The following is a 144,179-nucleotide window of genomic DNA, read 5'->3' on the forward strand; positions in this document are numbered from 1 at the left end:
TTCGCTTTCCTAGCCTGGTCCCTAGCTTCCCAGACAACATCACTGTATTCTTCCCAGGCTGCCTGTCCTTGCTTCCAACTTTTATAAGCCTCTTATTATGCGCAGTCTTCTTCCAATTTACAGGCCTCGGACTTAAAACAGGTGCAACACAACTGGTACTGCTCATGTATTTCCTGCCATTTCTTTTCTCAGAAAAAAATACTTCAGGAATTGAGAAAGCAAAAATAAACTACCATTTCTTTTCCTGGAGTAACTCAAAAACAACAACAACAACAAAAAAATACACAGCAGTCATGAGGCTAAAAGAAGAAAAGAGAATTGTAAATTTTTCAGGACAAATTCTGACCTTTCAGCAATGGCCACTACAGACAGATAAAAATTGTGGTCAAGGACACCAACCACTTTTCCCCCCCCCTCTGCCTATCAGAACCAATTGTAACACTGCTAGACTCCACAAGATACAGTCTCACAGGTAAGAGATAACAGTGTCAGTGACAAAGGTCAGAATTAAAGGGCATAGTTTGATAACTGAGAAAAATAAGGATACACTTGGCCAAATATACATATGGAGTTGAAGAAAAGTAGATTACAGGAAAAGAAGGAGAAAAGCTGTTTTCATTATATGAGACAGAAAGAGATAGCCAAAACATGTACTCAAGCTTACAAGCCACTGAGGTACTAATTTCTTCAGAACACGAAGAACAGTTCTCTGGGGAAAACTCTGTGTACAGCAGATAGCCACACCATCAGGGGTATCAACTTCTCTCCACACCTGATCCACTGCTTCAGAAAGAAAAAAGATATTGGTGTCCGTTAACTACTGCTAAGAGGTCTGAAGCAAGCAGCTAAAAAAAGCACTGTATCTGCCACATGCCTTTATAGGTGGCATTTCTGCAGGTACGTAAACCTCCCCTGAAAAATTTTACAGGTACCAGGAATCAGAAAGGCTGGGTATGACTGACTGCTTTAAAAACTTTCATACTGATTATAAAGCACAAAGTTTGCATAAACTTGCATCAAAATAGGGCAATCCTGAAGCTTATCCTACTTCTTAGATTCCCTTCCAATAAGAATGGCATGAATTCAAGTATTTTATAAAGGCACTATCACATCACTTGTTTTGGGTTCCTAACTGCAAACTGCCATCTCCTCTTTTTCCAGCCCCAAAACAATCTCCAAAACATCTCAAGATCACAATTGCGTAGTGGCACTAGGTATCAATAGTAAACTCAGTTTGTCTGAGCCTTACTAAGGAGAGGCACACTCCATCCTTTGGGCATATAATGACTTCAGTACCACCATTGTACCACTCTGCTCCCCCCTGAAATGCATCTTGAAGGCTTGATCCTCTTCTTTCCAACAATCCAGGCAATTACTGCTGCAACACTCAAGAAAGGTGAGCCCTCTTAATGAGCAGCAGCAGTAAGAGTCTCAGGGCACTGTCACACAAGCCTGTTTTGCCTCATACGGCCATACATAATGCCAGTGTCACTGCCACACAGTTCAACTGGTGGACTTCGCAGTGTTAGGTTTGCAGTTGGACTTGATCTTTAAGGTCTTTTCCAATCTAAATGATTCTATGATTCTATGTAGTCAGCCCCTGACCTACTCCTAAACTAGCTCAGTAATACCAGCTGTGTAGCCACAACAGCATTGAACTCACCACCAAAGTACCTGGCCTCATCAGTATAGTACTAGCATGGACAAAGCTAGAAATCTTCCAGGACAGGCACATGTGATTGCAGTCATATAACTGCAGGTTGGAAAGCATAGATTTAGCCTGTGGTAGCATATATGATGGAATACAGTAGTTTAGAGGGGAGCATGGTGCTCTGTGAGAGAACTTAATGGGTTTGTGGACAACAGCAAAGCCGCATAAAATTGAGAGGAGGAAATTGTGTCATGGTTGCTCCTTGCTAAAAATGTTCCTGCAGTTACCCATTCAGGAAATTAAATTGCCCTCTCTGTGTACTTGCTCTTTAACATACAGAAGTAACATAGTTGCCATTTTGACTGTTAATTAAAGGGTTTCATTATGTTTTATTGTATAAATAGATTGTTTTCAAATATAAATACTTCATATTAATAACTTAGGAGTTCACTATGTCATTTAAGAGTTCTACTCAGTTTTAAAGATGTTTGTTTCTTCTATAAGAAAAAAGACTTCCTATCCTAAGTGGATAGACGTGAACAACATAGAGCCAAGGCCAATTCTCCTTGTGACTAGAGAAGGAAAATAGATTTTTTTTTTTTTTTTTTACTGTATTTGTTGAAGGTTATACTGCTTGTTTTATGGAGAAGGAATAAAGTACAGAGACTTTGCCTAGCTAGGCAGCCTTCTGTTTGTAGCCTGCAATCATGCAAGATCAAGCAGAATCAGGGTAACAAAAAGGCCTAGGAAACCAATGATGTATAGCACAGGTACTGAAGGAGGCATTAATTAAGCACATTTAACTCAGGAAAATCAGGAAGACCAACACAATTTCCAAGCAGCTTAAATACTGCTCCTAAGTACAAGCATTCAATTTTTTCTGTTTCACAGGAAATACCTAAGATAATAAAGAGGGCGTACTTCATTCTTTTTCTGCCTTTTTTCTTTCAAGATTTTTCACACTTTTGCAGAATCTTCCCTTCCAAGGAAACTGCTGCTTTGTCTATACCATTCCTTCTTAGCTATTAATGCTAACCCTGCTTTTGATAGTTACTGTTTCTCCTGTTGTTTCTGACATTTATAATTTCCTTACAGTTTGCTAAATACTGACCACAAAACACATTTTATATTTTATAACATAGTCATACAAAGAAACCAGGAACAAAATCACAAAAAAAAAAAACGAAACAAACCCCCGCAGAGAAAGACATAGCGATTTAACTAGATGTCTTTGAGCATGCAAGTAAAACCTGGGAACAGTCTGAATGAATTTGTATTGCTTCACAAACAAACTGATTTTGTTCAGTTCAGTTCTGGTGCATTGAGAATTAAAAGATTATCTGTATAATCTGCTGAACCTCAATGACTTGACTTTACTGAAGCTACATGCAAATATGTGCACCAATGCGTCACCAGAGAAGTGCAATATAATAGTTTTAACATGTCAGGACAGGTGGATATAGTCACTTCTGAAACCTAAACAATCATGTTACTCAAACTTCAGAGTGAGGTAGATAATTCACGAAGTAGAATTTATGACAGACCATGTTAAAGTTTTTTGGTACAAACATGTTAATGACACACCATTTGAGACAGTTTTTTTATTTTGCATTACCTCTTTTTCTTAATTCATTAAAACAAGTTATTGCTATTAATAATGACATTCCAAAGACACAGTGCACCTAGATTTGATTATTTTTGTTTCCAAATAAACCTATGAAGTGCATCGGAGAAAAAAGAAAACAAGCTTATGATGTCACATGAATATGTTACTCATTAACTGATTTTAACAACTAACCTGAGCTGGAGTCACAGCAGCACTGCACTTCCTACAGCAGTGAAAACTTGTGCGTTTGAAGGAGCATACTGGAACTGAACTTCCAAGCTCTGCAGCTAACTCCATTAAAATGAGGAGAAAAAGGAGTTCCTTAGAGGACTCTGTTTTTCATTCTCAAACTCAGAACAGCTTCCGAAAGTCAAGTAATGACACTCCAGTCAGCCCGACAGAGAGTTTTGGATCAGTATTTCTAAGGTAAATCCTGATGAGTTTTGAGTATACTGTATGCACTTTATTCGGGGGGGGGGGGGGGGGGGGGGCAACACAGGAGGCAGCAACAGGGGATGGCCTGTGGACAAATACTCCAGTGATAATACCCCGATGAGGAAGCTTTTAATATGAAATGGCAGTGCATGCAGAGTTGGTAATTTCACTTATGTTACTGATTGCACTGGAAAGGGGAGCACTACTGTAAAGGAGGCAATTTTGTTCTCTCTTTGCTTACACTGAAGTAGGGCTTTGAGTGCGTATAGAACTGTACACAAAGTCTTAAAATGACCTCTGCAAGGTCATCCAATACTGTCTGTGATATCTGAGTGCATCACTGCACAAAAAAAATGTAAGCTTTGAACAGAGAATTTAACAAAATGTTTTGCTGTGTGTTTTGGCCCATATGAAATGCTTATTTTATAATGCTCATTAAATTGTATTTCAAGATAAAAGCTATCATAATCACAAGGAGTATTCATAGAAGTTGAGCACTCGAATGAATACTGCTGAAGGCTTTGCTGATAGAACAATCGCAAACAGTTTCTAAGGGGAAATCTGTTTTACTTTGGAAGGCTGAACTCTTGTGGATTGTGGACTTCAATTGAGATGGGATTCACTGTAATGAAGAGCTCTGGATAAATCATGCACATTTTAGACAGCACAGACACATGAGGGAATGTGGCATCAGAGGGTTACAAGCATTTACTACTTAGCCTTCCCCATCTACTGCAGGAGTGAGACAAGGGAACATCCATGGAATTTATGTCAACTCCTTATGAATAAAATATTCAAAGTAGCTTTAGTCATTTACTAGCTCTTAACCAATTTGAAAATTCTTTACCAAGCACTATCCTTAATATCTGCTCAGTGCCCAGCCACCCCGAAGAGTGATTTGGAGGGGGCACCTCTACATGTCTTTGTGCAGCTGAATTACATTTTTGTAGCTGTGCACAAATTCTTTATGTGGGGTGATAGCTTATATCACTAATTGGGTCACAAGTATAAATAAGTCTGCTGGCCTCATTTTTCCTCTTTTGAAATGTTATTAGGGCTTTTTAGTATTTTACCTGTGTAACATCCTTTCTTCCAACTCAGATGTCAGAGATAATGTCTGTTTGAACAGAGAATAAGGAATCAGAAATTTTAATTAGAGCCCTGTCATGGTTTAAGATGAACCCAGGACAAGCCCTCAAAGGCTCTTACCTAAAATTAATCCCTTACAGCCTGCTTTTTTAAAAACATCCACATGTGGGGTTTTATGCCTCTCTTGATCTCATCCTCCAATTAGGCATGTAACACATGTACATACAGCAGCGTGTGGAGGCTTCAGCACAAGTAGGTGATGTTTAACCACTTCTAATTTGGGCAATAGAAAGTTTGCCCTCTTTTCTCTGTCCAACTCAAAACACTGGGCAGACAGATTTACCTACTTTTTTATTTACCACTTGATAACCAGTACACAAAAGAAAAGCTACTATATATGCTCTGACAGCATGTGATAAGCCCTGACAAAGAACAGAGTACTTTGCCTCAGATTTCTCAATGATCAACCTGCCTGCCAAGTAGCAAGCGGCAAGGGCAGGCCTTCTAGAAATCCAGCTCACTCAATTGCTGTTTCAGTAAGAATAATATGATCATAAAACCCTGCTGTGAAACTATACCTCTATCAATAGAAAAGATGGAATAGCAGGCTGCAAATACTAGTCAATCTAATAAGCAAATGCATGATCACAGAAGCATAGAAAGGGTTAGAAGAGACTTTAAAGATTTTCTAGTTCTACCCCTCCTGCCATGGGCAGGGACACCTTCCACTACACCAGGTTCTTCAAAGCCCCATCCAAACTGGCCAGGGAAGCTTGAACTGTCATCAAACTTGCTTTTCATGTGTTTGTCACTGCCATGATACACTTTTCCAAGATGAGCTACGTGAAAAATGAAGGAAAATGCCCTGGGGAGAAAGAAATGCAGGCTCTGCATTGTTAGGTACTATTTTCAATATGGCCCTATTTACTTAGAGCATATAGATACATCTGTGATTGCTCTTATTCATCCATGCCTGAGGACAAAATCTGACTATATGCATAAGTTTTATATACCTCTGTTTTCCACGCACTGCAATTGGCACCATGTAGATAAGCACACATTTGCCAGAATTCAGGGGGGTATTAACATTTCAGACAGGGAAGCTCACAGTTTATCACCATGGCAGCATGTTATTCCTGACATGGAGCAGAACTGATTTCAGAAGCAAATTAAGACTCTGGAGCTATAGAGGACATGTCCAGCCATGCATAATAGATGAGAGATTTGTATTGACAAAAGTATTGGCCACATGTGTATGCAGCATTTTATCAGCATGAATGTACAGACTTGCTCTGACACTACAACAAAACATTTTCCAGCAGTCCAGATGAAAACACTGGCAAAACAATAGAGATCTCAACCTCCCTTTTGGAGCCTGCCTCTGTAATGCGAGTCAATACCCTGCATTCAGATCTCTTAAAGTTTAGAAGAATCTTAAGCCTCGCAGTGACCAGCCTTCAGAATGACTGTGAAAAAAGTACACTGAACACAAGAGAATGAGATTTTTAAGCAATATACATCAGCTGACCACCAGCTGTCTTGAGTGTCACACATGGTATGTATGTTAACATCAACCTTAGCAATAATCAAATGCGGGTTGTATATCAAATACTCATTAAAAAACATCTACAGAGAGAAAATCTGAATGCACGGAACCTGTCCTGTGTCCAAATAAAACCCAGCAGAGACAAAACAATCTTCATAGTTTTTGTTACAACTTGTCATACAGTTTTTCTGTTATTCTGCTGTGCACAAAAGGCAGGTAAATACTAATGTCAGATCACAGTTTAAAAACACAACTATTGTTATTTAATTGGTTAATGCAGTGCATCAAATGAGCTGCCAAGCCAGGATTACAGTCAAGGACCCTTTTGACTCCCATTTCCATGACTTTGCATTTACAGAATATGTCTCCATACTCTACTTTTTTTCCTGGTGGTGGTATAATAATTATATAATATTATAATATTAATATATAATAATATTTTTTACCTAATATGAATGTTACTGGCAAACGCTTCACTTTCATTTTTTAACCAAGTATTTGTGGAACCAAGTATTTAGTAATGACTCATTTTTACTGTGCTGCAGGTATCAATTTAGTTGAATATAGGGGGTTTTCTACACTAAATGACTTGACTAATTAAACAGAGTGCTTTGCATACCATGGGAGTGGAGCCAGATAAAACTAAACCAGAGACTGTATTCCAGGGACCAACTAGCTCCTTTCCAGTACACGTCTCTACCACTGTGGCAGTGAGAGGAACCTCTGGAGAAGAGTGAACAAAACACTCCGTGACAGCATTTATTTCCTGCAGCTAAACCTTCCAGAGACTGAGAATATAAGCACTCAAAAGACAGTTATTTGTTCAAACACTAAAAAGATTTTTGCCTACTGTAACCCAGAATTATTCTGCTGGAGTGACTGCAGAATAGTTTGACTTGGCCTCAAAACTGGCACTAAAATAGCAACCAATACCTTTCTAATGTAATGGAAAGTCTCCAAAAATGAGATGAAGGGTAGGCAGTCACTTTACCTACTGTTTCCAAACACATTGTGCATGCCTTGGTAGCATACACTGATACGAGAATAATTCCCATGGAACCCAAGGCCTCACAGAGGTTGCTGCACCCCAGCAGAGGGTCCTGGGTCCAAGCAGACACAGGATGCCAACCCTGCCTTCCCTGGCTCTTTCAGTTTCAGCTCTACTCGCAGCCCAGACAGCTGAAACAGGGCCTATCCTATTATCACTTGGATAAATAGGGTGCCTCTATATAGCAAGAGGTTGTGTCTGGCATAAGGGGAGACAGAGACTGCAATGCAGCACCAAATCTGCTCAGGTGCTGCACAGAGGCAGCAACCAAAGTTTCACAGATGCAAGACCTAACAGGTCTGAATAATCTTTCATGTAAATTACTTCTCATTTCTCATCCAGGTATGCCTTGGTTTCTACTTTGAATAATAGATAAACATTAGTTAGTTATGTATCCCATAAATACAGGCATACGTGGTATTTGGTCTTTGATATCACTGGTGGTCATTTCTTCCATCATCACTTCTTTCTTTGGTTGAACTTTTGGTTTGGAAAGTTCCATTGGCAAGCTGCCCACCACTAGTCCAGTTCTAACTGGCCATCATGAAACATTTATCCAAAATATTTCCTTCTTGCTATTATTACTTGCCATCAAGTTCAATGTTGCTTAGATACAAAGCAGAACTAAGTTTACTTCTGAACAAAAGAGTGTATTTTATTTTGCACTTCCCTCTTTCACCAGCCTAAAAGTCAGGTGAAGGCTACGCTCATTGCTTTTTGTACAACGCCAGGTCGTTTCCCTAGCAGACAAACCAGCCCGAGCTGCTCTGGAAACAAAAAGCCACCGCAGCCAGCCGCAGGTGGAAGTGCCACATAGTCACCATAAAAATTCGTGTTAGTACAGCTGCCTGGACACTGGAATCGCTGTTTGGAATACCGCCTGTTTGGTGAGCCGGGGCAAGCAGCCCCGCGCGCCGCTCACTGGCCAGCTCGGCTGCCCTTACTTCGGGGCCCCGCTCGCTCATTGAAGGCGCCTTTTGTTCGGCACCGCGAGAAGCACCGTCTCACACAAGGTGCCGGCTGAATCATTTAAGGCACGTAACGGATGGGTCACACTGAACCCGCCTCTCGGGGCCGGGTTGGCCTCTTCTCAGCTACAGTCAGCCCGAAGCCAAAGGAACAGGATTCCACAACGCCCCACACTACACCCGCTCCCTGGCTCCAGTATGGCGGAGAGAGGACCCGCCTCGGGGCGGGGCTGCGCGGCTAAGTCCGGCGGTTGAGTTCCCCGCGGTGGTGGTGTGTGTGGTAACGATGGTGCTCGTGATCGAGCAGCGGCGCGATGCGGAGGAGCCGAAGGTGGTGCGGGAAGCTGGAAAGCGGGAGAACAGGGGCACCCTGAGGCTGTGAGTACTGACCAGGCCGGGGACCCTGCGGCCGTGCGGCTCCTACCCGGGCTGACTGCCGGGGTGGGGGAGGCGGCTGTGGAGAGACCCGAGGCGGCCGCAGGGCTCGGCGGCAAGGGCTGGCTTCGCGGCTCTGGGCTGCGACTGTGGTTTGGAGTCTGTAGGGGAGAGTTGCCGAGGGGTCTCCGCGTCCAGGCTGAAGTTGAGCACCAACACATCTCCCCTCAGCCAAGTTACGCGGTCTTCGGGAGGCGGCCCCAGTCACAGCATTAAACTCTGAAGTCGTAGGAGCAAGGCTTGTACCGCTTGGAGCAATTCCATGCAGCATCCTGGAAATCCTTCTCTGCCGTGGCACAGAAACCCAGCAGTTGTGCTTTAACGTTTACGTGCATGGCTCCAGCGGGAAGCTGTGATACTGCCCTTTGGGTGCCAGGAAAACCCAGAACTTTGTCAAAAGTTCACAAACTTTTGTACAGGCAAGATGCAGTAAAATGCAAGCTCAGCCTGACTCCTATCCCAGAGACAGGACAGACTGCTCCAGAAATGCAGTGGGTGCTTGCTTGCCTTGGCACAGTTCCCCACCATGCTTCTTGCCGAGTGTGGCCATAGCCTTATCCTGCTTTTTAGCCTGAGAGATACTGTATAAACTGAGCAGGTGAAGAGATAAAAAATACTTAATATTCTTCAAGAGGAAGAGGAGGCCTTGATGGCTGGCAAAGGCTGCTTAGGCTAGCAGATGGCAGGTAAGGAAGTCAGAAGGCTTCCCCTTCCATGGGTGGAGGTATCCCCTGCACTCCCCAAGGACACTGACTTCCTTCCTGTGATACTTGCGGATGCCAGATGTTGAAGGCTGCATCTTCTGCATTGGTCTTTGCCTTTCAGTGAAGGTCTCAAATTTTTTAAGTTTTTGTATGACATGATATGACCATTACATGAAAATCTTGCTGGAATCAAGCAGCTGTCCAGTTCTGTACCAGACTCCCAGTTCACGTGGGACTTGGTAGTACCAAGGATGCTGTTTGAGAAATTAAGCATCTGTGAAATAAGGAACTAAAAAATCTGGGTGTTTCTCCTCAAAAGGAAAAACAACAACAACAAAAACAACAACAACAAAAAAAAAACAAAAAACACAGAAACAACCTAAATTTTTCTACCCTGGGATGATTCCCCTCCCCAGAAAACTTTTATTCACAAAGATTTAAGATTAAACAGCCTCCCAGAGAAAGGAGAGCAAGCACTTTCTCCAGAAAGAAACTCCAAGGAGGTCTGTGGGTGCTTTTTATTTCCCAAGTGTTGTATCCCTGATCTCTAAGCAGGTGTATTCCCTAAGTATGTATCACAGTGAAATCTGTTGCCAGAAATAACTTGTTAGAGAACACTGGGCATCTAAGTGTCTTCTCAGTGTCCTTTATCCTGTATGGAGTAATCACATCAGTCTGAGACTTAGTGTTCCAAATGAGGCGTGATTTCTCCATCTCCTTCAGAGCTTTCTGACTTCAAGCCTTGGGTTCTGATCCCTCATGCAGAATTATGCCAGTGAACCAAATGAAGTTCTTCAGGTATGCAAGATCTGTATCAGATTTTTCTCTGTAGAACAGGACTAGAGTCCAAGCCAGTGTATAGAAAGCTTGATGTCAGAGGCATTGCACATATGTTGACTAACCTTCTGTCTTGGGTTCAGCTGTAGCAGTCATTTCTGTCCTTCGTGCAGTGCTCTGTTTTTGTCTTTCAGCCTGGGAGCAACGCTGGTGACACTGATGTTTTTATTTCTTGCAAAGTAATGTTTACTCCGCCCAAGGACTTTCTGAGTCTCATGCTTTGCAAGGGAGGAGTAGAAGCAGGGAGGAAGCAGAGACAGAACACCTGACCCAAATTAACCAAAGGGGTATTCCATACCGCAGCCCATCATGCCTAGTATATAAACTGGGGGGAGTTACCCGAAAGCCCCAAATCGCTGCTCGGGTCAGGCTGGGTATCAGTCGGCAGGTAGTGAGTGGTTGTACTTTTGCTTTGACATCAGATCCAGGGACATCTTTTTGTATGCCATCCATTTTGTATATGCACATATATCCCATATTTTAAAATACGGGATCTGAGCATGACGTGAATGGCATAAAATAAGGGGTGGATACCAACAGACAATGCAGCTACTCCAACTCCAAGCACAGCAACTACACCAACCCCAGCAGCATGTACAGCAGCTTCTCAAATCTTGACCACAACAACAGCGCAGCTACACCAACTCGAGGAATAGCTCCTCTTAGTACCCCCATTGCCCATGCCGGGCTGGATGTTCAAAGGTAGGGTCTCCTCTACACATCATGCAACTGATGCTACACAGAGTAAGTGGGCTGCATTAATTACACAATGAGCTCAAACAGGAAATCCCAGTCGTCCAGGAATTCTGGAAGTCATCATGGACTGGCCAGAGGGCAAAGATTTTGCAATGTCACCAGGTGATGCATGCTGAAGAGGCCCAACCATATAGTAAACTGTCAGAAAGTGAAAAGTGGTATGCCTTGTTTACTGATGAGTCCTGCTGTATTGTGGGAAAGCATCAGAGATGAAAGGCAGCTTTGTGGAGTCCCTGATGACAAGTTGCAGAAACCGCTGAGAGGGTGAATCAAGTCAGTTTGCTAAGGTGAAAGCCATCCAGCTAGCCTTGGACATTGCTGAAAAGTGGCCAGTAGTTTATACTGACTCATAGATGGTGGCAAATGCCCTGTGGGTGTGGTTGCGGCAATGGAAGCAGAGCAACTGGCAACGCAGAGGTAAACCCATCTGGACTGCTGCTCTATGGCAAGGTATCGCTGTCTGGGTACAGAACCTGGTGGTGAAGGTATACCATGTAGATGCAGATGTACCCAAGAGTTGGGCCACTGAGGAACACCAGAACAACCAACAGGTGGATAAAGCTGCTAAGACTGAAGTGGCTCAGATGGACTTAGATTGGCAACATAAGGGTGAATTATTTTTGCCCTGGTGGGCCCATGACACTTCAGGCTATCAGGGCAGAGATGTGACATAACTATGGGCTCGTGATCAAGGGGTGAACTTAACAATGGACACTACTGCCCAGGTTATTCATGAATGTGGAACATGTGCTGCAATTAAGCAAGCCAGGCAGTTAAAACCTCTTTTGTATGGAGGACGATGGCTGAAGTACAAATATAGGGAAGCCTGGCGGATTGACTATATCACAATCCCACCAACGTGCCAAGGCAAGTGCCATATGCTTACCATGGTGAACTCCAAGAGTTCAGACAGAATCTCGCCCGTTCCATCATTTCAGCTGTGGGAGAACTGTTCCAAGAGTTGACTGTACTGAAGGGGTTTGTTGGCCAGGAATCGAAGCCTCCCTCTGTTTTGTCTCCAGGTGTTTAATTTTTGATTGCTGAATCAGATACAGATGTAAAAGTGAGGTTCAGTTTTAACCAGTGTGGTAAATGGACTTCTCACTCACTGTGACTCTCCTATTTTAGCTGTCAATTTTTGCTGTTCAGTAGGAGGTTGGTGTGATGTAGGGGAAAGCTAGGTGGTCTGTTATGCTGCAAGCTGCAGTGTTTAGCAATACTAGCCTGAAGAGTGTGAAAAGACTGGGTAGGCAAACGAAGTTGAAACACTTTGTCTTAAACTAGAAAACTATTTAAGTAGTTGCTGGCTGGAAACAAATCTGGAATTTATTTGCCAATCCCATTTAACAGGTAGCTGGATCCTTCTGAGAAACCGTCATATTCATTTAGCTGGGAGTTAACCTTTGAAATCAAGTAACTTTGGTTTGACTAACTTGAAGCTACAGGGCAAATTGTTCAAATGAAGAACAAGGACATAATATGGGGGGTTTGATTCATTCAGAAGTGAACTCGCTACAAGTTGTATTGCTGAAGATTTATTTTTAGAAAACTTTGTAAGTCTCTGTGGTTGTGGTGGAGTTTCATTCCCTTCATGTTTTCATTCCCTTCAGCTCATGCTGACCTCTATTTAAAAAAAAACACCACCACAACAAAACCCAAAAAACCAGCAGCATTGTAGAGGCTCAGGGAATCTTACAGTGTTTTTCAAAGCTCAGGGGAGATTTAGGTGAGTACTGTAATGTACACTTTCAGGAGGTATGCTTAAAATGTTCAGTTTAGAGGTGGACTTTATAGCTGGGTATGCTTCTGCTGCTATCATAAAAGTGTTGCTGGGGGATAGGTTCTTCTGAAGGACTGATGGTGCAGAAATGTTTCAGGGTGGTGGTGTTTTTTGTTTGGTTTGTTTTGGGGTGATCTTTTGGGTTTGTTTTTTGTTTGGCTTTTTTTTTGTTGTTGGGTTGTTTATTATTGCAAGATTAGATCTGGGAAGTGATTCAGGAACTTTATACAGAAGGAGTTAAGTATGTTCACAGTGATTTAGAAAATGGGCTTCTCTGGCATGTTCGAAGGTTCCTTCCAACCCTAACTGTTCTATGATTCTATGCTTAGCAACAGTTATATCTTTGAAAAGTGTGTTGTACATCTCCGTGGGTTGTACAACCCCAGAGATAGATCTGTGTGAAAGGCGGGTGCTGTTATTATCCAGACTCAAAATAGCTATGTGCAAAAAGTTTGTCATTATGTGGAATTCCTCCCAAGCAAATCAAAAGTTCCTGAACAGAAAAAAACCTTCGAAGTGATGTTCTGTGACCATTGCATCCTGATCGATCAAAAAGGATTTGACCTTGCTTTGTATTTTTCTTTTTGTTTCTTTGTTTGTTTGTGACTTCAGAGTGTGGTATGTTGTGTTTGTTGTGGAACTGGACCTGCCTCAGCCCCAGTGCAGGGACAGCTGGTGGAACAGATGCTGTATTGTTGAAAACAGAGTGTGGTGTGTTAAGGAGAAATGGCAGAGGTATAATGAGTCTGAATTCCATGCCAGCCTCCTTCTGCTTTCGCACATACTTGCTTCTGTTGAAGTCAGTATATTATTTTTGGTTTCTACAGGTAGTGTTTGGCCTAATACAGTTAAATCTGTGTGTATTAGGGCAATGTGCTGAGTTACTGTATGGTAACATACCCCACTACGTTAAGTGGCACATTTTGTTCTCTTACAGTATAAGGTAATTTCCAGTTACTGAGTGTAACTTAAAGAAATGAGGAGGCTGGACTTCAGATTCCAGAACGTTTGGAAAGTCTTAGTGGGTGTTTTTTTGAGGGTTTTTGTTTGGTGGAGGGTTTTGTTGTTGTTTTGTTACTGGGTTTTTGCATTTTGGGTTTTTTTTTGAGAAAAAATACATTGCAGATAGTGGGGAAAATATGCTACTGAAAGCAGTGGAAAATGCTTACAGGCAGGCAAACTACATAATTCTGGGAAAAGAGGGAATGTGATTTTTATGGGTTTGTTTGCCTGATGTGTTATGCTACGGTAACAGGTGTTTCCTAGTAACTATTGATAAGTTAAAAGACATTAATTGACTGACCTGTGCTTAATCACAACTCCCTAACTTTTTTCCTAAACTTTTCTCCTAAACTGACTTTCCTAAAATGTCTCTTATACACAATACAGAGAAGAAAGGGGAGGTTATTTATTACTGATTTGAAATTTATTTCATCTTTGAACCAGATTAACTCCATTTCAGCAGCCAAACTTCTGTGGGTTGTTTTTTTTTTTTTGTGAAGGGAAAAAGATATAGGTATGTACCTACTTTATTCATGATCTGTATGTTCAGTGGTTGAAGATATTAACACATGTTAAATACCATATTTTTGAATTCTTCCTTGGTAGTTTTTTCCCTGTTTTTTATAGCAAAAGTTGTAATGCGTGATCTGAAAAGGAAAGCCTTGCAAAGTGAATCATGTAAATTAGAGGTGTGACAGAAAAGAGATTTCCACTCTGGATGACCTCCATTTGTTCATGGTGATGATTTTTAATAGCTCCTATTTTTTATTATATTCCTGTTGTTCTTTGTTCACTGTATATACATCCCTAGGTTGCAAAAGAAACTTTTTAAAGATAGTTGTGCTATGTGTAAATGCACACCATGAATCTGAACAGCCTTTTCTTTGTACTGAGCTGCCTCATTGGCTAACTTGAAATACACCCAAATGCCGGTTATATGCAGTCTGTGGCAAATGTTTGTTAGGCAACATAATACTATAGATAAGCTTTGGTCAGCAGGATTTGCTGCTGCTGTTTGACAGGTGATGCATAAACATAGTATCAGAGTATTGTCTTTTTACCACCATCTCCATAAATGTTGCAGTCATATGGTTAGAAATTATGTGCTTATCTAATAATACTGCTGCTGGGATTAATGATCTGTACCTTAGCTGTTGCCAAGACCATTCCTTTTCTGTCAGCCTTTTTAGACTTATGTTACTGTTAGACCAGAGAGATTTTGTGTTTGGTTTGGCAACCTTTACAGACCTCTTTTGTGGTACTTATTTTAACCAAAATTCATAGGTAGCTGTCTGGATCCGGCTAGGCTGATCAGCAAAAGTCTCTTAAATTATTTGCTCTGTGATGACAATATTTGTTCTGCAGATAATCAGAATACAGTAGGACAGGTTGTCTTTCCCCATTTCTTCAATTTTCCTTAAAAAGAAACTTCTTGTTTTATCTAGGAAGATTTCTGAGCTATTCAAAATTACAGAGGGATTATTTTTTCTGTAAACAAATATTTGAAACTCCCATTTTTCCTTCCAGGTAATAGAAGTGGGAGATTCCAGGAGGACATGGGCATCTGCTCCCTGCCAGCCCAGTGTATAAGGCCTCTTGTCTCTTTATAAAATGGCATAATGTGCTGTTTCATGCTTGGGTGATTGTTACAGTAATGGAATTCTGTACTGGGAGGTGGGACACCTAAATAAAATGGAGAATCAGTGGATGTATGGAGAACACAGTTGCCTCTTCTTGCTTCTCTGCTGAGCTTTAGTGCTGTACTGAAATACATGTCCTTAAACTAAACTTCTACCTGACACAGACTAGCTTTGTGAAAATAACACACTAAATTGAAGGAGGTTAATAAGCTTCCAGGAAGTGGCAGGTAATGGTGTGGAGATTGCAAACAGGCAGCAGAGAAACTCAGCAGGGTAGAGAATTCAGACTGAAGCCTTCACCACTGTGAACAGATGGGGGAAGAAGCCTTCTAGTTACTTTATTATGAAACACCAGTTCTTGACGCCCTGCCAAGAAACAACCATGTCCTCTAGCATTCCTATAGGCGCCTCAGTGGTTTAGTCCTCTAGGAATCTTAGTTTAGGATGTTTACAAAGGACAGACCACCTAGGCAAAGAACTTTCTTGATGATAATTTTACAGCTACCATTTGTGCTCTACTAGTTCAAGAAGGGGCGTTTAGGTTTGTTCAGCCTTTTCTGGACAAGAAGGAATGTTATAGTACAAAACCATCCAGTAAATAACAAAATTAGATATATGCCCATTTGGTTTTGTCAGAGTTTACAATAATATGCTATAGCATAATGCTATGGCAAAGTTTACGTAAATATGCTATGGCAGAATAGGACAGAGTGGGTGTTGCTGTGCAGGACAGTGTGTGGCCAGTGGAAAGGTTCATACTGAAAAAAGGAGGCTTACAGAACATTCAGACAGTGTCCTGGTGATAGAAAATAAATTCAAGCTGGCCCTAGAAGGTATCTGGCCACTATGTGTCACATCTGATTCTTATAAAAATATCTTTTTCCAAGACTTTGGAAGGAAAATGGTTCTGTATATACATATATATATATCAGAGTCAAAAGACACTGTTGTGAATAGCGTCAGTGAGACCCATTGTTGGAAGCAAGTATTTCCTACTGTGAAATAATAGTTCGTCTACATTGTTCTGCCTTTTCTGGGAACAGAGAGGCGGGCCTTTAAGAAAAATCATAGGTTGCAGAGATAATGGTGAGAAATTCAGCATTGCTAAGCCCTTGGTAAACAGTGAACCTCTAACAGTGATTTCACTTTGATCCCCTTCCATTCTTAATGGAAGATGTGAGGAAATGGGAGATAGACACAATTATATGTTCATTTTCATCTCAATTGTTGTTTTGCACTGTTCTTGCTGGAGAACCTACAAAACGTTTGTTCTCTGGCACCCCTTCTCTTTGTGTACAACCTGTATGAACAACCAGAATTATTTTTCCCATGTACATTGATTAAAACACTTTGTGTGCAGCACATTGATTCATTGTCTCTGTGCAGCATATTGAGTCATTATTTCTAAACGTGCCATAAAACGAAAGCTTCTCATCAAGTGATTCATGGCAGCTTCATTTCTTAACTCTTCCTTTTTTTTTTTCTTCAACAGCAGAGAAAGGAATAATGATGTTGGCAAGATTGCTCCCATACCTCTATCATCATCTATAACTGTTTTGCATTCTTAATAGCATCTATTAATAGAATTGCTGGTGTCTGTTTTTATTTATTTTTGCCTTTTCAAATTAAAAAAAAACACAACTAATTCAGTTAGAATCACAGATGTGATTCTGTGGCATAAACTTTTTTCAAAATCACAGTCACATTGGAAAACTAACAGCCAAATCTTGTATCATGTCGAGGCATGTTGCTCTGGAATTCTTTCTCAAAAAAAAGAGATGTAGTTTCAGGTAATGAAGCCAAACATTTATGCTTATGCTCTGATGATCAAGCCCCATTTGTAAAGATACTTGTATTGTTCCAGGGAGAGATTTGTGTTGTTTCTGCCTGAGTTATGGAGAAGATCTAATTGACAGATGCCTAGGAGGTCATACTGAACACGTGAATTATGTTTAGATGCCGTATTTATCTTTTGTTTTCTGAATTCAGCATAGAACAATTGGTAGACCTTACATGTAAGTGCCTTTGCCCTCTTTTTTGTACCCTGGTCAGTTGTAGGTCAGGAATTCTTCTTTCTTTTACTTTTTTTCCAGTTAGCTCTGTAAGCTAAAGATAAAAATGGGATCTGATACAAGGTTGCATACTTCCTCTTCAGTAGGAATTGTGGTCCTATTTTTTGTCTTGTTCTGGGTTAAAAAATAAGGTAGGCTAGAACTAGAAGGTAGGAAATCTTTTCCTCCAAAAGGCTGCCAGTGAGTTGGAAAACGAAAAAAAACACATGCTCCAGTCCAAAGCAGATGTGAATGAGTATCTCCCCTAAGATCTCTTTCTTCACATTTGTTCTGAAATGCACCTGTTGAAGCTTCGTGTCATGTACTGGATTTAGCCCTGGCTGTTTTCATGAAAATAGCTGTTGGTAACCCTGCTTGGACTCCCATAAAAATTGCATCATGGGAATCTTGTGGAGTTGAGTGAAAATATGTATAAGAAGACATTTGCTTTTTGAAATGGGTATCTGAAATGGAAACTCTTGACAAGAGAGCTAAATGGTTTATGTTGCTGTTCCAGTGTTCACTTCATAAAATATCTCATTATAGTGTCTCATGTTTCAGAGCACAGGGAATTCTTCTGTGGTGTTTTGTTTGGTTGTGTTTTTCTGCCGAACTTGATAGCAGTCTGATTTTGATTAGACAGGGAATACAGATAGTTAATAATAGATGGTATTTAGAGAGGAGAATCTACATACTTACTAGTAACATCTGCAGTGTCAAAGTGATGTTGCTGATGACCAAGTGCGAAACTTGATCTGCTTATTATGTGAAATGTCTGTTCAGCTGAAGAAAAAAAATTCAGGATTTCCTCTATTCTTAACAGTGCTGAAGGGGGTTCTGTTCAGTATTAACTCAAAAATTCCATTCATCCTTTTAATAAAAATATAGCAACACAGACATACAAAACTACTCACAGGTCAGCAATTGTGTTCCAAGCTGTGAAATAGATCATAGTAAATACTTCTGAAATTAATTACCTTCATATATAAAGTAAGATTCACAACTTTAAAAAGTCTTTAACTATTGGTTTGGCTCCTCTTTCAGTGATAGCTGTAAAAGAGATTCTACCTGTGCCTGCAGACCTGTTTCAGCTTAGAAATGTATAGGGAAACATATGATGTATATGCATGTGTGTTCACCCATATGCATGCCGTATTCATTTAATGTGCAGCTGTATAACTTTGTCTCCATTATACCACGTTTGACTGCGGTCTCATGAGAAGAGAATGGGCCTGCTCCTTGAACAACCTGAGGCACTTAAATCTGTCTGGTTCATACCTATTCTGATTAACAAACTGACCCTTTCCCTCATGCAGGGTTTCAAATCTCTGCTTCTTGATTAATGCTTTGTGTATCTCCATATTCAATATAAATGCATCTGTTGGCTGTGTATCTGTCATACAAAATACATAAGAAATGCTGTAATTCAGAATCAGCTGCTTTACTTCCTTCACTTTTCAGCCTTAAGTACAGGCTGTGTACTAAGTGTGTGGGTTTATACAAATACCAAACACATACATTATGGCTATCCTTAACATTTATTATCGCAGCTGTTAAGTAGCTCTGCTGTTTTGTGACTAGGGTAGCTGTAGCTCATTTTCTCTCTGTTTTGACAGTTTTGGAGTCTCAGTGCTAGTCAGTGTTTGGTTTTCCATTTTCACAGTAGAAGTGATACTTGGGTTTAGAGGTCAATGAAATCATAACATTATTCTGAGGCATATATTTTTAGGAGATGTGTTTTCTCCCATGAAGAGTGCCTTGTGGCACTTAACACTGGAGCATGGCTGTAGTGCTACTGAAGGCATTTTGCTTCCAAGTGGCCAGATTTTGTAGAAACAGACATTTAAATCCTTGACCTTGACTATTGTTAGTTTTTCCAGTACCTAAACCACTCTAAACTGATATGAGTAGGACAGCAGGAGTCTAAACAGGCTTTACGATGGAAAATGTATTTTCTTCAGTCTAGGGGTGAAATAATTCGACTGTGTAAAATATGAAAGCAAGCTAAAGCACTCTGAATTCTGATTACACAACCAAAAAAGGCTTGTTCAGGCTTTTGGGGCATAGTGAAGATGTTTAGTGGAATGTTAAGCCATACCTTATGAAAGAAGGTTTAAGACTTTAGGCCTTGTAAAAGGAAGGTTGAGATGATTACCCCTTCAGGGAGTGATGGGTCAAGGAAAGTCTATGCTGAGGACGCCTTTGGTCTGCAGCATGGTTGGCAGGGTGTTCTTTCAAGAATTAACACAGTTCATCTTAAGCCCTTGCAGTCATCTCTGCTTGAAGCATGTTGCCAGTATGTCTCCAGGATGCTTCCTAGATAGGTAATTCACAGAATGGCTTGAGTTGGAAGGGACCTTAAAGGTCATCTAATTACAAACCCCTGCCACAGACAAGGACACCTTTCACAAGGCCAAGTTGCTCAAAGCCCTGTTCAACCTGGCCTTAAACAGTAAGGAATTTTTTCCTAATGTCTAATCTAAATCACCCCTTGTGATTTAGATTAGATCACCTACCACTTGTCAGTTTAAAGCCCTTCTCCCTTGTCCTGTCACTGCATGTCCTTTTAGAAAGTCCCTCTCCAGATTTCTTGTAGGCCCCCTTTAGGGACTGAAAGTCTCTCTGAGCCTTCTCTTCTACAGGATGCACAAGCCCAACTCTCTGAGCCTGTCTTCATAGGAGATGGGCTCCAGCTGTCTGATCATCTTCACGGCCTCCTCCAGACTCACTCAAGCAGGTCCCTGTCCCTCTTGTGGTGGGGGCTCCAGAGCTGCATTCAGCACTGCAGAGAGGGGGACTCTCTGCAGAACAGAGTAGAGGGGCACGATCCCCTCCCTCAACCTCCTGATCATGCTGCTTTTGGTACAGCCCTGCACATGGTTGGTTTCAGGGCTACAAGTGCACATTGCTGGGACATCTTGAGCTTCTCACCAACCAGTGCTCCCGAGTCCTTCTCCTCAGGGCTGCTCTCAATCCATCATCCGCCCAGCCTGTATATGTGCTTGGGATTGCCCTGACCCAGGTGTAGGACCTTGCACTTACCATTGTTGAACTTCATGAGGTTGGCATTGGCTCACCTCTCGAGGCTGTCAGGGTCCCTCTGGGTTCCATCCCTTCCCTTCTGCATGTCAACCACACCACATAGCTTATTGTCATCAGCAAACTTGCTGAGGGTGCATCAGTCCCACTGCCAGTGTCACTGACAAAGATGTTGAACAGGATTGGTCCCAACACCAGCACCTGAGGCTCTTTACTGGTCTCCACATGGATATTGAGCCGTTGACCACAGCTTTCCAAAACTGATCCCTGGCTGCTCTATTTCTCTGTATTCCTCCTAGGCTACTCATCCTTGTTTCCACCATCTATAGGCCTTCTTTTTGTGTTAAAAGTTTGTCTAGGAGCTCCTTGCCCATTCACTCAGGCCTCTGACATGCCTGCCCAACTTCCTGTTTGTAAGCATGCATTGCTTCTGAGCCTGAAGGGGGTGATCTTTTGAGTATTAACAGTCTTTGCCCTGCTCTATCTCCTCTGCTTTTAAGCCTGCCAAAGGCTGTCATCTTGATTTGGGATCATGTAATTTTTTGAGCCTCTTCCTTTAGCTTTTGGTTTCTGAAAGAATAACCAATTTCTTTGTCTGAATAGACTCAATTCTGGTATAAGAGTAGCTTAGATAACATTACCTCGTAGTATTTGGGCCTTTTGTGATACTTTGGTTCCTACGTCAAAGCCTTTCAGCCTAACAGCTAGTCAGCAAATCCAATAGTTACCCAAGAGAACCAGAAGATACCGTACATCACTGTATTTCTGATGGATGTTTCCTCATACATTGTACTAAGCATGATTATGGACACTAGGGGAGAAGTTACTCTGTGCTCTTTTGATTGATCATTTGCAATAGTGCAGCAGTCTAACAGCTGTTGCAAAACTAATCCTGTTTGTATAAAAGAGATGAAGCAGGATAAGAGGGTTTCTAAGGTAACATGATGACCTGATATGTATGCTCCATTTACAGAGGGGAATGCACCTGAGGGGTTGCCCCAATGCTCACTCACATTAAGCCCTAGGGAAACTCTAGTTTGGCTACAGTTTTGCAAACAATCGAAGTTGAATCTCTGGTTATTCAAGATGCAGTTTTCCTCCTACATAACTGATCTGCAGTTTGTGGTCTGGGGGACTAGTTTGTTGTAACTTCTTGTGGCTTTTGAACTTTTTAGACCTGTTACCAGACGGACCAAGTAGTGTGGGTGTCCTTTAGGGTGGATCTGAAGAAGCTTTGTAGAAAGGTTGGTGTGGTTGTGGGGATTTAAAGACAGTAACTACTGTACAGTTCCAGAGTTTTTGTTACCTCTTACATATGCCTGGGAAGTGTTCACGTGTGTAAGCTTATATTGGAGCTGTCAAAGACAACAGTTGTTCCTTGAAGCTCACTTTCTAAACTGTGCCTACTACCACATCTCTCTCACATTATTTCTGTTCATTGCTTCTTACTCAAGCTAGTTTTGAAGGGAACAAGAAAACAGTTTCTATTTAAATTGCTGTCTTTAATTATTTTCCTCTTGAAAAATCCTAATTAATATGACACAGCATAATTTTTACTAGGAGTAGGGATTTCTCAGGTCCTGGAGAAGGTTAATGCCAAACAAGAAAACTTTCTGAAATTCAGAAAGCTTTCTGCAGTGTGTGGAACTTGACACATCTGTCTGTCAGCAAGTTCTTGTTTCACAGAAACCATTCAAATCAGAAGAGATGAAGTTCCTTTGACTTCTAAAATATGTTGATGAATAATGTGCTTCTGAACACTTCACTAGCATGAAACTTAGAGCAGTGCCTTGGTTAATGTATTTCATAGCACTTCCCCTTTTCTGTTATTTAACCTTAAATTACTCAGTTCAATTATTGGTGTATATTTAAAAAGGAAAAAGAAACATCTCTTGCAAGAAGTTAGAGTGCAATGCTGAGCCACAAATCATCTGCTAAGAACTAAGTACTATCACACAAGATACTTTTCTCCAAACTCACCAATTAAATTAATTTCCATTAGTCATCACGTCTGAGTACTGAAGGTGGAATGACCTTTTCCTGAACAAGGCATTGGAAGTTCGAGCTACAAATTTTATGAGGGCTGAAATGTCCATGGCGTTTTTCAGTTTTCCTCTCTTCATTGCTGAAATTTCAGTGCTGGAGCTCAGAATACTGTTCAGGTATATACTATTGTCAAGTCAGTAGATGAAGACTTTTCAGGACTTTACTATAAAAGACATCATAATTTTATTCTTTAATATGTGCTGCATCGTCAACATGTTGCAGTGCCATTTGACATCAGTATGAATCCTGCAGTACACATTTGTATCTTCTTAATTATTTTATTTTTCCCTCTGCAGTCCAGATGGAGAAAATGGAACAGATGAAAAAAGAAAGGCAGGAAAATTACCTACAGTGTTGCAGACCCCTACCAGTGAAATGGAATATTTTGATGACCAGAAGAAAGTTGGTGTTGCTAGGTAATGTCAGAAATGCTGTCAGTTCTAGTCAGAAGGAATGCTTACAACCCTTTCAGGAAGCTACAATGAATAGCAAGATTTATCAAACATCCTACTTGCAAACAGTAATCAGAGCCACATTCCAGGGGTTGCTGTTGCCCACCAGTCAGAATTTAGACTTGGGCTGCCATAGCTTCCTTGTTGGAGTTAAAAATACATTGCACTATTTCCTACTACTAGTTACATCCCTTTCACAGAAAATTTCGCAGGCAGTCAAACTGATCTGCAGTTTGAGTACTGAGTTTTTATCAGAACACTTTAATTCTGGAGTATTGATTGATCATGGTAAAACTATGACATAAGTTTTAATTTTGGACTATGAGCTGTATATTGCATCATTACTGTAATGTCTCTGCAAAAACAGTCATTCTTCCTTTTTGAAGAGCTGGAATGCATTTGAAACTCTTCTAAAAGAAAGCAAAAGATACTAAAATCACACTAGGAGGGCCTGAATACAAATTTTGCATCCCTTTCACTTTGTCAACTGAGCAGCCAGTGCAAAAGTCAGCAGTCAGCCTGACTGTGGTTTTGGTCGCAAAGCTGATATTTAAAAAACATCAGTTTCCTGAAGCATCTTTGAGGAGGTTTGTTGGTTTTTTTTTTTTTTTTTTTGCAAACTGTCCTTCCAGTCTTACCTTTCACAATGTAACGGAGTGTGTGCTGGGCAGGGATTGGCAAAAGAGCCTTTTTAAAAAAAAAAAAAAATTCACTGTTCCTTTCAGTTTGACCAGTGCTTTACATACACACACAAGTATGTGTACAGTGTATTCTAGGGTTTTGTTCTGTGAGGGGCCACTTGAGATCTGCAGCCAATCCTCCTTCTACCTGAATCAGCCCTGCTCTACAATCACTTTTCTAAATCCAGCTGCATCTCCATTACTTGGGGGTTCTCTTCGTGTCACCCTTACAATTTCTACTGGAAATCCTGAACCTCTCATGTTTAGGAAAGTAAAGAAAACTTATTGTGCAGGATAAGGTGCAGTAATGGAAAGTTTTGTAGTGTATTCCTTTCCCCCTTGAATCTGAAGCACAATATGTTCTTCAAGTCATTCAGTACAGGAGTCCCATTGTGATTTTCATTTTGCTCTTCAGTCCTGCTGTTCAATATGCATCTGAAGGCCTCTAAAAAATGCTTAATATGCTTTTGTTCTGTGCTAAATAGCTCTCAAGAATAATGTTTGTCTCTTTCTGATTTATGAAGCTGTTATCCTACACGTTCTTGTTTTCTGAACAGTCCATGCCGTTAATTTCTCCTTTATGAAACAAACAAAACCTTTCCCAGCCATCTGCAAAGGCTTTCCTCTGTACTTGTTCTGCTCTAGAGTTTTTGGGTTTTTGGTTGGTTTTGTTTTTCCAATACATATGGCTAGAGCTGTACAGGTGCAGCCTCCTGTACAACTGGCACTCACAATTCCATTTCACCTCCTCTAGGATTGCTGGCTATTTTAATGATTTCATTGCACTGTACTACACAGTTTATAGCCATCCTCTGACTTGTGCACCTGTTTCTTCTCACTAGCACTTTCCAAATGTGCTCAGATTTTGTAATAAAAGTTCACAGCTTTCTGTATACTGCCTTGCACTTTCAGCTACCAAGTTTTACCTTACTTTATCTGACATTAGTAAGCAACATGCATAGTACTAGTATTTCACATTTTACTAAGAAACAAACAAATGTGGACCTAAGCACTGTGGTCATTGATTAAGATGTAAAAATGTCTTGAACTTTCTTTACCTTTTTACAAGTAGCAATTCAAGGTATTATTTCTGAATAAAAGAAGAGCTTCAGTGAGAGTCAGCATAGTTTAATAATAATATATACTCTTTATTGACATATAATCCCTGATGAATCAGATAATAGTTATTAAAGGGTTAATATGTTTCATGGAAAAGCACATCCTGTTAGTAACTTACCAAGACTAGTGAACTGAGGCCAAACTGACAAGGGATGCCTTTTTGTATCTTCAGGACAAAGATCAGCACAGATAGTCCATTCCTGACAATGGATATCAAGAGTCACTCCAAGATTGAAAGGAAAAAACGTGCCTCAAATCAGGTAGGCCAGAGGATAGGCTTGTTTAATTGCATGTAGCAAGAACAAATACCTCCCATGAGAGCCTCCTTGTTTAGCAATATTATAGTTCATGGTTGTATAAGGACGTAGGTTCCTTTTTTATCAGTGTGTTATGTACCATCAGAGTGTGGGTGTAAGCAAAATAAAGACTTAATAGTCACATAGCAAAAATGAGAATTTATTGTAAAACAAGTGGTCAAAAATGAGAATGTACTAAGAGGACAGGAAGTGGAGTGGGTCATTTGATTTTAATACTGTCTAATAAGGTATGTGTCTCTGAGTGTGGGCTTTCTTGTTTTTTAGCTGAAGGCAAATGCACACTTTCATAAGCTGTTTCTAGATGTTCCTATTGATGAGCCACTGAAACAAAGTAAGTATTAACTCCCTTGTCATTGCTGGCTGTGGATCTAAAATAATGTTTCCTGCCAACTGTGGTGATGTACAAGACGGACTACCTAAATTTTAAAAACCTAAAACTCCAGCTGCCTAGAGCTACAAGGGCTTCACCTGCTTGCAGTAGGTGTTTTTGTTGTGATCTTGCAAAACTTAAATCTTCAGACACTGGGCATCTTTGGAAATCGTAGCTCCCTTTGCACTTCTTAGCAGAGTAACCTAGTACGTTTTTTGGTACTGAAGCTTCCTTATTAAAGGCGTTAGCTGAGACAGCACTGGTCAAATGATTAGCTGAAGTTTTTGCCGTTGATGATGCTTTAAGATCTAAAACACTTCTAGAACTTGAAATGTTTAAAGATTCTGCTGTACTCTGTGGTAGTTATAACACAATTCTACATAGATAGGTATAAGAAATGTTTCTTGAAAGGGAAAGAGTTAATGCGTGAGAAATGCTTTGCTTAATGGCTGTGAAGTAAAAGCAGTATTATTTTACACATGTTGTACCTCTGTTGGCGCTTGTTCTAGATAACTACTATGGATCTAAAAACTTGAAGCTAAAACCTTTTCGTTAAACTCTTCACATTTATATAATATTGTTACCTGTAAGGTAGTAAAAACATTTATAGGAAGCTAGGTAGTAGTAGTCTCTTAGAAAGAATTTTTGGCTTCTGGGAGCCAGTTGCATTTCAGTCTTTGTCCTTCAGGTATTTTGAATCTAAACTTAGGCCTGTGAAATCTCCTGAGCCTGTCAGTGTTATTTAAACTTACTGAATATTTCAAGGGTTGACAATGTTTATCAAAAGCCATAAACATATACATATTACAGCTTTGGAAAAAGAGCGAAACAAAAGCCAAACTGATAATAGTTGGCTTGGGTTGTGGTTACCTTAAAGATTATAGAGTATCTATTTGTTTCAGGCTTTACCTGTGCTCTTCAGAAAGAAATTCTGTACCAAGGAAAATTATTCCTTTCTGAAAACTGGATTTGCTTCCATTCTAAGGTTTTCGGTAAAGACACCAAGGTTAGTAAAATCTTTACGTACAGAAGAGTGATGTTATTCCTTAACACTTTGTTCATCACCAGAAGTTCACATTATTATGCAAGGCTGGAACACTACTAATACTTCTATGTATTACTGAGTGCAGTCACTGTTCAGAAGTGATGCCCGAAAGTCACATTAGAACTGGAGCCTTATTATTAAAGATCAAAGTCTCTCTCTTAAAGACTTCCTGTCTGGAAAAAAAAAAACAACAAAACCAAAACACAAACAGATGAAAGGAAAGGATCTTATATGCAGCAGTGAGAGCATTGCCAGCCCCATGTAGCATAAATTATACAAAGATGTCCCCCTTGGGGTAAGTATGGAGAAGAGGAGGAAGGGAGGCTGAGAAGTATAAGAACTGTTAAGTCTGTAGATGGGGAACTGGAAGGAAAGATATGGGATATTAAGACACTTAAAGAGGCTTCTGAGTTGAGGGGCAAAGGTCTTTAAAGGATAATTCTAGCACTCCTGTTCTGCATAAACTGAGAATAGGGAAAGAAAAGCCAATTTGCTAGGTTTTTACTTGTGAGCCTAGTATAAAGAGCAGAAATGAGACATGTACAGTCAGGAAGATCCTAATGTACCAGATCATCATTTATGCTTTCTTGGGGCAGATATGACCAACCTAGGGCTTGGGCCCCTGTGCTGAATAATATGCATACAGATAAAAATAAATCCTTTCCAAAAAAGATCTATGTTCTAGTTCTGTTGATTTGGAGCATTTGGAGTAGTTCTGTTTACATGAACCCTGCTTTGATTTTGAGTTTTTATTGGGAGAGAGCTGGATTTGCTGGAATGATTTCTTTGGCCTCTTTCTCAAGTACTTCCTTGAACATAGTTCCTGGTTAGATCCAGACCCGCAGTGAACTGGGTGTCGAAACCTGTTCAGGAGTTCAGTGTATCTCATTTCTCTGCTGTCATCTGTTTTGGTGGGACACCATCTGTCTTTGAAACGGCTTTTAAAAAGTTGGAATAGGCTTACAGAATGCTTAAAATTATTAATGGTACATTGTTCATAGTGACCTTATGGGTTATTGTTTTACTGCTTGGCCTAAGAAATTCAGTTATTGTTGATTCCTGGTTAATGGATTCTGTTAATCAGAGGCAGTATGTTAATGCAGATGGTGTGTATGTTGGTGAAAGCCATTTGGCACAAAAGGAAATAAAAGTTAACAAATGGTTGGATACTGTAGCGGCTATCTTGGCAATTAGTTTCATTAAAATTGAATCTGATGTACTAGCAATCCACCATTCACCAGAAATAAATAAGACTACTTCAAACTGTGGGACAGCTTTCTAAATTCAAACTAAGCTAAATATTTACAAAAATCTAGTAGAACCCTACCAAGTAATTTCTGGGGAAAAAAGAAGCATAATAATAATGATGTTATACTAGAAAAATTATCTTTGTCTAGAGGGCTTAAAATGCAGAGGTGTGCATGTTTATGTGTACAACGAAAAGGAGAAACATATTACATGACAAGGTAGAGTAGACAGTATTTGTAGATGTGGCTGTAGTGATATTCCAAATTACTCAATTCTGGGTCATTGTTTTCAGAAAGCATTGCAGAGAAAATAAAGCATGAAGGAGATACACCTGACCATTTACTTCCTGCTTTCTCTATCCCTGAAATACACACTTGAAACTTTTTTTCAGTCACATACATCAGGCACAAGTTTTTAGGAATAGCATCAACAAAAAAGCAGGAAAATCAGGTATATAATGAAAAATAATGTAATGGAAGGAGCAAATCAAGTTTGACAGGACCATGCTTAGTAGTCAGATACGCTGACAAAGTTTCAGATAAACGTTTACATGTTCTAATAAATTTGTCAACATAAATTCTTCTACCTGCAGATTTTTTTTTCTCAAAAGATTTGGTGAAGGGAATAGCCATGCAAATCAGGAGATTTGAGTCAGCAGTGTAAACACTGCATATTCAAAAATAAAAGACTGGTTCTGCAGGATTGAATAGGCTTTAAAAGACATCACTGTCATTCCAGATGTTTCTGGTGTGTTTATATATGTTGGCCTTGAGTCTTTCCTGGAGATAAGCATTTTCTTACACATTTTAGTTGCTCTCCAAATTGCCTGCAGGTAAGCCTTGTTTCCTGAAATAATTATTATTTTGTCCAGATAAAGTACTTTGCAGTGATTTTGCCATTTTAATCTAATGCTGAGGCAACAATGCAGTAAGCAAGTACTTAATCCCAAGTAAGTACACTTTAGTCTTGATTAATGTTATCCATCAAAATAGCGTGCAGTAGAATGTCATTAACATCTCTGATTTAAAGTTTTTCAAGGTGAACTGAACCAAGTGCAAAACTTCTAAGCTGCTTTTTTATCGTTACTGTTAGCAGGATTTTTGCTTAAAAATCTGCTAGTTTGGTTTTGGTTTGGTTTGTGGTTTTGGTTTTTTAAAGGTATACAGATTCTGTTCTGGCTGCTTGAAGATTCTGAATTTTTCCTATCAAACGTATGTTGTAGCTGCTTCATTCACCCCACTCCCAGAAAGAGCTGTTTTCTAAAAGTGTTGCAAAACTTTGTGGAATTATACAATGTCCAGTTTAAGAAGAAAAGCTAAAGAGGATGACCTGTTTAATCACCTGTTTTCAGAAAACATGGCTTCTGAAGCAGGACTAAAAGAGTTAATATGTTAAAACAGCAATAGAACAAATGTTGGCCAGAGTTACAGATTTTTAGACCAGGCCTGGGCCTAAGAATAATTAAAATCATATGCTTTGGGTTGGTTTGGGTTTTTTCTGCTAGCACACTTTAATGATACTATGTACCAAGAGTGAGTTTCTAGCCCTTACATGACAAGCAGGTGCTTGACTAGCCATGCTCCAACAGTGGTAGCAATCTATTGCTCAGACTAATGTATGCAAATGTACTGCTTTGTTACATGAAACAGTTTTTCATTTCATTACGTTGTCTTGCTATTCCAAACAAAATGTAAGGTAACAAAAGGTTCTGAACAAAGTTTTACGAAACTATGGGCAGAGTAGCTTCATTCTCCTCCTGCACTGATACGTTTTTAGTTCACTGCTGTGATCATTTATTTGACAATCTTTGGACACTTTTAATCTTGCTGCCAAATTACTCAGGTAGCTGTGACAGTGTGTGCTTGAGAAAGTTTTAACAGGAGCTATATTGTATTTGCTAACTTGCTAAACTTAAGGCTTTTCAACTGGAAGTCAGACCAGGTACTTGCTCCTTTGTAAGATGGCGTTTACAAAAAGAGCTCATCCAGAATATCAGAAGTTAAGTACTTTAAAACTTAGCAGACATTACACTTATGGGGCTGGATGTAAACATAAAGCAGGAAGGAGATTTGAGAACTTTTCAATGTAAATGCAGACAGTCTGGATGGCACACGTAGAAATCCATATAAGTCGGTGTGTGGATACTGGAGCTTTCAACATTACTGAAGGACAGGCTGTTTACTCATTGCAGGCTGAAGTATCTGCAAGTCATGAGAAGACTTTTATATTCGTTCCTCAGCAAGCCTCTCTTCTCTGACGTGTTTCTAAACAAAGAAGCCTCACTTTGAATGGTTTGTTCTTCAGATCCACAGTGAACTGAGCCTGTAGTCTTATAAGAGCCAGAAGGGATAAGGAAAGGAAGACACGAACAAAAGCTTGGATTGTCACCTGATAAAAGCAGAAGCAGAAATAGTTGAGAAATAGTAATAATGTGAAACCACATATGTTCCACATGAAATGTTAGTAATCAGGGACATAGTGGAGAAATCTTTGGAGAGTGTTTAAGGACTTCCTTATCACAGTTGGTTGGTTGGCTCCTTGTGAAAGAGCATGCAGATTTGTATCTGCACACTGGGGCTCTAATGCTATGTTGATCTCATTTTAGATTAGTATACCCGTGCTCTCAGTGACACTTTTGAAGAAAACCAAAACTGCCCTTCTTGTGCCAAATGCTGTGATCATAGCAACAGTCACAGATAGGGTAAGTACTGGTAGAGAGTGAAGCTGATTACACTTTGCCTCCTTTCTTTTTCCTTTTTGTTTCTACTTTTACCCTCTCTGCCCCCCAGTTGGCAGTAATGTGGGGGATTCTTGAAAATGCCAAGTGGCCACTTAAACAGCAATAGGAGTTGGTCACATGTGGGCATTTAGACTCAGGACCTTGGAGGATCTGGTTTCTTAGGGAATTCTAGCTTCTGTCCCCTCTCTCCTGACAGGCAATGACCTTTTTTTTCCCTTTTACTCCCTGTCTTTTTTCCTTGGATCTGCAGTAAACAAAGCTATGTAGAACTTGGTGAGAAAGTAAGAAACAATAATAGAGTCAATATTTGCTACCTGCTCTCTGTAATCTCTCATTCCCTGTTCTCCAAGATTGCTGTGTAATAGCACTGGGTGAACTGAGACAGCTGGGTCAGTTTTCCTGAGCTTGTTGGCAGCTGTAACTGTGTTCTTTCACTTACGTGGGTCTCTTCCCTGACCAGCAATATCTTAGATGCACAAAATATGGTTGCCTGCGGTGGTACTCAAGTGATGCAACACAGTTGCATAAGTGAGTAAGAAATGTGATTATTCTAATTGCAGCTTTAGAACCAGCCTGTTTGCATTGCACAAACATCTTGTGGGTACAGGAGACTGTTCAAAAACTGAGTTGTGGTAGTTGATTTGTGTTGGTTTTTATTTTTTTTTTGGTTTGGGTTTTTGTGTTTGGTTTTGGGTTTTGGTTTTGTTTGGTTTGTTTTTTTATTGGGCCTTTTTTTTAATGGGGTTTTTTGTTGTTGTTGTGTTGGGGTTTTTTTTTTTTGCTTTGTTTTGTTTTTAAGAGGTAGATTTAAAAAGTATGCAAAGTCTTCTTAAAAAAAGAACAGATCTGGACTATGCTTCGATCCCTGCAGTGGTACATGGTAACTTTTATTTGCCTGTTCTGTGTTTCTTGTGATTAACGACAGGTCAGGCTTAGAAGGAGTGGAGGTTTTTCCTGCTATGTGTAAGTTCTTGACAATAGTTACTTAATCAGCAAAACTGTCTGTCAGTTTTATTTATGTAAGAGAAAGCTTTTACTGTATGACTTTTCTCAAGCAGTTTTGGAACTTTTGTTTTTCAGTACATGTTTGTCTCCTTACTCTCGAGAGATGCCACCTACAAGCTATTAAAATCTATCTGTAGACATCTTGAGGTAGGTACCAACGGCAGTGAAGATGGTATATAGCTTTGTGTTCATTATTACTGCTTTACTGTTTTTAAATGCTAGCTAGTTTCTGAGTGTTCTTGTTAACACTGCTGCTTTTTTCAGGATATGAACATGGGCAACAGTTCAAATCCCTCTTCTGCAGAAAACAGCTTCAGGGCTGATCGTGCTACAACTCTGTCCTTGGTAAATGGCTTAGATGATTGTTCTGTTGTATAGCACCTTTCATTACAAGTACTACTTAGAAAGTCTGAAGAAAGAAAACTGAAGGAAATCATGGTGTGTGTTTCCAAAACTTCCATGAGTTTGTTAACATTAGGAAGCAGTGGGAATGATTAGCATAGGTTTAATTTGATCTTATCGCATGCAATGTATATACATGCATAGGCTTTGAATATATTCCAAAGTCTGTAAGCTCTACGTATCTCTCTTTAGCAGTCATGTTTCACAGCACTCTGTACTGACTTAAAGTTGCCTCTTCCTCTGCCATGAACAGTTTCTGAAGTTGCAGTCATTTCTCTGTGAGCCAGTTCAGACATCTGAAAGAACTGTGTAGCCACATGTGACGACCAGAGTCTAATTCTAGTGACACCTTTCTTGGACTTCTCAGTTTGTCTAATTTAACAGTCTGTCTTTTGCACACAGACTTAATCTTTTCACTCAAATAAAGACAGGGAATGAGACTTGAGTTCTGGTGATCATAGGAAGCTTGTTTTGCTAAGTTGATCTAACATCTTGAGATCAGAGATTGTCAATGGTTAAACAGTTTTAAATCTGTAATTGTTGGTTCAGTTTCTGAAGAGAGGTCAGAGAAAATAAGGTTGCTTACATTTAGAACTTGGCTGATCTTTCTGGTGACTCTTTCTCCCCATCAGGATTTCAATGAAGACTATTCTGATCTGGATGGAATAGTGGAGCAGCGGAGACAAGAGATTGAAGAGTCCAGCAGCTCAGGCTCACAGACCCCAGAGTTGGAATGCTTCGAAGGTGAGTGGGATCATAGGCCCCCAAGAAACTGAGAATGGCTTAGCTCTCAGTTTTGCTTCTATAATCCCCCCCTGAAGGGAATCCTAGAGAGTTACATGGTTTCTAAGGTCTTCCTCAAAGCTGCAATACTGCATTTTCATTATTATCTTCCTTTGCAATCCAAACAGGCAATGACTTGGTCAGCAGTGGATCTGATTGTCACTACTGCATCCAGTTGCTTATAAATGTGTTATTTTGCTTCCACGTCTTCCATCAGTTATGCTAGCAGAGATATAATGTAGGAGATGTTCCTCCTTTACATAAAACAAAAACGAACAAGTAAAACTCCCTATTCTAAAGTAGTTCAGATCATGGTGTGACTTCTTCTAATCTATGCAAATAATGTTCTGTACTGTGGTAGCTTTTGGTCATCAAAAAAAGTTATTTTTGACATGTGTTTTTGTGGTTTTGTTTTTTAAAACCTCATTTTATTCTTTACAGTTCTTAAGAACTTGAAAATACTGTCCAAAGTTGCTCCTTCTTCACACTGCTGTTCGTAGTCTCATGTGCCTCAAGTTCTTCACCTAATTAGCAGGAATACTGTGTAGAAAGTCACAAGTTCATAAGTATAGCAGAATTTGGTTTATGTAGCACATGCTGAATGTTATTAGCAAAACCTAGGGTATTATTCTGCTGTACAACTAATATATTAATGTGTTGTTATGGTATTATTACTCCAGGTTCTATATTCACTATAATAGAATTAGTATCATAAGAAACTTTTACGCTTACTTTAAAATTAAATACTGCTCTTTTTAATAGCAGTTTTCTGTCCCATTAGTTTTAATTATTTTTTCTTCTTTTGCTGTGTGTCTTTTGGTCAGCAGTATGATTTGCTTTCAATGGTCTTTGGTATATACTGTGTGTTATATGTAATTGTTTGGTGTGTTTGTGAAGCAGTAACTAAATTGTGCTGTCATCACTTGCCGCATGAATGCTTCCGAATAATGGCTTAACTTGCTGTCTTACTTCTTTATGGCTAGTAACTCCTTCAAAATTTTCTGTTTTCCCTCTCCACAAATAAAAAAACAATATCCAGTTAAAGAATCACTGTAGGAAAAGGAACTGAGGGGTGAGGGAGAGCACATCTGTCACAAGTGAGTTTCTTTTTCTTGTGCATCATTAGTGCAGTCCAGGGTGTGCAAGTAGAGCCTGAACAAAACTGAGTGTGACTGGATTTTTCTGTACCATCTCTTTCAAGACATCATCTGTATATAAAAAAAAATCAAGAAATGGGAGCTGTAATCTCCTTTTTAAAGTAACAATGCAATATGTCCATTTGAAGTCGCTATTAAAAGTCGTTTGGAATCATTACTCTAGAACATTCGTCCTTTTGGAAGATAACTTTTGTGTCTGTATAATCTTCTGTTAATTCAGAATTTGCATTGGTTGCCACCTTTCAAGTAATCTGGAAATGTAAATGCAACATTCATCATCCTTGTTCAGTCCAGGTGCTTCTTTATATTTTGTGATAATGTGGAGATACTATGTAAACTCTTTTAAGACTACTAAACTGACTGCTGCTTTCTGTTGAAGTAAATAAGTGCTCCTTTTAAAATCCTACATGTCCCCACCTCCTTGACTAACTTAAGCTACAACAACTTTCTTTGACTTCATATTTCAGATTTATTAAACATCTGGCTTTTGACAGATTATCATGTGGTTGAGACACAGACTCACTTGAAAGTTTCCAAGACTGAGGCAAAGCCTGTCCATTCAGATTCACATGGTAAACGTGGAAGTGATGGAAAAAAACAGAACAGTCCTCAAAATGGTAAAGAGTCAAGGGCAGATCTTCAGCAGGAGTTGGTTGAGATAAGTTTGCATAATTATGTCGGTTTGCAAATTTGGAAAATCTCTTTTTTGTTTCTCCCTCTGCTTATATAATCTGTTGAATGCTTTGAAAGCCCATTTGTGTGCTGTGGCCAGCTTTGATCAATCTTAACAATTGGTTCTTTTCTTTGCAGGCCATTCTGAAGCCTTCAGGTTCTTCCACAAAGTGAAGTCCCAAAAGCTGTTGTCTGTGAACCATGTACTTGTATTTTATGCAGTTCTGTAAGTGAGCAGTTAATAACAAGATCGTTAAAATACTGGGGTTAATTAACATAATCTAAGCTTCACTCAAAAAAAGGAAATTATTGGGAACTGTGGCCTTTATACTTTTCAGAAGTAGAATTGCTGGGGCAGGCTTATTTAAGAGGAATTTATTTTTAAAAGCAAAGGATTTTTTTGTTTCAGGAAACATTGATCTTGCAAGTAGTTAAATGATTTTGTTTTACATATTGCTTAGCAAAGTTGTACTCAGTGCTCAGATTTTCATAACTGAATTTTCATAACTGAATGCCACTGGTATTCCTGAGATGTTTATCAGAATGATACCTTTATTATTCAGTATATCAAGTAACAATTTAAATAAATGTCAGGTACCTGTAAAGAGTCCATTAACTGGTGTACATTATTTTCCTCTCTTACAGTGTCTGTGTATTAATATTTTCTACCTTCTACATGAGATATAAAATCAGTATGCTGGAGGAACGTCTGATTTCCATCACATCCTTTGATTCACGTATTAAGGAGTAAGATATACTCTGTAAAATTTTGGGGGTTTAATATCTTCCAGTATCTGTCATGTTTGTGTTTTCTTCACAAACTGTGATACTGTCGTGCCGTCATGCTACTTCAGTGTCCAGTAGTTCTTATTCTGGCCTTATCTCACAGCTTTCTGTTTAAGAATTTCAGTACGAATGTGGTATGTCATGATGTACTATTGCCAGGAAAATGTTTCAGGTATCTGTTAGTAACTTCACTCTGAACTGCTGAAGTGAGCAGTTCCTTTCCAGAGCAGTGATTCTGTAGAAAATATATAACTTCTGTCTTCAGTCTTTGTATCATTTGATTAGCCTAAGATGACAGAAGGTACTTCATAATCTTTGGGCTAATACATCTGACTTTCTTGTATAATGTTTTCTAAAGCTTTGGGGTGCCTATTCTCTTTATAAACTGGTATTGTTAAATTTTTGATTTTTTTAATCTGTGTTGCATGGATAGGAAATACGGAAAAATCAAATGGAGAGGCAGTGCAGGGGCATATACTACAGCGGTATGACACTGTGAGTTGTATTAGCTTCCTGCTCCTCTCTTACGACTGAAGGCAGTTAACTGGATACTTCTGAGAATACTAACTGACTTATTCAGCATTAAATTTTGCATTAACACTTTGACTGTTCTTATAACAGTTCTTTTCTCTAAACTGTTCTGCAAAGCATGCCTTCAAGTCATTTGTAAATCTCAGTGCAATACCTGCCGCCACATGCAGCTTGAGTGGGAACGCTGGTTAAGCACCACCTGAAAAACAAGAGTGGGGAAATAAAATCCAAGATGGTGCTATACCCAGGCTGGGTGAAACTGTCTACAAAGTGTTTCAGACCTGTAGCAAGCTCTTGAATAAGTGGGCTTGTTAATTCAGCTTTCTGTTGTGATCTATTAATGACAAAGAGGTCACTGGCAATGCTCCTGTGGTCATATTGAACAATGACTGTGCTGCTTAGGATCCAGCCTGCTCTCAGCTGTCTTCTGTAAAATGCAATAGGACTTTTATGCATGTGTTAGAAGACAGAGCTAGGTTCTTGATAATGGAATAGGAAGGAAATGGTTCTTTATCTTAAAATACAAATGCAAACCAATAATGCAAGGAGAGGTGTAAACCTGTCTCTAATAGGCAATGTCAAAAGCCATTTTCCCACTTTTGGCATGTTTTTATTAGCAGCATGCTGTGTCCCTCTTCTGAAGCACTCTTACGTGAGAAATTCCTGATTTCTGTTGCTCTGATCCTAAGCAGTACAAGGTATCCAGTGTGCACTTCTACAGTGTTAAGGGGTTAGGCTTTTTGATTTCCCCCAACTCACAGAACAAGGAACTTTTCAACTTTTTTCTACTGGAAATAGCTGTAAAGTTTTCTATCCAGACTTCTGGAGAATGAGACCACATAAAGAATTAAAGAATGCAGTCAAAAGTGCAGAAGTGACTTAGGCCTTTGTTTCTGTGCAAGTACAGTTACCAATGTTGCCACTGTATTCCCACCTACGTGTATCTCTCAGTTCTTTTTTTTTTTTTTTTTTTTTCTGTAAGACTTACATCTTCATTCTGTTCGATAGACATCCAGTGCACCAAGGTTTGGGATCTCATCTGCAAATTAATGCTGATGACCTTTGTGATGAGTTAACTGCTAATCTTATAAAATTGGAAAAGGTAACTTCCCTTATGATGTAATGCAAATGCTGATGTACTAATCACGTTCTTGTTGAATTTATACAGTCTCATATTTTGAAAAATGACAAGTTACCCCCAGATTTGATACGAGAACCTGTCACGTTTTCCCAGACAAAAGCTTGGGTTTTGGACTATAAATTAGGCCAAGTACAAGCATTGATACGTGTTACATTGCCTTGAGCTGAGGCTTACAGACAGAAAAACTAATAAACCGGAACCTTCAAAGGAGATTACTGCATGTAATGGTCTCAGATTTTTTTGTCCATCAAGGCTAAGAATTCTGAACTATTATTTGATGAACTTTTCTGTCTAGGGATTTTGTTTGAGGGCTTTTCTGTTTGTTGGGGTTTGGTTGGGTTTTTGTGTTTTTTTTTTTGTTTGTTTTGTTTGTTTCATTAAGAAAAATGATGCTAACTTCTGTATGTAGTCAGCCTCTTCACATGAAGTGGCTGGAATCTACCTGTTTCATTTTAGTAAAACAAATTCTACTGCACCAATTGAGTAATTCCCTATACCTGACCTTTTCTTCTTACCGTCCTCTAATTGCAAAACGAAATATACTTGCTGACTTAAACTGGAAACCTGTGCAGAAGAAGAGTGGGTGTGCAGACCTTATTTCCAGTTCAGGTGGTGTGGTGGGCAAACTTTGGCCAGCAGTCAGACACCCACCTAGTTGCTCTCTCACTCTCCTGTCCTAGCAAATACGATGAGAAAGCTTGTGGACCAAGAAAAAGGCAGTGAGTTTGCTTACTAGTTCCCATCACAAGCAAAACAAACTCAAGGAAAATGAATTTAATATAGTACCAATTAGAACAGATTTGGGTAGTGAGAAAGAGCAAATGATACAACATCACCTTTTCTTCCCAGTTTTTCCAGGCTCAACTTCACTCTTTCACTCCCAACTCTAACCCACTCCTTGCCCTGCAAATGGGGCTAGTAAGGGGCTGCAGTCAGTACATAACAATTTTTTCTTTGCTGCTCCTTTCTTCCCCCATTTTCCTCCTGCTGCAGCTTGGGCTCCTCCAAGGACTCCAGGTCTTCAGGAAATAACCACCTCCTCTAGAATAGATTCTCCATGCACTGCAGCATGGACATCCTCTCTGCCATGGAGCACCTTCTCCTCCTCTACTTCTGGTGTTGCTTCAGCTGTTTCTCATCCTGTTACTCTCCTCCTGTCTCTCTGCAGTGTTTTCCCTTTTCTTAAATATGCTTTCCCAGAGGCTTCACCACCAGCTGTGCCCTGCAGTGGGTGCACTGGAGGCTGATGGCAGGGATGCCTTCAGTGTGCGGCAGCCCCTGATCTCTTCCCACGACCACTGCCCCTGCAGCCCCCTGTCCCACCCCTGCCCCCAGACCTTGACAACTGTACAGGAATATAATATATCATGTGTTGGGAGCACACACACTGGCCAAGCATAAAAGGAAAGTGTTAGTGGAGTGAAAACAAAAGTTAGTTAAATTACTATGTGCTTAAGTCACATAAGATACTGTTGTCTCCATTTCTAAAAGTGAGTGCCTGCTAAGGTCTTTCAACACCTTTTTTTCCCAAACCAAGTTTCTCAAGTAGCATAAAGCTAGGGTTACATAACATCACTTGGTTTTGTGTGCATCATAGGTTTTAGAGCCTGCCCAAAAAAGGTTTCTGCCCCCACATCTCCACCCCCTTGGCTGTGGAAGTCTAGAGTAATGCCAGCATAACTCCCCTATATGTCCTGGATAATAACAATATGAATACAAGGGGAAAATGCTTACCAGGTGATGACCAGTTAAAATCTTTAGCCAAATTAGGTCATTTAAGAGGTTATTGCTTTCCAGCTCTCTGGGGCAGGCTGGCAAGATGGTTGATGGGAGACCTTGCTTCATTTCAGTGGGAAAACAGCCAGCTGTTTGCAGTGGGTCTAGGCACTTTCCCACTCCCTTTTATGGTCTTTGCTTGGAGACACAGTAGAAGGCAGCTGGATGGTCGTATCATTCAGCTATTCCCAGAGAAGTGACCCGCTATCCTGAATTAACTTAAGTTGTGTGCTTTTTTCAGTTAGTGCCTACAGGATTGGCCTCTTAAAGTCTTACGTTGTATTTGCCAAATACTCAAGACACAGTTGACCAATGTGCACATGACCTAGAGGAGTATTGCCTGTAGCTGCATATTACTACATCCCAGTCCTCTCTAATCTAGATGAGCAGTGGTTAGAACAGGGTGTTTGACCCTACTCTTCAACTGCAAAACTAAATTATTTAGAAATTAAATCCTATTAAAAATCTAATAGCTTTATATTCCCTGAGCAAAGTTACTGGAGTTGCTTAACTGCTTCATATGCTTCAGTGAAAAGGACTAGTAATTTGCTGGAGCTGGCTTCAGCAGCAAAGGTAACACTGAAGTTCCAGTGTAACTTGTCATTCCTCTGCTCATTTTGTATGTGACTGCAGCAGTGTAAACCAGAGCGCAGAAATTAGCTAGATGTAAAAACTAAAATTTGTTCTCCAGTTAAAAATTATTCAATGCAAGAGTATGTTGCAAATGACTTTTTCAGTGGGACCTTGTGATGTTTACAAGCTCTGCTTCATCTGTGGAGCCAGGTAATTACTTGGCCAAGTTTTGCTTTGGCATTTAAGTGTATTTAACAGATTGTTAAAATGCACCATGTGTATCAGAGGATAAAGCATTAAATTGGGGATAGAAAAACATAGCCAGATATTCCTCATTCCCTTATTCTAACGTAGCTTGTTAAAAGGAAATTTCTCTGTGTGTGTTAGGTGACTCTTAGAAAATTAGGTGCTTCTTACTGTTTTCCTTTCCCCAAAATACCACTCTTAAAAAATTGCAAGAAATAATAGGGTAGGATTAAGAAGTAGTATCATTGAACGGGAGGTACGATGTTCACAGCAAGAGCTTACAACTCTTCTAGTTAAAGCCTGAAAGTAGCTGAGTAAACCTTCTGTGCCAGTGACTGCTAGTTACTAAGATAGAGAGCACACGTGCCAGGGGACAGTATATTCCCCCCTCCCTCTGCTTTGAAGGACAAGGAGATGAAAGGTGGATAAATATGCTGTGTGAAATAGGTCTGCACAAATCATCTTTGAGGGTGCAAATGGCTGCTATTGTAGTTCAGTGTAACGGAGGGAAGATAACCTCAGTGAATACACTAAATCTGGCAAATGGGCCATATCTGCTAATGGTTAGAAGACCTTATTTTGATGCACACACATCACAGCCAGCTGTGTAGCTGAAGCTTTTACGAAACTAGTATTTGAATTACCCACTGAAGAGCTGCAGCTTTGAAATTTGAGGCTTTTCTTGTTTTTTTATGAACTTCAAAATAATTGGGTTTCTTGTCCCTTTCTTTCTAGCTTTAGTTTTTCTTCTGTCTTATTTTCTCATACTAAGTGAAGGAGAGAGTCTACAGGAGGAAATTGCAGGAGATTCTCATAATATGAGAGCTAGGTGTGCTGCTGGCTGATCATATCCGTATGTTTCCTTGACTCTAGTATAGGAAGCATTTAACATGAATACCATTAGTATGAGTAGTTGGGACAGAACTAACATGCACACAGAGTGTATTAAAAAGTGTCTTGGTTGTTTGGTATCCCTTTAAATACAGTTTGTACCTCCCAATTATTTTTCTCTTTTTCTAAAAGGTACAGAACAACTTACAAAAACTACTTGAAGATGATGAATGAAGCATCGAAGTTCTTGGACTGCTTCAGACCTCATTCTTCTTTCTTGATAAACAGTTCCAAAAGAGCTCTGCTGGCCAGAGTTCGAGCTTCTTTATTTTCAGTCCAAGCCAAGCTTTAAATTACTGTAAAACCTATGTCATAATGCAGAAAGTCAGTTTATTCTTGAGCATGTACCTATATGTTTTGAAAACGTACACGTTTTGATCTACGTGTATCTATGTTTTGAAAATATGGGGATTTTTTTCTTCTCTTTTGTGTGTGAATTAGTGGATTTTATAGCTTGCTTGATTTTAGACTTGCTTACACCAGTGTAAACCTGGTTCATCTCCTTTTACCTCAGCATTTGCTTTCTGCCTACTGTTATACAAGTGTAAATGGGAAGATTTCAGTCACGGCTTATGTGCTGAAGTGTTGTGTAAATGATCTGGTACCTATCTAAGCTATGGTTATGGACCAGTGCTGTGCTTTTCATTTTTATACTTTGTGCCCTGGCATCCCAAAGATTCAGAAAACAAACACCTCTGGATTTGGCAACACAAAGTTCTGAATGTTCGAGGTGTGCTCCATTCTCAGGTGCTTTAAAGAGGCTCAATTCCATTGCATCACTGCTGAGGGTAAGGTCTGTTTCTACTGGGGATTCAGTTTCCATTGAAATCAGCTTGAAATACGTATGGACTTGCCATCTTAACAATCAAGTGGCTTACGAATAGCAGTGTAGGGGATGACATATCTGCACAACTTAGAAAAACTGTTAGGGTTTTTTTGTTCACTCATACAGTCTCTATCCTTTAAGTTGATCAGTGTGAAGACCTTCAGTCAGCTTTTCTTAGAGTTGCATGGGGTTTTGGATGACTGAACAAGTGCAATTTATGCTCCAGTTGATGGAAATCTAGTCTTAGTATGTGACTCCAGGGACCAGATATTTCCACATAAAGGAATTGGTGAATTAATGGTGCAGCAATACAAACAATCAGTAGAGTGAATAAAATAGTGGATATCTGCTATGCTATATCATAATTTTTTTTTCCATAGTGTCTAAGGTAGGATAACTGGGGAATTTTAACTTCCTGATTCACCAAGAAGGCTGGTTAGTTTTTAAAAAGCAGTATTTAGGGTAACAACCAGTATCTCTAAAATAACAGTATTGTTTGTAATATGCTATGCATTTTATAACCATTTCTGTGAAATGTACCTACTTCATTTAAATAAAGTTATTTAAAACTACACTTTGTTGTACTGTAATTTGGATGAACCTAAGTTCTGTCCATTGGGTTTAGTCAAACATGATATTCATAGTAATGAGACTCATTCCTCACAGTACAAAACCCAGTACCCAACACAAAGAGTTATGATGTGCTTCCTCTCATTCAGCTGTACTCAAGGTCTTCCCAGACTGCAAAGATATAACAGTAGAAGCAAATTTGGCGCTCAGAGTTTTGAGGAAATCTTAGAATCATAGGATAGGGTTGGAAAGGACCTTAAGATCATCTAGTTCCAGCCCTGTGACATCAACAGGGACACCTCACACTAGACCATGTCACCCAAGACTCCATTCCACCTGGCCTTGAATTCTGCAAGGGTTGACGCATTCACAACTCCTTAGGCAACCTGTTCCAGTGCCTCACCACCCTCATAGTAAAGAACTTCTTCCTTGTATCTGACTTGAACTTCCCCTGTTTAAGTTTGAGCCCATTACTCCTTGTCCTACCACCACAGTTCCTGATGAAGAGTTCCTCTACAGCATCCTTGTAGGCCCCCTTCAGATCCTGGAAGGCTGCTGTGAGGCACGTGTTTGAAGCACAGCTTCTCTTCTCCAGGTTGAACAGCCCCAACTTTCTCAGCCTGTCTTCATATGGGAGGTGCTCCAGTCCCCTGATCATCCTCGTGACCCTCCTCTGGATTTGTTCCAACAGTTCCATGTCCTTTTTATGTTGAGGACACCAGAACTGTACCTAATACTCCAAGTGAAGTCACACAAGAGCAGAGTAGAGGGGCAGGTGCTGATCACACACCTTTTGATGCAGCCCAGGATACGGTTGGCTTTTTGGGCTGCGAGCACACACTGAAGCCAGCTCATGTTAAGTTTCTCATCAACAAGCATATATATGTATGTACACATATATATACATGTGTGTGTATATATATATACACACACATGTATATACATATGTATATATGTATACATACATTTATATATGTATATATACATATGTATAAAAGTAAAAAAACACAGCACTGAACCAGCTACTAAGAAAAAAAATGACTGCTACTGCTGAACCCAGAACAGTATCCACCCCTTATTCCATGCCATTCACGTCATGCTCAGATCCGACATTTTCAATATACCATCGCTATTATATATATACATGCACATACACAGACAGAGAGAAAGAGATCATTCCTTAATGCATGGACCAATCCCTGTAATGCTGTTGAGTCCATTCGGTCCATGATGTCGGGTTCCATCTCTTATAACAGTCTTTTGGGGCAGGAGAGGCTGTGTGCAGTGTTGGATCGTTGCCTGCTGATGACACTGCGGAGCTCGTCTGGTTTTGTCAACGCCCATTCTTTGTTGGGATAATGATCGGAGGGAAGTCAAGGCCAGTCACTGGTGACCTGAAGACATATGGTTGGTGGGCTATAAAAGTGCTACATAGCAGGCAAGAGTATGCAATTGAGTTAATTGGCTGTTTTCCCCTAAAATCAAACCCCCTTGAGGTACACATCGGACTTCCCCATCTTCCCTCATTACCATATCTGAGTCCCATAGCAAAAACAATCCCATGAGTGGGTTTGCCTTTACCTGAAGCAGGAATAACCCAGACTGTCTTCCCCAGCAAATCCTTTATGTGCACCACAGGAACTTTGTCCCCTTCTACAGTATGTAAAAGTTCTGACTGGGCTGAGTCAGCCCTGTTGGCAGATCCTCTGGTGTTGACCAACCAGGTGGCTTTTAGTAAATGTGTGTCCCAATGTTTGAAAGTCCCACCACCCATTGCTCTCAATGTAGTTTTTAAAAGCCCATTGTACTGTTTGATTTTCCCAGATGCTGGTGCATGGTAGGGGATGTGATATACCCACTCAATGCCATGCTATTTGACGCAAGTGTCTATAAGTCTGTTCTGGAAATGAGTCCCACTGTCTGACTCAATTCTCTCTGGGGTGCTGTGTCACCACAGGATTTTTTTCTCAAGGCCCAGTTCTGGGCAGTGGCATGGGGCACAGCGTATTTTTCCAGGCATCCGGTGGTTGCTTCCACCATGGTAAGCACATGGCGCTTGCCTTGGCGGGTTGGTGGGGGTGATATAATCAATGTGCCAGGCCTCCCAGTATTTTACTTCAGCCATTGTCCTCCATACCAAAGAGGTTTTAACTGTTTAGCTTGTGTAATTGCATTATGTTTCACATTCATGAATAACCTGGGCAGTAGTGTCCATTGTTAAGTTCACCCCTCCATCATGAGCCCATCTGTATGTTGCATCTCTGCCCTGATGGCCTGAAGTGTCATGGGCCCACTTGTCCAAAAATAATTCACCTTTATGTTGCCAATCTAAGTCCATCTGAGCCATTTCAATCTTAGCAGCTTTATCCACTTGTTGGTTGTTCTGGTGTCAAAAAGTCCTTGGTCAGAGTAATCATTACTTAGCAGCAACTAAACCCACTGGTTTTATCAGCATTGTTCCCAGGCTGAAATTCAAAAACACAGCACTGCACCAGCTACTAAGGAGAAAAATGACTGCTGCTGCTAAACCCCGGACACCATGGAGCATAAGGGAGTGCTGGGATATTTTCTAGAAGACTCTTCTGGAAGCTCAAAAATGGCTCATTCTCTTTTAAAGGAAGCAGATGGTGCAAGAGAACTCCTTGGCTTAACTTCAAGCTTCTGCGTTTGCTCAAAACCAAACGAGAAATATACCAGAGATGGAAAAGCAGGCAAATTGAAACTGGCCAGATATCAGAAACTACAAGAAATGGTTCTTCAGGTATGTTAACAACAAGCAGAAACAGTAGCGAAATACTGGCCCACTGTTGAGCATGAGGGGTGAATTAGTCACCAACAGCCCTGAAAAGGAAGAGGTTTCCAACATTTCCTTCACCTCTGTCTTAGCAGCACTGAGTCCCAAGCCCTGGGAGCAAAAATCCAGACCCATCCTCAGCAAAGAAAGAGTTGGTATGTGAAGTATTACAGGAGCTTGACCCTGTGGGACCTGACAATATCCACCTGAGGGTATTAAAAAGAACTGTCTGGCATCATCCTGAGGACTGGAGGAAAGCAAATGTCACTCCAGTCTTCAAAAAGGGCAAGAAGGAGGACCCGGTAACTATAGACCTGTCAGCCTCACCTCCATCCCTGGGAAAGTGATGGAACACCCATAAGAGGGTTATGAGGGACAGTCAACATGGCTTCACCAAGGGGAAATCATGTTTACCAATCTCTTAGCCTTTTATGAGGAAATAACACGGTGGATGGATGATGGCAGAGCGGTGGATGTGGTCTACCTTGACTTCAGCAAAGCATTTGACACAGTCTCCCACAGCATCCTCACAGCTAAATTGAGGAAGTGTGGTCTGGATGATCAGGTAGTGAGGTGGACTGTGAACTGGCTGAAGGAGAGAAGCCAGAGAGTTGTGGTCTATGGGGCTGAGTCTAGTTGGAGGCCTGTAACTAGTGGAGTGCCTCAAGGGTCAGTACTGGGACCGGTATTATTTAATATATTCATCAACGATTTAGATGGGGGAATTGAGGGTACTATCGGCAAGTTTGCTGATGACACTAAGCTGGGAGGAGTGGCTGACACGCCAGAAGGCTGTGCTGCCATCCAGCGAGACCTGGACAGGCTGGAGAGTTGGGCAGGGAATAACTGGATGAAATACAACAAGGGAAAGTGTAGAGTCCTGCATCTGGGCAGGAACAACCCCAGGTTCCAGTATAGGTTGGGGAACGACCTGTTAGAGAGCAGTGTAGGGGAGAGGGACCTGGGGGTCCTAGTGGACGACAGGATGACCATGAGCCAACACTGTGCCCTTGTGGCTAAGAAGGCCAATGGTATCCTGGGGTGTATTAGAAGGGGGGTGGTTAGTAGGTCAAGAGAGGTCCTCCTTCCCCTCTACTCTGCCCTGGTGAGACCCCATCTGGAATATTGTGTCCAGTTCTGGGCCCCTCAGTTCAAGAAGGACAGGGAGCTGCTGGAGAGAGTCCAGCGCAGGGCAACAAAGATGATTAAGGGAGTGGAGCATCTCCCTTATGAGGAAAGACTGAGGGAGCTGGGTCTCTATAGTTTGGAGGAGACTGAGGGGTGACCTTATTAGTGTATATAAATATATAAAGGGGGAGTGTCACGAGGATGGAGCCAGGCTCTACTCAGTGGCAAACAATGACAGGACAAGGGGTAATGGGTACAAACTGGAACACAAGAGGTTCCACTTAAACTTGAGAAGAAACTTCTTCTCAGTGAGGGTGACGGAACACTGGAACAGGCTGCCCAGGGAGGTTGTGGAGTCTCCTTCCCTGGAGACATTCAAAACCCGCCTGGACACATTCCTGTGTAACATTATCTAGGTGTTCCTGCTCCGGCAGGGGGATTGGACTAGATGATCTTTCGAGGCCCCTTCCAATCTCTAGTATACTGTGACTGATTACTGTGATCATTGCAAGGCTGTTCTCCATAATCTTTGAGGAGTCGTGGAGACTGGAAGAAAGCAAATATCACTCCCATCTACCAGAAAGACTTAAAGAAGGATCCAGGAAGTTATTGGGTCATCAGTCTTCCTTCAGTCTGCAGGAAGGCTATGGAGCAAATCCTGATGGGGTTTATCACAAGTCAAGTGAAACACAAGATTGTGAAAAAGCACAGATTCACCAGGGGCAAATCATGCTTGACAAACCTGATCACCTTCTATGACAACTTCTCTGTTGATGCACAGTGAGTGGTGGACGTTGTCTACCTGGATTTCTCCAAGGCTTTTGATACTGTTTCCCTCCTCCTAGAGAAGCTCTAGACAGGTAGTCAATGTGGTGGTGGTGGGAGCTGGTGACCGGCTGCACCCAGAGGGTGGTGGTAAATGCCTCCTTTTCAAACTGGCACCAATGGAATCCCCCAGCAATCGATATTGGGCCCAATGCTGTTCAATGTCTTCACATAAGTGATCTAGATGGTGGGATCAAATGTACCATAACCAAGTTTGCCAATGTGTCATGGTTTAAGCCCAGCCAGTAACCCAGAACCACGCAGTAGCTTGCTCACTCCCCCCACCCTTATCTCCCCCCACCCCAGAGGGATGGGGAGGAGAATCGAAAGAGTGTATCTCCCGCAGGTTGAGATAAGAACAGTCGAGTAACTAAGGTATAACACAAAGCCACTACTGCTACCACCAATAATAATAATGAGAAGGGAAATAACAAGGGAAGAGAATTTAACTGCTCACCACCCGCCGACTGATACCCAACCTGACCCAAGCAGTGATCTCCCCCTTCCGGGTAACTGCCCCCAGTTTATATACTGGGCATGATGTGCTGTGGCATGGAAAACCCCTTTGGTTAGTTTGGGTCAGGTGTCCTGTCTCTGCTTCCTCCCAGCTTCTCTTCCTCCCTGGCAGAGCATGAGACTCAGAAAAGTCCTCGGTCAGAGTAAACATTACTTAGCAGCAACTAAAAACACCACCCCAGTGATCTAGACCTTCCGGGTAACTCCCCCAGTTTATATACTGGGCAGGATTAATATCATGGTCATTGGAATGTACAGTTGGTAACTGCTGTCCCACACGCTTCCAATCCTGTATTTCATGAGAATCTGTAGGAGGGAACCAAGGACAATTGCTTCCTATCTGTAGCAGCAAAAGAGTCACTTTCTGGGGGGCCACATGATACCCTTGCTCCTTTGTGATCCACATCAACATTTGGTGATGTAATTGCTGCGATTTAACTGCAGTCTGCCCCATTATGCTACCCTGGCAGCTTTCTTATACCTGTGCAAAACACCTGCAAGGAAGAAGGATGGATGCGTCATAGTTCTCTCTCCTGTTCGGCTCACTGGGGGTACTTCGCTCGGTGAGTGAAGAGTCCCTGTTTGGGCATCATTTGCAGCAAAGTACGAGATGAAGACAGCAGGCATGTACAAACTGAATCACTTTTACCGAGTTTCTTACCATATTTATACAAAATCACACAAGCTATTTTTAGACAAGCTATTTTTAGATCTTAACTATTCAACTGTTATCCTTGTTTTTTACTAGCTAAGCTTTGATCAGTTCCTACACTACAACTCACACCATCCCAACTTATCAGCTTGTGTCCTCCCATAAAGGATATGCTGCATACCAACGTTTGTTATTCACATCTGTGATGGTTTATGGCTGTTCTGGTTATGTCCTTCACATCTTCAACTGCCTGAGGTTTTTGGCAGGCCACTTGTATTCCCACAAGCTTATGTAACATTTTGGACTCTGACCTTATCTTCTCTGTTCTTCTTTACTTCCCTCCCTTTAATTCTAAGTAACAGAGATCTGCAGTTCTGTTTATGGTTTAAAAATTGATGCCACAATTTTCCTTTTTCAAAGGAACTTCAAGAAAACCTAATTGCACCCAGCAACTGAACTGAGTTAGCCTGTTACTCCTTTACAGCAACAAGGATGTGTTCACCAGGGAAACAAGGGGAGAGAGAGAATATTTGGCATGTGACTTATGTGAAGCAGGCAGGCTAAGCCATAAGTAAACAAAATAATTCCCAGGGTGAATGTAATCAAAGCTGGATGCATGCTGTGCTAGAGAAGGCAAGTCTGGACAAAGGCATGACAGTGTCTTTTCAAATGGCAGAGAAGGAAATTCCACTGCAAAGAAAGAGCTGGTGCTTAGCACTTGTGACCCTGTGATCACATCAGCTCATGGGGCAGTCAGTGTGGCCTCTTCTCTGCTTTTCATCTGGTACCTTCACTCCTCCTTTTCTGAGAGAGAGGAGGAAGGATGTCTGGAGGATGTCACACTGTTCATAGTATGGTGCACCTGGGCAGTGTGTATGTAGTACTGTGGTACTTCTAAACTGGGAGAGGGAGTGCATGCAAAACACTGTGGGGCAAATTTCAGAAGTGTGAGTGAGTGAAGAACTGAAGAGGAGGGGTTTGTGTCAGTCCTGTTTGGGAGATAAGTACCAACAGCAGTAACAAACAAGGAAAAGCTGCTTCCTGTGAGAATGGGAGTCAAGCAAAGAGTAAGGCGGCTTACCCTCCCAGTGTCTGTTAGGCAGTGAAAAAAAGGCCATGAGGAGAGGTTGTGCTGTTGGGTAAAGGCAAAGTACTAGTTTGCAGAAATAGGTGGGAAAAATGTGCAACCTCAGGGAAGTCTGAAATCTACACCAAATGTTTAGTACACAGTGTTAATAAAACTCAGTTATTAGTTGCTGTGTAGTCTGCTTGGAAATCTGATTTTTGAAAGGTAATTTTCTTTTTTCTCTTGGTTTTGTTTTTCCAGTTTTGTTTATCTGTTGTCCCTCAAAGCATGGCGGCTAGAAAAACGACTGGGTTCCACCAGCCATGAAGGACCTAGTAGTAGTATCAGGCTCTGGCAAGATGCTTTGAAACTGCAGATGTATAGAAGGCAACAGGGACACATCACTAACTAATGTTTTCTCTATTGTAGTTCATAATCTAGTTATTTTTTCTTAATATTCTTATCCCAGCCTTCTTTAGTTCATATGAGTGCTTACACTAAAGGAGGGGGAACAAAAAAAAAACCAAAAAAAATGATCTTCTGATGTTTTAGAGCTCACCTGTCTTCAGGCTGCTGTCAAGAGGAAGAGTCCTCTTTCCATTTCTCCCTTCTTCCATATTCCCAGTTGTTATTTTCTCCTACATTCTCCCAGACAGTAGAAACGAGGGGGAAAAGTAATGTGGGTTTGGAGAGGCTGGTTGGGTTAGGGGGTTGTTGAATTAGTTTTCTGCCAAACAAATTGCCTGACCTGGCTTGGGCTGAAGGTTATCAAGTTTATGATGCTGTTAGTGTGAAAGATAAAGCTAGCATTCTAAGAAGAGGAGGTATTATAAAGCCCCCTCTCAGCAGAAAATAAAATGTAGTGACCCACATTTTTTCAGCATTTGCTGAAAAAACAGACAGATCTGTGTGTGCATGTATTTCAATTTAATACTATCACTGCTTTCACCTGAACCTTCATGCAGTTGTGTAGTAATGCTCCCCACTTCCTGCTAAGCCTGTGCTTTCATTTCCATGTTCCATAGTCAGCTGACAAATGCTATATAAACTTCCAGGATGGTGTTATTGGCTCAGCTGCAGCTGCCAGTGAGGTGTGACTCCCGAGAGCACAGAAGATTTTGCATTTACAGAGCAGGTGTGACATGCAGTAATGCTCATGAAAAAACTGACTATTCAGGCAGAAAACTGAGCAAACAGCCTCTGTGCGTACACTTCTGTAAACAACTGAGGAATAGCATCACTTGGAAGGATTTTGCCAGCACCTGCTTTCAGTTTGCCTGGCGAGACTATCTGAGCCTCACATGAAAATTTGCTCAACAGGGAAAATTGAGTAATCGCATTTGGCACTCCTCAGTTTATGCTTTGAAGCCAGCGGAGCTTTCTGCTAGACATGGTTGCATATAATGAGACTTCACAGAAGGGATGAATGGGTTTTTTCCTTGAGTTATAAAATCAGTGTAATACAATTTTTTAATTGTGGAGCTTTGTGATAGCTTGTTGTTTAGTGAACAGCCACAACAAATTGCCAGCAAATTTCATTTAATTGTCTCTTAAATTACTCCGTTTTATCCTGGATTAAAAAAAAAAAAAAAAGTAAAATCAGATGCATGTTATAAAACAATCTAATCTACGTGCACTAAGTCAGCAGCTGTTGTAAGAGTTTATTCCCTGAGCTTCACACAATGTTATGATGCCTGTAACTACTACTGCCCAAAATACAGGCATTTTACTTGTGCATGCGTAGTCGGTTTTAGATGTGTTTTTCCTCCTGGTGACATCTAATGACCCCCAAGATTCCATTTAGTCAAACTGTCCTGCAATACTGTGCCTACTCAAGATTAAATCTAAAATAGTTTGGATGACTAGGCCCACATCCTTACCACACTGTGGTTAGAGCCTGTGTCTACATACCTGCCAAGTAGAACTCTCAAAGGGAATGATCCCAAGAAAGAACTGATTAATAAAGTGCTCTGAGAGGATGTCAGCAGGATTGGTACAATAAAAAGAAGCTTTTGTCTTTCTTATGTAACTGGTATCATCTCTATTCTAATTTACAAAAGAGGCCAGGCTGCAGAATCATAACAAGCAGATTTCGAGCAAGAATTCAAGGTAAATATATGTTAGCGAAGCATTCTCCAAACTTGTGTTTCTAATAAAAAAGCATAAGAATATTCCAGCTATTCCCTCCTGAAGCTGCAAATGCTTTGCATGAAGCACTTTACCATTTTTCGCCACTAAGGGTAATATTTGTCAGCACACAACAATCTTTCCTCTCCTGGAAGGTCCAAATGCCTTTCCAAGAGAGTAGCTGTTGGTGGAGGGAATACCACCCTGAGCTGGATGTCTGTTTACCTAAGCAGACCTCTGGGCCAAAAAATTAGAAATTAGTTTCTTGAAGAGAGTGTCCTAAAATTTGTTACCCTCCATATAGATTTCATACTGACTGGGCTCACTAGCTTCCTAGATGACTCTGAATTCAGTCCAGAGAGGGCTTCTCCCCCCATTCTTTTTTCCCCTTTTGCCCATTGAGTGTGGAGCCTATGCCAATGTATTTTATTGTGTATGTGACCTTCTTGCCTTGCCAGTTTTTGTTTGGATACTGTTTAAAAGTTCATTTTGTTCTTAAAGTTGAAAAGGTATTTTTTCCCAGGGTTTACATAACAAACAGCAAGCTCATGTCATGATGTTCTTAACTGAATCCTGTTCTGCAGGTGTGACGTTCTATATTAAGCTTCGTAACAAGCATTTGTTAGTCTTTGGCAATGCCGGCAGCTTGGACTGTGCAGTAAAGGCCTTCTCAACTGCTGTTCTCACTTTAATGGTATCAATAAGGCAAATTTCCACTGACTTGGAATTTTAGGAGTGCTTAGCAGGAGATTAAAGGAAAATCATTACAATGTACTGTCAAGTACAAAATTAGAAAACAGCTTTTTGCCCTAGATAGATAAGGGCTCCTTCCAAGAAGAAAAGTTAATAGGTAACTTAATTATAACCTTACATGCTGGACCTGACACACAAGGCAAAATACATCTCTGAGTCCTTTCTACACTTGCACCTTGCTATCATGGCAATATGCACAATTGACAGCATTCTGGAGCTGGGGCAATGTAGGAAGAAAGCTTGTACTAACAGCTGTTTCTGTGACATCTGTAATGAACAATGAACCTTCTCTCACAGATTAATCATGTGAAAAATAAATGCTTTATGACACTGGTTTATGACACTAGCATGAAGAGATTTTTTCTGTTTTCCCCCAAACAGTTCAAACCAATGCTACTGGGGAAAAACAAACAAACAAACAAAAAAAAAGCCCAGAGAAATCTACATTAGCTGCTTTAGAAGTGGTTGGCCTTCTAAAGACTTCAATAATAACAGCTATAAGGAAGACTGTTGTTGAGCTGAAAGTCTTAAACTTCTTGTTTGGGGGAACACAAACACTTCTCTTCCAAGTCCGTTCATATATTTGTGATGCTGAAATCACACTTAGACTATCACAGTGACTCCTGCCATGAAAAGGTTTTGTGGTTTACAGTCTAATTAAAGTAGTAGGAGCGTAACAGTTGGATTGGGGTTAGAACTAAAGAAACAAGAGTGCTCAGAGCTGAGTATCGAGAGCTCCCACAGTTACTCCTCTATCTTCTTGTAAGCCCATTGTCTGCTTGCATTTACCTTCTTGTGTTAACAGATGTAACCTGGATTCAAAAGCTGTTCTGCTAAATAACAACCCATCCAAAAACAAATTTTCCCCTTGCTATTCCCATTATTATTATAATTACTATTGTTGTTGTAGTATCATATTCTATTTTAAACTGTAAACTGTATTATTAAACTGTTCTTATCTCAACTCATGGGTTTGTACCCCCCTGGGGTGGGGAGTGAGCAAGGGGTTGTGTGGTGCTGAGTTAGCAGTTGGGTTTAAACCACAACAGAAAGACAACCTAGTATCAAAAACAAGCCTGTTCAGCATGCCTGAAATAGTAATTTAGGAGTTTTTATGATACTGTTACTTTTCCTTCTGTTGTTTTCTGTAATTTTAGTCCATGCAAAGTGAAACAACATTGGAAACTGCAAGAATGTTCTGAACCAATTCTCCCCAAGGAGCCATGGACACAGAGGCATGACATGGGCCAAATGCATCAGCAGCGGTAAATTAGGCTTCCACACAGCTCTGGTTTCACTTAACTTCAGCGAAAACTCCTCTTAACATATGGCAATGGAGGATTACCAAAGGATAATGTATTTGTCCTGTGATTATTTGTGTTCCCTCAGGAAGCTGATAGTGTTATCTGCTGCAATTAGACCTCTATTACCAACCTATAGAAATCAGATTTATTTTTTTTTTAAGTTTTGACCTTTAGCCTTTAATGTCAAAGTTGGAAGCACCTCAGCCGTAACAACTATGCCCCAGGATAAGAAGGCCTGTAAGCTAAGAACAATAATTTTGCTCCTACAAAATCAAGGCCATATGCTGGCATACTTCACTGGGTTTTTTCATCCTTGTTTTGAATGGTGAAATCAGTCTTCAGGCACTGACACCAAACAGAAATCATCTCTTCTTTTCTCTGCTTACTACTTTTATTTTCCTATTCACTTCTTTATGAATCTGCTCTGATCTGCTATAAGAACAATGGCCTTCAAATCCTGGGAGTATTTTAAGGTTTATAATAAGATCTTCAAGCTAATGTTAGAAACTCCATTTGTATTTCTGCATTTGGAGAAAAAATGTGTGGTGCTGGTGATATACAGTATCAACTATACAGTCTTCTGTATAGTGTTCTTTTCAAAAGCTTTTTTTTCTGTCTTTCTGAAAATCTTTTTCGCTCACAGACTGAGATCTTTAAACTAGTTTGATTTCCAGATTGTGGGTATTTATTCTGGTCTGAACTGGTCTGTTCTTTCTTATATAATGTGCAAGAATGTACTGCAAAACCAGATGTATTCAAATCACACTGGAAAAACAGAGCTGTTAATGTCTAAATCATAGCACATGCTTTTTCCGTTGTGTTTTTCCAACAAGGTAAAATCTGTTACAGTACACTCAAGCATGAATAACCAGGGCAATAGTGTCCATTGTTAAGTTCCCCCCTCCATCACGAGCCCATCTATATGTTGCATCTCTGCCCTGATGGCCTGAAGTGTCATGGGCCCACCAGGTCAAAAATAATTCACCCTTATGTTGCCAATCTAAGTCCATCTGCGCCACTTCAATCTTAGCAGCTTTATCCACCTGTTGGTTGTTCTGGTGTCCCTCAGCGACCTGACTCTCAGATACATGAGCATCTACATGGAGTACCTTCACCACCAGGTTCTGCACCCAGGCAGTGATATCTTGCCACAGTGCAGCAGCCCAGATGGGTTTACCTCTGTATTGCCAGTTGCTCTGCTTCCATTGCTGCAACCACCCCCACAGGGCATTTGCTGCCATCCATGAGTCAGTATAGAGATAAAGTACTGGCCACTTTTCTCGTTCAGCAATGTCCAAGGCCAGCTGGATGGCTTTCACCTTGGCAAACTGACTCGATTCACCCTCTCCTTCAGCAGTTTCTGCAACTTGTCGTCCAGGACTCCATACAGCTGCCTTCCATCTCCGATGTTTTCCCACAATACGGCAAGAGCCATCAGTAAACAAGGCATACCACTTTTCACTTTCTGACAGTTTATTATATGGTGGGGCCTCTTCAGCACGCATCACCTCCTCCTCTGGTAATGATATCATCCCATAGTGAATGTGTCTGTCTATGCTTTATCTGCCCTAATTGCACCCTTATGTGTTAGGTTAAACTACATCTGACACCTCTCCCTGTTATCATTCAGTAACTTTCTTATCCTTTGGTTCCTTTATACTATATTCAGAAACATGCTCTTCAAATATGTCCTATTTTGTGCACTCTGCCCCACCTCCCATTTGCAATGGTCCTGCCTTATCTTCTTCCCCAGCATTCCCAATGTAACATCCAGCATCTAAAAGCCTAGTATTAGGTCATCTCTCTTTTCTGCAGCACTGCCTATGTCTTTCTCCCAGGCTTCACCACCTCCTTTGCTGGTGGGTTTGAATTCCTTATTCTCACTTTCAAGGCACATCTTTTTTTCACAGCCAGTGGCTGGTTGCTGCCTTCCTACAGGTTGCACACTTACAGCACTTGTCAGACTTTGCCCAGAGTCCCTTCAGCATTACATCATTGGCATGAAAATAAAAATCAGTAACACAGCTAACCAAAAAATACAGAAAGGAAATCAGGAGACAAGACTGGGGCACAGCAACTAATGTTGGTTAAGCTTGCTTGGAACAGCAGTGCTTGACTGACCAGTTTTAGATTTTCTACCTTGTGCTCCATCCCTGTCCTTTTTCTTATTGCCCTAAGTTTCTGTCTCCTTTACTGTCATTCTATGATCCCACATACCCTTTCCTTCAGATAAGGTCTTTACCTTGTTTTTTTAACCTACAAATATTTAATACCGTAGCAAAGCTTAGGAGGATTGTTTGACTATCAATCATGAAATTTCACCATAACCTTACTCTGCTATTTGTTCTGCCTTAAACTATGACCATAAATCAAGCTGTCTGAGTCAAATTGAGGAGGAGGAATGTCTTTACTCTTTTATGGGGCAAACAGATACCCCTCATTTCTGAAACATGTAATTGTAAGCATATATAGTCACAAGGGGGTACAGTCACATATGTGCTAAAAAGAAGTTCATATCCTGGGATTATTTGAGTACGTAAACATACAGTAATTGTGTTTAAAAATGTAGTTAGAAGAAATACAACTGAAAGAACAGGTATGTGCTGCACTTTTTAGATACTTTTAAAATACAGCTGCTGCACCAGGCTGAGAGGTTTCTATCATTACAGGTCTGTCTAAATCACAGGCAAATCAGTGAGTAGCCTCTTATAATCTGCAAAAGACAGAATACTGGTACGCAGTAATAGATTGGGCATTAAATGAAAGCTTTAGGAGCAAAAGAAATGGTATTTGTCTTCTGTTCTTCTCAGTTTCTCACTTTTAAACCTGCGTGCTGTCACTTCACTACCTCTGTAACATTCCCCTGGATAAGTAAACAGGTGATGCTAACTTCATTACCACATCTAAGGAGGTTTGGGTCACCTCTAAGGATGCATGAAACAATTACAGCAACTTCCAGCATTCCAGACTTCAATGTAACAAAAGGAAGTGCCTTCCTCTGAAGTTCAGAGAACTAGATTGCACTATTTGTTCCTTTTAACCCGACCTTGAAATCAGGTTTCAGGAAAACAGAGCCGAATGTCAGAGAATAGTCATGTATAGGGTCAAGTATGTATTAAGCAATTTTCTTCCCTAGAGATGAGTATGTGGCTGAAACACTGTTAATTTTATCCTTTCTCTTTTGAAGTTAATGTTTTATGTAAGAATAACACCAGTCAGCTGAGGCTTTTGCAGAATAAAGTGTATTTAATTACCAGCTCGGAAGCAGTGTTTCCAGATGTGCCGGAATACCAAAGACATTCGGATGAAGGTTTGTTTTTATCCAAGCAGCTGGCGAACGAAAGACTCAGCAGGCTTCAGCCTGATCAACAGCGACACCGGCAGGAACAGAATGATTAAAAAAAACAGCTATGTCCCACCTTCCCGTGCAAGTCCCTGTCTCAAAATGCAGAAGAGTTTCCCTACTATCTGGAGAAAAGCAATGAGCTGTATGGAGAATCGAAGCTAATTAATTAGCAGAAGAGAGAGGCTGTGAACAAGTATGTACCTGTGGCAGTGTGGTCCCCCACTACTTAAGCCATAACCACAAGTGGGGGTTTTAACGACTGCATCCAGATCACTCTGGACTTCGGGAAACAGATGGCTACATGGCAGCCAAGAGCTATCTGGAATGCTGCCCCAGACCTCCTGCTGGTATGCAAACACGACTGTAAATCAATCATCTTGCTCTAGAAGTACTGGAGAGCCCAGGTCCAAGCCCGGGTGAACTCTCCTGCAAGGCAGTTAGATGCGCTCTCCCCTTGAGTAGGGACATCTTCCAAAGTTATTCCTCAAGGTTGAGAGATTCCTGGCTACAACACATCATTGGTAAGTGATTAACAGCATGCTAAACTTTGAAATCTTAGCTAATATAAGGTGCTGTGCATATATAATCCTTTAGACATAAACCATTGCCCAAGTCTGGGCCTAGGGGTGGGTGGAGCTGCACCTGGACCCCTCTCTGAGATTTAGGAAGCAAGGGGGTCCTTCCTGAACATCATGATTCCCATGAACATCAATGGGAAGGCTTCCCTGACAGTTCTGTCTGACCCCATCCTATACAGAGTAAACAATAAAATTTACCTTGTCACTGGATCTTGTTAAACCACTGTCATATTCACCTTTGAACTTTGCTGTATCAATGATGTTGCTTTTCTTTTATGAGGGAAGCGCAAGACTTAATCCGTGACAGGTACCGTCAGGCAACCATGTTCAAAATGCAAGGTTAGATGAAACACTTTTCACTGCTTGAAAGGAAGTACTTTAGTGGCAGGAGAAATTTGCATACTTTAGTGGCAGGAGAAATTTGCAAACAACTGAATGCAAACAATCTATTAGTTTTCAAACACTAGTCATAGCAAACGACAGCATGTTTTGCTGATCAAGCAATACACACTTCAGAATACCAAACACAAGAGATTAAAAAAGACCTTTTCAAGTCATTAATTTTACTCAATAATTTAATTCTAGGCAATTAAGTCATTTTACCTACATATAAGACAAACATTTTTGTCCTCTTCTACATTGGAAATTAAGAGTATACTGTTGTGCAATACAGGCCCAACACCAACGTGGCCATAGAATTCAGAAGACAATCCAGGCAAGGAGGGCTCCTGTAATTTACACTTTTTTTTTTTTTACATAGCTCCTGTTGAGATTAATGAAGAGACTTGAATGAATTTGTACCTAATGAGTCTTGAATGCAGCAGCTATATATGTAATATCTCACACAGAAACGTAAGTGCCACAAATAAAGCATTCTGGTAGCCCATGGTTTTGAACCATCTATCAACCACACACAGAACTGAGCAATGGAAATGCCACGAGAAAACACCATTATATAATACAAATGGGTTGGTCTGTTAGTACTGAAAGATAACTGCACTTTCCCAGTTGTTTTAATATCAGCACTGCGGGGCAGTTATTTGCAAAAACCCAAGTTTAGACCATTATTGGTGAGTAGCATTCCTGGTTCCTGAAAACAGTTCCCAAACTTGCTTTTAGAAACTGTGATAGGATGAAACAGAAAGGAGCTGTCTGTGGCTCACAGCCTGCAGGCTTGATTTTTTTGTCATTCATTAGAAAGCAATTGTTCTGTTAGTTTATCAGTAAAAATGCCATTAGAGGAATTTGCATTTTCCTTCAGTTAGTAATAAGGAAAAAAGAAAGGAAGTTACTTGCAAGACTTCCCATCAAGCTCATTTCACAGTAAGCAATACTCTGCTAACAAGTGAATTATTGATCATGTGTCATTTAACACTTGTTACTCACTGGTGTTACACACTCGGTGGTAATTAAGTTTATGCAACTGTGGAAGCCACTGATAGAATGTGCATGAAAATTGCAAATTCCGTTACACTGCACATACCAGTAGTTCCAGCACGTTTTATGAACTCTCAAATTGCTTTCCTAGGGTGAGATAACCCAATGACAGCTAATGTAGTTTACAATCTCTTGAGTGGACTTTTCAAATTAAAGCAGAAATTGAGAAACAGGGTCTTACAGTACCTCTAAGCCTCCAATATTTACTCATAATTGCTTATAGGTACCTAAATCCTTACGAAAACCTATTGCAGTGTTCAGCTGTCTTTAAAAGGCCTTCTTCCCAGAGCCGCTTCACTGAAAGCCATTGATCCAGTCAGCTCAGGTAGGATTCTTCAACAAAAGGTACAAGGGTGGAGAGAAGTAAATTGCAAATATCATCTAAGGAATTCAAAGCTGTCTGGGAAGCAGATGAACCATTGCCATTACCTGTTTTAATACCATAGCAGCAGTCCAATGGCAATGTAGATAACACAATGTTTGTAACAGCAATACATATACTCAGCAAACATCAGGATGAATTTGTAATCTACTTACAGAGAGAAACTATTACTTGCCTACATAAAGAGGATCTAATACACTTACACATAATATATAGAGGTAGTTATACAAGTATTTCAAGCTGAATCCTCTGTAAGACTACTCAACAGTTTGTGTTGAAGTAAGAATTATGTATCAAAATGCATTAACCTTTAAAAAAAAGGTTTGGTGTGTAATAGTCACCTCTTTTTGATTACATACTACATTTTTTATTCATACTCCTGTTCAGATAGTGATTTCAAGACCAGTCAAGCATCAGACTCTTGATTCGTAGAACTCGCTCAGAACTCAACAACAAAGTTGACAAGCAGGTGTTCTTTATTGCAGCACTGGGAGAGACAGGAGATAGCTCCTCCTAGCCTGTCTCTGCCAAACCTCAAGACTGTGGTTATATTGCTGCTTAACATACATATTCATTAAAAGTCATATATATTCATTAACCATCTGAGAACTGCTTTACATAATTCTACACCCATTTCCACATGTGCACAGCAACTTGGTAGTGGTCTTTGGGGGTCATTTACTTCTTCCAACAATCTTCATCACTTAGCTGCTTCTGGAACTCTTGTTCTGGCAAACTTCGAAGCATGCACAGTAGATAAATGCTTACACCAGCTTAATTGGTTTGGTAACACCACAGACATAAGTGAATGATTTCATCCTGTCCTTCTACTTACCAGTTAGCTTAGCCACAGCACATCCTGGACATCTGCTAGCTTCAAATACTCTTTATCTACACATCCTGTTTCTTCCAATTATTTTTGTACTAAGGTTATAAAGGCCTAAAACTACACCAACTACAACAATTTACCTTATGCAAGGATTCTCATTATGTTCTTTGGCTGCATTCTGACTAGTCTGTACGAAACACTTGCCTAAGTTACTTTCCATTGCTATTGTTAAAAAACCATCAAACTTAATGTTATTTAGGACTGAATTTATTTATTTACAAAAGATTACATTTCATTCTGTGTTTCCTTCTCTCACCCACCATCCCATTTCTGTTCCGTTCCATGGCCTGAGTTCACATATCTTAAGCCAATGGGAGAATTAACCCTATGACTGCAAATTAAAACACTGGGATTGTAAAATTATTTTATCCAAGAAGAGTAAAAAGGTCTTTATTTTCTCAAGCAGCAGATGTGACATAATGAGGATATCCAAAAACTAACAAGGAGCAAGAAGAGGAGCCTTCCTGAAGTTTTCATTATTGAGAATTTCATAGTAGCACTCACTGGCTACATAACAATGTTAAAGAATACAGCTTCTGTAACTTGTGCAATTTTCAGAATAATTAAACTTGGAAATTTGATTGTTTCTTTGCCCTCTGTTAATGATTTGTCTGCTTAAGAGGTTATAAGCTCTTTCTGTGTGCTAATACACAACACTCTTTCATGAAATCTGTTTTCTAGTTAAGCGACGAAAGACAAAGAACTATGGGAGAGAGTTCACATGACTTTAAGAGACTCAGTAAAAAAAGCTTTGACTGCCTACCATTTGCTCTACAGAAGGTGACACCCAAAATATCTTCTATAATATAGATGTAAAATTCAAAACACTACGTATTTTAAAACTAGATATTAAGGTGAAAGACCAGCCAGCACTGTGGTATGCTGGACTTTTAGAACAATTTGGATGACATGACCTTAGCATCAAAAATAAGTAAGAAACTGAAACAGAGTCCTAGAATCTGAGCCCCAGATGAACAGTCCTGCCATGCTCATTGTGGAAAAATGGTACATAATAGTGGAAGAAAAAGATGTTTCCTCAAAAAATGATACATTAAAAATCTCAGAAGTTACTCTGTGGAAAGCTAAAATCAGCCTCACAGCACCATTCCTTTTCTCATCCTGGATTCTGAGCAAGGCTGAATCAGCTGCTGATGGCTGTAGTCTTCCGTGGCCATGGGATATCCGCTCCTAATGTGAAAACACGTAAATAATTGGCATTTCCCAGGCAAATTCCTTCTAGGAGAGTTTTCCCTCCTGGCTGCATCTCCAGTTCTTCAGCCAGTTCGGCTGTAGAGTGCCACAAGTTTTGTGACAACCCGAACTGACTCCTTCTAGTCTCACAAGGAAACTCCAGGAGAGTACAGTAGCCTTTGTCTTACCTCTTACCTCCCAACACACAGGGTCAAAGTCTTCTTTCTGAAGGGGAGGCAGGAAAACTGAAGTGGTCCTTTTAGCCTAGTGACATTTCTCCCAGCTAGCAGCTCAAAGTTTGTGAAGATGGACAGTCATGTCCTGAATGTTTCTGCTCCAAAATAATGAACAAAAAAACCCTAGAAGTGCAAGGTATCTCACAAAATGTACCTTTATTTACTTTTTAAAAATAGCCCTGTATCACCCACCCTCCACAGCACCAGTTATCTACACAAAGCGCATAATTCAAAGCATAAATCTACTAGCTGGAAATATCAGTGAACAGTGGGGAGGCAGGAGATAGTGTTGATACTGAAATGTAGTAATAAGGCTACAGATTATCCAGGCCATCTGAATCCAAGTTTGTTAGTTTTTGTAACCCTCCCTTCTTCCCAAAGACCACATACTTTTCATACGAAGACCAAAGCAGTAATTTTATATATTGAAACTGAAGTAATTTTAGAGTAGCTGATTTTTTGACAGAATTGGTATCTTTGCTGCAGGTAAGTTCCACATAATTAATTTTCTTCCTCATGAGGCTTAGAAGGTGCTTGGTTCTGAAATGCTAGGTGACTTCATGGCATGGCCATTCACCAGGCTGTCACTGAAACTTGATTCCTTGAGCCAAAGGTAAATCCTTGCTGTAGTTGATTGTACTGGAAGAGAAACAAGTATTTAGAGAACAGACTCAGTCACTGAGACAGATTATGTAATCTGTTTCCTGCGTACAAGGATTCTTATTTCTGTCACTTGTATACAAAAGATTTCTATAAGCAGTTTGCCTCTTTAAAGTTATGAACTGACTAGTCTGGTTTTCTATATAGTAACTATGTATAGGGAAAGATCACATTCCCCATTACCTCTTCCTTGGTAGATTAAAGTAACACTATTTAATCTCTTACTAGGAGAATGTCCATACAGAAAGAATCAAGGTGGGATTTATCACATTCATAAGCCTTTGTGTGAAAACAAAGTCAGCACAGGTAAAGGTTAGGGAGGCCAGCAGAGAGCACGAATGGTCACCCACTACAGGGTGTCAGGAGATTTATCAGGATAGACACCCAACATGTAGCTAAATTGCCAACCACTGGCAATAGTGGCCCCCACACTGTTTGCTACTTCATGTATTTCCGGACAACTTTCAGCAATTTATATTTTAGCCAAGTTTAAAATCAAAAAAGTTGGGTTTTTTTGTTTTTTTTTAATTTTTGAGGAACAGTGAGTGAAGATAGGTCTTTATTTAGACTCTTCAAATAACCTTCCACTCGGAACACAGACGTGAATTCTTGCATGAAGAAAAGGCAGTTACACTCACTGTTACCTCACATTTAATGAAGATAACCTCCTATAGTAAAGGATTTATATGTTTTGAACTTTTGCAAGTTTATTTGCAATTTACATTTACTTTGAATTTTAAAAGTCAGTTTTACCAAGTAGATCGTCTCATATAAAGTTTCCATGAATCACTTCCAGATTCTCTTCCCCCACCAGTGTGCTTTTCACCACCTGTAGGAAAAAAGTTGTAAATGAAAACTTGAAATTTTTTTGAGCATAGGAATCTAGACTGACTCCAGGTGGTGAGACATTTTATAAAAATTCCTGGGAAAAACTATTCCTTTGCCCTTGTTCTGTATCTGAAATAAATTACCAGAACATCACAACACACAGCTAACTCTTTCCTTATGCTTAATCCAAAAAATATCTGCCTGGAGTAGAAAGTCTCATCACGCTGGCACCACAGGACCTTATTTAAAGATATTTCAACATGAGACAAGAGTACAAGACCATGATTCTTGTATTGTACTGTTTAAATTGTAAGGCGAATACTTCTTCACATGCCCCACCTTCCTTTAGTATAAACAAAAAAGAGAAATATGGACAAAAATGTATTCAAAAACTTTCTCACAAATATATTTCATGCTGTAATTTTATATGCAAACATACAAACTAAAAATGCTCATGACTGTTTTAATTAAAAGTCTTTTAAACAGTTTTCCACTCAGCCACATCTCCAAACACATTCAGAACATACTTCTGAGTTACATTCCCTTGATGGTTTGGAGGGGATGATATATGCAATATTTAAAATCAAAATACAGATATTTTTAAATGCTGAAATGCAACTATCTGTAGTCAATTTCTGGTTTCTACTAAAGCAATATAATTAAAAATTAACTGATTTCTTTGGATTTAGTGATTTAAATGGACTGATTAAAACACTGAAAAACAAGATGAGGAGATCTAAATTGCACTTGTTTTATAGTGTTAATGCTTTATTTTCTTCCAGAGTTGTTAGAAAACCATAAAATCACCCCAACTTTAAAAAAATACATAAATAAAAAAAAGAAAAAGCCCAAAGAATACCACCAAGTCTCTAGAACTGATGCTGAGCACTTCATCATCAAGAGGGTAAATAAAAAAGCATAAGTAACATACCAAAAGCACCTCCAATCTCAGCTCCACTGGTTGGGATGTTGACATTCACAATGCCACAGTCAGATCCTTTTGGTCTGCAAACAAAGGTAAGACACAGTTATTCCTCAGGATCAGGAAAGGCTGCTTCCCTAAATTGAGAGATATAAAATGCTCAACTAGTATTGTGCATAGGTTTACAAAAGACATGAGAGACTGTGGTCTTATGCTTCAGGAAGGGTGAAAAATAATTTAAACTATACCCAAGCCAGCGGAAAATCCTTCCCAAATCTCTGGTAAAGATACTGCTGGAAAGACCTTGTTTTACTTCATTATTCCAGGCAAAAACTTCCTCTTCCTCCTAAAAGGAGCATGTGTCAATGGTTAAACCATGATCATTGAAAGCAAAGCAGTTACAAAGAAACACTGTGAGAAAAAACTCAATGTACTACAGCCATAATGCAAATATATGGAATGCCACTTGGCAAATATACGTGCACCAAGTCAGCTATAGGATACCTCCACCACTGCACAAAACACACAACCAGCTTTTGAGCAAGTTGACATGAGCAATAAAAATCTCTTCCTGTACAGATTCTCATCTTAACTCCAGTGCTCTTCACCAAAAATGCGTAAAAGTAGCTACACATTTACCTCACACAGTGAGGTAAGCTATTACAGTGAATATCCTACAGTGCAGAACAACACTTCCTCAATGTAACACTTCTTCAAGAGCTGGGACAAAAACATGAACATGTCATACATCTGAAACCTCTCTCCTGAGTCTTCTGTTAGCATCCTTGACACCTGACTAACTGCCCACTGTAATTTTACCTTAAATTTCAGCACATACAGTATGGGGGCAAATGTCTCAGTGTGGACAATGGGTGCATTATGAGGAAGGCCAGTCACAATGGTTGGTTCAACATAATTTCCAGAGCGATTTATAACCTTCAAAACACATAAAAGAGAAAACAACTTAGTAAATTCAAACTAGCATCCTGCTTAGTACTAGTGTAGGAAGGGGATCCTTCGCAGTCTGATTACTATAGTTGTGCCTAGCAATCAGAAACAGAAGGTTAGATCATCTGAGTAGATAAATTAAATTTTACTTAAGCATTTCCTTTAAGTATTTAAAATACAGAAGCATAACTTAGTCTACTAAAGAAACAATCAAATCTCAAAGTCTAGCAGCTGACAAAAAACACTTCCTTTCTTCTGCTTGCAAGTTGATTAGTAAGCTGATTTGAACTTAGATACTAAGAATAAAGAAGGTGCCAGTAAAAGACAACAATTCCCAGAATGCTAAGTCCATGATAATGAAACATCCTATATGATAAGGACATGCAACTGGTTTTCCTGAATCTTCACCATTTCCTGAAGTTTTATGTTGTGAATCCAAGGGCAGAAGAGAATTTTTTTCCTTGTTGTATGTTTGGTACTCTCCATTTTTATTGCTGTATTTTCACTATCTCCTGCAACTAGGGAGCTAAAAGCCAAAAGCTTTTAGCCATGTCTGAGAGGAGAAAGTAGCTTCCAAGTAGACCTATCTTTACCCTAAAGACAAGACCGCAATTCAAACATTCTCAGACTGACTAACAACATTCTGCAATGGCTGACAGGACAAACTGAGAGACAATCTCAGCCAAAGCCACAACATAACTGTTTTTTTTTTCCCCTAGAGCACTAAATGCAGCAGAATAAAAGTAAGTCACCTTTCCACCATAAACCACAGAGCCACCCTGTTGTTTCGCTTGTTCTATTGCATCAAGGAACATTTTCACTGCTTCTTTGGTATGAAGAGGCCCATACAGAGTGTCAGCTAAAACACAAAAGATATAAAGACATACTTTCAGCATAACTGCAAGTGTGTATAATGACATCTGGGAGTAATTATTTCTCCTGTCCAAGATAAACAGTATTAAGCTAAATTCTCATCTCCATTTCAGAGTTAGTACTCTAAATGAAACCAGCTATCCCCCTTACCTGACAAACTGCCAAAATTAGATAGCTTTGATCTATAATCTCAGGTAATTTAATTAGAAAGAAACAAACAGAAACTTGTATCCTAAACCCATGATGCAAAAATAGCTACTTACAATCCCACGGATCACCAATGCGGACCTGGGCATAGGCCTTAGCAAGCTTTGTCACCACATCTTCATGGATGCTTTCATGGAGGAACTAAACAAAATGTGGTAAGATGGTTGTAAGACAGCTCAACCTATGTAACTATTCCTGAAGTACTACTGCACTTAGAAGATGGCTGAATGAAGTGTGGAGATAGTGTTGCTCACATGCAGCAAATCCCAAAGTTAAAAATAAACACATAAGCAAGGCCTCGAAACAGGACCAACACCATGACATGAAGATTCAAAAGCTTCAGCATGAAGATAGCAAACAAGCAAAGAAACAAAAACCTGTTCTCATTTTACAAGATATCAGATCAATGGTATTAAAGTGTTCTGTAAACTCTTCAGTTAAGAATTTCAGGACAAATACTCAAGTCATTTTTACTGCCACAATTTGAGGAATAACTGCCCTTCTTATAGACCCAAAGCTAATCTGCATCAATTTTGACAAATATTTACCCAATCAACGCAACTCTGAAAAAACTAGACATAGGCTGACACTGTAATATCTTTAAACTTGTTGAAAATGACTGGTTAAAAATTAGCAATAATGTAAACAGCACACATAGAGTTGCTTTGCTGAGATCTAAACCCTGAACCAAAATTTGCTGGAGACACATGTAAAGAAGCTCTGGCAATCAAAACAGAGAAATACAGAAGTATAGAAAGGTTTCTTTTCCTGCATTTTAGCAACAGGTACATTTGGAAACACAAAGAAAAGAGAGAGAATTATAGTGGAATGACAAACTACCATCTTATTTTCCCATCATACTGATTTTTGACAAAGTAAAAATATGCTTCAGAGATTATTTGCTGCTCTCCATAAAATCAGGAATTGTTAGGCATTTTCTGAGCTAATTTGAATTAACTTTAAACTCAGAGCTACCCAAGCCAGACAATACACATTTACTCACCAGCCTTCTAGCAGTTGTGCACCTCTGACCCGCTGTTCCCACAGCAGCAAACAGAGCAGATGGGATGACCAGGTTCAGATCTGCATCTTCAAACACTTACAAAGTTTAAAATATCAGCATGTTAGTGAAATAAACAGGCAGTTTGCAATATTTAAGACACTAGACAATATAATAAACTGACATACTGGTCAAGTAGCATTAGGAATAATCGCACTAACGTAGCACCCTAAGATATACAGAAATACCTCAAAACACATTACTTTTACACCTGGAATTAGACACACACAATTGAAAATAAATGTAGAGATGAACTACTGAAGAAAGCCTTTTGCAATAAGGCTTGCAAAGAACTGCAGCTTCAATTTAATTCAAGAAACTACAAGCAATTTCTTGCCATCTCTTCACCTTGTCCTTCCCCCACTGAGAAGTCTAGCAGTGTAAAGAAACAATGGCAAAGTGTATCCACATGGCATGCAGAAAAAGTAGCTAACACACAGGTATACAGTAATGTAAAATATAAATGAGCTTAACAATTCATCTGGCTAGAAGACACTGGGATGTTTGAAGCAGAGCTAGTATGTATAAGCCTCATTAGATCCCTGAAATATCACTCAGCTTCACCAGTCCTACATAATTCTCTAAGTGTCCAAAATAATTATTAAACTTGCAGCGAAGCCCAAACAAACTTTTTATGCCATCATTCTAAGTCAATTCCAGAAAAAGCAGGACTTTCATGTGAAAAAGGAAATAATTTCCTAACTACAAAGCATGTTTATGCTACTAGCTTCAAAGCAGCATAGGAAAAAAGAAAGACCTGCTCAAATGTGATTTTTAAAAGAGCTTAATATTCTAGATAGCCAATTACATTTGTTTAGAATATGAGAAAGGTGAAACAGAAGGCTCCAAAACAGCACAACAGCAATTTAGGTATTTGTATAGCTTATATTTTCTTTCTGTCATATTGTTCAGCATCACAGTATCTATGTTATATTTATCTGAGAACTATATCATACCCTAAGCTACTTAAACCTGTAAAATGTGCTACTAAAATAAATACCTGCATGCTTTGCTTTTCAGTACCACCTCTTAAGACTCTGTATGTATGTACTTATATTATAAAATTCTAAAAATGTATTCATAAAATTATAACTATCCTAAAATCAAGATTATTTAGCATTGTCCACATCTCATTACTGAAGCTTACTGCTTTTCTCATTCTCTTCTTCAACAGTGAACATGTAAGAGCTTAAACTTTCATTTTTAAACTTAAAACACTACCCCTCCACAACACTGAAGAGAGAAAAAAAACCAAACATTCCACTACATACTTTTTAAAACCCAGTGTGGAAAAAAGAAGAGGGAAAAAGGGACAACTTTCTACAAACATCTGCATACGAACTTCCAAGTATCATCTATGTGACTAGATTTCTTTAGTGCCTATTACCAATAATGGCATTGTTTCCTCCCAGTTCCAGCAGACTTCGACCTAATAAAAACAAGACAAGTTATGGCATACACACATGTATTTACCACACCTCACTGAGTGAGGTCACTTCTACCTAGAGCCAAGTTACCATTAAACACATTTTCCTGGATAGACAAAAAGTTTTAGGCATCTCAGTCAACTAATCACTCTAGCCAAAGCAGAAAATTACCTTAAATCTATCACATATTGTGAAGAAAGATACCTGGACAGCAGTTATGGCAGAAGGAAACTTAAAAAATAGACAAAAATAGCACTGGAAAGAAAAAGATGAAAATAGAAGAAGGTGCGGCATAAATAGTATGATGCAGACAAAGAAGAAGAGCAGGTGCTATAAGGATCAAAATGCTCACATAAAACTTAATGAGGCTTATTTGTTAACAGTTTTACCTCAAATCTGAGAGAAAGAAATGCCATTTACTTTTGGGTGAACATTTGCAATCCATTTTTTGGTTTCTTTTTTTTATTTTTACATTCCATCTATGAACTTCAAACATGTAAAATGAGAAAATCTTGCTCTCAAGGTTTTCTGTTTAATACTAAAAATTTAGAATTCAGCAGCTCTGCATGGACTCCCGCATTTAAATATCTGCAACAAAACCAGCACCTCAAAAATCATACCTTTTCTCCTGCATCTATAAGGAGTAAAAGATGAAAGGGCGTTTCTCCACAAACACATTACCAAAAGGCCATAGGCCCTGGCAAATCTCCACAGTTATTTTCATGGACACCACCTCCCCTGCCACACCCCAGATCCAGTTTAGGACCACGGATTTGTGGATACTCTGGGGAAAAAGTCAAGTTGTGACAGAACTGACTGAAAAAAAAAACAGTATCTACCTCTGAGCAGTTTCAATACCCTACTTCCACCAAGTTAAAAATTAAAGTAACACAACAGGTAAGTGAAACAAGCTGTTATTTATATAAATCTTACAGGGCTTCCCTGCCTTTCCCAATCATGGAAAGAAACAGAGATACCACACACTCACCAAATCTCTCCTGAACCATAAGCGCTACCTGCTTGCCCACTTTCGTGCTGCCAGTGAAGGACAACAGGTCCATTCTCTCATCCTTTGCCATTGCTGTCCTGCACAATGGGAGACATACTACCATGTTCAATGGAACAGCTGGAAAACCTCCTTGCATCTTCCACATAAACCAACTTCAACCACTGAGATCTTTGAAAATCATAGCAACTTCTTTGAAAACACCGTGTGAGTGAGTGAACAGACAGCAGCAAAGCTGCTTCTTCATCAGAAAAGAGGAACAAGGCTGTTTCCCTCCTCCTTTTCAGACAACAAAATCATCTCCTGTACTAACTTTGAAATTCAATCTAAAGTACATAGTCAGATCAGTTCCAATAGTTATGTTCCCTAAGAAAACATGCATACCTATTTCTTACCATGTTTTTTCTTCTCCTGAAATGCTCAAAATATACATCTGAATATCCATTTGTACTGTGAATTGTCTTATTGTAATAAGCAAACAAAACAATTTGATTTGTACAGCTTCCAAGCACAAGTAAGCTTCTATGAGAAAGTGCAGAGTCCTGTGTGAGCATGGAAAAAGAAGAAGTATCCACAAGTGCTCCAAGAGGCTAATGCGCTAAACTTGAAAACTCCTAAGAACACTATGAATGGAATTTAATATTAGCTGCATTCTTTGGGTGTAAGAACATTTGGAAGTAGAATATAAACTCAGCTGTATCTCTTCAATAAGTACCTGATAAGTTATTTATTAGCCACTGATCTCACAACAGCAAGTAGAAGTACATAATATGCTTATAGCACGGTCAGAGTTTTGAACCAGATAAAAATGATGGTAACAGGTACGTGCATGTCCTAGGAACTCCTGGAGATAAGAAAAACTTTACAAGAAGTACCTCAAAGAATATTCTTTACCCTGTATACATCTTCACAAAACACTACAAATGTTACCTACCCAATGTCTGCTCCACCACAAACCAGAGAACAGATAGCTCCAGGCACTTTGTTATCCTCCAAGACTTTGGCAATTATTCTAGAATCGAAGATATAGAAATTTCAGAGATCTCTGAGAAGTGCATATAATAGGAATGCACTATTAAAACCATTCTTCATACATATGAAGAATCTACAGATTTTTAAAAAGCAGGAGTCTTGCAGTTAACTGACATGTAGTTTGTACAATACGTAAGTCTTAGCAAGAAGTTCTGTGTTACAATCATAGCTCACAGCAAAGTAAAACTCTAAAATATATTTATTATGTGTCCACACAACCAGCACACACAAGCATTAGGTAAGCATGTAAAAACCTTGGCCATACAGTCTTTCACCATCAGAAAGAGACATTTATGTACCTTCATGAAGCTACATAAAATACTTTAAAGTAATTTCAGGCCATTGTTCCCAGGGGTTAATATTAAAGCTACAAGACTTAATAATTATTTTAAAGGGGACTATTTATATTTAGCATTTAAAAATAAATGCTATTTTAGCACATAATGGATAAGTATTTAAAATGCTAATATAACAAGCAAAGTAACAATAAGCATAGAGCAAACATCACTAGAGATTTATTCTTTGGGGTTCTTCTCCCTTTTATAAAGAATGAGTTTCGAACCCTGGAAATGCATGCTAAAATGTTACAAGGTTTGCATAATACAAATCACGTTAAGGCATCTTCAGGATATAGGTCTACACAACCACCAGAAGTATTTGCCAAGAAGCTGGTGCTGATGTTGGGCTGAGACTCACAAAAAAAGGGCTTATTCTGAAACATCAGTGCATGATCAAAGGAAGCTGAATTTTATGAGCAAGTCATCTTCTGCAAGGAAGCAAACCACATAACTACCCCTACTTCAGCAGAAGTACAGACCTTGGTCATAGAAGAAATTGGCCAGCAGTACAGGTAACATCCCATATATACCACTGTTTCTTAAGTGACAAGGGCAAAGCGGTTCTTCTGACCACTAAGCACTACCTCGAACACAAAAGATGTTTAAAAAGCAAAACAGAAAGCAAATAAACCTGAGCTCACTTTGTAACAGCAACACTAATGAGGGATGTTGTGGGAGCACCCTTCCTAAACAGGAGAAAAAAAAAGACATTATTTTCTTTTCAATTCTTCGAGAATAAGAAATAATTCAAATACGTAATTTTTATGGTATCTGAAATACAGTACTCTTTGGTTAGGCTTAATTGCAGGTGTGTGTTAAGACAGGATCTCAAATATTTCCACAGCTGAGTATTCAGAGCTTCTACTCATACCCACATGAACAAGACTTATGCCAGACATTCTAGTGAATGAAAGCAAAATGAAGATAAAATTAAGATAAAGCAAAGAAGGAGTTGGGAGGTGAAGTAAAGCTACTTACTTAATCTTTTAATTTTAGCTGTATCAATTCTGAAAATATTAACTGCTTGCTACTTGCTAACTTGCACTGCTGCAAGACCTAAACCTCAATTCTTTATAAACTGGCTAAGTCCTGGACAAGTCTGAATCTCAATACGTCATAAAAGAGGTTACCACAAAATACAACAAAGCTCTTTAACTACAAGTGAACCTAAAAATATATAGAAATTAAGCCTATATGAAATAGATTCAAATATACAGAAACACCAGACATTTGATTTCATGCTTACATAACTGCCCTCTCATTTTAAAATACTGTTAATACACTGGAGTCCTGTATCTTACCAGAGGCAAGCATTTCCACAGATCATTGCAATTGCGCTGTTCCACCCATAAACTGCTACAGGGAAGTTGAAGGCTGTGATAATTCCTACTAAGCCAACAGGGTTCCACTGCTCTATAAGGGCATGGCCAGGTCCTGAAAGCAAAGACACAACATAAGGTAATTTGCGGTTATTCAATGTTTTGGGTTTTATAAAGAAACCATGTAAGCAATGGAGCTAGCATCACTGCTCTGTTCATCAGAACAGTAGCTTGTTAAGAGCACTATTTTGTATGCTCTGCAGCTTACAGAAGCAAGGTATGCTAGATGTCCAGGAGCCATGGAGCTCAGAGCAGCCAGAGCCACCAAGGGAGCCTCAAGTCCTCGACAGGACCTGCCCATGAGCCGGCAGCTAACTGACATGAGCAGCTGACTCACAGGAGGCAGAGCCAGGAGGGACAGCACCAGTCCTGACTGGTTAAAAACCTGCCCCAAGGAGCGCGAGCGGTGAGGGTGGGACGGGACAGTTTGTGCATGAAGGCGGGTGGAATGGTGAGCATTCGCCTTATAACCAGGGCCTGGTCTGGGAGCTCTGCTCTGGCTGCCCTGGTAGTGGCCAGCGTAGGCACCCAGACAGAGCTGACGAGATGGGAGCTCAGAGTGTAGAGAGTGCCTGCACTGGACTTGTGAGGGGAGGGTGCACAATGGGCAAGGCTGCACTCAGTGCGCCCTGGTGCAGGTCCTCCTGCAGCAGGTGACTGAGCTGCAGGACACTGTCAATAGGCTACAAGATGTCAGGGAAGCTGAGAGGAAGCAGGACTGCTTGCTCCAGGCCCAAACTGTGCAGGGGCCTCGAGCGTCCCCTGTACTTCGTGGAGGAAAGGAAGCTGATAACCCAGGAAGCTGGGAAATAGTGACAAAAAAAAAAAACAAAAAACAAAAAACAAAAAAAAAAAAAAAAAAAAACAAACAAAAAAAGGAGGAAGAGGACCATTAAAAGCAAGTGGCTTCCTCCTATATCTGTTGTTCCCACTCAGAATCGCTTTGCAGGTCTACAGGGGGCTAACAAAGAAACACACTCGCACCATTAAAAACCGGCTGATGCACTGATAAAGATCACTACTGGTGCTGCCAGGGAAACGCAGTGGTCACAGTAGTAGGGGACTCTATTTTGAAGGGAACAGAAGCATTCAGCTGTCGGCCTGACTCAGCCTCAAGGGAGGCATGCTGCCTACCAGGGGTTCGGATCAGGGGTGCTGCAGAGAGGCTGCCTGCTCTAGTAAGCCTCACTGTTACCCACTTCTAGTGATTCATGTGGGTGCTAGTGATAATAGACAGCAGTAGACTGGAGAACATAAAGAAGGAGTACAGAGCCCTGGGAGAGGTGGTTAGGGGCTCTGGAGCTCAGATAGTCTTTTAGTCAATTCTCCAGGACAGAGGGGAGGACCTTAAAAAGGCTAGGCGGATTGGCCAGGTTAATAAATGGTTAGAACAGCGGTTAGAACAGTTAGTCAGGGGTTTGGGTATCTTGAACACGGGATTCAAGTTAGTAGGCCAGGTCTAGTGGAGGCTGGTGGAGCTGGTCTGACAATGAAGGGGAAGCGTGGTTTTGGTAGGAGGCTTGCCAGGCTGGTCAAGAAAGCTTTAAACTAGATGTGCTGGGGGAGGAGGGCATCATTCCATCCCAACACACCCAGTCAGTTGCCAGCACCTATAATAAATGCTCGGAGCAATGCAGAGATATTCCAGACGCTCCAGCCGATGAGCCGGCTTCATTTGCAGCTTGGCTCAGATGCCTCCATACAAACGCCTGTAGCATGGGGAACAAGCAAGAGGAATTAGAGATGTGTGCACATCTACAGGGATATGACATAATAGGTATCACAGAAACATGGCGGGATGGCTCCTATGACTGGAGTGTTGGAATGGAAGGTTACAGGCTCTTTAGAAAAGACAGGCCTGGCAGACAGGGAGTGGAGTTGCTATTTACGTTAGGAATAGGCTGGAAAGTATGGAACTCTGTCTGGGGACAGGTGAGCAGTCAACAGGGAGTTTGTGGGTCAGGGTTGAAGGGAGAACAGCTACAGGAGACATTACTGTGGGGACCTGTTAGAGACCGCCTGATCAAAAGGATTCTGTGGATGAAGTGCTCTATAGACAAATAGCAACAGCCTCATGCTCGCACGCCCTTGTCCTCCTGGGGGACTTCAACCACCCTGATATCTGTTGGAGGGACGGTATGGCCCGGCACAAGCAATCCAGGAGGTTCCTTGACTGTGTGGAAGTCAACTTCCTTCTGCAAGTAATAAAGGAGCCAACAAGGAGAGGTGCCATGCTTGACCTCCTGCTCACCAACAGGGAAGGGCTGGTTGGAAATGTGACACTCCAGGGCAGCCTTGGTTGTAGCGACCATGAGATGGTTGGGCTCGGGATCCTCAGGACAGCGAGAAGAGCGTGCAGCAAGCTCACTGCTCTGGACTTCAGAAGAGCAGACTTTGGCCTCTCCACGAACCCGCTTAGTAAGGTTCCATGGGATACAACCCTGGAGGGGCCCAAGATTCAAGGATCACCTGCTACAAGCTCAGGAGTGTTGAGTCCCAACTAGAAGGAAGTGCAGCAGGAGGGCCAGGAGACCTCCTTGGATGGATAAGGAGCTGCTGAGGAAACTTTAAGGGAAAAAAGAGGCTTATAAGAGGTGGAAGCAAGGACAGGCGGCCTGGGAAGAATACAGGGACGTCATCCGGGAAGCTAGGGACCAGGTTAGGAAAGCTAAGGACAAGTTAGAATTAAAATTGGCTAGGGATGTGAAAGATAACAGGAAGGGATCCTACAGTTACACTGCAAATAAAAGACAGACTAGGAACAATGCGGGCCCTCTCTGGAAGCTATCAGGAGAGCTGGCTACCCTAGATTTGGAGAAGGTTGAGGTTCTTAATATCTTCTTTGCCTCAGTCTTCACTGGCAAAGGCTCTGACCACACCACCCAAGTCTTGGAAGTTAGATGCAGGGACTGTGAGAATGAAGACCTTGGGCCCCGTTGTTCGAGACCATCTTAAGAACCTGAACATGCACAAGTCCATGGGACCCAATGAAATCCAGCCGCGTGTCCTAAAGGAACTGGCAAATGAAGCTGCTAAGTCAAGCCACTGTCCATCATATTTGAAAATCCATGGCAGTCAGGTGAAGTTCCCGATGACTGGAAAAAGGGAAATATAACCCCCATTTCCAAGAAGGGGAAAACGGATGAGCCAGGGAACTACAGTCAGTCTCACCTCTGCGCCTGGCAAAATCTTGGAGCAGATTCTCCTGGAAGGCATGCTAAGGCACATGAAAAACAACAAGGCGCTTGGTGACAGCCAGCATGGCTTCACTAAGGAGAAATCCTGCCTCACCAGTTTGGTGGCCTTCTATGATGGGGCTACGGAACTGACGGACAGGAGTAGAGCAGTTGATGTCATCTACCTGGACTTGGGCAAAGTATTCAACACTGTCCCACACAACATCCTTGTCTCTAAATTGGAGGGACATCAATTTGATGGATGGAGCACTCAGTGGATAAAGAACTGGCTGGATGGCTGCATGCAAAGAGTTGTGGTCAATGGCTCAATGTCCGGCTGGAGACCAGTAATGAGTGGTGTCCCACGGGGATGGGTGTTGGGACCGGTCTTGTTTAACATCTTTCTTGGTGACATGGACAGTGGGATTGAGTGCACCCTCAGCAAGTTTGCCGATGACACCAAGCAGTGCGGTTGGGTTGATACGCTGGAGGGAAGGAATGCCATCCAGAGGGACCTCAACAAGCTTGTAAGGTGGGCTGATACCAGCCTTATGAAGTTTAACCATGACAAGTGCAAGGTCCTACACCTAGGTCGGAGCAATCCCAGGCACAGCCGCAAGTTGGACAGAGAAGAGATTCAGAGCAGCCCTGCAGAGAAGCATTTGAGGGTGTTGTTCGGTAAGAAAGTGAACATGAGCCGGCTTCAGTGTGCGCTCGCAGTCCAGAAAGCCAACCATACCCTGGGCTGCATCCAGAGGGGCGTGACTAGCAGGTCGAGGGAGGTGACCTGCCCCTCTACTCTGCTCTCGTGAGACCTCACCTGGAGTATTGTGTACAGTTCTGGCGTCCTCAATATAAAAAGGACATGGATCTGTTGGAACAAGTCCAGAGGAGGGTCAAGAGGATGATCAGGGGACTGGAGCACCTCCCGTATGAAGACAGGCTGAGGAAGTTGGGGCTGTTCAGCCTGGAAAAGAGAAGGCTGCATGGAAACCTCATAGCAGCCTTCCAGGATCAGAAGGGGGCCTACAAGGATGCTGGAGAGAGACTCTTCCTTAAGGACTGTAGTGATAGGACAAGGGGTAACGGGTTAAAACTTAACCAGGGGAAGTTTAGATTGGACATAAGGAAGAAGTTCTTTACTGTAAGGGTGGTGAGGCGCTGGCAATGGGTAGCCCAGGGGGGTTGTGAATGCTCCATCCCTGGCGGTGTTCAAGGCCAGGTTGGACAGAGCCTTAGTGTGAGGTGTCCCTGCCCATGGCAGGGGGGTTGGAATTAGATGATCTTAAGGTCCTTTCCAACCCTAACTCTTCTATGATTCTATGATTCTCTAAATCTTACCTCAATGCTGATGATGAAGGCAGTTAAAGAAATAGGGATTTTGTATAGCTATCATAATAATCTTTGCAAAGGATTTCTCAAGTGTAACTTAGCATGTAAATGTTTCTATGGGTGGTGAGATACCTGTGAAAACAGCCAACAGCCTCCTCCTTTCTGTGACTTTAATTATTCACTGCTTTGCTGATCTGCATTTCTTGTCCTTTCAGTAGTACTGCTTGATGAGAAAGACTGGCTGTTTAGCTCCTACAAGCCTTAGGCAGAGTTCTTTTTAGTGATTTAGAAAATTACTACAGGGACATTAAAAATATAATTTAAAAAATTGTTGTCCAAGTCTTAGCTCAGGTAACTCTGGATTTCATTATGACAACATTGCGTATTAAGTGGGTGTAGTAATGAGTCCTGAGACCATGACATATATAGTGAAGGGGTTAATGAGGTGGCAGAGAATGAGAGCAGACAACAGGACAGGCTTGCTCTTCTCTCCTCTGCAAAGCAGGGACACCTCTTTGGCAAGATTTGCAGTTCTGACTGGGTCAGATGATGTCCAGGTGAAGCTAAGCTTAATGAGCTACCAATTATTTTTTCCATATAAGCTCAATTAATTGTTGGCTAGCTTGGGATTTTAGCGCTAATGCAGTAAGAATTTATCAATGGCAATTCCAAATCTTCAATGGTATTTCAATAAACTGCACAAGTCGTGAAGCTGTAATCATGAAAGTTCTTACTGAACATGACTGGATGCAGAGTGTCAGATGGGCTATAACCAGAAATTAAGCACAACCAGCCTCTTTCATCTCTGAGAACTGACTGGAACACAAGAGGGGGTATTTTCTGCCAAATTTCTATATTCTTCATGCAACAAGAGCTTGAGGGAAGAGAATATGTAGGAATGAAAAAAAAACCACAGTAGTTTACAATAACTGGCTCTTATAGAAGCATCGTATCATTGAGACATATGCTTGAGTTCAAGCCCAGGAATATGTCCACAGGAAAAGAAAAAGGTATTTATTTTTTTATGCTTCAATACCCAGCTGAATCAAAGCCTACAAGAACTGAAGAGACACATTCACACCAGGTCAAAAGGAAAAGGAATTCAAGGGATTAAATTCCATGTGAAGCTCCACAGGTTTTGAGGAGCAAAGACTGTCCTAAGAAACTTGGCTCAGCAGCTATTAACAAGCTCACCCTCCTTCTCTCGTTCCCTCCCTCCTTCCAATATTCCCAGGAATATTACAGGTTTGGGGCAAAATATGGCATGTCTGGAAGGGTTTTGAGTTCGTTGCTGTGGAATAGGTTGGTGTTAACTCCTAAACAAAATCTGGAAAAAACCCAAACCCTTCCCCTGCCTATTTTGTTAAAGGAGGGAGGGCTTGTGTTTGACCTAATCAGCATCCTTAGAGGAAATGAACCTGCAAAGCCTGGCCCTATGTGTAAATCCAGTGGTTATGGGTCTTTCTAGGCTGAGAAAGGCATCTCAAGAAGGACTCAACTCTTTTCTTCCAAAATAAAGTGGAATTACTTAACACTCCTTTTGAAACCCTTCAGTCGAGCAATAAGTTCTTCACTTAATATACTTATCTCCAAAATGAAAATACCCACTCCTGAACATCTGTATCAGTCAAAGTAATGGTTTGCTTCAATGCTTAACAAGACATACAGGGTTAATTAACACTTCATGTTGACCCTGAAATCCCTTTGATTCCCTGGCAGCTTAGAACTGATGGGGAAAAAAAAATCCACAAAACCCAAAGTAATTCTACTCAGTAAGTTACTGAAAAAAAAAAAAAAGATGAAATCACTATTCAGCTTCTTGCAGCGGAGCATTCATATTTAATATACGTATATCTTTCAGCCTACACAACCAAACTGATAGTACATTATTAGCTTTCAGGTTTTATTTTGGGTTTTGATTTTTTTTTTTTTTCAGAAGACAATAGACAGATCCAAATAGCTGTAGATTAGAAATTATGTGGTAAGATTTTATTATAAGATGGAGAAAGTGTGATTTGGTTTTTCAAGTTGATAAATCATTTAAACACACATCAGAGTACATTGATTAAGCCTATACCACTGTGGTTCTGACTGAGGATGTTCTTAAATGCTTTGAATTAAGGCACTAATTGATGAATAAATATCTAATAAAATGTGAGAAGTTAACAGAACCTTCACTAGTATGATTCTGAGATTTGTCTTTCCACAAATTTATGCTCTCTGACCAGTCTGAAAATGGCTTAATTGCTCTTAATTTTAGGAAATTAATTTTAGGAAAACAAACAAGCCTGATGAGCATTTTGGAGGCTGCCTGCAGCTTGATCTGAAAGCAGTGAAAGAAAATAAACTCTTCCATAGGAATTGACTGGTTCCATTTGTATCTAAATGATAATTGAAAGCTTCTGAGAATCCTTCTTTAGTACTATGTGTTAGGATATTAAGAAACTTTTATAGTAATTTTTACTGTTGTTTACATTTAAATAAATAAATAGGAATGTGATATATTTGGAGTGTGATAATCCTATAGAGTTCTTTTTGACATGCCCCTTTTTTTTTTTTAATTTTTTGCTCCATCTCGTGTAACCTGCATCAGCTCAGAATTAAGTCATCTAGACAGTAACTACTTTAGCAAATGAAATAACAGTTGTCGTGGTTTAAGCCCAACCAGTAACTCAGAACCACACAGCTGCTTGCTCACTAACTGCTGTGTTTTTGACTTTAGTTTGAGAACACAGCACTGCACCAGCTACTACTGTTACGGCTGAGCCCAGGACAGCAGTGCAGAATAACAACAATAATGGACCAATAAGAACATCAGAAAAAAAACCAGACAGGAATTATTTTACCACTTTTGTCACTAATTGCTTTAGAAGAGCTTTTTGTTTAAAGAGTTTTAAATACATCATCCAAAATATTCAGTTAGTGGCAAGAGTTACAAAACAGGTGACACAGTCTAGTTCAAAAGAAAACAGCAAATAACATGTGTTTTAAAATTTTACCTCTAATTACCTGTTTAGTAGAGAAAGGACTCTAAGCAAATGCTAAAATTCAATTGGCTTAAATCCTTAGGTGGTAATTAGTGAAAGTGACTACTTTTAAGACTTTTATATATCCTGAACACACAGGGGCTACTCAAATATGTTGAAAATACAACATCACCTTGATCGTTATCTTTCACATCACTGTTTACTGAAGTTGACTTAGTGGGAACCTTCTGCAAAATTCAGCTCTATAGACAGTGTGTTCAGTCCAAACTGCTGCAGCTCAAACACACCTCCCATTTGGAATGCTGAGGAAATCAGGAGGTGGTCCTAATGGATTGGAGCTTAAATTATATGAGAATTGAGAAACCTGAACTTCCTAGGGAGTGCTTTGGAGCAGACTGCTGTGAACTTCAGATCTGTGAGGAAGCAGGCTTGAAGGCAAGGCTTACTTCCTCAGGACCTTAGCTCTCAGCAGCTTTGTGACTGAGAGGAGCATGAGTTCCACTGGGCAGCTGCAGCATCTGTGGAACCACTACAAAGAGAAATACAAAGTCTGTATGTATATGTACATGACCTGAAACAACATTCTACTGGTGGCCTGTAGCAGGTAAGTAAGGCTTGATTTTACTCAGTGGCACAATGACAGTCCACTTGAGCATCTTCCTGCCAGTTATGTTCTTTACTAGTGGAAACACACCCCATTAATAACTTGCTTCAGCACACATAATAACGTGAGGAGCAGGGCTTGCCTGGAGGCAAATTCTGCAGGTGGTAGTGGGCACACTTGTCAGAGATCTCGCCTGAGCCAGGCACCTGTCTGACATCCATGGCCAGCAGCTATAAAACCTTAATTTCCTTGCACTTCCTGAAGCATTTACTGCCAACAGACAGTCTGGTCCAAAACTCTTTTCCACATGACAAAAGTTTAATGTTTCTGGAAGAGGTTCTTAAGGTTGAAGCTTCTACTATCCAGCAAGATGACCATAGAATCAAAGAATGGTTAGAGTTGAAAGGGACCTAAAGATCATCTAGTTCCAATCCCCATGCCCTGGGCAGGGACACCTCACACTAGTCCAGGTTGCTCCAAGCTCTGTTCAGGGTGGCTTTGAGCACTGCCAGGGATGGGGCAGCTACAGCTTCTCTGAGCAACCTGTGCCAGTGTCTCACCACCCTCACAGGGAAGAACTTCTTACAAATATCTTATCTAAATCTCCCCACTGATTGACTGTTAAAGCCAACCCTCTTTGTCCTATTCCTACAGGCCCTTGTAAAAAGTTCCTCTCCATATTTCTTGTAGGCATACTTTAGGTATTATAAGACTGTTAAAAGGTATCCCCTGAGCCTTCTTTTCTCCAGGCTGAACAAGACCAACTCTCTCAGCCTGTCTTCGTAGGAGAGGTGCTCCAGCCCTCTGATCATCTTCATGACCTCTTCTGAATGTACTCCAACAGGCAATGAAGAATGGGATTACCTGAAAAGATAACTTGTGTTTTCTTATGCATAGGGGAGATATTGTAAAGGACAGACATATTTTTGCATGTGAAAAAGCATTCCTTGCAAAATAATCATAAGGCTGCTTTGCAGTTTGTATGAATGTCCTTAGTGCACAGCGTGTGAACACACAGGCTGATAGCGAGTCATGTGAACATACACAGAATTAATACTAAAATGTTATGTAGGATGCATTTCTTTACATGCAAACAGTATTCTGAATGACAGCCTCCCCTTCTTAAAGTTAAAGCTGGAAGGAGACTCGTCCTGAATAACAAAGCTCATATTTGCCACAAAGGATTATTATTATTCACAGGATCTACTTTTCTTTCAGCCTTTCTGACACTGATAATAGAAGATACATGCATGTATGGTACAAACTGAAATCTTTATAGAAAGCACTTGAGCCAATACCTTGGAAGTCTGCTCAAATAGTCTCCCAGAAACTGAAAAGCAAAAATTACTCTTTGTAAGAAAATTGCTTTTACAGGGGAAGAAATGCAAAGTGGTTGGTAGGTTTATAAAATATTGTATAGGAAAATATATGTTTTTCTGTAACAGTGTCATCAGCCAAATCAGTTTTCCCTCACACACATACTGAGCCAGTCAACCTTGTCTTGGAGAAATGTGACCTCTTACATGCAATTCATTATTTTTCTAATTTGGAAAAAGATGTCAAATGTTACATTTTTCTTTGGTACAAGACTTTCTCCATCTTCTTTGAGTGAGTGTGCGTTGATGGTTTTCTGTTCTTGACAACCTTCATTCTGTTTTCTTTCCTGGAAGCTGGTCGTGATGCCAAGAGAGGGCAGCAGCCAATCGCAGAAGCTTCATGCTTGGTCCTGTATTGGGTGACAACGGAATTTAATTTAAAGGATCGTTAGCATAGAAGCTTTGTGTCTTTCTATAGTTACTGCTCAGTATACATAGCCCACTGACAATTCATTCTTACTGTAAAAGCAAACCTCTGAATTGTTCTGTTTTCCTCATGCTGCCTTTCAAACAAAAGAAATAACCCCAAATTTCTGCTGAATAATTGGAAATTGAGTTCTGTGCCATGCTAGACAAACAGGCACTGTCCTGGCGCTACTGTATAGAAACATTGATAACATAGCTGCATTTCCACAGCTTTACAGGAGTCTAAATGCACATAAAAATCCAGTATACAGCTACAATGTATCTTTTTATCCATGTATAAGACATTTTAATTTTTCATGCTGTCAGCTTCCTACTGCATTACCATAATACATTGGTCTGTTCTCTAATGAACAGCATTTTGTCTCAAGTCCACCATTCCTGTAAGATCCAGAGCCACCTCCTTCATATGTGAGGCTGCATGATAAGATGACCACATATCCTTGAAGACATACTTTTTCCAATAATTATTGACTTGATCCAGGTTGAACCTGCTTCAAAGAAGAGAAGAAAAAAACAAGCAAACAAAAATCCCCAACAAAAAAAAAAACACAACCACCACCACCACCAACAAAAAAAAAAAACAAATAAAAACCTAAACAAGCAAAAAACCCCACCAATCTGGTTGTTTTCAATGCAGTTTATTTTTACCCCAGAAGGAGGTGCAGTGTTTTGGCCCCTGCCCATGAGGGCATATGGCTCTCCTGCCCATATTTTTAAGATTGCAACTTTAAAACACACCATTCACAGAGGACTTCCACTTAATGAGGAAAACATCTAGTCTAACAGAAAATGAAGGTAGAGGGAGGCTCTGCGTGGACTTTGTGTTACTGCAGGATGTGAGTGTTGCTGCTCTCTGGGACTCTGCTCTTCCCCTGTCAAGCATGGACACTGCCACTGGAAAACACCTAAAGCTCTACTGGTAAGGTGAAACTGGCACCTAAGGAGAGAAGTACACTGTGCAGAGCTAGACGGGGATAGAACAGTGGGAAAGCGTGAGGTGGTGGATGTCTCCTGCCACTTGTATTATACTTAGACTTGAACGGACTATTGCTTGCTTAAACTTGTGTACAAAAAAAAAAAAAAAAGGAAAAGCTGTGAGGTCAGACTGAGACCTAGCTGTGGGAGACCTTGATGGGCTTTTCAGGCAAGAGGAGCAGAGGGAACACCAACCCCACAGGGAAGGTGTGCAGCCAGTATCAGGCCCATGTCAGAGACCTCTCTGGCTGGCCAAGGAGAGCACCCATGGTCCAACCATGCCATGTTCGTTGGAGGCTGTGGCAGCAACCATCTTATTAGTGGCAAAGAGATTAAAAGAGCAGATAGCAAATGCGGCATGGGAGCAGTGGGGTTATGCCAGGCAGACACTGCTCTCTGTGTGAGTACTACTGCCTTCATTGTCTGAGGCCAGGCTCTGCACTGGGTGTCCTCTATTAGGCAGGCAAGGGCACTGAAGCCCAAATTAATTTAAAGACCAATTCAGTTGCCTAAATTCCCTGACAGGTGTGAGCGTTGGCTGCACCTTCATGCTACAGCTAAATCAGTTTGGCAGCTGCTGAATGATCCCTCCTGCCCTGCTCTCCCCTGGGGGGTTGCTCAGGTCTGCAAGCAGTGTAAGCAGAATTAAAAACCCCAGAGCCTTCAACTGCTTTGTGCAAATGGAGGATGTTCCTGTAAACTCAGCTCAAGCTGTGCAAATGAATAAGAAATAAACAGGAATGAGACAACAAAATGCTAGCTGTTCAGTTTTCTGCAGGTTGATGTGCCTTTTATCACCTCTCAGAGCTGATGTATTGGCTTTGTAATGCTTCTGGCAGCTGGGAAGCCCCTGTGTAACTGTCACTGATTTTGGCTGGAGTAAGAGCAAAGGTCACACACAGGATGGATGAGCTTCCACTCTGCCATCCCTACACCAATATCTTCAGCAGCACAGCCACAAGAGCTGGACCCCTTGGATGGACTGGTGGGTCTCCATGGCAAGTGTCTGGCCTGCTTGCAGATTGGATTTTTCATCAGCAAAAACAGCTGGAAACTACTGAACTTGAATATCAGCTTTTCTCCCAGCACTTCTGCCTTCTTTCATTAGCACAATAGCATCCTCTAGTCAAATAAGTTTGTTGTTTAAAAAAGGCAAGTAATTCCTTTTTCACATTGTCCTAGCAGTCAGTAGTTCTTTTGCCTTTTTCTTTCTCTTTTTTTTTTTTTTTGAGTGGAGAAAGCAGACATTATTTACAGTGACAAATCGTTTTTGGACGTGTGTGGTTTTGTAATGGGCAGTAGTAGCTCCAGACAAATCACTCTTAGCAGAGAGCAGCAAAAGGCTAACAGCTTGAGTACAGGTCTAGGAGACTGCAAGCCAATTTATGAACTGTCAGGTTTCTCTGCTGAAATCAGGGGACCTACAAGCAGGACTTAATGAGTTTGCAGCAGTAACAATACTACTGAGGCTGTTTTCTAGGTTTGTGACTCTGTGCACTGACAAAGATGCAAAACCTGCTGCAGAATAAATTTGGTGTTAAATCTCCAATAATCTTTGCAGTGATACCTTGTAATGAACATGTCTTGTAAAATTTAAATGGTGGTATCAGTGGCTCAGCATGGACCATTATGCTATGAAAAGAAAATTGTGAATGCACCTTGGTATATGTTTCAGTCTTTCACCTCCCTTTTAAATGCTCTTAACAGCAGAAATTACAGCTCTCCAATACGTGGGAGGCCACTGAATAACCGTGTTACACAGGAGAAGACTTCTTTTTTTTTGTCTTTCAGACTGTTAATGCCCTGTAGGAGGATGGTCCTGGCTTTGCAAAACAAGTGGAGAAAATTTTCCGCCATTCTACATATGAGCGAGAGTGAGAAATACAAAGCAAGGAAAGGATGAAACAGAACCGAGAACACTTTTTAGGGAAAAAAAAACAAAGCTGTGAAGACAGAAGAATAAAGCAAATATTATATTCCTTGATCTTGTTTTATAAAGGAAGGGAAACTCTTCTTCTGGTGAAACTAATGGTAAAGTTCTCTGCCAAGCATGTTAAGGACTGCTGAATGCATGCCATATATGAAGGTACACATGTCACTGTGTCTACTTAGAATTACAAAATGCTGCCAACCTGAAACCCCAGCTATATTTGGCTTTATCTTGTGAGCTCTGCCAGAAATGTGCTGTTTTCCAATAATAACATACAGCTTTTCATATCTTATAGCTGATACTGAAAAATACTAAAAACAGAAATACCTGTAATCACAATGAAATCAGTGCATTATGAATGACACTCTATGAAATATGGTGTTACTTTGAGAAATGGGTATTTCAAAGATGCCTTAGTTTTGTTATGTTTAGGATTTTTGCTATAAAGTCAACATTTGCTGATTTGTTTTGTTGTTTCAAGAAATATTTTCTTGGCTCTGACTAAACTTTGTCAGGCATATTCTTTAAGGGAAAATATTAGGCAATTATATTGGAGAAAAATAGAGTGGGAGACTGGCTTAAGGACAAGTGTTCTGAGCTCAGGCTGGAAAAGGAGAGCCACAGAAATGTCACCTATTTTAATTACTTGTATTTTGTGCACTTCACTTATCCCAGGTTTTAAGCATATTTGAACAGATTTAAGACGGATCTTCAGTGTTCTTCTTTCCTCCTGTACTTCACAGGACCATGAGTGTTAGTTAAGATTCAGTACGCCAGCTTGCATCAGGTTTCACTGTAGTTTTATATTGCTGATGTGGAATGTAATTCCTAAAATAGCATTGGTAATCTTTGCTTTTCTGCTAGAAATTAAACTGAAACATGATGGTTGTTTCCCAAATTACTGAAATCTGGTTATTCCTAATGTAAGGATTGTCATCTCTGAGCTAAACAATTTGCCCCTTACTGAAGACAAAAAGCAGCAAGAGGGCCTTTAGTGTCTGGATCAGCATCAATACCAAGCTTGTAGGAGGTAGCTGACGTGATAGCTGTGCCATTGCTTGCATGCGGTGTGGTTCTAGACACAGTATTTTGTGTTCTGCTTCTGTTCCCTCCTTTGCAAGTGAGGACAATAACAGCCATGTATCTGTGTCTCAGAAGTTTAGGGTAAGAATCAGTTATGGACTCATTATGTGTCCAGGTAGGAAGGCTCTCTTTCAATCACCCCCAGTGTCCCCACTGCTGCGAGTGATTCCTATCAAAAACAGAGGGGTGCTTATGATCCCAGCTCTGGCCACCAGATCTCGACAAAGGAGAGAGACGCCCTGCAGGAGACCCAAAAGCACCACAAGCATGAGTTGAAGGTTTCAGCTGTGGGAGGCTTTCGGAGTTCTGACAGTGCCAATTCATTTAAGTGCTGTCTACAGTACTTTCTACTTTTTCTTATTCCCCCACAGCGTAAATGTACTTTATCCTGTGATGTTTAAAACAGTAACTGTAAGACAACCTGTCTATAAACCATCTATCAAGTGTATAAACCGTAAAAATGGGAAGATTATGCAAAAAAAAAGACAGAAGGAAAAGTGAATGGGAAGAAGTCTAAAAGAAATAGGAGGTGATGTGGTCTGTTCTGGGCTGTTACGCAGTTAAATGCTTCCAAAAGGGGAAAGCAGTTATCAGGTTTGGATAGAATCTCAACAACCTAGAGACTCCTGTTCCTGAGCTAATAGACTGCTGCATTGCTGTTGCTAGTCATTTCTTCCACCTCTATAAAACCATTCTTTCTGACTGATCCCAGCAGATATCAGTTGGTTCGCTGGCAAGAAGCCCACACTTGCAGTGATAACCCACTGCGCTGCTCTCAGGCAATGTTTGAAGGTTAAAGTCCCCAGATCATTTACATTTTAATGTTGTTCTCTTTCAGTAGCTAGCGCAGGGAAAAAAAAAAAAAAAAGTTGTTCCTGGGAGTTTTGCTGTCTCCTGCATACTGCCTGCCAAGAACCACACAGACAGCTATCTCGTACACTAGGTGTCCCATTTTCACGCAGAAATGTGTGCTTTGTCTCTATTGACGACTACCTGTCTTCCTGCTGGTCTCACGAGGCTGCCTAGTGTGCTCCAGTCCTGATGGCTGACAGCTGCTTAGCCACTAAGCTAGGGTCTGTCTGGGAGCTGCACGCTCCAGTTGAATAAAACTGCTGTTCCTTGTCTTAGGCTGCATTTGCTGCTTAACACAGCTCTGCTGTACCTCTTTGCCAGACAGTTGCCTTTGTAGATTTCCCCAGCACTGCAGCAGAATGCAGTACTTAAAAGGATATGTGGGGATAGTTTAGCTAAAGGGGAAATTTTTATCTTGCAGGAAAGGAAAACTGGGAGGAAATTTATATCCTGCAGTAACAATAGAGCAAGAAATGCATGTCATCTAAGCATGACCTGCCCTGGCTCTTGCACTCGTGGGTGCTAGTGCTTGAAAACCAATCTGGGTGACCCTCCCCGTCTTTGGTAAGGTAAGAGAAAAACAGCTCAGGAGTTTTGAGCATACTGCTGAGTGAGCAATACTGCATTACAAAACACATATATGGAATTATATCTGAAGCTGAATTATTGCTCTCTGGTAGAAGCCAGAGCACTGTTGCCATGACTACTTCATTTGCAAGGGGGAGACTTTCTCCTGTACCTCAGAGCACCCTGCAGCTGGCAGCCTCTGCGCTGCCTCCTCTCTCTGGAAGTCCCAAATGTCACCTTGACTTCCTGTCTCCTCGGTACACTGTCCTGGCAGAAGTCAACACAGAGTCAGAGTGTGGACAGACCTCAGGAATGCTGAGCATTGTATTGGATGTGAGCGAAAGGCTCCTGGCCCTGGTGAGGGAAGGGGGGGTGGTTTTCTGGTTCAACAACAGTGTTTGAGGTTTTAATAGTTGGAATTAACAGCATTATTGATGCAAAATTTATGGCAGAATTGATGGTAGTATTAATGGCTGGAAATTGGACACGCCCAAACAGACAAGGGAGTGGTGAGTCCAAGGGAAGGGACAGCAAGGCAGCATGCTGGAAAAGTGCTCTCTGGCATTAGTCTCAGTTCCCTCTCCTTGCAGCCTGCTTGGAAAACTCTGTGTGTTTTCAGCTCTTAAACAAGAGCAGCTGTCACAGAATGCTACCTGTATTTTATTTACCTTATGATAGAAAGCAGTGCACAATTGGAAGCAGAACTGGCACACTTCATATGCCTAATGGTGTATTTGGCTTTCTCTGCAATAAGTTGTTTGTGATTTTAAATTTTCCTTTGCTCTGTCTAAAGGCCTATACTTCTGAAAAAAAATGCTCAGGCTTATTCACTGGAATAAGCCATTTTCTTTTTTTTTTTTTTTCTCACTTAAAAGTACAATCCTATTGCAAAATTTTGGCTGCTACCTTGCCCTATGCTGCATTCATCCCTTAGAAAAAGAAGAGGGTAAAACCAGCAGCTCTTCCTCTCAGAAAACCATCAATTTCATTTGGTGCAGCCTGTATAAGGGGCAAAAAAAGGCAGCTTCTCCTCAGATTTCAGTGCTGGGGATGATTTGCCTCTCCAGCTGAAAGCAAGAATATGGGGGGTACACAAGGAAAAGCCAGTGCCTTAGTATCCAAGGTACTAGTGGCATAAATACAAGAGATTTATAAATCTTAAATATGCTAAGGCAATCTGTAGAGAACAGTTTTAATGAGCTCAGTGCAGCTAGCATTAAAAGCCAAGCAAACAGCTCCAATCTGCTCTAACTGGATCTTCTGAGGCATATTTGTGAGAAGCCCCAGTAAAGTGCATTTTAGTAATCCAACCTGCAGAAGAATATGGGAGTATATGCTCATATACTGCAGCAGTGGAATAGGCAGCCTAGATAAGGCAGGAATCGGTTACATGGAAGTCTGTTGCAGACTCACTCAGAAATGCACCACCCCGCTGTTAAAGGCAAGCGTTGGAGAGCTTGTGAGTTTTCCTCAGGCAGGTCAGGGGTCCTGAGGAGGGAATGCACAGCAATGCCCAAAGGATGGCTGTGGCTGATGGCACCTCGCAAGGAGAAGAACCACTACTGAAATTACACCAATCTTTCCTATCAGAAAACCACCAGACAGGCAGAGACATCCTGCACAAGGAAACTGAGAAACTCAGTCATTAAAAAAAACAAACAAACAAAACCAAACCTCTGCATCCTAATTTAGAATTAAGCCAGGCTGGAAAGTAGTTTTCCTGTTACCCCATGCCCTCTGTTTCTTCAGGGTCAAGCTAGATTCAGCAGTCAGAGGTAGGTTAACAGAAGAGTCCTTTTCACAATTCAACAAGAAGTTATTCCCAGACATCTTTTTTCTAAGAGGCCACACACTTGCCTCTGACCAGCTGCTTATAGAAATGGTTAGAAGGCAAAAAATAGAGGCAGAAATCTTCAAAGCACATACACACGTGACTGCATGCATTTGTGTGTATGTACACACACCTCAATGTGGACAGAAGCCGCTGGGAAACACGATTTTTTGCCACAGAGAGAATGATTACTGGATATATTTGGCAGTGTAAGAGGTCACAGCCAGTCTGAACTGATCAGTGCTTCTGCAGGCTTCAATGACAGTTACAGCTGCAGATGGCTAAAAAGCAGGGACACATATAGCACTTGCATCTCAAGCCAAGGGCTGAAATACTACCGACATGCTCCCAGCCACTCAGCAGCTTCTGCACGAGCTGCACCTCGCAGCATGTTGCAATCCAGACTGTTGCCTAGCACTTGTACTGTGTTGTGTTTGCTCTCTGTGATCATGCTGGCTGGTGCTCATGATAAATGAAGTATTTCTCTGATTACACACACACACCTGCCTTCTACTGACGTCTATCTGAGAAAAAATAGCTTTACTACAGAAATGTTTGCCTCCAACCATTTTGGACACCTTGGAGCCTTTTATGCTTTCTGACAGCCCAGAGTGTTCCCTGGCCGATTAGCTCCAGAGTTTTTATCTGTAGTGAATTGGCAGGGCAGGGAGTTAAATAAGCATATTCCCAAGAATCATGACTAGCCTAGTAGATTTCATTGTAGGTGAAATGTCTGTTCTATACTTGGAAAGAAGAGGATATTATCTATTTTTCATTCCACCCACTGTGGAAATCTTGTAAATCCAATAGCTAAAATTCTGTTGTTCATCAACACTGTCAGTTTCATCTTTTCCTTGGTCTGTGGTCAAAGAGAGGAAACTAACAGGTGGATAATAAATATGGGGAAATAAAAAGGGCAGCAAAGAAACTGTAAGCAGCCTCTTCTGCAAGTTTCATATCTACAAGGATGGGCACAACCTGCAGGGCAGTGGAGGCTTCTGGTATCGCAAGAGCACAACTGCAGTTTAACAGAGCAAAGGATTAATCAAATCAATCTCCTGTAAGCAAAATCACAGTGCATGCCTAACATGTCTCTGCCAAAGGATCACACCATGCCAGAGCACAGCTTGACCCCAGCATGGCTAGCAACATGAACATGACTTGCTCTATCCAATAATGGCATAGTTAAAGTACAGTGAGCTCATTTTTAATGGTAAGCTAATTTTTTGTCACATCTTTTATCTACAGCTTAACCAAGTGTTGACTTGAAACAACAGTACAGATAAATATGATATTATTTCTTAAGGTGCAAATATTGCTTTGGCAGAGAATTTTACTCTGGCAGCTGCTTTTATTACATACACATGTACAAATATATAATTTAATAGCCTATAAAATTAGTATGTTTTGTATAAGGTTTTCATAAACTTTGAACAAACTCTATCATTTTCTTCGTATTTCCCCGTTTTCATAGTACAACTAGATGAAATTAGTGAACCAAATACCGTTATGGATACTGGGGCTAAACCCTGGCCCAGCAGCCTTTACTGGAAACAAAATGTTATCCTTACTCTCCAGGATGAATAGGCAGAGATGCTTAATTTCTCTTGAGAAACTAGGTACTTCCCCAGGACCTGCCTTTTCTGTCTTGGTCTGTGTCAACATGCAGGCTGTAAATGGTTTTTGCTATTGGCTGTTGTCATGGTTTAAAACCAGGCAGAGGGCTCGTTCACTCACTCCCCCCTCTTCTTGCTCTCCCCGTACTCCTGGAGGGACGGAGAGGAGAATCGAAACAAATGCAACTCCCACGGGTTGAGGTAAGAACAGTTTAGTAACTAAGGTATAACACAGATCACTACTACTACCACCAATAATAACACTGATAAAGGAAATAACAAGGGAAGAGAATACAACACCTCACCACCAGCTGACCGATAACTCACCCCCCCCCAGCCCGACCAAGCTCTGACCCATACCTCCTCCAACCCCGCAGTCCCAGCCCTTCCGGGTAACTCTCAGTTACATCCTGGGCATGACGTGCTGTGGTATGGAATACCTCTTTGGCTAGCTTGGGTCAGGTGTCCTGTCTCTGCTTCCTCTCTGCTTCGTCTCCTCCCTGGCAGAGCATGAGGCTCACAAAGTCCTTGGCCAAACCAAAACATCATTGTTATCAGCTCTGTTCCCGAGCCGAAAGTCAAAACACTGCACTGCACCAGCTACCAAGGAGGAGAAAAAATGACTGCTACTGCTGAACCCAGGACAGCTGTTAAGTGCCAAAGGACAAGGAAAGCTCACAGCTTGCAAACCTGCCAGAAGTTTTCAGTTCCTGCAGACTTGCATCTCTAGTCAGTTTATGACTTCTCTAACAATTCTAACACTAATCTGAACCCAGTTTGTCCACTTACACAACTAATAAATTCATGTCCAAGAGTTCTGTAGACAAGCAAGGATTACCAGTTAAAGAACAGACTTCATCATCTGGCTTGCCCAGAGTGGACTTGCATGAAGGTTTTAGACAAAAGGGTGAACATCTGGATTACTGATGTCTCCTAAAGGGAGCAATCACAATTTAGCAGACAGCCTAAATGTGCAAGTCCCAATTCAAGCACGTGTTCAATCTCCCCCTCTCTCCAACCTGAGCATCTGATTTCCCCAATTGCATAGTGGTCAAGGCTCCTCAAGGAAAACCTAGGATTCATGCTGTGCTTTAAGAGGTGTTTCAGTTTATTGAGCATTTTGGCATCAGATCACATGCTGGGATTTGCTCACAGATGCCTTAGGCATCTCTGTGCTAAACTTGGTCTCTTCTCCAGCTCCCCTTCCTGGGAGCAACCCAATTCTTGTACTCTGTATTCCCTTCTTGACCCAACTCTCAGCAGCTCTATGTACCGGACTGGGTGCCAGGTTAGGTAAGACGCACATTACATACAGTACGTATTGCAGCTGGACTGCCTGTCCACCTTGCAATATGCAACACAGTTTTCTGAGTTAGTTGGCCTAACAGAAATAGAGTCATGCTGGACAGAGCTTTCTTACCAGGATATTATTTCTGAGCTTAAGGATGCGATTTCTTCCCTTTATTTTCCTCCCAACTGCTGTTGACTAAAGCTGTTTAAACCACGACAAGCTTATAAAACTCTTCAAAAAAATTTCTCTACTCATATCTTTTGAAAAAAATCTCTGTTCTTCTTACCCCTACTTGTTTCTAATTCAGCATTCACACACAGTTGCATCTTCTAATCTCCCTCCATAAATTTGATTAGGAGAAATCTCAAAGGAACTCACCAACAGAGTTTAAGTTGACAAGTAGGCATTCTTTATTGTGGTGCCGGGAGACATGGAGATCGCTCCTCCTAGCATGTCTCATCCAAGCATCAACCAGGCTGTGATTATATTGTCCTTAAAAGTACATATTCATTAGGTTACATACATGTCGTGGTTTAAACCCATTATTCTTCTGGGCCACATGATAGAGAGGGCTTATAATCAAACTGTAATTTGGGATGTGCATTCTCCAGAACCCCACAGCACCCAAGAAGGCTTGCGTTTCTTTCTTATTAGTTGGTGGAGACATTGCTGTTATCTTGTTGATCACATCTGTGGGGATCTGGCGATGTCCATCTTGCCATTTTATTCCCAAAAATTTAATCTCCTGTGCATGTCCCTTGACCTTATTCCGTTTTATGGCAAAACCGGCTTTCAGCAGGATTTGGATTATTTTCCTCCCTTTCTCAAAGACTTCTTCTGCTGTATCGCCCCACACAATAAAAGCAAATAAATTTTGACTTTCTTTGGCCAGGCGCAGACAGAAAAATGCATCCTTTAAGTCCAGAATGGTAAACCACTTCTGATTATTCTTCAATTTAGTCAATAAATTATACGGATTAGCTACTACTAGATGAATATCCTCCACAGTTTGGTTGATTGCTCTGAGATCTTGAACTAATCTGTAACTTTTACCATCGGATTTCTTTACTGGCAAGATAGGAGTATTATATTCCAATTCACATTCAATTAATAATCAATATTTTAAGAATTTATCAATGATTTCTTTGATTCCCTTTCGATCCTCCAATTTTAAGGGATACTGTTTTATTCTAATTGGGCAGGCTCCCCTTTTATTTCTACTTTAACAGGCAAAGAATTTTTTCGCCTTACCTGGAACTTCAGATGCCCATACTCCCAGATATACCTGATTGAGGAGTTCTTCAATTTCAGGGAGATCTTCCTGTTCGCTTTTCTGTTGAATTAAACTCAAAACTTGAATTAATTGATCGGGTTCGACTCTTAATTCCATTTTGCCTTCTTTAAATGTTCCTTCTCACCCTAATAAAGATTTTTGAGAATTTAGCATGTATAAAAATTTATGCATTCCTATTTGTTTTCCCAATTTATACTCCAAAGGTTCCAGAAAGAATACCTTTTTTCTTGGTGGCCCATAGCTCTCACATCTGTAACAAATGTTTTTTCCTTCTGATTAATACCAAATAAGTTGCTCCTGTATCCCCTAAAATTTCCATTTCATTTTCTCTAGTCCCTACCTTTAATTTAACCAATGGATCTGCTAGGGTAGATTCCCCAGGTCCCCATCAATCTAGTTCTAATTCAGTCACCAGAGCCACTTTGTGGGTATTCCTTTTAGGGCAGTCTCACTTACAACCTTTGAATTCCTTACAGTATGCACACTGATCCCATCCCACAGGAGAAGAATACACTCTTTCACCTCTGCCTGACATTTCTCCTCTACCTCTGCATCATCATCTCATGTAAGTCCCTCCACCAGTTTCTACTTGTCCCAAAGCAGCCACCATAGCCGTGGCTATAGCACGACTTAGCTTTTTCTTCTCTACCTGTTCCTGATTCCTATACGCTCTCCATGCTTCTTTAACATTCTCAAGTCCTTCTGCTCTGTTGCCAGTGACAGCAACCTTTTCCTCATTATCAATAACAGATGGGGCAGATACCAAGGGTGGTCCTCTCGGAAGTACCTGTGAAACATAATCCTCCAACTATCTTCCTGATTACTCTGTTTTTTTTTAACTTTAAACATCTTTCCCCAATATCACAGGCTGAACAACATCTCTCCAGCTTAGCTTTCTGTGTTAACCTGTACTTTTCCAAAGCCAAAATTAAGGGATCTGGCAGAGCAATATTAATTTTGCATTCCATCTGCCACTCTGGGTGGTTTCTTAAAATGAAAAACATACCTGCATACACCAGTTCATCACATTTTTCTGTCATCTTAAAAATAACATTAATTGCAACAACATATTATAATTCAAAGTCCCATTTTTTGGCCATTTTTCCTGATCCTCCAAGGTATATAATGGCCACTATTACTTACAATATTTCATTAAAGTCTTTTTATTTACTGAGCCCCTGGGGGATCCTCCTAATCCTTTCCAATGAGCCAGAATACATCCCGAAGGGCTCTTTTCTATTATTTCCTTATACATGCTATACAAACGCACACCCACATGGGATCCCAAAAATTCCGCTCACTTTCTCACAAATTTGGAAAACAAAGATAAAAACATACACCAAATACACAAATACTAATTAGCAGCACGATAAAAACAGAAATGGTTCGCCATTCATTAATTACTCAAGCACAGCATCAAATGCCGGTTTTCAGAAATTGGGTCAGATACCAGGGAAATACAAACATGTTCCCGCATATGACGTCTCGTATGCCTTACAGAACAATTCAGAATGTACACCTGTATACCAAACGGATGCTAGCAGCTGGGTATGTGCCTTTATCTATGAGGTTTTTCTATCTCGATTTACAGAAGACTTTCTTATTCCTGCGTACTCCTTATGGAATATTAACCATGTTCCCATGTTCCTGCATTGGACGTCTCCTATGCCTTACGGAATGCCATAAAATAAAGCAAGCAAAAGAATACCTTTACAATGATAGTCATGGTCCTTGTCTGCTCCTGCAGTGATCCAAGTGAGTCAAGGGGTCCCTCCAGGGAAATCTGTCCTGGGGGCCCTCGGGAGCCCTGTCCTCAGTGGGTCCTGCAGCCAAGCAGAAAGGGTCCCATCTGTGGTGCCAAATTGATTCAGAGAAATCTCCAGGAACTCGCCAACAGTGTTTAAGTTGACAGGCTGGTATTCTTTATTGTGGTACCAGGAGACATGGGGATCGCTCCTCCTAGCATGTCTCATCCAAGCATCAACCAGGCTGTGATTATATTGTCCTTAAACATACATGTTCGTTAGGTTACATAAATTACATCATACTTTTAGAGAATGCCTCCTACATGCACACTAAAATGTGGTAGTGGGCTTTGTGTCCCCTGGTGTTTATTTCTTCATCACTTTGTTTTAGGATCGTTGTCATATCACCACCAGCGGGTTCTGGCAAAGCTCATCTTAGTAATTTCCTTTTCTCTATAGTTGCTAACAGAGCCTGATGTCCTTGAAGTTACTTGTTTACAACCCTATTCTTCAATCAACCCCATTCTTCAAATTAATACCACCAACTCCTTAATCATTTTGTTCTTCTCTAAATCCTCATCACTCGGTTTTCATCTTTCTGGTTCTGAGGTCTGTGGACAAAACAATCACAAACCTACGAACCAGCTTGCTAAAAGGGACAAACAGCAACCTAGGCTATGATACTGTGATTTTGTACATAAAATTGCAAATTGAATGTTTTCTCTTTGTTGGTGATGCTTTTTTAGTTTTTTTTGTTGGTGGTGGAGAGGCTACTAGGTCACATTGCAAATTGATTTCCAAGTGACTGACCATTAATGTCCATTGGTGTTCTCCAAGTTTGTGTGTATGGTGTCCCTCCTTTCCGAAGCTTGAAGATAGAATGGTTTTGGTGGGAAAGGACCTTAAGCTCACTCAATTCCAACCTTGCTGCCACAGGCAGGGTCACCTTCCGGTAGATCAGGTTGCTCCAAGATCCGTCCACCGCGGCCTTGAACACTGCTAGGGGTGCGACAAGCGCAGCTTCCCTACTCTACTGCCTTCACAGTAAGCATGTTCCGCGGAATCCACCAGCCGCGCCCCGGAGCAAGCCCCGCCCGCAGAGCAAGCCCCGCCCGTAGAGCAAGCCCCGCCCGTAGAGCAAGCCCCGCCCGTAGAGCAAGCCCCGCCCTGCAGTGGGCGCGCCGCGGAGATCGATCTCCCCTGCTGGTGGCTATCCGCCGCGCCCTACAAGCGCTTGAGCGGCGGCGTAGTCCCGCCCACAGCCCCGCTGCGATTGGCTGGCGGGCGCCCGCGCCCTTTTCGGATTGGTCTCGGTTGCGCCCAAGAGGCGGTGCTGCGCCGTCCCCCAGAGCAGGGCTGGTTGCGGGTGGTGGGGGACGGCTGTTATGGAGGAGTTGGATCGAGGGCGGGCGGAGGCCCGCCGGTAGAGTCCTGGGAAGGTAATACGGAGGCCCGCGTGGGCGGGGAGGTCGCGGTGGTCCTTGAAGGAGTGCTGAGGGGAGGGGGTGCGGGAGGGGCTTCTTGTTGAGGAGGGCCGGGATCCTCTGGGCGGGCGGGAGCTGGTAGTGAGGGAAAAGGCAGGCGCAGTCTCTCCTCCTCTGAGGCTCAGCTGGGGCGCGCGGTGCCTTCCTCGCGTGGCTTTCCCCGTGTGGATACATGTCTGTGTGTTTCTTGGGGCAGCAGGAGCTCTTCAAGCCGCAGCTCAGAACAAATCGGGGGCATGGCTCTTATCGCTGTAAGGGAGAAGAGGATTTCTCTTCTCCTATGGATAACAGGCGGGTAGGATCATCACCCCACCCCACCCCCACCCCCCCCAACAGGTTTCTTCAGGGGCCCGCGCTGCCTGGGGACGTCCCAGGGAAGGCGGCTGGACGCTAGCACACCGCAGAAGCAAGTGAGTGTAGCTGTAGAAAAAGCACAGTTGCGGTTACTTGTCTGTGAAGTAGGAGGTGAAAACATCCAGAATTCTTTCTCTTGCAGATTCATAGCAAGCACAGCTTGTGCTTTGTCAGGACCCCGTTCGGAATCTCCGTGTTGACCCGTCTAGATGAAACTCTTCTGAGAAGAAGCTGGGGACACTGTGTTTGGGCTGTGTGTATCTAGTAAGCTTTTGACCCTGAAAAAGGCAGGCGTGTGTCCTTTAAGAGGCAGAGAGGTGCAGACTAGATGGATCTAAAGACAGCAGTGTTCACTGCAGCTCGTGATGGCAAGCTGCGGCTCCTCTCTAAGCTGCTGGCAAGCAAAACAAGAGAAGAGGTAGCCCTACTGATATCAGAGAAAACCAGTGGTGCCACACCACTTCTGATGGCAGCCCGTTACGGTCATCTAGACATGGTGGAATACTTGCTGGACCACTGCTCTGCATCAATAGAAGTTGGGGGTTCTGTGAATTTTGATGGTGAGACCATTGAGGGGGCTCCGCCGTTATGGGCAGCGTCTGCAGCTGGTCACTTGAAGGTGGTGCAGTGTCTGTTAGATCATGGTGCATCTGTCAACAACACAACTCTGACAAATTCAACGCCGCTTAGAGCTGCCTGTTTTGATGGTCACCTGGAAATAGTAAAGTACCTTGTGGAGCACAAAGCAGACCTGGAAGTATCCAATCGTCATGGGCATACATGCTTGATGATCTCATGTTACAAAGGCCACAAAGAAATTGCTCAGTATTTACTTGAGAAAGGAGCTGATGTTAACCGAAGAAGTGTTAAAGGTAAGTTTGGGTTTTTTTTTTCCCTTTGTGGTGCATAAGGGTGAAGTCACTCATTTAACCTTCTTCAGGAGGCTGACATCCAAAAATATTGTGGTGGTTTACTTGTAGGTGGTTGAGAAAGAGGTGAAGTGTATTTAGTAATGTTCTTACTGTTCTTTTGTCTACTCCTTTGCTAACACAGGTTGTATAATTTCATTCTGAATTCACACATTTTAATCTTAACCCCATAATTCTTAAAAAGACAGTCATGAAAATTCACTTTTGTTTGTGCGAAAACCTGATGAACACACTGAGAAATCCTCTTTATAGATGTTGGTGTAGCAACGTATTTAAATATATGAGCATGTGTTCTTCTTCTTTATACTATTTCTTAACAAAGCAGATATGCAGGACATAAAACTGACCTATAGCAATAAGGCTAATACAAGGAAAGGTGCGTAAAGGAGAGAAAATATTTTCTGCATTGGAAATGAATAACCACTTTGCTTTCTACCATCCTTTTCCTCCAGATTCTTAAATAATTTTGGGCCTTTTTCAGTGCTAGAAAACAAAAACATATATGAAGATTAAAGTAATGAAGCTGGAGGTGACTGTGATCCAAACAGAAGGACTTCTGGTGGTGGGCAGATCACAAATGATATCTCTGTGACCTGTTTAGTTACCCTGGTGTTATCATTCAAAATGAAGATTTCTGGCATTTTTGCTGTGATCATAATTATGTGGCTCTCATGGTTTAAACACAGTTTTTCATTACATCTCAGACTTGTATGTGGGTGTGATATTTGCTTGAAAAGCATACCCATTGTTGGAGTTTACAGTTAATTTTTTAGCTGACTGAGCTAGGATTCTGCCTCAGCAGCTTATTTTATATATGTATCTATATATCTCACAGAATCATTGGGGTTGGAAGGGATCTCTGGGGGTCATCTGGTTCAACCCCCTACCAAGGCAGGGCTACCAGAGCAAGTTACACAGGAACTTGTCCAGGCAGGTTTTGAGTGTCTCCAGAGAGGAAGACTCCACGACCCCACACTGGTCCAGTGCTCTGCCACCCTCAATGTAAGTAAGTTCTTCTTTGTGTTGAGGTGACGCTTCTTGTATTTTAGTTACTGGCCATTGCTCTCCATCTGGTTGCTGGGCACCACTGAAAAGAGTCTGGCACCTGTCTTTGAGATATTTATATTATGAACTTGCTAATAAACCTTCTTGTAGTGTAAAAGGCAGTTTCCACTGCCTGTTTTAGGCAAATTACATTTGTAACAGTATACTATACTTTAAAGTTATTTCTGTTAAAGTATAATTTAGGTCTAGATTGTTGTATGATACTGGTAAATACCAAATATGAGAGTAATTCTTGGAAAAACAGTTAAATATGCCTTTCAGCAAATCATGCAGATATGTGGGTTTAATGTAAAGAAAACTAAACTACAGATTTGTCAGAAAGGTGGGCAGAGCAAAATAAACATAAATAACCTTATGTCCTTCGGTTGCTTATGAATCATCATGGACTGGTGATCGGATAAAAATGTCATTTTTCTAGATAGGTTTCTTGGAATAACAAGCTAAATATAAACTGTGTATTGCTTTTTAGCTTTAAACCTATCCCTTTATATGATAGGTGTGAACAGAGCAGTGCAGTTAAATGATGTAAAAGAGAAAATTATATATCTCTGCAGCTCTTTTCTCCCCTCATTTTGTGTTGGTGGAGTAGGCTTTACTATACTGGTCCTTATTCACTTGTGCATAAGCGTTATTTGCTTTTGCTGAGATGACTGAGTGGCAGCCACGCACTCCTGAGAATTTTCTCTCTTAATTCCTTCCTGCCTCTGCTTCTTTTAGTTTCCGTGTGACTCACACAAGTGAGCAAAGATTCATTAAGTGTAACTGATCCTTGTTTAAATTAAATTTAAAAAAGTTGGGTTGGATATGCTTTAGCTCATTAAAACTCATTTTATACTTCAAACTGCCATGTGTACAAATGGATGTGTGTACAAAATGGGTATCAAGTATGTGGAAATCGCTGCTGATATGACACAAATATACCTTTTCTTTTTGGCATCTTAAAGTAGTTTGATCTCAAATTGTTTAATAAGCAGCAGTGAGGTAGAAAGTGCTATAAAATCTGAAAGTGAAAGTCAGCAGTGGAAAGGCAGGAAAACTGATAGCCTTAAGTATTGCAGCAGTGTGGGTATTGCAGTGGCTTTGTTTTGCAAGCATTCTCAGTACCTATTAATTTCAAAATTAGTATTTCCAACAGGATTAATTCTATTTTGTCATGTCCACCTGTGTATTATTTTCAGGTTGTACTACTCCCTGCTGTACAACTGCTGTGTACTAAATAATTGACAGCATGCCTGCCCTTGTGTCGTGGTTTAAACCCAGTCAGGTAGCTTGTTCACTCACTCCCAGTGAGTGGTGCCGAGCTGACAACAATCGAGGTCCGTGTCCGTCTCCCCCCCCTGCCTCCCCGCACCGGGGCTCTCCCCTTCCCCGCTCCCGGAGGAACGGGGAGGAGGATCGAGAGAGTGCAACTCCTACGGGTTGAGACAAAAACAGTCCAGCAACAAATCACCACCGCTACTATCAGCTACAACAATGATAAGGGAAAATAACAAGGGAAGAGAATACGATACCACCGGCCAAGAGAAACGAGCTCCACCCGGAAACCCCCGTCCTTCCGGGTCACTCCCAGTTACCCCTCACCCCGGGCATGACGTGCTGTGGTATGGAATACCTCCCCGGCTAGCCCGGGTCAGGCGCCCCGTCTCTGCTTCCTCACAGCCTCCCCTCCTCCCTGGCAGAGCATGAGCCTCACAGAGTCCTTGGTCAGGGTAAACATCACTTAGCAACAACCGAGAACATCGGCTTCACCAACACTGTTCTCAAACTGGAAGTCAAAACACAGCACTGTACCAGTTAACACAAAGGAAAAACATGACTGCTACTGCGGAACCCAGGACATTATCCACCCCTTATTCCATACCATTCACGTCGTGCTCAGATCCCACATTTTTCAATACACCATCGCTCTCCCACATATATACATCCATATACATACAGACCAAGAGGAAAAATCATTTTCTTAGTGCATGGACCAATCCCTATAATGCTGCCGAGTCCATTCGGTCCATGATGTTCAAAGTTCATTCTCTGTTGGGATGATGGCTGGAGGGAAGCCAGGGCCAGTCGCTGGTGACCTGGAGACATCTAGTTGATGGGCTATAAAAGCATTACACAGCAGGCAACAGCATACAATTGAGTTCACTGGCTGTTTTCCCCTAAAATCAAATCCCCTTGAGGTATACATCGGACTTCCCCATCTTCCCGCATTACCCACCAAGTATATCCAGGTCCCTGAGCAAAAGCAATCCCACGAGTGGGTTTGCCTTTACCTGAAGCAGGAATTACCCAGACTGTCTTTCCCAGCAAATTCTTCATATGCACCACGGGAACTTTGTCCCCCTCTACAATATGTAACAGTTCTGACTGGGCTGGGCCAGCCCTGTTGGCAGATCCTCTGGTGTTGACCAACCAGGTGGCCTTTGGTAAGTGTGTATCCCAATGCTTGAAAGTTCCCCCACCCATCGCTCTCAGTGTAGTTTTTAACAGTCCATTGTACCGTTCGATTTTCCCAGAGGCTGGTGCATGGTAGGGGATGTGATATACCCACTCAATGCCATGCTCTCTTTGGCCCAAATATCTATAAGGTTATTCCGGAAATGAGTCCCATTGTCTGACTCAATTCTCTCTGGGGTGCCGTGTCGCCACAAAATTTGTTTCTCAAGGCCCAGGATGGTGTTCCGGGCAGTGGCATGGGGCACGGCGTATGTTTCCAGCCACCCGGTGGTTGCTTCCACCATGGTAAGCACATGGCGCTTGCCTTGGCGGGTTGGTGGCAGTGTGATATAGTCAATCTGCCAGGCCTCCCCATATTTATACTTCAACCATCGTCCTCCATACCAAAGAGGCTTTAACCGCTTGGCTTGTTTAATTGCAGCACATGTTTCACACTCATGAATAACCTGGGCAATAGTGTCCATTGTTAAGTCCACCCCTCGGTCACGGGCCCATCTATATGTTGCATCTCTGCCCTGATGGCCTGAAGTGTCATGGGCCCACCGGGCCAAAAATAATTCACCTTTACGTTGCCAATCTAAGTCCATCTGAGCCACTTCAATCTTAGCCGCTTTATCCACTTGTTGGTTGTTCTGGTGTTCCTCAGTGGCCCGACTCTTGGGTACATGGGCATCTACATGACGTACCTTCACCACCAGGTTCTGCACCCTGGCAGCAATATCTTTCCACAGTGCAGCAGCCCAGATGGGTTTACCTCTGCGTTGCCAGTTGCTCTGCTTCCACTGCTTCAACCACCCCCACAGGGCATTTGCCACCATCCATGAGTCAGTATAGAGATAAAGTACTGGCCACTTTTCTCGTTCAGCAATGTCCAGGGCCAGCTGGATGGCTTTCACCTCGGCAAACTGACTCGATTCACCCTCTCCGTCAGCAGTTTCTGCAACTTGTCGTCCAGGACTCCATACAGCTGCCTTCCATCTCCGATGTTTTCCCACAATACGGCAAGAGCCATCAGTAAACAAGGCATACTGCTTTTCACTTTCTGACAGTTTATTATATGGTGGGGCCTCTTCAGCACGCATCACCTCCTCCTCTGGTGACATTCCGAAATCTTTGCCCTCTGGCCAGTCCATGATGACTTCTAGAATGCCTGGACGACTGGGATTTCCTATTCGAGTTCGTTGTGTAATTAGTGCAGCCCATTTACTCCATGTAGCATCGGTTGCATGATGTGTAGAGGAGACCCTGCCTTTGAACATCCAGCCCAGCACGGGCAGCCGGGGTGCCAGAAGGAGCTGTGCTTCAGTGCCAATCACTTCCGAAGCAGCTCGAACCCCTTCATAGGCTGCCAGTATTTCTTTCTCAGTTGGGGTATAGCTGGCCTCAGATCCTTTATATCCCCGACTCCAAAAGCCGAGGGGTCGACCTCGAGTCTCCCCTGGAGCTTTCTGCCAGAGGCTCCAGGTAGGACCGTTCTCCCCAGCTGCAGTGTACAGTACATTTTTTACATCTGGTCCGGTCCGGACTGGTCCAAGGGCTACTGCATGAACTATCTCGCGTTTAATTTGCTCAAAGGCTTGTTGCTGCTCAGGGCCCCATTTAAAATCATTCTTCTTCCGGGTCACATGATAGAGAGGGCTTACAATCGAACTGTAATTTGGGATGTGCATTCTCCAGAACCCCACTGCACCCAAGAAAGCTTGCGTTTCTTTCTTATTAGTTGGCGGAGACATTGCTGTTATCTTGTTGATCACATCTGTGGGGATCTGTCTACGTCCATCTTGCCATTTTATTCCCAAAAATTGAATCTCCTGTGCAGGTCCCTTGACCTTACTCCGTTTTATGGCAAAACCGGCTTTCAGCAGGATTTGGATTATTTTCCTCCCTTTCTCAAAGACTTCTTCCGCTGTATCGCCCCACACAATAATGTCATCAATGTATTGCAGGTGTTCTGGAGCTTGCCCCTGTTCCAGTGCAGTCTGGATCAGTCCATGGCAGATGGTAGGGCTGTGTTTCCACCCCTGGGGCAGTCGGTTCCAAGTGAACTGGACACCCCTCCAAGTAAAAGCAAACTGTGGCCTGCACTCTGCTGCCAAAGGGATTGAGAAAAATGCATTGGCAATATCAATCGTGGCATACCACTTGGCTGCCTTTGACTCTAGTTCATACTGAAGTTCTAGCATGTCCGGTACGGCAGCACTCAATGGTGGTGTGACTTCATTCAGGCCACGATAGTCTACTGTTAGTCTCCATTCTCCATTAGACTTTCGCACTGGCCATATGGGGCTATTGAAGGGTGAGCGGGTCCTGCTGATCACCCCCTGACTCTCCAGTCTACGGATCAGCTGATGGATGGGAATCAGGGAGTCTCGGTTGGTGCGATATTGCCGCCGGTGCACTGTTGTGGTCGCAATTGGCACTTGTTGTTCTTCAACTTTCAGCAACCCCACAGCAGAGGGATCTTCTGAGAGACCAGGCAAGGTGGACAGCTGCTCAATTTCCTCAGTCTCCAAAGCAGCAATACCAAAAGCCCACCGGTACCCTTTTGGGTCTTTGAAGTACCCTCTCTTGAGGTAGTCTATGCCGAGAATGCATGGAGCCTCTGGACCAGTCACAATAGGGTGCTTTTGCCATTCCCTCCCAGTCAGGCTGATTTCAGCCTCCAGCACAGTCAACTCTTGGGATCCTCCTGTTACTCCAGAAATATAGATGGGTTCCACCCCTTGACAGCTTGATGGCATCAGGGTACACTGTGCACCGGTATCTACTAGAGCCTTATACTTCTGTGGGACTGATGTGCCAGGCCATCTGATCCACACAGTCCAGTAAATCCGATTGTCCCCTACCTCCACCTGGCTGGAGGCAGGGCCCCTCTAACAGTCGTCACAGCATTGGACACTTAAGTCGTGTTGAAAGGGATTATTCTTCTTTATCACAGGAGCTGGAGTAAAATCAGCTCTTCCACTCCATCTGGGAAACTGATCACCAGAGACTGAAGCCGTAGCTCTCATGGGATGATCAGTCTTGGCCCTTGCTCCCCTCTTCAGTTCACTCACCCGTTCCTCCAAAGCTGAAGTAGGTTTTCCATCCCACTTTGTCATGTCTTCTCCGTGATCCAGCAGGTAAAACCATAGGGTACCCCGTGGCGTATACCTCCTGTATCTCCTCTCTTGAACAATAGGACGCCTTTTGTTAATAGCTGAGACGTGTGTTGGTACACGTGAGGAGCCGGATAAATCAGATAGATTGTCCTTCAATTGTTCGATGTCCTGGGACAGTTTTTTCACAGCTGAGATGATGGAAGGGGTGAGATTGTCTTCGAACTCTCGGAGTTTATGAACCATTTCATCCACTGTTAGTGGTACTATGTCATTCCAGGTTACTGTTGCCAATGAATGGGCATATGATGACGGTGCATTCCGTGTAAGTTTTCGCCACATGGGTCGTGTACATTCAACTTCATCTGGATCTATAGGTGTATCCCCGTTATTCGGCTTGATGTGATAGATCATCTCTACGATGGCCGATTCCCTCAGAGACTGGATGCCTTTGTCTATAGTATTCCACTTGGCCGAACGACTCATAACATCGTCCTTGTACGGAAACCTTTCTTTCACAGCTGCCAAGAGCCTCCTCCAAAGGCTGAGGGACTTTTTCTCTCTTGCAATTGCTTTGTCAATTCCCCCTTCTCTAGCAAGTGATCCCAGCTGCTTGGCTTCTGTACCTTCTAGTTCGTGACCATCAGCCCCATTGTCCCAGCATCGGAGTAACCAGGTGATGATGTGCTCCCCTGGTTGACGGGTAAAATCTTTTCGCATATTCCGCAGCTCGGTTGAGGTCCGAGGTCGAGAAGTTACCTCTTCTTCTTCTTCTTCGTCATGTGATGATGACTCCTGATCAGATTCTGGACCGGGTGGTGAATTCATTGGTTCTTCATCTCGCTTCACCCTTTTTGCCTCCTTTTTGCTTGTTCTCTTGCGTACAGGGGCAACTGATATTGGTACGAATTGGTCCTCTGGTTTGGCTGCAGTGATTATCACTGTGGTTTGCAATTGGCACAGGGCTCTGGTCACAATGGTAGGGAGAGGTTTCATTGACAGTCCCAGACAAGGCAAGGAGATGAATCAGGATGAGACCCCATCCAGGGACTCCCACAAGGAGCTGCAGGTGGTGGCAACAGACACAGGGCTGGAGGCAAGCCTACTATGCAGGTCCAACATCCATCCTGGGAGCAAGGACTAGGAAGAGGTTAATCTAAAATATAGCTTGGGCAAAGACTTGATGCCCAGGCCTGAGCTGGAGTGGGGCTCCTGGGTCCCTGGGCAGGCATGGGGGGAGGCATGGGGGGAGTTCCGCATGACTGCTACTGCGGAACCCAGGACACCTTGTGATGGGGAGTTACAGAGAACCTGAGTGCTCTGCTCTTGAATAGGAAATGTTAGTCTGAATTATGTCTGAATTTTTTTTAAATAGACCCCTTCCTGGGCCACATACAGGGAAGCCTGCTGTTCTGTGGAAGATGTAAAAGCTTTAGTTACTGTAAGTTTTGGTTCGTTTTAAAATGGCAACACTATGCAAACAAAACTATGTAACTTCAGTAGAGGTGCTCTTGTGGGAGATTAGTATATTTTCTTTTCCAGATACTATTCTTAAAATGGGGAGGGAGGGGGGAAAGAAGGGAGAGAGAAAGGGAAGATGTGGGCAAAATTACTTGAACTATTCCTTGTTTTTCCACTGGGTCATAATCTTGCAAGGTAGAACTTTAAGATGTGAAGAAAGCCCAGGAAAATCTAAAGCTTGAAAAGACATGAAAAAGTTTCAAAGTGTTGACAGTTTCAGGGAAAGATGAGAAAATGGGTAAGTTCACAAACATCTAAAAGTCTGGGTGACAACAGGGGCAGAGTATGTAACAGAGCAGGTGAAAACATACAGTGAAATCCTGCTTCTAAAATACAGGCAGAATCCCACAGCTGTGTTCTGGACTATGCAAATTCAGATGCAGAGGTTCTTGAATGTCTGTTTCAAAAGTGCAGAAGCACAGCTAGGGAGTTAGATACTCATGGACTTCAGAGTCTGAATCAGATCAGATGCTACACTGAGGAAGATGGTCAGTCTGCCACTGTCCCACAGGACATGGTTGTGAAGAGGGGAGGTAACAAGATGCATAGTGTAGGTAAATGCTCTACTGTAAAAGATGCCCAGTGGTTCTGAATTTGAAGTATGAGCCTTTAGTTGTCTTCGTTTCTTCTGTTTTTTAAATCTAAACTTTCACAGTTTCCCCAAACTTTTATGAAGCACATAGGCAACAGACATGTAAACAAAAGAGTTCTTAACAAATGTTTAATATAACAAGAACGGTGTTGGTGGTGGGGGGAAACTGATACGTGGGTTAAGAAGGGTGGGACATTTCTTACTCTAGAACAATTCCTGAAGTGAAGCACAGACCTACCTACCTTTGTGCTGGATGAGAAGGATGTTTTCTGTGTCAGCTGCATTCAGTTTTCTCTTCTGCATTGCAAAGTCTGTCAGTGACCTGTTAAGAGTGGTGCTTCCTTACCATGTTCAGAATTGGCTGCTGTATTCCTGAATACAGTGTTTCACTGATGTGTTTCTGTGCAGTCTTTGCTATGTGTAGGGAGGGAAATGCTTGTACCTGTAACAGTAGCAATCCTTGGGCCTTCAAATTACAGATCTGGGCTCCCCGGGGGATATACCTGGGGCTGTGTTTGTTGGATTTTATGCTTAGAATAAATTATTTCATATAATTGTTGTAATAAAAAAGGCAAATGTAGTTGTTGAGCTGTCATATATCATATTTGAGAAGTCATAACAGTCCGGTGAAGTTCCTGCTGACCAGAGAAGGGGAAGTGTAATCTTCATTTTAAAAAGGAGGACCAGGGGAACTACAGGCCAGGCAGTCTTACCTCAGTGCTCAGCAAGATTGTGGAGCAGAACCTTATAGAAACTGTGCTAAGGCATGTGGACTATAAGGGGTGGTTGGTGACAGCCAGTGTGGCTTCACTAAGGGGAAAGCGTGCCTGACAAAACTGGTGGCCTTCCATCTAATGCCACCACGGTGCTGGTGGATAAAGGAATGGTGACTGACAGCGTCTGCCTGAACTTATACAAGGCATTTGACACTATCGTGCATGACATCCTGGTCTCTAAAGTCAAGAGAGAGGAATTTGACAGATGGACTACTGTGGATAAGGAGTTGGCTGGATGGTCACACTCAGAGTTGTGGTCAGTAGCTCAAGGTCCAAGTGGTTCCTCAGGGACTGGCAAGATTTTAATGTCTTTGTTAGTGACACGGACAGTGGGATTGATGCACCCTCAGCAAGTCTGCCATCAACACCAAGCTGTATGATGTGGTTTACACACTGGAGGGAAGGGATGCCATCCAGAGGAACCTTGACAGGCTTGAGAGGTGAGCCAATGCCAGCCAAAGTTCAACAAGGCCAAGTGCAAGGTCCTGCACCTGGGTCAGGGCAATCCCAAGCACAAATACAGGCTGGGTGGATATTGGATTGAGAGCAGCCCTGGGGAGAAGAACTTGGAGGTGTTGGTTGATGAGAAAAACATGAGCTGGCTTTAGTGTGCACTTGCAGCCCAGGAACTTGCACCTCGAGGGAGGTGATTTTCCCCCCTCTCCTCTTGTGAGACCCCACCTGCAGACCTGCGTTCAGCTCTAGGGCCCTCAGCGCAAGAGTGCCATGGACCTGCTTGAGTGAGTACAGATGAAGCTATAAAGATGATGGAAGGGCTGAAGCACCTCTGCTATGAAGAGAGGCTGAGAGAGCTGGGCTTCTTCAGCTTGTAGAAGAGAAGGCTCAGGGCAGACCTTAAAACAGTCTTTCAGGGCCTAAATGGGACCTATGAGAAATCTGGAGGTGGAATTTTTACAAGAGCATGTAAGGACAGGGACAAGGGGCAGTGGCTTTAAGCTGACAGGTGAGGAGATTTGATTTTAGACATTAGGAAAAATATCTTCCCTGTGAGGGTAATGAGACACCGGCTGCCTCAGTGTTCAAGTCCAGGTTGGACGGGGCTTGGAGCAACATGGTCGAGTGGAAGATGTCCCTGTCTGTGGCAGGGGTTGGAACTGGATGAGCTTTAAGATCCCTTCAAACAGAAACCATTCTGTGATTTTTGTGATTCTGTTTTGCATGCAGACCGTTTATAGGTATTTTATCCTTCTGTTCTAACTCCAGACAGGACACTTAGATCTTGCATTTTGAAAATGAGCAGTGCAAAATTTGGTAATTTATGTTGTGCATTATCCTTTTCCACAAGACTGTAGCAGCTGAGATTCGTCCCCTTTGCTCTGCAGTTAAAGTACACATCTGATAGCAAGGATGGTCTGAGTATAATGGTGCAGGAAATAAGGAGTCTTCTTTTCAAAAATTATCTACTTGGAAGGCAGGTTTGTTTTGTTTTTTTTTTTCCTGAACATGGCTTTTAAGTGTTTCCATTGCTCAGGTGCTTGGTATGTGGTCTCTGTCGTCAGGGTGATATTAGTGGTTTTTACTAGTGGTCTTCACTAATTCTGTCGCTCTTCTTCAGTTAGCAGACTAGTCTGCTGGTCTGTCCTGGGTTCAGCAGTAGCAGTCATTTTTCTCCTCCTTGGTAGCTGGTGCAGTGCAGTGTTTTGACTTTCAGCTTGGGAACAGAGCTGATAGTGATGTTTAGGTTTGGCCAAGGACTTTGTGAGCCTCATGCTCTGCCAGGGAGGAGGGGAAGCCAGGAGGAAGCAGAGACAGGACACCTGACCCAAACTGACCAAAGGGTATTCCATACCACAGCACGTCATGCCCAGGATGCAACTGGGAGTTAGCCGGAAGGGCCGGGGGACTGCTGGGTTGGAGGAGGTATCGGTCGGAGCTTGGTTGGGCCTGGGGGGCGAGTTATCGGTCGGCTGGTGGTGAGATGATGTATTCTCTTCCCTTGTTATTTCCTTTATCATTATTATTATTGGTGGTAGCAGTAGCGATTTGTGTTATACCTTAGTTACTAAACTGTTCTTATCTCAACCCGTGGGAGTTGCATTCTTTTTGATTCTCCTCTCCGTCCCTCCGAGAGCAGGGGGAGGGCAAGAAAGGGGGGGAAGTGAGTGAACGAATTACCTGACTGGGTTTAAACCACGACATGGTCCAAAGGCTAATTTTTCTTCTGAGTATTAAGAACATTTCCTAAGGACTGCTGGACTACGTGCTCCTTTAGTTGTCTTTTGAGTACTGCACAGGAACCTTTGATTTCAAGCCCTGACTCTTCATCATTTATGGTGCTCCGTACTACCATAGCAGTTGGAGGGACTCATTGGTTTTGAAAATGCAGAATAACACTATGATTCAAAATCTTGTTCTTAAATTCTACTGGGACAGTAATTGATCAGAATAATTCTGTAAAATAATGTGGAGGACAAGGCTTGTTGACTTTGCTTCCCCACTTTGGAAACTATAAAAGCATACAGACTTCAGTCTTGTTATTTATGTGGGATACTGGAAAGCATAACACTCAAACCTGCTGGTAAAGGAAAAAAAACTTGTACAGACTTGACAGACCCAGAAACAGGAAGATGAGAGTTTCAGTTTTTGCTCTATGATCAGTGTTTATGTTTGTGTTTAAAAATTAATTTTCTCTTGCAATACACATTAAGGAGTCTGAAAGGTTTGTTCTGTTCTGAGGTTGCCAGTCTTGTCTGTTTGCAAAGATTCGTTTTTGGGGAGGGGGAAAGAATCAAACAAAAAAAAAACTAAAGCCTCCCCTTTCTTCTCCCTACACAGTGAATAAACCCTTGCTCTAAAAGTGTTTAGGGTCTTTTTTCTGGTTTGGGTTTTTAGGTGTTTTGTTGTTTGTTTTTTTTTTTTTTTTGTTGGTTTGAGTTTATTGTTTGGTTGGTTTTAGTTTGTTTTTATTTGGTGTTAATGATGTAGTGCACTCCATGTTTTAGATATTTCATGCTTGACACTGTGGAAACTGCACTTCAGTAGGAATGTTTGTAAATAAGGAGGATACAGTTTAAAGAAACAAATTCAATAATTTCAACTAAAAAGGAGTCCATGCTGAAATTAAATGGAGAACAGCATGCTTTATATGGGTAATCTTGATTATGCAACTTCTTTTGAAGTGCTGTGGTGAACAAGAGAGCAATTGTTCCCTTACAGCATATGGAAACTATATTGAAATAGCTTGCTGAGATCAGCAGTTCTTCTCAATTTTTTTTCTTAATTTCTTCTAAAGGAAACACATACCTTTAGCTTTTCTTTGTCATGCAAACTATTTGTAGGGATCTGTAGCAGTTTTCCTGTGCACTGTCCATGTTTGTGTGTACATAGTAATACATCTATTTTTTTGTAATCAGTGAAACTCTTAGACTTGGTTACTTCAAGTGATCTGTTAGGAAAAAAGTTGATGTTACATGAACAACTTTATAAAAGTGACTAATCTAATTTGTAAGGCTACAAAAATATACACGTGGGTAATTTTACATACTGACCAGTCATTTAAATGAAATCTTTCTTCTCTTATGTTTAAACATCTTGAATATGAAGTCAGATTGATCCTAAATTTTAATATAAATTTTACTACTTAGAAACCAAGCATTTTGTAAGTATTAGGAAATAGATGTACTTGGTTGGCTTCAAGTCACTTTCTGTGTGACTGCTTCATTTTCTTTCATTCCCATGTCACATGCTACCAGTCTATCTTGGGAATTATTTGCTTCTGACATAGAAAGAAATGGCCTAATTATGAATTTGAATGCTAAACCCTCACTCTGATCAGTTTTTGGTAACAGTGGATAGTTAGGGAATTAGGTCTGTGTAGTGTTCATACTAACTTTAATAAGTAACAAAAGAATAAAACATGAAGATATGGTGTCAGTTGACCATACCTATTTTCTTACTTTGTTTTTGCAAGATTTGGAAGGACTGGAGGTAGGGTTATTCCATTCCTTTGTTGCTTTTTTAATCAGAGGAAGTTACTAGATAATATGAATAGTAAAGTGTGATACAGATAGTTTGTAAGGAGTATTAATAATAGTGGGAATCACTTTCTAGCAGAGAAATACTGTGACTACCAAAACATATCCAGTCTAATTTTATTTCTGTGCAAGAGCAATGAAACTTTTGTGTTATTGGAATATTAACTGTCTTCTGTATGTAATTAAATCCATGCAGATCATTTTGAAGTAAATACTGGATTAAGAAAATTTATTGAAACCTACTTTGAAATAACCATTCACACCTTAAAAAAAAAAGTAATTTAACCACTATCTTTGTATATGTCTCTTGGAAAACTGTTTATCAAAGAGAAGAAATATCAAGTTTTCCAGCCTTTTCCTTTTTTAATATAACAGTAGATGTAGTGTTGGCTTTTAGTTTGTTACAAAAATTAACTGCTGATTTGTGTTCAGCCACTGTATATTCTTGTCACTATAGACAATACAGTGGTTCTGAAATGGGTGAGTTAATTTACAGAATAATGGTTGATTTGCCATACTTACTTGAGCTGTTCCAATTCCTGCTCAATATATCAAACATAGAGCAGGATAAAAGTTTTCTTCTTCTTTTGAGTTCTTCTAAAATTTCACAGTTGATATACTTCTGTGTGTAGATGGCTGGTAATTTTGTTATTTCTTGGGGTTTATGTATATGTGGTGGTGGTTTTTTTTTTTTTTTTTGTTTTGGTTTTTGTTTTTTTTTATTATTTTTTAGATTGTCAGTTCTCAACTATTTGTCTACACAGTCAACATTTCCTCTCTAAAAATTTGTTGGCTTTTACAATGGTACCTGTAACATCCAGTCAAACCTAAGTGAGGTGCAGCCGCTAAGAATTAGTGGTGGTGGCCTTCCGTTGTTGGTTTGTGCATGGCTTAAAATAACTATGGTTATTCTAACTCTAAGGCATACTACAATATAAGTAGCTAAAAAATTACACTACTTCTGTTATACTGTCAGTAACAGCTGCTTAAACCAAAGTCAAAAATTGTAATACAAACACAATTTATTATTTTTTTTTTAAACTAAGGACATGCAGTTGGACAGAGTACTGAAATTTTGTGGAGTCTTAAGCATATTTCCATATGCTCTGCATAGCTGCCTTATAAGTTAATGACATGTAGACTGTTGGATAGGACCTGAATTTACCCAGACAATAGCCAAGCTTAATCTATGTGGGATTTTTTCAGTATCAATGTGTCTTAGCATATATGGCTGGTAATTGATAAGAGTGTCAAGAGCAGCATTATATGGCAATGGGTCTACAACGTGTAATATGAATAGGTGCCAGTGAGCCTATTGTCAAAGACAGAAAAATGTGTATTAGCAGATGTGAAGCAATAGTAGGAACTTTGTTAATATCTTTTTGCTTGTCTTTAGTACACTTTTATGCCACGACTTTTAAAATACATTGAAAATACAGACTTGCAGTTAAAAAATAGGTGCTAATTCCAGTGTTTTGGAGCTCTGATGTGCGGGATGGACTTGAATACACTCTGGAAGGGCTGTATTAACTGGTGGCTTAGCCAGCACCCACATGTATCTGTTTTTTGTCTTCATCACTGAGTGCAGAAGTGCAGATGGACTGAGGGGACAGCCAGTCCTTAGTTCTAGGATGTCTGCTGAAGTTACGTACCAACTGGACTTTCTCCAGCATAGTAAAAAGACTTAAAATGTATGTGCATTGGTGAGTTTGTTGCATTTGACACCTTCCCATGTTAGGCATTTAAAGGTATTGACATTTTCTGGTCTGTGGTGTGTGATAAGGACAGAGGGAATTATATTTGATACAGATGCCAAATTAACAAACTTGTTATTATATGAACTGTTTTTAGCTTTGTGGATCTTGATCTAAGAGATAATTTCAGGTGCCACTTTGGGGTGTTTTCCTCAACCTGTTAGTGAGTGATAGAATTGCTGGCTGCTATTTAGAAGTGTTTCATAAAAGGAATATTTTGCAAGTGAAGCTTGCTATCTGTTAATGAAACAATCTGATATTTTCTGTGTTTTTCTGTTTTGTTTTTTTTTTTTTCTGGTTTTGTTTCCTGACCCACTGTAGTTGTCTTAAGAGACTGGAAATACAATAGCAAAGCACACTGTCAACTGCTGACTTGTTGTCATTTAAAAAAAAAAAAAAGCCTACCAAAAATGTAAATAAGGAAGTTTCAGGAAACTTCTCTCTCAGCTTTAAAAAGCCAAATCTGAATGTGCAGAGAACCCTTATAAAAGAATGTCTCATTTGTGAATATGGAAACATACTGACAGTGTCACAGTAACTGATGATCTGATGCGCAGGTAACTGCAATTTGCAGGACTAATGATGCAAGATCTCTTTAATTGGGGGTGGCATTTTTACATAAGCTTTCACTTAATAATTTAATATTAGTGGAAGGCCAAAAAGTGCTGTGCCTGAACTTGTAGAATGTATAACACCTTATGGAAGAGCAAGGTAGATATAAATTGTGTAATTTTAAAGGCAAAATTTTCATCTAGTTGAAGCCTCATAGTTAAGTTATTTAACTGTGGTGTCCAATGCTTGCTTTCTAATTTTCTGTGAATACGGTTTTCAAACAGGTGACACTAGTGCTTTCTAGAAACTTTCCCACACAGTGTTAGAAAGGGAATGCCTTTAAATGAAAGACTCTGCAATGTCATGCTAATGTGAAATAATCTGTATGTAAATGATAAGACACTTAGATGTTGTGTGTTGAAGGTTCTGGGTTGGATTTGAAGGTTCTGGGTTGGATTTTTTTTTTTCCCTTTTTGCCTGTGGAAATCTTAACCAGAGGAGTAGATGAATTAACTTAGGACTTTGGGATAATGACCTAAGAAAGCATTAAGAATAGTTTGTCTGGGTCTATACATGTGCTTGGCAAAATATCCAGCTCCCTCAGAACATACTGGCAGTCTCAAGAGGCCCCAGCTGAGATCAAGGGCCTGTTGTAATACAGTTATTGCTTCAAAATGCGTAAATCAAAATGTCTGGTAGGTGGAGAGAAGAGGGGGTATAGTATGGAGGCACACAAAGCCAATACTGAGTTAGCCCAACTTTAATTTTCATATAGATCTCATTATTTTTTAATCATTTCTGGGGATAGAGAGGAAGGGAAATTTGACAGGGGAAGAAGGGAAAACATGGAGACAGCTTAAGTTTCTTTTTCATACTTGAAAGCAGATACAAAATCTCTTACAGAATATTTTAGCTGGAAGGGACCTACAATGTTCAACTAGATCCAGATCATTGATAAAAATACTGAACAGAACTGGCCTTAGAAAAGCCCTGAGGAACACCACTGGTAGCCCCATTCACTACAACAGTTTGAGCCCTGCTGTTGACCCAGTTCTTCACCCAGCACACAGTGAACCTGCACATTCCAGAGCTGGACAATTTACCCAGAAGGGTGCTGTGAGGGCAGCATCAGAAGCCTTACTAAAATCCAGAAAAAGTACAGCCATCACCTTCCCTTCTTCCACCAGGCAGGTGACCTTATCATAGAAGGATATCAAATCAGTTAAACAGGACTTCTCCATGCTGACTGATGATTGCGTTGTCCTTTAATGCCTTTCAGTAGTATCCAGTATAATCTCTGTAATTTTTCCAGGAACTGAGATTAGACTAACAGGTCTGTAGTTTCCTAGATCTTCCCTCATGTCCTTCCTATAAACTGGAATAACACTGGCTAGCTTCCAGACAGTGGGGACCTCCCAAGACTCTTTGGTAGACAATAGAGAAGGTCCTGCCATAACATGGGCTAGCTCCTTCACTGCTTGTGAATGTTAAACTGATACAGCTGGTCCCTTAAAATTTTGTTGTCCACAAATGAAAACTCACTGTTCCCATACTCGGTCCTCCAACTCTGGGGACTGGGCATCTCAAGGTCTATCCGTATTATTAAAGACTGGGGCAGAAAAAACATTGAAAGCCTCCACTTTATCATACTTATTAGACCATCTTCAACATATATTGGTCTGATTTCTTTTTTCTCTTTACAACTCTTGCTGTTAACTTACATAAGGCATTTGTGTTGTCTAACACAGCACTGGCCCGTTTCAGCTGTAATTGAGCTTTGTCTTTTTGTATCTTCTCCTTGCATACATGAACCACAGCTCTGTAATCTTCCTACAAAGACTGAATGTGCTTTCAGAGAGTGTACAATTTCTTTCCCCTTTTGAGCTCTATAAGGAGTTCCTTGTTCAGCCAAGGTGGTCTTTTACCCTGCTTGCTTGACTCTTAAGGAATTGCCTGCTCCTGTGGTTTTTATATAGTAAGGAATTCTGTTTTAATTGTGGTGGGGTTTGCTTTTTTTGAAATAATGGGACAAAGAGGTCCTTAAAACCTGTTTAATTCTTTCAGGTGATAATATAGAATGTTTTGGGTTGTATAATTGCCTATCAGCCTTGATACTTAATCAGATCTTGGATATTTTGACTTGTCATGTAAACCTTCATAGACCATAGATGTCAAAACAGGTAGCTCCTTTTTATTAACTATTAATGTTTGGTGATTTTTAAACTATTTTTAAACTGTTAGAGTGCAAAGTTCAGACTATAGCTTGATTATGGTTTGTATAATTGTATTCTGCAGGAAACACAGCGTTACATGACTGTGCGGAGTCTGGAAGTCTGGAGATCATGAAGATGCTTCTGAAGTATTGTGCTAAAATGGAACAGGATGGTTACGGAATGACTCCCCTGCTGTCAGCTAGTGTGACAGGCCATACAAATATCGTGGACTTTCTGACACAGCATGTGCAGACCACTAAGGCTGAACGCGTAAATGCCCTGGAACTTCTAGGAGCAACATTTGTGGACAAAAAGAGGGATCTGCTTGGTGCCATGAAGTACTGGAAGCGAGCTATGGAAATGAGATACAGTGATAGGACTAATATCCTGAGCAAACCTGTGCCGCAAACACTAATTATGGCATATGATTATGCTAAAGAAGTAAACAGCTCCGAAGAGCTAGAAAATCTTATTGCAGACCCTGATGAAATGAGAATGCAAGCACTATTAATTAGAGAACGAATTCTTGGTCCATCTCACCCAGATACATCCTACTATATTAGATACAGAGGTGCTGTCTATGCTGACTCTGGAAACTTCAAGCGTTGTATCAACTTATGGAAATATGCTTTGGACATGCAGCAGAGCAATCTTGACCCACTGAGCCCAATGACAGCCAGCAGTTTGCTATCGTTTGCTGAACTTTTTTCCTTCATGCTTCAGGACAGGGCAAAAGGCCTGCTAGGCACTACTGTCACATTTGATGATCTCATGGGTATACTGTGCAAAAGTGTTCTTGAAATAGAACGGGCCATGAAACAAACCCAGTGTTCTCCTGATCCAATACAGGTGAACAAAGCCCTTTCCATCATCTTGCATTTAATTTGCTTGTTGGAGAAAGTACCTTGCACCTCAGAACAGGAGCATTTTAAGAAACAGACTATTTACAAGTTTCTTAAGCTTCAGCCTAGAGGGAAGAATAACTTTAGTCCACTTCACCTTGCTGTTGACAATAAAACTACATGTGTGGGTCGCTACCCAGTTTGTAAATTCCCCTCTCTACAAGTTACTGCTATCCTAGTGGAATGTGGTGCTGATGTAAATGTCAGAGACTTTGATAACAACAGTCCGCTACACATTGCTGCACTGAACAACCATCCAGACATCATGAATCTTCTTATCGAGTCAGGTTCTCACTTTGATGCCACAAACTCACATAAACAAACTGCTAGTGATTTACTGGATGAAAAGGAAATGGCAAAAAATTTAATCCAGCCAATAAATCATACTACTTTGCAGTGTCTTGCTGCCCGTGTAATAGCGAATTATAACATATGCTACACAGGGCACATCCCTGAAAAACTAGAGAACTTTGTTTTGCTCCATAGATGATAGTATGGAGTGCCAGAGTACGGTTTTGAAGCATGACTTCATGATAATATTTTCCTTGAGCACTGTTACAATACACCAGCATTCTCTTAGCTTGCTTCATCTTGCTCTCATTGGCTAAAGCATTGTTAGTGTCAGATCTGCAGAGTTGGGTACCTAGTATTTAATATGAATATTCCATATAATATATTTTGTGGATTATTTAGAAATGTAGTGCCATATTTAGACTCTTCAAATTGTCTGCGAAAGGCTTGTCTATTCTGGTCTTACTTTCCTGTTGGTGTTTGGGTCTGAGTTAAGTATCTTCCACTGATATCTTTGTACTGTAAGTGTGTGGATTTTATACAGTTGGAAGGTCATCTTTTTGGTTTTGCTTGAGCATTTCTACTCTCTTTCCTTTTTCTATGGACTCATTGCTAAAATGTACAAGTTGTATGGACTGTTAACATTTGCAGCTACCGTAAGTGCTTTTATCTTCTCTATGCACTGGCTTAAACATGACTGTTGTGTGTGAGCATATTTCTATGCAGCACTTGGCCAATGTGAACTTAAATGCCGATTTTTGGAGTTTGTTTGGAGCTTTTCCAAGACTGCTGTGTTCATAGCATGATAAATTTTGGAGTTACTTACCAGCTGTCCAAATTTGGGTTTGACCTGTAACGGAGGTTGTTTTCCTTCTGATCCTCTGGAAATTTGTTCTAAATTTGGGAGAATATCTCACTTTTTCTCTTTGTAGTCCACTTGAACTTTAAATCTGAAGATGTTTTATTGCATCGTGCAGTTAGGGGAGGAGTCTTCATTATGTACAATTGACACCTTCCCCTTTGCACTAATGTCTTGCTTGTGCTGGTTATGTAATTAGATGTGAAGTTGTTCAAAGTTTAACCTCAAACTTAATGGTACACTTTAATGAGAAATAGATCAAATGTATGCTGTAGTTTAAAATTTACAAATCAGTATTAGCTATATAAGAAACTAAAGCATGTTGGTGGCATGATGCTTATTTGTCCGCATCTAGACGTCATCTAATACAGTAAACGGCTGTATGGCAGGGTGTTGAAAGTTCTATAGCAGTGTCTTTTTTAATTCATTTTAAGTGTCTTTATCAATACTTGCATGGCTTTTTCACCTCTGCTATGTCTGCTCTACATAACAAAAAACAGAAGTTCTGTTGTGTATATAGCTCCTAATTAAAGTACCTATTTTTATAATATTTGCACAACAGCTTAGCTTTTGCAACAGAAAGGGCTCTTTTGACTTGATAAGAAATCTATAAATAAAGATCATAAATGTGAGTGCAATTCAGGTAATTAATTTAATTCAGCACTTTACTGTTGATTAATAGTAGAATTTATTATGCAGATGTCTTAAAGTGAAAATCATTTCAGTTGCATAGAATATAGTTTACTTGTAAATTTAATGGTATAGCATACTGGATATTTTTGACTTGATATTTCATTTCAGTGGTGGGCTGTAAGTGTACCTATACAGGGCTTTTGATCCAGAAGGTCAACAAGCCCATTTAGGCCTGTGTTTAGGCCTTCCTGTTCTTCTCATTTTTCTCTTCCTATTTGGGATTTTATTTTTTTTTTCCCTATTGAAACATACTGCTTCTGAGCTACCAATGCAGAAAAATATTGGGAACACTGCTGAAAAAATTGTATGCCCTGCAGGGGTGTAACAGCTTTTAAAATTGATTATACAGTTCACTGTAAGGCTCTCTAGAGGCAGAGGCACTGGTACCTCCTTGCTTGTTGATACCTCCAAAGTTGTATTTTTTTGGGGGGTAGGGGATAAATGCTTAAATCCGTTTTTCTTCTAATTGTCTTGGGTTTCAAATGAAATACTTAATCCAGGAAGATGAATAGTATTCTCCTAAAAAAAATAAAAGCTTTTCTTACCAAATTCTATGAGACTTTATTCCTATTTTTGTATAGTTTATGCTGATAACAAGATTCAGCTGTCTTTGGTGTCTTTGTTCTCTTTGTTAAGTGTAGTGTAAAGACACTTTCTGAAGTGCAAGGCAACAGTTTTCCATATGTACTTTACAGCAGTCACTGGATAAGAAGTAATTTTGTGTGTTTTCAGAGTCCCCAAAGAGGTATCTCTTATTGACTGTTTTACAACTCATTAAAATAAACCTGTTTCCGTTTTTACAGAACACTACTTTTTAAAAAAGGAATGGAGTGCTGTAGCAAAATCCTTGCAGGAGGGTTTATAGGAAAGGTAAAAGCCTCATGAGGGAAAAATGTGCCTCTCATGAGTTTTATATCAAATGCAAGGTGACAGCAGCAGGATATAACTGCTCTTGAAATAGCTTCCTCATGCTTTGAAATACAGAGTGCGATGCCTGCTAAACTCTAAGATGCTGGGAAATGCGAGTAAGTAGACTACACACTAACTTCCATCTTCTGTGATTATGATGAAACCAGTTGGTATTTAATGCTTCAAAGTAATTTTGGAAAAATTGGTGGGGGACATACTAGACTGCTCGTACCTCATGGCTTTGAGTGTGAATTGAGCCCTCAGTGAGGGCCAAATGAAAAGTTATTGTTGTTTTGGTTATAAATAACATGGTATTTGTGTTCTATCACAAAGACTTCCTATGCAGGGCTAGCTCCATGTATGGAAATATTGGAGTTTCCTCTTCATGTGAAGAAATTTAGCTTTAACAGTAATGTAAAAAAGGAATAACAAGCATATTTCTCTGTTCTTGCTCTCTTTAGGCTCCAGATGAAGATTACATTAAAAATATGTTTTGGAGAACATCCTTCTGTGTCTGTATATCTGTTACCCTTAGGGCTGCTGCAGTACTGGTTGGTAAGCCACTTTTTCTGTTGAGTGTAGATAGTTAAATACGAATGCTGAAACTTTAGATTTCAGTCTTCATGTCATTACGAATTGTACCTTAAACAAAACTTCATGTTTCATTCTCCTCCTTTCTGTGAAACGGTGGTGCGGCCAAACCTTTAAATTCCGGTAGTGGGTAACAGTAAAGAAGAGGCTAAACTGGATGACATTATTTTCCCAGTTTCTAGAAAATGCCGTTAATTGTGCTGAGAACTGTGAAAACTAGTTGTTTTAGTTTATAGCATAGAAGTAGTTAGTAAAACCTTGTACTTTTTCAAGAAAGTTGCAAATTAATTTTCTCCTTAAAGCTTTTGAAGTCTGTTCTCTATTGAGCACACAACTTAAAAAAAACAGGAATAGAATACTCTAAGGTTGAGAGAAGTAAGGAAGATCTTTCTTAAAGGCCTGTAGAAAATAGGAGACTTTGAAGAACAATGCCAAAGTTCTTTATGCACAGTAATCACAGTCCTATACTTAGAGGCAGCATACACTTCAAAGAACTGAAATTTTAGACTTAGGCCTAATCAAAAAAGATGAGGCTCTGGATGAGAAAAACTGATCCAGAGCTTTTACAGGAAAGTAATTGTCACAGAGATGGCTTTAATGAATTGCATATAGGTTATCTTAACTGGGAAAGGGAAGAATGAGAAAAGATCATTTATGTTATTTATCCATCTGCAGATGCTGAAAGGTGGTTTTGTCTGGAAGTGCTTCCTGGTTACCTAAGCTGTATACCCATGCAGAAATGCTTCTTGGCAGGAACAAATGCTGGCTGTCAGTTGAAGACCAAAACTCTGTGTGCAAAGAAAGTAGCACAGGAAGAGGGCAAAAGAGGCCAAGTGTGTTGGCTTAACACAAGTATGTTACTCTATCAAAGGCAGTAAGTTTGTTGCCCACACAATATTCAGAGGACCATATACCATCCACAGTGAAAAGCCCTTCTGCTTCTGCCAAATCAAGCTGTCCCTTGCAGTTTGAGAAGAGGGTTTCTATACTCAGAAGTTAGGGATAACGATAAATGCTTTCTGATCCCTACAAATACCCATCAGAAGTCAGTTGGTGTGAGGCTATGATGTAAATGGCAATCATGTCTCCCCATCAGATTGTAAAACTTGTGGGTTCCCACTTGAAGTTCAAAGAGTTGCTGCTTGAAGATCTATCAAGTCATAAGTTCCTTGCCAAATGTGTCTTTAGAGGGCTATTTGTAACTCCAGTCCTTCAGTAATTAGGAATTTAATTCCTATTTGATATTTATTTTTTCATAGTTTTGTATGTTTGAACTATTTATAGTTTCAGCAGTTGTCTGCCCTTCAGATCTGAGGTATCCCCTCTCAGGCCTCATGTGGTGAGGCTAAATCAGCCAACCAACCAAAAGCAAAACCCAGGCTGTACAGGTGAGCAAAGAACAGGGAATCATGCAGAGTAGAGTAAGCTGACCAAATCGTTCAGTTCTCCCTTTTTGCTTCCCTTGCTTGTGTATTACTAGAAAAAAAAAAAAGATTCAATGAGTCACTAAACATTTTTTGCGCTGAAACCACAGTTTAACTTGCCAGTTCTTTCCCTGTTACAGTGAGAGGGGCTTTTCATAGTAAATAGAATTGTGTTCTTTTCAGATACTTTATCTTATATTGTCCTGTTCCAATATTTGTTGGATGTCATTTTTTTTCTATTCACACACATCATTATCCTAACTGGAATATGTGGCAAAAATGCTTAGTATATGAGCTATGCTTGGATTGTCTCTTATTTCCAGTCCATAGTTTCAGAGTACTAAACTTCTTTCTCTCCTTTTCTTTATTTTTGCATGTGTGGCTATCAGGCTTGCACTGTACTTGCTAGCCTGTTGGCTAGCCTCTTTGGCTAGTTTGAGGCAGGTGTCCTGTCTCTGCTTCCTCCTGGCTTCCCCTCCTCCCTGGCAGAGCATGAGACTGAGAAGTCCTTGATTGGAATAAACACACCTATGGTTTTAGTTGTTGCTCTCAGCACTGTTCTCAGACTAGTCGAAAACACAGCACTGCACCAGCTACTAAGAAGGAGAAAAATGACTGCTACTGCTGAACCGAGGACACACTCTTTTTCAAAATCCTGCATTTCAGTTCTCCAAGATGGAAAGTGTTGTGTTAAAAGGCTTAAAATAACATGAAATGAATTCTGGAAAGAGAAACACACATCTGGTGCAAAACAGTTCTGTGGGAAATGGGAACTGTTACTTCTGAAAATCTGCCCACTGTAGTCTGCTCTCTCCCGAGTTTCCAGCGGGAGTTTTCCTGTGTGCATGCCTGGAGTTAATTTCCCAGCTGTCTCATGTCCTGTTTGTGCAGCAGTGTTTTTCCAACTCTGATACTTTGCCCTCATGCCCCACTGAATGCAGACATGCACTCTGCCTGGCCCCAGCTGCCTTTGCCCTGTGCTGCTACTGGGACACAGTTGCCAAACCAGTCAATTCCTCTCTGACAGGGATGTCTGGAGAAGTCTGGTGCAGAGGATGAGCAATGGTAGCTATTAAAACTGAAAAAAACTAAAAGCTCAGATTTCCATACATTCTTTGCAACCTTTTTCTAACCATGCCGTCATTGCTTCTCTCTGTGTTCTCCATGGCCTTTCTTTAACTGTTACCAGTTGCTCCAGGGAGTCCTGTTACCCACTCTTCCCCTGCTGCTGTTGTGACTGACTCAAGCCTGTGTTGAAATGAGAATCATTTGTGAATATTTGGCCTGTGCCATGCCTTAAGTAGCTTGTGTTATTTCTAAGCTGTGTCAGCTGGGCAGTGGGAGGTCTGGAAGAAATGTGGGATTGAGCTTGCTTGAGAACCAGATCTGTCTGCAGATGTGCCCTCTATGCAGGTATTGCTGTTTTAAACTGTTACGATTCCATAAGCAGATCTCATCCTGGAATCAGTCATACTGGATTTCTTTCCATGCAGAAAGTCCCTAAAAGCTTTGCCTCTGTTTAAACACCTGGTCCTGTGTCTTCAAACATGCTGATTTTGCAGTTTCTGGCTTCTGAAAATCTGCCTTAAAAATGTGTCTTTCAGTGTCTTTCCAAGTCCCACTAGTTCGTCCACCAGGTTGTTGCTTTGTGACCTCATTTTGCCCTTCTGTGCCGTGGAAATATGTGCTAACATTAGAAATGTGATATTTCATGTGTTGCTTCTCAATATGCTGATACCACAAAGGTGGGAAGTGCATTAAAATTGCTTCTTACAGGGTGTACTGCCTGACTCTGGCTTGCCATTAACAAGGCAAGGGTCACTTACCTCAGAGGATAAATTCCAGTAGACTAAAAAAGCTATTTTAAAAAGGTGATAGTGAAAATCTGTAAATTACTACTGTGGAAACATATTTTAATAACCTGAATTGAATATGGAATTATATTCTTAAATCCAAAAAGGAAAAAGTGAAACACCAAGCTTGGAATAAGGTAAAGGCACCTACTGGTGGGACTGGAGAAGCAAGTAAATTCACTTGTTTACCCTGTCAACACCCAGATTACTGCTAACTTTACCATGGCTGGATAATTAGACCTCTGTGGACTTAGAGCAAAGAATGCTGAACTCCACAGACCTCGCCAAAGGCTTCTCAGCAATTCAGGCAAAAGAAAATCTTATTTTGCACTGGCAGTAGGGTGCGTTTTGCAACAGAAGAGGGAAGAAAGACTAGAAAGGGTCTTATAGAAGAGATGGTCAGTTGGACTTTAACAGGCTATAGGTAACTTAGGGGTGCCAAGGATGGATGTCTGTTACCAAACACCGCATTCAACAACTCCAGTTAGCAGCCTCTCCTGACCATCTTGCATCTTTCATGCTGTTGGGTAAAGGTCTGAGCAAGTGCAAAAGACAAGGCTGAAGAGCTTTTGCTGCTGCAGCCAGCAGCAACAGGGATAGCAACAGCTGCTGCTGGAAGTCCTCTTCTGTCCCATGCACACAGCAGACCTTGTCCTCCTGTTCTCCAGAATAGAGACTGTGTAAGCAGCATGCTGACCTAGGTAACCCCTTACTTTTAGTTGTGCTGTGATCTGGAGCTAGGATGAAATAGCATGTCAAGGCATCTGAGCATACTGCTCTGACTGCAAGCGATATGGAGATGATCCAGGGGGGTGCCGCTCTCACCTGGTAAATCCTTGAATCCTGCTTCATTTAGTCTTCAGCTAACTTCAGCTGTGTGATCTTGGTCTTACACCAGCAGAAATCAGCCAAGGAGAACAGTGGAAAGCAACGCAAAGCTGGTTTAGCAGGTAAATTTCATCTGTGGGGGTCAGAAGATACTGAAATATCACTCAGTGGGAAAATGAAGTATCGTTACTATACTAATGGCAAAAAAGCAGTGCACAGCAGCCACTACAGAAAGATCAGAGTCCATGCCCACATATTGTGAACTGCCAGTCTGGAAAAGAAATCTGAAATATCACCTCAGTCATTTTAGTAAGCTTTGATCCCAGAAAAAGAATCGTAAATAGAAATGTTGCTTAGAGTGTTTCCTAAGCAGCTAAGATTTTATGCATAGTCATTGAACCATTCTCTGACATGATTTCAGGAATAAAAATTCCTAAAATCTTTATTTTAATTTTTTATTTAATCCACTATGATTGGGACCCCTTCTGTAAGGGGCCCCTCAGCACGAACTTTATACCTTCTAAGCAGAGTTCATCTACAGAGTCCATTCTTCAGCAGATAAAAAAGCACCCTTTTAATGAGGAATACTCCACCAGGGACAGAGAAAAAAATGTTCTGGTCATTGTGCAACAACATCAGAAGACTAAAAAGCAACTTAGTCCTGAGTTAAGTACTTGTTCAAAAGAGACATTTCAGGAAGTAAGGAGGAAAGTACATGCTTGCTTTTGTACAGAGGTGGGATTTTTAATTAATCAAGGATATCAGAAAGATTTACAAATCAAGAACCTCCCTGTAATTTGTAGTCTTTGCCTCCAGCTGAAGGGCATCCTGAAGCTCCTGGGCTGGATCACCTTTCCTATGAAGACAGGCTGAGAGAGCTGGGCTTGGAGAAGAGAAGGCTCTGGGATGACCTTTCTTGTGGCTTTTCAGTAGCTAAAGGGTATCTGCATGAAAGCTGCAGAGGGGCTTTTTACAAGGGCGTGTAGTGATAGGACAAGGGGAAATGGCTTTAAGATGACAGAGGGGAGACCGATATTGGAACTTAGAATGAAGTTCTTCCCCATGAGGGTGGTGGGATGGGTTTCCCACAGAAGTTGTGGCTGCCTCACCCCTGCAAGTGTTCAAGGCCAAGTTAGATGGGGCTTGGAGCAACCCTGCCTGCGGCAGAGGGGTTGGAACTAGATGATCTTTTAAGGTCCATTCTAACCCAAACCTTTTACAATTCTGTGATTTTATGACTTGGTACCTGGGGTTGAGCACATGTGGATGCTGAACAACAACTTAAGAGAGGCTAAAGACATTCCGTCACCATTAACTAAGCAGGGCCCAGTGACCACACTTCAAAATACATGTGTATAGCTCATGGCATAAATATGCATGTGCGTGTGTGACAGAACACTTGTGTGCATAGGCATGCACTTGCTTATAAATAGAGAAGCAAGCTCTTTTTGCTGCAAGAGCTGTGAACTTTCCTTATCAATTAACTGTGCTTTTAACAGCTCTCTTCTCTTTTCATTTGCCTGAAGAAGCAAAGGCAAAGCAGAGTGACTTGAAGTCATTGAGCCAACCGAAGATACTAGATAGCTAAACTGAGGCACTAAGAGAATCAGAAACATTAACCACCATTGTTTCATGGCTTGTGTGGCTGATACTGGCCGTGGAGAAAAACGTGCACTTGAAGACAGATTCACAGGGCGGCAAACTCGTTTTAGTAAAGATTACTGGATTTTGTGTGTTTAATGGCATATGACACAACTGCATATATAGATAAATAGACACTTTTTCTGGTTTGGCATGGATAGAAAAATGTGTAACAACCTAATGTAGAAGGGAAAATAAATCCTAAACTACCTTTGTTTCCTTCCTACTGTGAGCATTTTACAATTGACTGCAAGCCACCCCATGTACTTTTGTCCTGCAGCCCCTGCAGATATTTCTTGGATGAAATCTGGCAGGTGTTTACAGAACATCTCAATTGAGACTGCTCATTGAATGGAAAGAAGAAGAGTGTTTTCCAATATTGATAATGATAAAACATTTTTGAGAGGAACACCTACAGATTCAAGTTCTTTAAGACTTTTTTTTTCTGACAAGCTTTTGTGGGTGGGTATTTTCCTCAAATTGAATAACTATGTAAAAGAGAACTGAAAAAAGCGACTGTGTTTTACATCAAAATGATCTTACTAACTGCGAAGTGGAAGTACGGTTTGCTTAAATAGCTTACTTGCAAAGCTAGTTATCTAAGAATTTGTCTAATTCTTCACATAAATGAGGACTAGAAATCTCTTTGGCTTGTCTCCAGTGTCTGAGAGAGTTCAAAGCACAGTAATTTTCCATCACGCCCTTTGAAATGCTGTCATAGAGCATGGTTTAGTTGGCGCGCACATCAGTGTGTAATTACTGTTACTAAAATATGTCCATAGCCATGGTTTGTGCTGCAGAACATGTACTCATAAGAGACATCTCTCAAATAGGCAAATTAGAAGTGTGAGTATCAACAACAGATGCTCACACAGATCAAAGAACAGAGAGAGCAGGCTGCAGAACTAAAATCTACCTACTTTGCCTGCTCCTTGATTTCAGACTTGTGTTGTTTAAAATTAACTGAAGACATTAGTGTTTGTCACCATGATGTTAGCATAAAGGAGTGAAACAGTGGCAGAAATGTCACATTTGCAGACAGCCTGAAGCTTTGGCATTAAGAAGTGTTTTCCAGCTGTGTCTCCTGGGTCATGGTGAAGGCTCACAATGGTACAGCAGTATTATTAACTATGCACATGACAGCTAAATCTTCTAGAAAAGGCAAAGAAATGTTAGGATTATTAACAGTGTTGTGCTGGCTTCCAAAGTTTAGTGAAGCTTAGGAAGGTGTGCCATCACATTCTTTGTTTCTCCTGATTCCTGCTGTCTCCCACCTGGTGCTATGGGCATGCCCTGATGCAGTTTCACCAGGAGCCTGCACTTGGCTCACATACACTCCTGAAGATGAACTGTGAAGGTAATGCCATCCCTTGAAAGGGTACCTGTGCTGCTTTCTTCTTTCCTGGTACAGGAGTCACTAATTTGCTGGTGGTGATGTGTTCTGCAGCTGAAATAGCCATACTGCTGTGTGTCCTCTGAGGTCAAGACCTTCCTCTGGGAAGAAGTCTATGTTGTGTAAGGGCTTGCAGACACCAGGGAAGCCTGTGCCGTTAAAACACTTGTGCAAACACAGTGCTATAATGCCAGGCTGCTGGGACTCTCCCCATCCTCAAGGAGTTTGAGGTATTTTTTAATGTTTCAGAGCACTCTGGAGTAAACGTTACTAGATTTTGCCATGCAGGACTGTAATGATGCAGACAGACTAGTGAAGGGCAGAAGGAAAGAGATGTAGTGGCTCAGCAGCAGGGAATCCTTAGCAGCAGGTCTAAAGTCCTGAAGAGCCCTGTACCCCTGAGACCTTAGATGAAGTCAGGTCAACGGAGCGGTTTGCCTTACTCGATGAGGAATGGGTTAGAGATCGGTTGAGCAATCTGGACATCCATAAATCCATGGGTCCAGATGGGATGCACCCGCGGGTGCTGAGGGAACTGGCGGAAGTCATTGTTAGACCACTCTCCATCATCTTTACCAAGTCTTGGGAAACGGGAGAGGTGCCTGAGGACTGGAGGAAAGCAAATGTCACTCCAGTCTTCAAAAAGGGCAAGAAGGAGGACCCGGGTAACTATAGACCGGTCAGCCTCACCTCCATCCCTGGGAAAGTGATGGAACACCTTATCCTTGGTGCCATCTTAAGGCCTATCAAGGATAAGAGGGTTATGAGGGGCAGTCAACATGGCTTCACCAGGGGGAAATCATGTTTGACCAATCTCTTAGCCTTTTATGAGGAAATAACACGGTGGATGGATGATGGCAGAGCGGTGGATGTGGTCTACCTTGACTTCAGCAAAGCATTTGACACAGTCTCCCACAGCATCCTCACAGCTAAATTGAGGAAGTGTGGACTGGATGATCAGGTAGTGAGGTGGACTGCGAACTGGCTGAAGGAGAGAAGCCAGAGAGTTGTAGTCTATGGGGCTGAGTCTAGTTGGAGGCCTGTAACTAGTGGAGTGCCTCAAGGGTCAGTACTGGGACCGGTATTATTTAATATATTCATCAACGATTTAGACGAGGGAATTGAGTGTACTATCAGCAAGTTTGCTGATGACACTAAGCTGGGAGGAGTGGCTGACACGCCAGAAGGCTGTGCTGCCATCCAGCGAGACCTGGACAGGCTGGAGAGTTGGGCAGGGAGTAACTTGATGAAATATAACAAGGGAAAGTGTAGAGTCCTGCATCTGGGCAGGAACAACCCCAGGTTCCAGTATAGGTTGGGAAGCGACCTGTTAGAGAGCAGTGTAGGGGAGAGGGACCTGGGGGTCCTAGTGAACGACAGGATGACCATGAGCCAACACTGTGCCCTTGTGGCTAAGAAGGCCAATGGCATCCTGGGGTGTATTAGAAGGGGGGTGGTTAGTAGGTCGAGAGAGGTCCTCCTTCCCCTCTACTCTGCCCTGGTGAGACCCCATCTGGAATATTGTGTCCAGTTCTGGGCCCCTCAGTTCAAGAAGGACAGGGAGCTGCTGGAGAGAGTCCAGCGCAGGGCAACAAAGATGATTAAGGGAGTGGAGCATCTCCCTTATGAGGAAAGACTGAGGGAGCTGGGTCTCTATAGTTTGGAGAAGAGGAGACTGAGGGGTGACCTTATAAGTGTCTATAAATATATAAAGGGGGAGTGTCACGAGGATGGAGCCAGGCTCTACTCGGTGGCAAACAATGATAGGACAAGGGGTAATGGGTAAAAACTGGAACACAAGAGGTTCCACTTAAACTTGAGTAGAAACTTCTTCTCAGTGAGGGTGACGGAACACTGGAACAGGCTGCCCAGGGAGGTTGTGGAGTCTCCTTCCCTGGAGACATTCAAAACTCGCCTGGACACATACCTGTGTAACATTATCTAGGTGCTGCTGCTCCGGCAGGGGGATTGGACTAGATGATCTTTCGAGGTCCCTTCCAATCTCTAGCATACTGTGATACTGTGTGAAAGCTTCATCAGTCAGGGAGGAGCACTTGTGCAGTGGTCTGGCGCAAGCCCCCTGGAAAGTTAAGAAAATTCTCAAGACAAGGTGCAGAATCAACTGAATTACTTTTTTTCTTGGAAAATTATTTTTTTTCTTTTTCTGATTATATTCTTGCACCTTATGTATGAGGAAACACACACACAATAAAATGGGGACAGCCAGTAATAACATTACCGAGGACGTGGGTAATGTGGGAAATGTTTCTAAGAAAGGCTGTTTCGCATAGCAGCTCACATCATTCTGGGCCCCAGAGTGTTCTTGTAAAGTGTGCAGGAGTGAGGCTGTGTGATTACCTTGCTCTTTTGCTGCTGGGAGGATTTTGCAGCTACAAGTTTCTGAATTAGTAGTATGCTCACTTTTTATCAAGACCTGGTATGTTAAAATAAAATTAAATTCATGGTCATTCAGAGATGGGAATACACTGTGTACAATTCTGTGGAATGTGGAATTTTGCCACGCATGTTAAAATCTAGGTTATCACAGAGTACAGGGAACTTCTCATTAAGCTAACAGTAGTTGTGATTTCAGACACATAGAAACCTTTCAAAAATGTATTTGCAACATAGCTTGGCAAATTTCTGGTCTTGATAGTCTTGTGCTTTTCAGCCAGCTTTCACTCCTGATATGCTGTTGTAAACTATCACATCAGAGTGGTTTTGAAACAGTGTGCTTTAAAGCATCACAGCCCATCAAACCAGACTGATAGCTAAGAACGTGCTTCTGCTCAACTTCTTCCTGTGAACAGATTCACTGCTCTCAAGAGCAGTGTACTTTATGCATGACTCTCAGCCAAATGCTAAGTACGCAGGAGACACTGCATTATTTCCAGCTGTTAGTGCCATTAGTTAGTCTTTCACAGGATAATCTAGTTTGGATGGGAGCTCAGGATGTCTCTCATACAACCTCCAACTGAAAGCATGGCCAGGTGTAAAACCAAGGCCAGGTTCCTCAGGGCTTTAACCAGTCGGGTCTTGAAAATCTTGGTGGTAAATATTTCTTACAGAATCATCTAGCCACTCTGAACATATAAAGAAATATGAAAATGCTGTTTCTGTATTCTTAAAAAATTTGACTTCTTCCTGTTTCAAATAGCACATAAAAACTTGAAGGGATGCACAGCGTGTTTAAGACAGCATTAGGCATGTTTCTCGAAATGAATGTGACAATCAGATATAGGTGTGATGAGAGGGCTCAATTAATTTGTGCCTGTGTAGCATTTATGGTGGGAGCTCCATAAATAAGTTCAGGAAACCTCTCTTACAGCTGATGCCATGCTCTCAACAAAGGGAATGAAATGGGCCAGGCAAAAGACCTGGCTCTACCATGAGAAGAAGCAAGGACTGCTGTTCCATGCAGGAACTGATAGTGCCATGGCATTCTTAGGCAATCCTCTCTGGGGAGCAGGCCTTCTGTCTGCCCTTCTGCCTTCTTGCTTTTAATGACTGGACCAGAAACTGTTTTTGTAGCCCCAGTGTCCTGGGTTCAGCAGTAGCAGTAATTTTTTCCCCTTCTTGGTAGCTGGTGCAGTGCAGTGTTTTGACTTTCAGCTCGGGAACAGAGCTGATAACAAGCGATGTTTTGGTTTGGCCAAGGACTTTGTGAGCCTCATGCTCTGCCAGGGAGGAGGGGAAGCCGGGAGGAAGCAGAGACAGGACACCTGACCCAAACTGACCAAAGAGGTATTCCATACCACAGCACGTCATGCCCAGGATGTAACTGGGAGGTAGCCGGAAGGGCTGGGAGACTGCAGGGTTGGAGGAGGTATCGGTCAGAGCTTGGTCGGGCTGGGGGGGGGGCGAGTTATCGGTCGGCTGGTGGTGAGATGATGTATTCTCTTCCCTTGTTATTTCCTTTATCATTATTATCATTGGTGGTAGCTGTAGTGATCTGTGTTATACCTTAGTTACTAAACTGTTCTTATCTCAACCCGTGGGAGTTGCATTCTTTTCGATTCTCCTCTCCGTCCCTCCGAGAGCAGGGGGAGGGCAAGAAAAGGGGGGGAAGTGAGCGAACGAGTTACCTGACTGGGTTTAAACCACGACAGTTCTTTTTGGCGCCCAACGTGGGGCACGAAGGGTTGAGATAACGACAGATCTGACCGGATTAATAGTCACTCGTCACAATGCTGATTTATTGGGTCTCAGAGTTGTTTTGCTTGATCTCACAGCTTCAGAATGTTGTAACTTACGTAGAGCCGGTATTTGCTGTGATAGTGTTTATCAAGTATGGGGCTTGGGCTAAGGTTCTTGTCTCACTGTGCTTTATGGCAATGGCTTGTAATACGGGCGGGCTCCAGCAGCAGGGCGGGACGGACGTGGCCGTGGACTTGTACCTGGCCGTCCGGCTGCTCTTCACCGTCCTGGCCCTCGCCCTACTCTCCATCTTCGTGAGGCTGTGGGGAGCCGAGGGGGAGCGGCCCCGGGAGCCGGCGGCTGCTGAAGCGGCCCGGGAGAGCGGCCCCGGGGACCAAGCGGCGGCGGGAGCGGGGCCGGAGGCCGCGAGGGGACGGCTGCCGGTGGAGGAGGTCGGGGCGGTCGAGGAGCAGAAGGAAGCGGCTACCGAGCAGCGGGAGAAGGCGGCGGAGGAGCCGAGCCCCGCGGAAGAGCCGAGCCCCGCGGAAGAGCCGAGTCCCGCGGCCGAGCCCAGCCCCGCGGAGGAGCCGAGCCCCGCGGCCGAGCCGAGCCCCGCGGAGGAGCCCAGCCCTGCGACGGCCGAGAGCATTTCCCGGAAGCCGCCCGCCGAGCCCCAGGAGGATGCAGGAGACCACGCAGCATTTCCCAGCAAGGCAGAGGAGGAAGAGCTGGACTCAGGAAAAGAGAAGCTGGCGGTGGGAGAGCCGGCAAGCACAGCAGCTGCACCAGCCCCAGTGACAAGTACAGCAGCTACACCAGCCCCAGTGACAAGTACAGCAGCATCAACTGAGAGTTCTGAAGGTTCTGAATGGCCTTTGGGTATCCTTGGGACCTGCCTGCTGATTGTGATGGGGATCAGCATGTTGGCACACACACAGAGTGTGTGCTACCCACGACCATTTTGTCTGATCTCAAAAGTTAAGCAGAGTCAGGTTTGGGTCTTGTCTGGGGTTAGACGACAATACAGGGGGACCAAGAGGTTTTCCCCAAGGCTGGACAGTCATGAGTGGCAGGGTGTGTGGGACAGTATGGGCAAGTATCTAGTCCACTGGGCCCCTCCAGTGCTTTGGAAGCATCGGAGATGGAAGGCAGCTGTATGGAGTCCCCAGCAGCAAGCTGCAGAAAGTGCTTAAGGGGACAGTGAATTATTTTGAGCCTGGTGGGCCCATGGCACTTCAGGCCATCAGAGCAGAGATGCAACACAGAGATGGACTCATGATCGAGGGGTGGATTTAGCAATGGACACTATTGCCCAGGTTATTCACGAGTGTGAACACTGCACACAGTCTCTCCTGCTCTGAAAGACTGTTACAAGAGATGGAGCCTGGCATCATGGACCAGATGGACGCAGCAGCTTTATAGGGACTGGTCCATGCACTTAGATAAGAGTGATGGTATATTGAAAAATGTGGTACCTGAGCGTGACGTGAATGGTATGGAATAAGGGGTGGATAATGTCCTGGGTTCAGCAGTAGCAGTAATTTTTTCCCCTTCTTGGTAGCTGGTGCAGTGCAGTGTTTTGACTTTCAGCTCGGGAACAGAGCTGATAACAAGCGATGTTTTGGTTTGGCCAAGGACTTTGTGAGCCTCATGCTCTGCCAGGGAGGAGGGGAAGCCGGGAGGAAGCAGAGACAGGACACCTGACCCAAACTGACCAAAGAGGTATTCCATACCACAGCACGTCATGCCCAGGATGTAACTGGGAGGTAGCCGGAAGGGCTGGGAGACTGCAGGGTTGGAGGAGGTATCGGTCAGAGCTTGGTCGGGCTGGGGGGGGGGCGAGTTATCGGTCGGCTGGTGGTGAGATGATGTATTCTCTTCCCTTGTTATTTATTTTATCATTATTATCATTGGTGGTAGCTGTAGTGATCTGTGTTATACCTTAGTTACTAAACTGTTCTTATCTCAACCCGTGGGAGTTGCATTCTTTTCGATTCTCCTCTCCGTCCCTCCGAGAGCAGGGGGAGGGCAAGAAAAGGGGGGGAAGTGAGCGAACGAGTTACCTGACTGGGTTTAAACCACGACACCCAGTCCTGCAGCAAAGGAAGTCATCAACTGTGCCAGTGTCAAGCATGCAAACAGGAGGGCTGAGGGGCTCCCTGTGAAACCCTTTGGGTTTAGGATTTTCTGAATAAAGTATCTGCCTTCACAAATATATTTTGTTAGACATGGGGCTTTTTCGGTTATGTTGATGACAGGCTGAGGCAAGGGGGACGAAATGTGAGCATGTGAATCACCATACCATGAATTAATCATAAGTTGCCATCCTTTCTTTTACAGATATTTAAATCCTTATTACATAAATCTATTAGTACTTACTGACATTTCAGCTAGTGCTGGAGGTGAGTTTAAAGAGAAACAAGCTGGTATACCTGGAGCCTTCTTATACAGTTAATAGCTGTCGTGCACCTCCAACCTCCCAACACACCTCTTGAGTCCATCGCTTAACCACCAGCCATGAAATACAAGGTGTGACCTTCACAGGGCAGAGCCCTTACAGTCCTTGAGGGGGACTTCCGTGCTTAGCCCTGTTGTGGGTGCATGGAGTGACCTAACATTTCACGACAACTTGAGTCCCAGCTGGTGGGAAACCCTCATGCTCCATGTCCTTATTCATATGTGATTCAATGGTGTATTTTGATAGGAAGCATGTCATTTACCTTCAGCTTCCACCAAGGATGCAGAAATAGGAAACAAGTGTATAAACTGTTACTTGTCTGGTAAGGGTAGTGCTTTATTGACTCTTGCTCCTGTATTCGATCCAGCAACATGCAAGTTGAAATGTGATTTAAGCAACACCTATGTGAGATGAGTCATAGAGCGCTGCACACATTGCATGACTTCCTTGTAAAAAGTGTTAACCAGCTGGAGTACAGCATTGAACCTATCATTTCAGAAAAGAAAATTCAAGCATGCAAGTTAACAGGTGTTCCTGCAAAATATTGGCCCCTTCGGGAAAGTCTGGTCTTTAAATGTATAAGTGATTGCATTTGCTTTGGTGACAAGTCGCTAAGCAATCTGCACTGCATCAAGAAAATACAGTCTCAGCAGTGCTTCTCAGTAGAGTTGGCATCTTAAGCATTGAATCATCATGAATAACATGAATTAGCACTGACAGGAGCTGCAGGGCTTTATCCACAGCAAAATACAGGAGGCAGATACACAGCTATGCCAGTGGTTCTGGTTTAAAATCACATGCAGTATTGTCTTTTTTCTAGTTAGCATGAAAATGGATTAATTCTTGCAGAAGTCCATATTCAAATGTGGTGATTTGAGCATAAAAATTACTCTTACCTGAACACTGCCAGAAAGTAAATTTTTGTTGCAAAAATTGGAAGCAACTAAAATGGCTGAAAAAGTGCCAGAGAGGAAAAAAGTGACCGTATCTTTTAGATGTTTGGTATATGTGAAACACAATGGTGCACATCTCTGTGACTGAAGATCAAGCAAACCAGGTGGCTTCATCCACTTGTTCTTCAATGAGCTCAACCTCAGCATCTGTCATATGTAAACACTGAAATCAGTCACATGAAATTCAGTTCAGTGAAGCAGATAAGTGTGATTTGTCATTAAAAATATACATGTTCTTTTCAACTTCTTGTAAAGTGTTATGGGACATCGCCTCTAAAATAAGTATCTCCCAGATCTCTGCCTAAGACATTGGAGAGATAGGTCTGTAAGGTGGGGTAAAACATAGAGGATTTCTTTACAGGTTTGTATCCTACAAATATCTGCATGATTAGTAAAACTTGCAGCTACTAATTAGCAGCACAGCCAAGTGCCCCACCAGAGGAAGAGATATGGGAGCAATCTCCTGCCCTTTTCTGTTCGTAGAGGAGCTGCCTCCTTGGGAAACCAGCAGATGCAGGGTGCTATGATGTGCTGTAACCCTGACCAGGACATGCCCTTACTTTTGTTGATACAAGTCTCGTTACTGCTTCTAGCAAGCAAACTAGCTGTGAAGTGTGAGGTCTTCATGATACAGATTTCTAACTCTCCTTTGCTCATAGGAGTGAGCTACCTCATGGTATGATCATAGCCCCAGGCTATGTGTGTTACAGGAAGGAGTAAACCATAACATCAAAAATTATCATAGGAAACCAGGTGAAAAAGCATTATGGAGCCACTAAATAGCAATTACATAGTAAAATGAATTGGCACGAGTGGACAGCCTGGATATTGGAATAGACAAAATGCCTTGTCATGGCCCCGTGGTTTTCTTTTTTATTAGGAGGAGCAGCCAGTGTGTAATCTATCACATTGAATTTAATTTTTCAGTTGCTCTACGTCATAACCGCACTGTGACCGTAGCATGTTAGTGTGTCTGCATTTGCTAAAATGGAAGCTACTTCAGCATGAAGACATATGAATGGGAACAATTGCAGGACATGCACCCAGTGAAGTGTGTGACTGACATGAAATGAGTGCGATGTTTAGCCAAAAGCTCATGAGGAAGCAATGCTGGTTTGATTTCCAAGCAACACTGGTTTCAAAAGAGATTAAAATCATAGATTATGTGCAACTGACACAGCAATCATAAAACTCCAGAAGGATGAATTTGTTGGACAGATAAGCAGTTGTTTATCCTGCACTGTGTTTCCATATTGGTTTAAGATCAGTTCTAAAACATATTTCTTACAGCTCACCTGGTCTCCCAGCAGCACAGTCACTATTTGGTGAGAGGACTAACATTTGTCAGATGGTATACACGATATAATATTAAATTAAACTTCTCCTGGCAGTACAGCTGCTTGGTTATGTTGCCTGCCTCTCCTGCCTCCAAGAATGATGTTTATACTAGCTCTCTTGTTAATGAATCTATACATTTGCTAATACAAAAGACCTTCATACTGCCAGCAGCCCCCTCAGCTGTAATCTCTGTGGGTCCTGTTGCAGTTCCCCTTTTCAAATATCGTTAGTTTTACATGCCTTTGGGAACAAGGGCACACCATGGCTAGCAGAAGAGCAAATGTTCATTTTGCTCTGGGATAGGCACAGGTTGCTTATGTCATGACAAGCCCAAGAACATATGTGTGTCTGTGTGCAGTTCATGTCTAGGGAGAGCCTCAGCAGTTCTGCCTTGTAATGGGGTAAGGATGTCAACGGCTCCTCCTCTTCCAGGTGATACAGAAGAACAAAATGTAAAAAGAAACAGCACCTTTGTAGTGGTGGCAGGTTAGCTGGACTGATATGGCCAAGCAGTACGCCTACAGGTACTTGCGGCCGCTGCGCAGAACCACAGTCTCTTGCCTCTAGAAGCAAAGGTGGGAGCGGGTGATCCAAATTACTCCTGGCCATGTCTCATATGGCTGCAATCTGACAGCTGTTGATTTAGTGCAAAACAAAGTGCTGATGCCATGGAAAGGCAGTACCCACCTCCTGAAATTCACAATTTATATTACTGTATTACCCAAGAGCGGAGTTACCTTGTCAGCAACAATAAGCTGCTCAAGCCCCTTAATTTCAAAAGCATCTACTTATTTTATGTGTCTCAGTTTTCATCCTGGGTTTGGAAAAGTGAAGCACTCAGGAGATGACAATGGGAACTCGGGTTATTCAGCAGCTGTGCATACAGAGCCTGGGCATTGCAAGCTGGACAGAGGGAGAAAGGAGATCCCTGAGAACAATGAACTGGCAAAAACCTGAGGATATTAGTGGTTGCAAAAGGTGCACCATCACTGGGAAGTGACCAGTAAGACCCACATATAAACAGGCCATTACTGCTAGCTGTGCCACTTGGCCTGCAGTTTTCTCTGTTAATGGCAATTTTGCCACAGGATTGGGGTGGCTAAAAGTACCCATAAATCTAGAAAGTGATTAGACACTTTAAATTGACACTTCAGGGAAACACTGCATGGCCTCAGTGCACCTGAGCCCCTAAACAGTTGATTTCCAGGTATGCTAGGGAAAGGTTTGCTTCATACTTGTGTTGTGCTTTATGCTTTTGCCTTAAGCAGTTATTGCTTATTAATGTCTGGCTGAAATATAGGACTAAAGTAAACTCATGCTGAAGAGCTGTTCCTCTGTTCTGCTTCTTCTTGTCGTCTTGTCTAAGCACACATTTTCATCTCTGCAGCTCTGCCTTTTGCACTGAGGATCCTGAGCCCACCACCTATGGGTCCTTCAGCAGGGATCTGGCACAGTCTGGCCTGTGTCACTCTGCACAGTGCTTGCATAAATGCCAAAGAATATGCTTTCCCCCCTCTACATTCGTTTTTGTAAAACCAGGACCAAGAAATTGCCTCTGCTGATCTTTCCTGCACATATTCTTCCTGCTACAACTCTTGGAAGATAGTTTGCAGATATCTGAGTTGGCACTGAAAGGTGCCGACAACATCTCTGAATAACAAGACCTGAGAAGAGCAGTAAATGAAGGTCTTGGTTGAGTGGTTGTGCTCCTCTCATCCCTAAAATAGCCAGAAACATGTAGTACATAGTCATGATATTCATTGCACAGTGCTATTTTCATCCCTTTCCCCTTGATTCATAGAAAAACTCTAAGAATTCGCTAACAAAGTTTAAGTTGGCAAGCAGGTATTCTTTATTGAAATATGGGGGATAGCTCCTCCGAGTGTATCTCACTTGAGTATGAAACAAGTCATGATTATGTAGTCATTAAACATACATGTTCATTACATTACATGTATATTCATAAAGCTATTTAAGTATGACATCATTCTTCTAGAAAATTCCTCCTGCATGCACACAATAATGTGGTAGTGGTCTTTGGGGCCCCTGGTGGAGGTTTATTCCTTATCTTCTTTCTCACGCACCCCTTTGGCTGAACTTTAAGTTTGGAAAGTACCAAATGCCAGCAAAAACCGGTTCTGTTCTAGCTGCTTAGTGTAAAACATTTACTTGATACCTCTTCACTGTCATCTACTACAAAGCTCTTACCCATTGCTATTGTTGCAAAGCTACCAAGCTCAATGCTACTTAACCACAAAGCAGAACTGATTTTACTTATTTACAAAAGATTATGCTTCATTTTGTATTTCTTTGTTACACCCTTCTTACCAGTCTTCAATAGCTTCACTGCGTGAAACCTCCGCCTGTGTTGGTCTGGCAGCTTACAAGAGTGATCTCCAAAGCCGGGGGCAAGCACCTCAGGGAGTTTGCAAGACAGCCCATTAGTACTGGAAGAAAATATTTTTGTACCACTAATAAACAAGATAAAATTATATTTTTTAAATATATTAAATATTAAATATATTTTTTTTAAAGTGGGCTTCTACTATTTACAGTGTCCTTTTTTAATTTCTACTTCTGTGCATGTTTTATAATGTACATAGTAGTACAATAGCAGATGTATGTTATTAATAAATATACAGATATTGCATGTACATGCTGAAAAAATTTTACTGATAAGGGTGTGAAATCAAAAAATTTGGACGCACTGCCTTAAGACACATCTCAGAAAGCTGACTTCTGCAAAACCTTCTGCTTCTTGATGAGCTGGTCTGGTTTTCCACTTTTGAATCTTTCCTCCTCACTGGGGCTGTTGTCTCCCTGATTGCCATCTACACAGGTACTTTGAGTCTCCCTTCTGTGTGCTTTTTAGTCTCACCTGAGCTCTACACAAATGATGGTGTACTCATTGGTTAGGTTGGGGTGAATTGGTTCTGTGTTACCAGCGGAGCAGGAATTCAAACCAACTAATCCGTCATATTTCTGAGGAAGTCTGCAAAAGCTAGATGTAAAGATATGTAATCATTTTGCAAGGAAAGAGCAAGTAACAATCTGCTAGTGTTTTGTCTGGGAAATCAAAATCTGTTTCTAGTAACAGCTAATTGGTCAAATTAATGCTGACCTGGTGTACTGTGTGTCCTCTGCCATCAGCCTGGGACAGATGCATCCTCTCTTAGTACCTCCTCTCCACCTTTGTGCAATGAAGATCACCTTTCTTGTTGGTTATGTCAATTTTCAGGCCTTTTATGAGTGTGGCTATAGCTTGCTGTGAAGCCAATGAAATTGACCTCACCATCATTATGTTGATGGTGAAGTTAGGTGGAAGGTGTAGGTCCCATGGCGGTTGTCCCCTGGTGAATGCAGCTCCACATAGACATGTAATGAGGCTGGGTTCATAAAAAGGAGGACAGTAACTAAATTCAGAACGACCTACTTAAACAATGCCTACTGAGTTAGTAGGTACTAATGAAATTCAGTATAAAGACCTACAAGGCATGCAAGAAAGGAAACTGCAGTGACCTGTGGAGGGTCACCTTCAGCCATCCCCTTCTACTGCAAGTGTGTTAATGGGGAAAGGTTTGGAAACCGAGGTAACTGAAACAACAAATAAACCTCCTGCCTCAAATTTCAAATCAATATGTAGAAGGATTATGCCTGCCTTTAAAAATCTGCATGTGAAAGTGCTGAATAAAGGGCAGGATAAAATCGTCCGCCTCTGGTTCAATACAAAAAGCTGTCACCCTGCCTCCACATCCAGACATCCCTCTCTGCTAACTGGGAATTGTGAAGGAGGAGTCCATGAAGAAATTGAAAGGTTCTTAATGTGTCCCCCCTTAGTAAGGGGTCTGTATGTGGATTTTTCTGAGTATCATTTTGCCTTACTGGAGGGGCATGTAAGTCACTTTGAAGTGATGGCAGTCACACTGGGATACATGCAGTCCTTCTTAGGAAGGAAATCAGAAGTTTAGGTTCTGTTCACCAGAAAGTTTCTAATCCAGCATTTTGAGAAAAAAAATTTTAGTGTCTTTAGGTTTCTAGTACCATAACTGTAGCTGGCAAGGACTGCCATGAATTGATGAGCAAGTCCTCAAATAGTTGAAGTAATAAACTGTGATTTAGGCTCCAAAGAGCTTTGAGGAGGAGGACCTTGATTTATTTTATGAAGTGAATATGCAGGTGATAGGAGCCTGCAGACCAGAGGTGGTTTATAGTGATGGAAGGTCATGGAAAGTGTGAAATCCAGAATAAGCAGGATCCTGGAGATACTTGAAGTTTAGTTGCTGTAAAAATGTCTTTATTAAAAGATGCAAGTACGAAAACTGCTCAGTAACATATTAATGTGATCATGAAGGTTTTTTAAGCACCAGGTATGGTCAACTCCTTGGTCTAAAGAGGAAAAAAAACCCAAACTACCACTACTATCTTTCTTTGCAAGCTTGAAATCAAGAGCTTCTGGGATAGATAGAGCCTGCCTGTTAGTAAAGGAAGTCTGTGGCCTGCTTAGGCCTCCCAAAAAAAATCAACAGTCCCATCAAAATAAGTTAAAAGTCATTAAAAACCATGGGTTGATTTATAATCAAAGGTTTGCAAGTGCCCTAGCAGTCTACTCCCAGGCTTTTGGTTATTATCTATAACATCTTTGATAACAGAAAAGGCTGCTTGAAGTAAAACATGTCTCCTAGCTACATGACTTTTTTTTCTCTTAGAAGACATTTTTGCCAAGGAAAAATACAATCTTTCTTTTTATGTAAGCTGGTGCACAGCAGGGCTGTCTTTGAAGGCAGGTTACTGTGGGGACATTTTTCCTTCCTCCTTAATCTGAGACATCGTCATCTCTAACAGGAGAAGGCACTAAAAGCAGCAGGAAGCCAGCACAGGATAGCTGTTGGTAGTGATGCAGGCTGCATAATCTGTTTGCTGGCACTGGGAATGCAACTTCTGATCTCGACCGTGCCCTCCTTATTTTTCACTGTGCATCAACAGGCACAATTGCAAACGTGATAATACCAGATGAGTCATTGTCCCCATGGATTTGTCAAGAGCCAAAAGCAGCTCCTTGCCCTTGCATTAATGGCAGGCACCACTGCATGTATACTGCACATCAGTGGATATGGGGCACAGATTTGCCCTGCACTAGAACAGTCCTGTGCTTCACTATGGTCTATGAGTTAGAATTCTATAGCCACTCATGAAGAGCAACACATTTAGGAAAATATATGTGAAACCGAGTGCGCAGCTATGCAGGATATTTATGTTAATGCTTCCAGCTTGGATGCAATAAATTGTCCCTCCTGTGATGCAAAGTTTTCCATGACTGGACAGCATTTTAAACGGAAGGGTGTAAATACTTCTTCCATGTAATCTGTACTGAATAACAAGAAAATGGGTATGTCTATCCCAGAGTATGCATCAGTAGATATGTTTGTGTCGATATCTATTATATAAGGACATAGGTCCAAAGAAGATGATTCAAACAGATGTTAAGTACTGTTTCCCTGGATTTCATTGCAACAGGGTTTACAAGAAAGTTGAAGAAAACTTACCAGGAGCAGAAAATCCTCTAAAGTTACTGACGGGAAAATTTCAGAAGTAGTGCAAGGAACACTTCGTAGTTTGTGGTTTACATTTCGTCTTTCCCTAAATAATCGGAGCACTTGGATTAAATTGCAATCTTGGCTGTATTTATCACTGGACTTTTATGGAGCTTTTCATCATAGGGGTGTAAAGCAAAAGACTTAAGTCACAAAACACCTCCAAGAGACACACTGTAATTCTATTGATAGGCAAAGAAACAGATCACAAAAATAGTTCACTATTTCTAGAAAGACAGAACAAGAAACTTTTAGTAGAGGGAGGACGGCAGCGTGGGATTCCTTGGGGTCTCAGGCAGTGTGCTGTCAGCTACAGTTTTTTTATGGAAACCAAGTGAGAATCTAAGGTACCATATCTGCATTCTATTACTTCAAATCGCTTTTACAGGAATGATTTCTAAAATTGGAAATAAATGCTTAAATACGCTTGAACCTTTCCAAGGGCAAAAATACTTTCCTCAGTTTCTGAAAATGCAGTGCTTGTGTGAAGCAAAGTCACTACACAATTTCTTCTGCCCTGTTTAAAAATATCTTACAGTTATAACCAACGTAAATATATTACCAGCTCCCAGGATGGGCCTCTTGAGTGCTCAACTTGATATGGAAAATAAAATTGCCTCTAAATAAGTAAATATATAGAAGCATTCATATGTACAGAAATTCATGTTGGCCCTTCTGAATACTAAGGTCTTGCATTTTCCCTGTCTCTGTCATGGAAATTGCATATTTTTTTCAGCAGTTTTCAGAGAGCTGGAATGTATGTAAGACCTCCTCTAACACGGCTGCTAATGAAGCTGCCTGCAGGACAAACAGTCAAAAACCATCCTAGCCTTCTTCTGAGCCTCCCTGCAACATTGTCTGCTCTGCCCTTCTCAGCTCCACTGAACCCTAACTGCTTCCTTTCATGACTATTTTTCTGCCTTAGAGTTTCTTTATGCTGATACAGTGCTGCACTTCAAACAGTACGATTGTACTATCACTGTGCAAAAGCACATCTATGTATGGTTAAGTTTGGGGTGGAACTTAATGCAAGTGGTGCTTAAAGCATGTGCCCTAGTTTCGGCTTAGCATGCAAGTCTAGGACTACATATTTCCTCTCTGATCTGCCCCCAAGGACTCGGGTTCATTTCTGTATCTGTTATTGCTTTACAGTTGACTTTTCCCTTTGGTTTCTCATTATCTGAAGCCGATTTAGGTTGCATGTGTTTCAGCATTTTTTCTTGGGAGAGTTAATAATGGCCACAAGACAGCTGATGTGTTCAAAGAGTAAGAATTCTTTTGTGTATGTGACTAACAGGATACAGAGTGATGATTGCGAGCATACTTCTTTCCTGTTCATAGTCTGAACAATGCATTCATCTCAAATGAATGGAATGGGAAATCTGAGCTGTAGTACACTTTTATTGCATGAATATGGGTAAAAAGCAGAACATATCTAGACAGCTAGATACACAGCACAGTATCTATATGTAAGAAACACCTTTAGCTTTAGGAAGCTACTGAACATACAGAAGGTGCTCTCACTTTTGCATGTAACGTCAGTTGTGCTAGGAACTACAACTCAGAAAGGTTTTTAACACTACTGTGAAACTTACACCGAGCATCTCACGTCAAGGAAGAGACTTGTTTCCTAAAATGGGATTTGTAGACAATAAGATAGAAAAAGAAAAAGCATAAGAAAAAGCTAAAAATAAGTGTAGTGTATTTTGATCTGTACTCTCAATAGCCTAGAAAGAGGCTTTTCATAGCAAGGAACAGGAAAGAAATTCAATTAAGAAAACTCACAGCATGACTGATGAATTAATGCCACACAAATAAGAGAAATAAGCATGAGTTAGAGAAGAAAAAGTAATGGAGTAATAGGAGGATGGAGAAAAGATACTAGGCTAACATCAAATGTACTTCTTTTCTGTTCTCTTCAATTGGCTAAGTCAGAATCAAATCCTAAATAATCAAAACTAATGAAAATTTCAGCAGTAGACTTCATATCTGAATCAGTATAACTTGCACTGTGTCTGTTCCAGGTGTCTAATGGATGAGCAGCAGTGAGGAGCATGAACCTGAAACGGCTCTGTCACCTGCAGTGGATGTGTTGTGTGGGGGAAGTGCCAGACCACAACTTCCACCTCCATGCCACGACTGAGTCCTGCTTTGTCCCTCTCAAAGTATAGCCAGGGACTTCTGTGAAGTCACTTAGTTGCTATTTAAGGATAATTCTATGATGGGTCAATTTTAACAATGCGCTTGAATTTCGTGTCACAAGCTGCCGGCACTGGCTTGCTGAGCACATGAGAGCTGACCCAGGTCTGAGATCACTGCTGAGCAGTCACTTCTACAGTGCCTGGCTGGGCAGCCCAGCTTCTCCAGTTATGGGTATGGAAGGGGAACAGAAGCCACAGCCCAGTTGTGAGGGTGGGGAGAAAAAGCCAGCTCTGTTCCCTCCTTGGAAGACTGCCCCTCTCTGCGTGGAACTTTCACCAGCAGCTGTGTGCCAGAGACTGTGAAGACGGAGAGGTGATGATGAGTCACAAGACTGCCTATAGCACCAGGCTTGCAGGGCTGTCTCTGAGGGCCAGATC

The 144,179-nt window shown here is 41.5% G+C and overlaps 4 protein-coding genes and 1 long non-coding RNA gene across 11 annotated transcripts; 3 read left to right on the top strand and 2 right to left on the bottom strand.

The window, feature by feature from the left end:
- Positions 1 to 3,479: 3,479 nt before the first annotated feature.
- GRAMD2B (GRAM domain containing 2B) lies at positions 3,480 to 41,967 on the top strand. 7 transcript variants are annotated; one of them, XM_062627843.1, is made up of 14 exons: positions 3,480 to 3,683; positions 22,930 to 23,049; positions 25,057 to 25,144; positions 25,466 to 25,532; positions 26,474 to 26,577; positions 30,470 to 30,565; positions 31,685 to 31,756; positions 31,874 to 31,954; positions 32,644 to 32,755; positions 34,419 to 34,568; positions 34,762 to 34,849; positions 35,269 to 35,370; positions 36,949 to 37,042; positions 40,700 to 41,967. In XM_062627843.1, the coding sequence occupies exons 1-14, from the start codon at positions 3,559 to 3,561 to the stop codon at positions 40,739 to 40,741; spliced, it is 1,341 nt and encodes a 446-aa protein (XP_062483827.1). In that variant the 5' UTR covers positions 3,480 to 3,558; the 3' UTR covers positions 40,742 to 41,967. The 7 variants fall into 7 exon arrangements, with proteins under 7 accessions (XP_062483827.1, XP_062483830.1, XP_062483826.1 ...); XM_062627846.1 differs by having other exon boundaries at positions 34,446 to 34,568; XM_062627842.1 differs by lacking the exon at positions 36,949 to 37,042.
- Positions 41,968 to 61,326: 19,359 nt separating this feature from the next.
- ALDH7A1 (aldehyde dehydrogenase 7 family member A1) lies at positions 61,327 to 72,168 on the bottom strand. The gene is made up of 14 exons (XM_062627839.1): positions 72,076 to 72,168; positions 71,790 to 72,004; positions 71,130 to 71,174; positions 70,053 to 70,130; positions 69,101 to 69,198; positions 68,073 to 68,114; positions 66,629 to 66,723; positions 65,682 to 65,766; positions 65,298 to 65,404; positions 64,417 to 64,533; positions 63,846 to 63,943; positions 63,607 to 63,680; positions 62,601 to 62,676; positions 61,327 to 61,826 (listed from the first exon to the last, which is right to left on the bottom strand). Exons 1-14 carry the CDS (start codon positions 72,166 to 72,168, stop codon positions 61,772 to 61,774), a joined length of 1,278 nt encoding a protein of 425 aa, XP_062483823.1. The 3' UTR covers positions 61,327 to 61,771.
- An 11,594-nt stretch (positions 72,169 to 83,762) lies between these two features.
- On the top strand, positions 83,763 to 85,355 carry TICAM2 (TIR domain containing adaptor molecule 2). Its single transcript, XM_062627855.1, is given in 3 exon segments — positions 83,763 to 84,389; positions 84,391 to 84,526; positions 84,529 to 85,355. Coding segments are annotated over 3 exon segments (369 nt in total). The 5' UTR covers positions 83,763 to 84,249; the 3' UTR covers positions 84,622 to 85,355.
- A 7,561-nt stretch (positions 85,356 to 92,916) lies between these two features.
- On the bottom strand, positions 92,917 to 95,473 carry LOC134168319 (uncharacterized). Its single transcript, XR_009966489.1, has 2 exons — positions 94,916 to 95,473; positions 92,917 to 93,246 (listed from the first exon to the last, which is right to left on the bottom strand). It is a non-coding gene; the product is annotated as an uncharacterized LOC134168319 (long non-coding RNA).
- Positions 95,474 to 96,781: 1,308 nt separating this feature from the next.
- On the top strand, positions 96,782 to 119,896 carry FEM1C (fem-1 homolog C). Its single transcript, XM_062627841.1, has 3 exons — positions 96,782 to 96,846; positions 96,933 to 97,662; positions 115,822 to 119,896. The coding sequence occupies exons 2-3, from the start codon at positions 97,119 to 97,121 to the stop codon at positions 117,129 to 117,131; spliced, it is 1,854 nt and encodes a 617-aa protein (XP_062483825.1). The 5' UTR covers positions 96,782 to 96,846; positions 96,933 to 97,118; the 3' UTR covers positions 117,132 to 119,896.
- The last annotated feature ends 24,283 nt before the right edge of the window (positions 119,897 to 144,179 follow it).

The sequence above is a fragment of the Pezoporus occidentalis genome, unplaced genomic scaffold (genome assembly GCF_034315485.1).
Source record: "Pezoporus occidentalis ecotype Australia unplaced genomic scaffold, CSIRO_AGI_Poc_V1 ctg309, whole genome shotgun sequence".
Lineage (NCBI taxonomy): Eukaryota > Metazoa > Chordata > Aves > Psittaciformes > Psittacidae > Pezoporus > Pezoporus occidentalis.

Bases quoted from the DNA above. Each gene is read 5' to 3' on its own strand.
- GRAMD2B (XM_062627842.1), top strand. From the start codon at position 3,559: ATGAGGAGAAAAAGGAGTTCCTTAGAGGACTCTGTTTTTCATTCTCAA. The intron at 30,566-31,684 runs GTAAGTACTGGT...TTTGTTTTTCAG, and splicing joins TAGCAACAGTCACAGATAGG to TACATGTTTGTCTCCTTACT. The intron at 35,371-40,699 runs GTAAGATATACT...TTTTTCTAAAAG, and splicing joins TTTGATTCACGTATTAAGGA to GTACAGAACAACTTACAAAA.
- FEM1C (XM_062627841.1), top strand. From the start codon at position 97,119: ATGGATCTAAAGACAGCAGTGTTCACTGCAGCTCGTGATGGCAAGCTG. The intron at 97,663-115,821 runs GTAAGTTTGGGT...TGTATTCTGCAG, and splicing joins TAACCGAAGAAGTGTTAAAG to GAAACACAGCGTTACATGAC.
- ALDH7A1 (XM_062627839.1), bottom strand. From the start codon at position 72,168: ATGGGCAGGTCCTGTCGAGGACTTGAGGCTCCCTTGGTGGCTCTGGCT. The intron at 70,131-71,129 runs GTGAGCTCAGGT...CTTCGATTCTAG, and splicing joins ATTAGTGTTGCTGTTACAAA to AATAATTGCCAAAGTCTTGG. The intron at 69,199-70,052 runs GTAGGTAACATT...CCCATTGTGCAG, and splicing joins TGTGGTGGAGCAGACATTGG to GACAGCAATGGCAAAGGATG.